The following is a 144,179-nucleotide window of genomic DNA, read 5'->3' as shown; positions in this document are numbered from 1 at the left end:
ACAGTATTCAGTGCCCTTTGGCTTTCAGCTTCATTGCCGTGAGATTGACAGCCTCCTTAGACACTAACCCTACTTTCCTTTGCCAAATATTCACATGTCTCTTTGGAAAACATGACAAATGTTTTCCTCCGCACCCCCTATAGTAAGTATATAGAAGCAGGCAGTTATGATCTTTGTACATATTGTTACACGTTATTTATAATAACCGCCGGTAAACTCGTGATCTTTGTGTAAAACCACATGTGGAGCATCCGGAGCCCAACAAAGGGGTCATTGAGGGTATTTATTCGTGCAGTATCCGCACTGAGTGTCCCCAGCCGAACTAGACCAACTCAGGCTGACAGATATGTGTTTTTTTTTTTTTTTTGTAGATTGTGAGCCCCACAATGTACTTTTTTTTCCCCTATCAATATGTCTTTTTTGGAGTATGGGATGGAAATCCACGCAAACACGGGTAGAACATACAAACTCCTTGCAGATGTTTTTTTTGCCCTTGGCAGGATTCAAACCAAGGACTCCAGTGCTGCAAGGCTGCAGTGCTAGCCACTGAGCCAACTATGTGTATATGTGCCAGAATGCATGCGCGTTAACTCAGTGTGAACTAGCCCTAAGGGTGGTTTCATATTACCATTATTAATGACCGTTGCTCTTATCCATCAAGAAAATGGTCCATCTGTATTCACTCTAATGTAAAAAGTATGACAATAGCTTTGTAACTTTTTAGTTTGCTATTTTTGTGACGGATGAAAATGTGCATGAATAAAAGTCATATAAGCAAGATTTGCATCTCTTCTCTATTGTCTATCTTAATGTCCGTTGTTCTCATCCTATGATGGATGAGAGCAACGCACATTTTTAACAGTAGTTTGAACTCACCCTAATAGTTACACAATGCAGCGTTAGATACACAATGTTGTGCTTGCCAATCACATGGCGGCAACTCAGTGCATTTCGGCATGTAGACATGGTCAAGACAATCTCCTGCAGTTCAAACCGAGCATCAGTATGGGGAAGAAAGGTGATTTGAGTGCCTTTGAACGTGGCATGGTTGTTGGTGCCAGAAGGGCTGGTCTGAGTATTTCAGAAACTGCTGATCTACTGGGATTTTCACGCACAACCATCTCTAGGGTTTACAGAGAATGGTCCGAAAAAGAAAAAACATCCAGTGAGCGGCAGTTCTGTGGGCGGAAATGCGTTATTGATGCCAGAGGTCAGAGGAGAATGGCCAGACTGGTTCGAGCTGATAAAAAGGCAACAGTGACTCAAATAGCCACCCGTTACAACCAAGGTAGCCAGAAGAGCATCTCTGAACGCACAGTACGTCCAACTTTGAGGCAGATGGGCTACAGCAGCAGAAGACCACACCGGGTGCCACTCCTTTCAGCTAAGAACAGGAAACTGAGGCTACAATTTGCACAAGCTCATCGAAATTGGACAATTGAAGATTGGAAAAACGTTGCCTGGTCTGATGAGTCTCGATTTCTGCTGCGACATTCGGATGGTAGGGTCAGAATTTGGCGTCAACAACATGAAAGCATGGATCCATCCTGCCTTGTATCAACGGTTCAGGCTGGTGGTGGTGGTGTCATGGTGTGGGGAATATTTTCTTGGCACTCTTTGGGCCCCTTGGTACCAATTGAGCATCGTTGCAACGCCAAAGCCTACCTGAGTATTGTTGCTGACCATGTCCATCCCTTTATGACCACAATGTACCCAACATCTAATGGCTACTTTCAGCAGGATAATGCGCCATGTCATAAAGCTGGAATCATCTCAGACTGGTTTCTTGAACATGACAATGAGTTCACTGTACTCCAATGGCCTCCACAGTCACCAGATCTCAATCCAATAGAACATCTTTGGGATGTGGTGGAACGGGAGATTCGCATCATGGATGTGCAGCCGACAAATCTGCGGCAACTGTGTGATGCCATCATGTCAATATGGACCAAAATCTCTGAGGAATGCTTCCAGCACCTTGTTGTATCTATGCCACGAAGAATTGAGGCAGTTCTGAAGGCAAAAGGGGGTCCAACCCGTTACTAGCATGGTGTACCTAATAAAGTGGCCGGTGAGTGTATGTAACCCAGTCGCTTACTAAATGCTAGGGATCACATGATGGGTCACATGGTTGTCCAATTTTTATTTAAATGGGTAGTCCAGAAAAAAAATTATTTTTCTGTGGAGGCCAAGGAAGTTGAAAGAAAACCCCAAGTTCCCCTATCACTGGTGCTCCGATATCCCAAGCCGCTGTCCAATCCCATGACACCCCAGGGATTTTCTTTTTTTAAATGTAGATTATGAGCCCCATATAGGGATCACAATATACACTTTTTTTCTATCAGTATATCTTTGTAGAATGGGAGGAAAGCCACACAAACACGGGCAGAACATACAAACTCCTTGTAGATTTTTCTCCTGGTGGGATTTGAACCCAGGACTTCAGCACTGCAAGGCTGCAAAGCTAACCACTGATCCACCATGTAGCCCCACATGATGCATATGACCAGTGAGTCCAATCAGTGGCCTAAGGAATGGACACGGGACGTGACTCACATACATCACCTGTGATGTCCCGGTTCTTTTATATAGGCCGCAGAAGCCACTGATTGGCCTCAGCAGTTATGTGTATGTTTGTGTGTGTGTGTGTGGATTTCTCCTGAAAATCTCTGAGGCGCTGTAGGATCAGACAGCTGCCTGGGGCGTGGGATAGATGAGTATGTTTTTGGGTTTTTTTTCATCTCCCCCTTTAAGTAAATTGTATCTGATTCTGGAATATTTTCATTGCTTTGTGGGAAAATTCCTTTAAAGCATAAGGATTTTTTAGCTTGTGAGAAGCTGACACTTGTAGGATTGTTTGACAAGTGACTTTTTTTTTAAGATTGTGCAATGACCATGGCACCTGTTGGAGGATGTACTAAGGAAACAATATTCTGCCAAGGCTTTATTGGTTGTTAGTCTAATCAACGCAGGTCACTCCAAGTTCCGCCGCTTCCGTTCTGTGTTCTATTTTTATATGCAAACAAAACAAAAACACGAGTGTGAAGATCTTGAGGAATGCCCTTGAAATACACAAATGTCCCATTCAGTGACTTCAGGAAAGACGGCTTTTATAGGGGTCAAAGTGTGGAGATGAAACAATGAAAACTAGACTAGCAAAATGTTTATATCTCCAAAGAGGCAGAGGGGGGTGCAGAGGAGCACTTGGTCCTTTGTTTCAAGTTTTGGAAGGTAACAGTATGAATAGATAGTAGTAGCAGACATCACCATGATTCATTAATAATTCAATTATTATAGATATAATCCAACCAAAGGAACATAACATTGCATAACAATCTGCTGGTTTACAACTGCCTGTCCATGGCACAACCATCGCCAAAGAGCTCCCCACTTCTTAAGACCCATTAGCACAATGCTGAGCGATAAGGTCCTTATGGGTCTTGTTTGCATTGGTGTTTGTTTGTTGTTTGTGTAATGACAGTCACCTCTATTACAAAATTGTCTGAACACTGTATAAGCAATGCCGCCCCTGCTACCTCTTGTGTCACCCCCTCTACCTCATAGATTGTAAGCTCTTGCGAGCAGGACCCTCAGTCCCATTGTGTGAAATGACTTTCTTTGTTATGTATCTGTCTGTATTTGAACCCTACAAATTGTACAGCGCTGCGGAATATGTTGGCACTATATAAATAAAATTTATTATTATTATTTTAGTCTCGATATCATGATGCTCATTGACTGATCACAGCTTACTTCCCTTGACAACACAGATGTATCTGGGAGAAGCTCAGGTTTACCCGCACTCATTATGGTTTATTGTAAAATTAGATAATTATTTCAGTTCAATATAGTGGGGGGAATTTATCAAGTCTAGTGCTCAGAATTCTAGGGTCAAAAAATTGTCAATCGTTCTGCAAATTTTTGGGCTTTGAAATTTGAAATTTTTGGGCTTTTTGTGACTTTGAAAAAAGTTACACAAATTGTTGCAAAGAGACAAAGAAATTAGGTTAGTAAGTTATCAAACATTGTGCAGTGCTATTAACATTCATCTATGTAGAGATACCATTTAATGGTCTGTGATCATATATGTGTATGTAAAACAAGCAAGAGAGGTCAAAGGTGGCTTTTGCTCTGGACCTTCACTATCGCTTAGGAAAAGATTTGACAAAATATTGCAAACTATAAAGGAGATTGCAGCATGTAGAGGCCTAGGACAAAAGAACCTGGTATTAGTTCCCTTCCTACCATTTTTATGACCATTGGGCCAGTTGCCCATCACTTTGATTACTTAAATGCATATTCCTCTTTAGAAGGGTATCTTGCACTAGCGAAATTGCCGATTCCTGTTTTTAGGTGCTGTGCAAATTCTATTTACATCAATTTGTTCATGGCTAGACTTACAATGCCCTTAAAAAAAGTTTTTAGTTTTTCCAAGCTGGGGGCCATCAGTATCAGATGAGTAGGGGCCCAATATCTCTATCCTGCACAGATCAGCTGTACCATTGCAGAGACAGAAGCAGCCTGTATGGTGGCAGTGCTGGAGCCTACTGTAATCCAGAACAGAGCTGATATACTCAGTACTACATAGTGGAGAGAGTCTTCTGCTTCTGGCTCTGTCCCCTGCATAGGTTTGGGTGCTAAAGTCTGCCTAGAACAACAGATGTCGGACCCCACCTATATAATATTGATGACTGGAAAAGGGATAAAAGGGAAAAATATGCAAATCTGTTTTCCAACATATAAATAGGAAAACAGTGCCTGTGCTTGCTGCCCTCTAGGGGCAGCCCCCTTAAACATCATACACAACTTTTTCAACAAGCCTTAATGCTATGATGAGAGGTTTATCCAAACTAGTATTTCTAATCCAAAAGGAACAGATTCCCAGCTGTGGACAGCGCTGTTTCGATCTGTTGGATCTCTTCAGCACAGCGTAGGGATACTAGTTTCCCATAATCCCCCAATGGAGTGAAAAAGGCTTGTAAGTCTCCATATGCCTGTAAAGGTGCATATTCCCTAATGAGTGTTATTATCCCCTGATCCCGGAGAAGTAATATGAAGCTCCTGGGCTCTAGTGTATATGTAACTGGTCCATCACCTATAGTATTTTGTATACAGTACTGAAGTGGTCTCTTCATATTGGGAAAAGACACCTTATAGACCCTCTAAGGCACCCCCTCAAGTTACGCCCCCGACTATCCAGAGAATAGGTCATTAGTGTAAAAAGAGCCTGGAAATCCCCTTTAAAATTTTTGTGTGTACAAATTTGCATCTAATAGGGCAGATGGGTGGATTTGTGCTAAAAAAAGGTTAAAAACTAATTTTGTCTCGAATATCTTCTCACATGTATTTTTTTTAGGAAAAGCTACTTTATCATAAATTTAGAAATCTGAAATGATAATTAGATAATATCCACAGATATGACAAGGAGATGGATTGGGACTATGGGCAAGGTCCCTGGGTCCTTCTGCTAATCTAGACAAGGTCATTGCGCCTTCTTTCTGCCAAGAAAAATCCAAATAGCGACAAAAATGTAAAAATCTGGCGACAGAAATATATTTCCATTTATATTAAAGTGATATTTTATTCATTAATACAATTATAGATTACACGGAGTGACTGCGCAAATGAAAATGGCTTCTGGTTTTTGATAGAACAGGTTTTCATATTAGTAATGTGACTGATTCATCGGATAGAACATTGTAAGAATTCTACCAGATGTCTGCTAGTGAGGGAACAGATGCGTAAGGCGCTCTGATATTCTTCCCTGAGGGACTTCAGCTTAGACCATATGTAGCCAACACAAGGTACATGCTTCTAACCTTTTTATTTGATCAGAAGTGATGACACATAAATCTCCGATGGTTGGTGCATGAGCAACGTGCAAAAAGTACTAAGATATTAGTGAAGATGAGAATATGATAAAATGACATGCACCGCCACCTATGTACTATTGGTGCAATATGGATACTATTGCACCCTGACATCCAGGGCAATAGATCATGCTGGACATCGGCGCGGCCCAGAGCCTGGGGGCTTGGTCTTTTGGCAGGGGTGTTGCTGGAGCACTGGGTCGCTCGCCCTACGGGCGCTGTGTTGCAGTTGTGGCGGTCGCTGTGCAGCGCCGCACCCAGTAGAGTAGGGAACCACTATAAAGAGGTCACCGTGAAGTGGCTAGTTGGCTTATGCACATTGATCAATATGTATACTAAGAACCTCATGTTCAGTATTATAGAATTTGCTGAGAAGCACTAGACCAATGTATAAGGTTGGGATGTGCGGGCCCAGTCTTTCTCTTTTTGTACATGCATGCTGGACATCTTATTGTATTCAGTTATGTCTTCTGGAAGTCCTGGGAGATTAGAGTGCAAGGAAAAGAAAGAATGGCATCCATGTAGCTGGCACTCCTATCAGAGGTGAATTACTTTAGTAAAAGTGTAACCAAACTTTCAGACAACTAATACATTTCTATTATACTTTATTAACAAATGTTGTCTCTTCTCTGTGATATCCTGCACCTCTTTCTTCTTCAATGTTGCTTCTGTATTGAGATCTGTTCCTGCCTCTCGCTCAGTAACTGGGTATTCCTATGGATTAGACTTCATTGCCCACGTGCATCAGTGGACCCTTGACCAGGGGCAGATTATAATAAGGGTGCAAGGTGTGGTTGGCCAAGGCCTGAGGCTACAAGTAATTGTACATTTGCCATATGGTAATATGACCTCATAATCACGTGTATTGGCATCTACCGATATAGGTGATTACAGGGCACAGACGTCTACTGGAGGTGCGGGTTTGTTGGGCGGACATCATCAGATTCATCTCATGAATATCTGTGAGGTTCTCCTGGCACTTTCATTTAGAATAAACACCTCTGAACTGCTGTTATTATACTCTGGGGTCTCTTCATATTTTATTTTATTTTTTTTTTTTTTTGAGGGTCAAACCTGAAATTCTTTCAACATTTACAGCATGTCTATCTTTTTATTTACCGTATTTTTCGGACTACAAGACGCACTTTTTTCCCCCCAAATTTGGGGGGAAAAGAAGGGTGCTTCTTATAGTCTGAATGTGGCGCCTGGCATCCGCTGTAATAGAGAGGCGGATGCCGGCACGGGATAGACGCCGGGGCCTGAGACATCGCTACGCTCCTCTGCCCTGCATGAAGCCAGCAGCGGCAGGGGTGATGCTATTCCGCTCCTCCGTCCCCCTGCTGCATGCAGGGCAGAGGAGCGCAGCGATGTCTCAGGCCCCGGCACCTGTGATGGCATCTATCCCTCGCCGGCATCCGCCTCTCTAGTACAGCGGATGCCGGGTCAGTATCGGTGGCCCCCTCTCCCCCGGGGCCGGTCCCCACCGGCCCCGTACCTGTGAAGTTGCAGGCCGGCTCCTGCGCGGCGATATCGCAAGAGCTGACCTGTTCGGGTGAGAGCCGGGAGCCTAATGAGGCTCCCAGGCCTGTCATGGCTATATTTGTATTGCGGCTGGTCTCTATGACCAGCCGTAATACTAATATACAGAATGTCCCATAGACGGCAATACAGTTGTATTGCCGTCTATGGAACTTGCAATCAAGCGACCGCAGGTTCAAGCCCCCGGGGGGGAATAAAATAGTAAAAAAAAAAAAAAAAAAAAGCTTTAAAAATATATAATAAAAATATGAAATAAATAAAAGTTCTAAATCACCTCCTGTCCCTAGAATATATATATAAAAGTAGAAAATCATATATCATAAACCACCGGGTTTTTTTTCAATACAAGGTGATCTAAGTAATAGATATTCCCCAAAATGGTATAACTAAAGAGTACTTCTGGCCCCACAAAAAAAAAAAAACACTCTATGCGTCCCTGTACAGCTGCAGGGTCACCTGTCAATTTTGCAGCTGTTGCAAAACTACAACTCCCATATATTAAATATTTTACCATTTTTTGCTTCAAATTTTTTTTTCCTATTTTCCTCCTCTAAAACCTAGGTGCGTCTTATAGTCCGAAAAATACGGTAATTTTATTAGCAAAGGGGACACTCTGGTACATTAGTGGTGGGGCTACTGTGGGACATTATGCTATGGGGACGGGCTGCTATGGGACATTATACTGTATGGTGTTAGGAGTATTTTGGTTCATTGCTTTCTATTTTTCTTACCTGGGGAGTTTTTGGCTGCGCAGTGTCTGGGGTGGCATCCTGGCGCTGCGGGGTTGTCCTGTCGTGAGTATTGGTGCACACCTTCTGACTTGCATGCGCGCACTGTTGGTAGGCAGCTTTATCTCCTGGTTGATTAGTCTGTCCTCCCATTTGCACCTGGGAGGAGTGGTCTCTACTCTGTATTTAAACCCATGCCTCCCATGGTTCTGTGCTGAGTGTCTCTTTTACAGTGCTAGGCCTTAGCAGGAGGAGTAGGTGGTGTTCTGGGATAGAGGAAGTTCCGTGGTTGATTTTTGGGAGGTTTGGGTGAACTAGTTGGTATGTGAGTTTTCCCTTCTGTGTTCACCAATCCTCCCTCTGTGTATAATTGACTGTGTGAGTGAATTGCCTTATCCTTTGATTTCTACTCAGTTTCCCTGTGTTTGTTTCCTAGTGTTAGGTTCCTTCCCATATTTGTTTGGGGGAATCCTTTCCCACATTTTTCCTGTGTGCTGCTTGTGTTGTTAGTCAGCGCACACCCTTGTCAGTCCCTGTCAGTAGCAGCTTCACTTGTTCGTTAGGGGTGACCCCCTTTAGTCTCCAGTCCCTAGAGATCTTATAGGGCATTCCTTCTCCCACTTCCCTCTAGGCCTACGGTATCAGTGAGAGAGGAGCTGTCAGGGTCAGGCTTAGCCTGAGAACAGCCGACCCACACCCGTGAGGCAGGGACCGGGATAGCTAGTGGGAGTAGTGCAGGGCGAGATTTCCTACTGCTATCCCTTAGCCCCGTTGCAGCTACCGGGACTGACATAACATATGGGGCATGCTATGTAACATTTTACTGCATAGAAGACCACTATGGCACATTATACTGCATGGAGGTGCTACTGTGGCATATTATAGTATCTGGAGAGTCACTATGGGACATTATACTGCATTGGGCATACTATGTAACATTTTACTGCATAGAAGACCACTATGGGACATTATACTGTATGAAGGGGCAACTATGGGATATTATAATGCATTGCAGCCACAATGTGACATTATACTGTGTAGAAGGCTACTATAAGACATTATACTGTGTGGAGGCTCCTATAAGATGATATACATTGTGGGTAGGCCACTATAGATAATCATACTGCGTGGAGGGCTGCTATGGGACATTGTACTTGGTTGGGGTTGCTATGGGGGCATTATACTATGCGGAGGGCCACTATGGGAAATGATACTATGTGTGGGCCGCTGTCACAGGAATCTTTGATGTGAATTGTGTGTGTGTGGGGTCTACATTTTCTGAACATCTCGGGGCCCATGGTACCTTCAATCTGCCACTGCCCTTGACCCCACATTACTATGGCACAGACATATTCTTTTGCTTTTTTACCAAATTCATCATGTTTATAAGTGTCTTTTTTTTGTAGCTTTTCTCTCTTTCATCACATCCTTTATATAAATTCTGTAAATAAATCACTATTACTATTCTCAGTGAGCTCAAAAAATTACAACCCCCCCCCCCAAAAAAAAACAAAACAAAAACCAATAACTTTTGGCAGCAGCCAAAAAGGAGCAAAATGTTCATAAAAGATTGAAGGGACGTGACAGATGGGTTGTGATTTATCCATATCAGAATAATCCTTTGAGAACCGCAAAGCCTGATCATAACACGTTCTATGGTAAAGCCACGTTTATCCCGCAGTACATTGTCTATAGATGGAGCAGAGGAGAGCAGAATCTAACCGAGGTGTAAGGGAGTGATGTACGCAGACGTTGTAATATCTCTAATGCAGCTATATACACGTCAAGGAGAAAACATTCTGCATACCTATAGATACACCTTGCAATTGTCATATCCAATATGTATGGCATGGTAATTGCACATATCACATGGGAGTGAAATTTTTGACTTGCATTAATTTTTTTTTTTTACATTTCTCTATAAGACCAGTGACTAAGGACAGAGACGTAAGTTCAAAGCCCTGACCACAATACAAAATCTATAACTGGTCTTCCAACTTTTATAGTAAAGTATTCGTAGTTCTGGTGTCCGTCAGTCACGGTTTGTTCATACATGTGACATACATTTCAGGGTGGATTCCAATAACAATCCCCCTCCATTCCATGGAAATAGTGATTTGCTGCCCCTTACATGTGCGTCAGAAAAAACCTGGCCAGATTTTTGTCTGCACAATGGATTTTTGTTTTTCACATCATTTTTGGGGACCTTGAGAATTTGTTCCATTAAATGATAATGGGGCTAATGATTGTGCAGATCTATGACGTTCCCAGAGCACTTGGATATCAAGCAGCTGTAGCCAAAATAATCCAATGCAATCCTAGGTTCAAGAAAAGATCAACAGTCTGAATAATAAACTACTAACACTCTTCTTACATTGCAGCATCCCCCCCCCCCCTTACCCATGCCTAAAACTTTTGCACAATATTGTATATTGTATTCCTGTATATTTGAAACTTTTTCCTTTTGAGGAACACTTTATTTCTGAAGTTCTGTCGGTAAAGAAAAGGAGCAAGCTCCGTGCGAGCAGAACACTAAAGTTGTTCTGGGAAAGAATGAGCGGAGACAACTTAATTAACCAATTCTTCAAGGAGGTTAAAGCTTCGCACATCACAGAGGACAAACCCAATAATTACTATGATTATATTTTGCACGGAGCAGGCTCTGTCATGATGTGGCAAATATACAAAGTATTAAGCAATTACATCTTGAAAAATGTTTTATTCTTCACATAAATGTCTATGGTTTGGTTTTTCTGTGTATATTAATCATCTCTAGAATAAACCGGTAGTTATTACCTGGACTGACCTGAGATCGATGGACTGTTCTATGGAGTCTGTAACAGAGAACTCAGTACACTGTGTAGTGCCCATTCAAGTGAATAGCAGCTGAACAGCAATGGCACGGCATGGTTGCTACACAGTGTACAGGGCTAATGGCTTCTGTCTCTATACTCTTTGCAGATCAAGCGGCCGAAACAGCTGATCAGTGGGGTTGCTAGATGTTGAACCAGCAGCAATCTGATATTAAGGGCCTATTCTTAGGAAAATCAATCAGTATTAAATTTTGGAGAACCCTTCCCGCAACAGACATTTTTTGATATTTGTTTTTGACTCTTCGCCTTCCAAACTTTTTTATTTTTCCATTTTAGGACATATTGTTGGTGGGACAAATTGTAATTTGTAATGGTACTATTTAATAGTCCATATGATATACTGGGGAAAAAATCAGAATGGGGTAGAATTGGAGAAAATCTGCATTTGTGCGACTTTTTAACAGGTCTTGTTTTTTACGACATTCACTGTGCAGCCAAAATGACGTCACCTGTATTCTATGGGTTGGTACGATTTTGGGAATACCAAAGTTATATAGTTTTATTTACATTTTAACCCCTTAAAAAATCCCACCCACCTCCAAAAAAAAAGCACTATATTTTGTCCACTATATATTTTCCTTTTTATATATATCTCTGTACAGGGTTCCATAGGGCATTTTTTTTGCACTTTTTAGTTATTAATTATTTTTTGAAGAAAGTCTATTGGTTTGATGATCACTTTTTATAAAATTTTTTATAAGAGACGAAACATTGAAAAAACAGCAGTTTGGCTCTTTTGACTTTTTTCCCGCTACAGTGTTCACCATATGGGAAAATTTTTATGCTAAGGTTTTACTACAGGCATACAGGGATACCTAATGTGTTCTTTTTAAGGGTCCTTTCACACGGAGGGATTTGGTGCTGATTCTGGCAAGGAATCCGTGTCAGAATCAGTGCTAAAAAAAAAAGACTCCTATTGACTTCAATGGGTTCCATTTTTTGCGCAGAACCCTTTAAAATGAATGGGAAAAAAAGACTCCAATTCATTTCAATGGGTTCTGCACGGAAAACGGAACCCATTGAAGTCAATGGGAGTCTTTTTTTTCAGCGCTGATTCTGACACGGATTTCTTGCCAGAATCAGCGCCATATTCATTGACCTAGCATGTCAATAGAGTGTCCTTTTTCCTTACACTGGGATGGGATGGCTTGGCATACCTTTTTCACTTATAAAACATATACACTTTTACATACACTGCTTAAATACATTTCTTTTATAGGGTAAGTTCACATGGAGGAAACCTTTTCCGCCATGCGACTTTTCCGCGTGGCTAGTGTATGTGCAACGGCATTCCGTTGTTGAATCCCACTCCTGATAAGGCTCGAATGAATGGGCCTAAGCAGGAGGGATTCTCGAGCCGCGCGGAATCCACGGAGAGATAGGGCATGTTGCTTCTTTTTCCTGCTAGCTGACAAAAATCAGTAGCAGGGAAAAAAAAGCTACTGACTTCCATTGAAATGAATGGAAGTTGTTTTTGCAGGTGGATTTTGAGGCGCATTCCTCGTCAAAATCCACCTACATAAAACTCCCTGTGAACATACCCTCAATTGTATTTTTTTATTGAATAGAGCATATAGCACAACAATAGCGTGTTGTGAACAGAGCCTAGAGGTCCCCTGTATCTTCACTAGATGTCAGATGAATACTTGTGAATCCTATAGATTCTTCTCCGAACCATGTATGCATATAGAGTAGCTTACCTCCCATGAGTAAAAAAGTTTAATTTCAACAATGCTTTATTCTTTGACATCATCTGTTGGAGGAGAGCTGGGAGGATTCTATGTTACATAAGAAGTTTGGCTGACTTTGCTCTAATGTGTATGGAGTCTGTCACCCAACATATCAACTGAGCCCTGCACATGGTTAGGTTAGGATTGTCTGAATTATGTTCTCATCTTGTGAACTAGTGCCGGTGCTGCCGAGTCCAGTTCTATGTATCATCCCAGCACAGTTGGAATTTTAACTCTTAACCTCACCAATCCGGAGGAATAAGTGTTGTCAGTTTGGTTGCCTGATATGCTGTTTAGGCTTTGCATTGTCAAATGGGAAGTGTCAGGCAGGAGCACAAAAGGGGTGTGATTCAGAGCTCCAATCGGAGGTTCACAGTATCAAAACTCATGATCATCCCCAACACACACATCTAACAGTGCAGAGCGTAAACAGCATAGCAGGCGTAAAAACTAGCAACACGTATAGCTTGGGAAGGGCGGGGGATCTAGAAAAATTCTGACAGTGCTGGAATCAGTAGGGTGATGCCTATTAACATGCTATGATTTGGAGTTGGTGGATGTTGTGAAAGGTCCTCTTTAAGGCTAAGGATTACATAGGAAGCTCTTATACTTCTCCCTTCTGCTCAATCCATTCCTGGTTCGGCTCAAAAAACTGCAACAAAAAAAGCTGCGTTTCCACAATGTGGTGCCTCAGCCTAACACTCAGACGTAGTGAACACTTAGCAATAAATGAGGGTAATGGGAAGATGAAGATTATGTCAAAATTTGCATTACAATAGCCTAAAATGTAGTGAAAGGGAACGGGACTTTATTATATGGGGGGAGGGGAAGCACAATTGTCGATTTAGATTGTATTACCATGCATGGCTGCTGACTGTAAGCCCCAGCTATAATCACATTGACAGTAAATGAGAAATAAGAACTGTGCTGGAAACAAGCCCTAAACTTTATAGAAGACTTAAATAGAAGAAAGTGGAATATTACCTCCAAGAGAGTCATATTCACTTGATTAATAACTCCGCCATAGTAAATAGTTCAATGACATTTTATAAAAAGAATTCCCACTGGAGACTGAAGTAAATATTATGTTACAAGTAAAACTATTAATAGCTTCCATATTGATGCCAGGAACAGTTTTAACAGCCTTTGAAAATGAATGAGCTCAGGCTGCGTGAAGATAGGTTTGTGTTTGCTGAGCTGACTCTTACTTTCATGACTGTAATTCTCTCCGACAAATACGACCATTTTGTGGAGCGCTGTAATTTTTCTCATTTTAAGTGATACCTTTTGTACATTGGCAGAAAACCTGAGATAATTACATACCACGTGTTTACTTGGCATCGCAACGTGTAAATAAATAAGAGAAGATGCTGAAGCTCGAGATGTCACCAGCAGTGGCGTAACTAGGAATGGCGGGGGCCCCGTGGCGAACTTTTGACATGGGCCCCCCCCGACCGACGCCGAAGACCTCAACCAACCTGCCCATGCATTCCTGCGTGCTCTATTATGCCCCATAGCGGCTCCTGCACACAGTATTATCCCCCATAGTGGCCCCTGCACGCAGTATTATCCCCCATAGTGGCCCCTGCACGCAGTATTATCCCCCATAGTGGCCCCTCCACACAGTATTATCCCCCATAGTGGCCCCTCCACACAGTATTATCCCCCATAGTGGCCCTGCCACACAGTATTATCCCCCATAGTGGCCCCGCCACACAGTATTATCCCCCATAGTGGCCCCTGCACACAGTATTATCCCCCATAGTGGCCCCTGCACACAGTATTATCCCCCATAGTGGCCCCTGCACACAGTATTATCCCCCATAGTGGTCCCTGCACACAGTATTATCCCCCATAGTGGCCCCTGCACACAGTATTATCCCCCATAGTGGCTCCTGCACACAGTATTATCCCCCATAGTGGCCCCTGCACACAGTATTATCCCCCATAGTGGCCCCTGCACACAGTATTATCCCCCATAGTGGCCCCTGCACACAGTATTGTACCCCATAGTGGCCCCTGCACACAGTATTGTACCACATAGTGGCCCCTGCACACAGTATTATCCCCCATAGTGGCCCCTGCACACAGTATTATCCCCCATAGTGGCCTCTGCACACAGTATTATGTCCCACTGTGGACAACCATAAACAATTATTATACTCTGGGGTCTTTTCAGACCCAAGAGTATAATAATCAGAGACCCAGGGGGAGAAAACCATAAAAAAAACTCTGTTACTCACCCATCTCCTGGCTCCTATCCTGTCGGCCTCCGAAGTAGTCCATCTTCTATAACGTCAGACGTCACATGACTCTGGACGCAGGCTAGGGTCATGAGACGTCAGACGACTAGGCCGAAGCTTGCCTGGATCGTGGAGAGGTAAGTAACAGTGTTTTTTATGTTTCTTACCTCTCCCGGGCCACCGATCATTATACTCGGGGGTCTTTTCGGGCAAGCGGTAGCGGCTGTCACCGGGCCCCTAATGTCCCGGGCTCTGTGGCAGCTGCCTCTGCTGCTACGGCGGTAGTTACGCCACTGGTCACCAGTACGTAGACCAGTGCATAGACTGCTATGAATTTTGGGGCCATATTTGAGTCTGAGGAGGCAAAATGCAAACCGTGCATGTAATTTTGTCTTGTTAGGGTTGATGAATGTGCATATTAAGCCATACAAAGCAAACCAGGGACATCCCAGCACTGTTTCGGGGCTGGGAAGAGCTAATTTGCTGTCTTGTTTTACCACAGAGCACTGTCTTAAAGGGAATTTTTCCCAATGTGAATCAATGTCTCTGTTTATTAGATATTGCAACCACACCTTTGTTTCTCCAAAGAGTTCATTTGCTTATTGGCGAAAACAGTGATATCTTGGCAATGGAGGCACCAATTCACAAGAGGAAAACGCCTATTCAGGTGACCCTTGCCTGTCTATCTGCGGGGCTGGGTCAATATCCTGGATTATCCAGGGATTATTCAGCTAATCTACTGTAGGCAACAAATTCAACAGATAACAGCTAGTCCCCCTTTATTCCAAATGTGACCTGGATATACATTTTCTGGGAATTCGATATTGATATCCTATCCTTCCAATAGACCATCAATATCAGATTGGTGGGGATTCAGTTCCCAGCGCCACAATCATGTCCTTGAAGGGTCCTTGTGCTTGGTTGAGCCCTGTGAAGTTTTCATTGTAATGATATACTATCTGAGTAGATAACGGGTCATCAAACTATTTAAACAGGGGTTCACTGTCCCTCAGACCATTGGAGGGCCAATATATACTTATTTTTTTTTAAGATTATATGCTCCACAGTAGCTCCCCCTACAGTATTATACGCTCCACCGCAGATCGCCCCCACAGTATTATATGCTCCACAGTATGCCCCCCCTCACACAGTATTATACGCTCCACAGCATGTCCCCCCACAGTATTATATGCTCCTGAATATGCCCCCCCACACTGTATTATATGTTCCTCAGTACGCCCCCCACACTGTCTTATATGCTCCTCAGTACGCCCCCGCTACAGTATTATATGCTCCTCAGTATGCCCTCCTGTACTGCATTATATGCTCCTCAGTACTCCCCCCCACACAGTATTATATGCTCCTCATTACGTCCCCCCACACACAGTATTATATGCTCCTCAGTATGCACCCCCGCACAATATTATATGATCCTCAGTACTCCCCCCACACAGTATTATATGCTCCTCAGTACGCATCCCCACACACAGTATTATATGCTCCTCAGTATGTCCCCCACACAGTATTATATAATCCTCAGTACTCCCCTCCCACACAGTATTATATGCTCCTCAATACAACCCCCACATTGTATTATATGCTCCTCAGTACATGCCCCCCCCCCCAGTATTATACTTACCCATGAAGAGCCGCCGCGTGTCCTCCTTCTTCTGGCTGCAAGAGCTGATGACTTACGTCATTGCGCCTGTGTCAGGGCAGAGGTCACACACTGCAGTCAGTGTAGGCCGCGGTCTACGCTGACTGCTTTCAGCTGTATCTGCATTTGCACATACAACTGAAAGCAGCAATCGCTCTCTAACTGGGAATCCTGAACCAGATTCCCTGTTAGTGAGTGATCTGCGCGACGACGTGCGGGCCACTTGTGGCAGGCCAGAAAAATGTCCTCAGCAGCCCGCATGTGGCCCACGGGCCGTAGTTTGAGGACCCCTGGAGTAGATACTTGTGTAGAGGTCTCATGACAATAAACCTTTTCATATGCCCTTAAAAGGGTTCTTCAGGATGAGAAAACATGGCTGTTTTCTTCTCAGGAAGTGAGATCTCATATGGTGGCCACATGATGAAGCTACAGTTCAGTCCCTTTAAAATGAATAGGACCATAGTTCTGGGATGTATTGTCACTTCCTCAGAAAAAGAATGATGGGTTATGTAGATAACCTGTTTTCCCTAAGTCCCAACAGCGGCACAATATGGGGTATTTTCTGCCCCTGTGTGCTGGTAGGACAGGCGGAATTTTTAATTAGCCAGACTTAACACCTGGCTGGACCCTATAAGAGGGCACCACACCCCTCCCCCTGCGTGTTAATATTAAGTAACCTATAATAGGCTCTATACAATATAATATGTTTACAGTAAAGATATTGGTATTTTCCACATACATACGATCTTTACAAGTGCATGCAAGCAACTTATATACATTTAGTCTGTTTTCCTCTATCAAATTATAGGGAGGGAGACTTGTGCCGCTGTTGGGACTTAGGGAAAACAGGTTATCTACATAACTCATCATTCCCTTGCGTCCCACCAGCAGCACAATATGGGGAGATAGCAAGCATAGTCCCCTTATTAGGGTGGGCGCTCTACAGAACTCAACACTGTACGGCCGAAAGCCGCAGCTTCCACAGACTGGCTAGCCAGTCTATAATGTCTTACAAATGCGGAGTCTGAGCTCCACGACGCCGCCGCACAGATCTGGTCAAGCGGCAAGGCGCACCTTTCTGCCCACGAGGTAGAGACTGCCCTCGTGGAGTGCGCTGTCAAGAAGGCCGGAGGAGATAAGTCCTGTATCTCAAATGAAATTTTAATGGCCTCCTTCACCCACCTAGAAATGGTGGGTTTCGAGGCCGCCAGGCCTTTTAACTTCCTGAAAAAGTTTACAAAAAGGTTTTCCGATCTTCTAAAAGAGCGCGTGCGCTCTAGATAAATTCTTAAACACCTTGATAAATCAAGTGAATGAAGTTTTACCTCCTCCGGAGTGGAGGGTGTTGGATAGAATACTGGAAGTGTGACCAACTGGCACCTGTTGGTCACAGAGGGAACCTTGGGGGTAAATCCCGGTAGATATCTTAACTGGACTCTGTCCTCGTAGAAGCTGATATACCGTTCTTCACAGGAGAACGCCTGTAATTCTCCTACCCTCTTGGCTGATGTTATTGCCAAGAGGAATGCTACCTTGTAGGAGAGGAACTTCAGCTCTGCCGACTCCAGAGGTTCAAAGGGCTTACCACATAGCGCCGATAGGACCGTGCTGAGATCCCACTTGAGGACGGGAGCAGATACTGCTGGTCTCAACCTCCCCGCCCCTTTAAGGAAGGAACATACTAGGGAGTCTTGAGATAACCGCCTCCCCAGACAGGCGGACAGGGCGGCCATATGCACCTTCAAGGTGGCAACCGAGAGGCCCCTGTCAAGGCCGTCCTGAAGAAAGTCCAGGATCACACCCACAGGAGGATCCACGGAGTCCACTTCGTGCTCCTGGCACCAAGTTTTAAAGATGTTACCAATCCTTTGGTAACTTCTATTTGTAGCTTCTGAGCGAGCACAGGAAATCGTCTTTAGGACGGCCTTTGAAAGTCCTCTATTCCTTAATAGGGACTGGTTAACTTCCAGGCTGTCAAGTTGAACCTCCTCAGATCCTGGCAGAGCAGCTCTCCTTGAGTTACCAGGTCTGGGAGGGGGGGGGAGCCTCCAATAGATGCCTTGACTCATCCTCATGAGCTGGGCAAACCAAGTCCTTTTTGGCCAGAACGGGATTATGGCGATGCCCGAGACTTGGTCCTGTCTTATTTTCATCAATACCCTGGGTATGATGGGAACCGGAGGGAAGATGTAAAACAGCCTGAACCTCCATGGGATGGACAGGGCATCCACTGCCAAGGGGTTGTCCTCCTGATACAGGGAACAGAAGGTCTGCACCTTGGCGTTGAGTCGGGTTGCCATAAGATCGACCTCTGGGAGACCCCATCTTTGGACGATCTGCTGGAATATTCCTGGATGAAGCGACCATTCTCCGGATACGGAAATACCCCGACTCAACTGATCCGCTACTATGTTCAGGGAGCCTCTGATGTGAACAGCGGATAGATGGGACAGGTTCTTCTCTGCCCATGAGAAGATTAGGTTCGTGGTTCTTTGAAGGGCCCGGGATCTGGTACCGCCTTGTTTGTTTATGTAGATGACCGTTGTCATATTGTCCGACCAGACTTTGACCGCCTTCCCTTTGAGGAGGGGGGCGAAGTGACACAAGGCAAGGTACACTGCCTGAAGTTCCTTCAGGTTGGATGACCCCTGTTCCGGATGTGCCCAAACGCCGTGTATAGTTTTGTCGTCCAAGTGGGCTCCCCATCCCTGATGGGATGCATCCGTTGTCAGCAGGACCCACTCTGGAGGGACCGTAGGCCTTCCGTCTTTCAGGTGTATCCACCATCTGAGGGAAAGACGGGTAGTGGGAGAAAGGCAGATCTTCTTTTGCAGTCCCCCTGTTCCAGGCGCTCAGCACTTCCCTCTGAAGGGGACGCAAATGCCATAAGGCCCAAGGAACCGCCCTGGCTGAAGAAGACATCAGGCCTAGAACTCTCATGGCGGTCCGGATGGTTATTCGCCGAGTTCTGAACAGAAAGCGGGCAGCTGCCTCTATCTTGAGTTTCCTTGGGCCGGAGAGGTAGATCTGCATCTCCTGGGAATCCAGAATAAATCCGAGAAACTTCCTCCGGGTGGACGGCGCTGTCTCGGATTTCTCCCAATTGATCACCCACCCTAGTTTCTGGAGGAGGGATACAGCGATCTGAAGATGTTGGCGGAGTAGAGAAGTAGACTGAGCTTTTATGAGCCAGTCGTCTAAATACGGAACCACAAAGAGCCCTTCTAATCTTAGAGCAGCGGCGATGGGGGCGACCGTCTTGGTAAAGACGTACGGGGCTGACGATATGCCAAAGGGGAGGGCGGTAAACTGAAAATGCTCTCTGCGGCCGGCTATTTGAACAGCTATTCTTAGATATTTCCTGTGTGGGCAAAAAATAGGGACATGCAGGTAGGCGTCCCTGAGATCTAGGGTCACCATTACTTCGTCCTGCTGGAGGAAGGATGTTACAGACTCTACTGTTTCCATACGTAATGGTTTTTCCTTTAGAAACCGATTGAGATATCTTAAATCTACTATCCTCCTCCAGTCCCCAGATGGTTTGGGGACGAGGAACACTGGAGAGTAGATAAAGAGCCCTTCCTCCAGAGGGGGGACCCTCTCCAGGGTCCCTTTCGTCCTGTATTCCAAGACGGCTGCCTCTAGGATGGACTGCTGGGCAGCAAGCAGGATATGAGTGCTGGTGAAATGATCGCGGGGAGGCAGCTTGAACTCCAAGGTGTAGCCCTGGGCCACCACCCGCAAAACCCAAGGATCTTTGATGATCTGATCCCACACACAGGCAAAGTGGGCCAGACGCCCACCTACCGCAAGATTGGCCGCAGAGAGCTGCGCACCCTCAAAAGGTAGGTTTACCTTTTGGATCATTCCTGGCGCGTCCCCTGCCCGTACCTCTAGGTCGTATTCTGGACCTCCTTTGAGGTTGTGCTCTAGATTGAGCTCCACGCCCCCTACCTGGGGGAGGCCTGCTTCTGGAGGCCTGCGGCAAGGTTCTGCCTTTGTCCTCGGCCAGACCTTCCATTAGGTCATCGAGGCTGCACCCAAACACCTTACCCGGCTGGAAGGGTAGACCGCAAAGGGCGTATTTGGATGGTAAGTCCGCCCTCCAGGGACGGAGCCACAGTGGCCTTCTCGCGGCTGTGGTCTGAGCCATGGTCTTTGCTGACAGACGTAACTGTTGTCTGGATGACTCTCCCAGGTAATCTGCTGCTAGCTGAATAGAGGACATAGACGATAAGATCTCGTCTCTATCGACACCAGTATCTATGTCCCGCTCCAGTTGCGTCAGCCGGGCACGTAGGAAGTCCGCCACTTCGGTGGAGGCAATGGCCACAGAGGTCTGAGCCGAAGCAGATGAATAAGCTTTTTTAAGTGTGGAGTCTATTCTCCTATCCAAGAGGTCCTGTAAGTTAGAGCCGTCTTCAAGAGGTACAATGGTTCGCTTGGACATCCTGGCTACCGCCAGGTTTACTTTTGGGGGTGGCCCCCAGCAAGCCAGTTGGACAGGATTCACCGGATATAAATTCTTAAATACCCTGGAGGCCACATGAGTCTTCTCAGGAAATTTCCACTCCTGCTCCATAATGGCCATTAATGCCGCATCTACCTGAAAGGCCCTCTGCCCTTCAGCGGTAGAAGCGGAGGCTTCCCCCATGTCATCCAGGCCCCTTGACCGGATGGCCTTCAGCAAACTGGTTGTTTTATCCCATGGGAATATGGGTTTGCTGGCCACGCTCAACTGCACCATGGACGGGCAGGAGTCATCCTCTATCTGCAGTCTTTCCAGGGAGGGGGGAGAAGCAGAGCGCCCTTCTGTCCGCTGCTTCTTGGAGAGCTGGGTGATGGACACGCGGATGTCCTTTAGTGACTCGTCCTACAAAAAAGGAGGAGGAGCTTACCAGACGTGGGGAAACCATCTTTCCTCTTGTTCTCTGTACCGTACTCACCATATACTCCTTCATCCATATTACCATGTCCCTGGGGGAGGGTTCATCAGCAGGAGGCCCTCTGCAGGACTGATAACGTGACCAATCGTATCCTGGAACATAGAGGTTAATTAGCAACCTCCTACTGCAGAGAGCCCCTACCCCAGACTACACTTACCATCAGGTAAGGGAATATCGCAATCCCGGCAGGAAAAATGCTTTCTCTTAGCCGAGGATTTCCTCCTCTCCTGGTCCCCAGGAGGAGTGGTGGAAGAGGACATGGTAGCGGAAAATAGCGACCGCTATGTTCACCTAAATAGATTTACTGTATGAGAAGAGTAACACACATGAAACACAATAATGGTTTCTTACCGGGCGTTGGAGGAACAGCTTAGACCAAGATGTCCAAATACAATGCTCAGCTGCAACCTGCAAACTGCACAAGCCCCACTAGTGGGAAACTAGGAAGGCAAGGACTGAGTGTCCTGACCTCCTTTTTAAGCTGAGCGCCGAAAAAAAGGGGGCGCCCCCTTCCCACCCCGCCCCCTTCCCACCCCCCTAAGACCCCCAAACAAAGAATTGTTTACCTAGAGGGGGGGGGGGAATGGGGCCAGGGGACTGCCTTACCCTACCCCTAAACCTAGCTCCTTCTCCGGAGCTACTGTTTATAAAATTCCGGTCGCCGCGCGACCGGAAGTGCAGTGCCGAAAGTGTGCCGCAAAGCTTTCCTCCCCGTCCAGGAACGAGGGAGCCGGCCGAAGGTTCCGGCCCCTACTCGCTCGCAGAGCCGACGGCAGAAGCCAAAGCTTCCGCATGAAGCGCCGACACTGCAGGTAAGTGTCAGCGGACGGGGAGAAGGGGAAGACCCTGCTGACACCCCTGCCTTCTCTTTCAGGTCAGGAGCCCCAGCGAGGGACAGGACTCAGGATCAGGTAAGTGACCCAAGGAGCCCTATAGGAGGACACCAAGTCCTCCCCACCTGTCCACACACAGGACAGAAAAAAACACGCAGGGGGAGGGGTGTGGTGCCCTCTTATAGGGTCCAGCCAGGTGTTAAGTCTGGCTAATTAAAAATTCTGCCTGTCCTACCAGCACACAGGGGCAGAAAATACCCCATATTGTGCCGCTGGTGGGACGCAAGGGAAATGTTTTCTAATCCTGTACAACCCCTTTAAGGCTTATGGATGTCAGAGAGGGGAATGGTCTTTGCCTTTGGAGCTCTTTGGCTAATGCAGGAGAAATGTGGCTGTGGGACACGGAAGCCGGACCTAGGTAACCAAGTAGGGGCAGCTTCTTTATATAAAGCAGTTGTCTTTTTAATGGCGACTTGGCTACAGAGCTTCTAATATGGCGCTGTTATTATTATGCTGCCTTCCTCTATTATTTCCCATTTCCATCTTTTGGAACCTTTCAGACCCTTCCATAGAGCTCTTGCCTGACATATTAATAGTTTGCGGGATTGTTAAATTGTCATAATCTTCATTGTACATTGCACAGCCAAAACTCCAGATTTTTAACTAACTTCCCCCTCACCAGTTCTGAAGAGCGATGCAAGCTTAGGTGACAGCTGAATGTGATAAAAATCTCTGGTCTTCATTTCAGTGTACAATTCCTCGAACAGACGGTGCTAAAAACAAGCCTGGGTTGTATTCCCTTCACTATGGAAATACAAGTGTTCTTTCTGTCCAGCTCTAGGCTCCAGCAAGATTCCTGGCAGTAATCCTGGTAGCCATTGCTTACTCTCCGATGATACCTCCACGCTCTGCGATCCATCAGCAGCATTTTTTATCAAGTGAGCTGTAACCATGTCCTGACACTTAGAATACTTCTGCCCTCCGAGAAGGTATTGTTGTTTAAAAGGAGCCAAGAAAATAAAATAGTCATGCAGAGCGGATCAATATGTATGTTTAAGATTAATACGAGAGAATTCTGACTTAAAGGGAGTCTGTCATCAGAATCCATCCCGGCACATAGATTAGGGCCACCTGAATGGTGTTTCCCCTTGTCAATTGGTACCTCCATTGCAGATGTCGTGTTTGTCAATATGCAAATGAACTTTTTGGAGCAACAAGGGTGTTGTCACTTATCTGTTTAGAGCAACAGCAGCAACCTCATTGTTCCAAATAGCTAATTTGCATATTGACACACACAATGATATCTCAGCAATGGAGGTACTAGTACACAAGGCGAAAAACACATTTTATTGAGGGAATCCTAACCTATGTGCTGGGATCGGTTAATATACTGGTTTCCTTTTAAGAGTTTCTGGAGAGAGGATGTGGATCTCCGGGCTGAGGTCCTGAATATGCCCATCCTTCTTACCCCTGAAATTTGTTAATTTGGCAAGATCCGGGCTGGTGTTCCATTGCCATGAAAACCGGGAGACTATTGAGAGCTTCCAGGCTTGTCTGGCTAGGATTTTTATGATAGGCTGCATAATGCAGCCTATCATATAAATGCTGATATTTTGCAATGCATTGCATTGCATAATATTGCAGTGCGTTTCAGGGTTCATACCCCTTTTTTTACGTGTACAAGGAACAAAATGGAAGCCCATAAACGGGTATGAACCCTGAAACGCGTAGTGTTGGTAAATATAATTCAATCTTTGGTTATTGATCCCTGGTGAAGGACGGTTCCTTATGTTTAGACCCAGACTGTGGGTCTATTCTTGGTCCTTCCAAGTCTACAAGTGTTGTTTGGACAGTCCGTTGTCACAGACTGTCAAAATATAAGTCCTAATTTCTCCCATTTTCATAGATCCCTTCAAACACTTGAGATGTTTTGCACCTTGGTCGTCTGAATGTAGCCCAAGACCTGTACCTCCATCATTGTGGGAAGTGTTCGCTACTGTTTTGCATTGTCATCCAGTTAAGTCACAACCACCTGTGCCAGAGCTATTTGCCTGCATCTACCATCATGGGCACTCCGACTTCCATCTGGCTTTGTTGAGCTGAAGACCATTAGGATTTGTCCCTGGGGAAGACTACCACCACCATCAGATACCCTGTATGGACCCTCAACTATCCACCAGTCCAGGAGGAGAGAAAGGTGTAGTTGGTTGAGTCTTCAAGACACTGGGACAACTGCTTTTTATACTAGTCCTATTACTACTACTACTACTACCAGCCTCCAATAGGTTGCTGCAGCCACACCTGCATTGTGAAGCAATATCATATCCATAAACCATAGTTAGATCACTTCCTCATCCAGACTAGGTCTCCACTGATGTATTTTTAGTGCCTCCAATTTTCATTGCAATTTTGGCTGCCTCAAAGAAGTGTCACACATATAACTTCTCAAGCCAGTACATCTTCTTCTGACATTGTGTTGATGAGCTCCCTTATGAGAACAAGCTGTGCATATACTGGATGAATTCTAATTTTTAATATAGGAAATTTAGAGAATTTTGCATTCCTCCTTAGGATATTAGAAGATCTATTAACAGCTCTTCCTTGCTTGGATCCGGATCATAACATATGGCATCATAGGATATGCCAAAGTCTTTGATATAGAGATCAAACGTGGAAAATGGTTCTTAAAGGGAATGTTTCACCAAAATTACCTATTTTTAAACCAAGTTTTTATGAAAAACACAGTTTGAGGCTAAGGCCCCACGGGACGTCCTGCAGCAAAAAAGCGTTGCAGGAAAAAATGCAACGGCAACGCACCGTCCTTCCCGCATCGCTTTAGACAGTAAGTTTAAGGAGTTTTCCTTTCTGACTTTCTGTTACAATTATATCTATGGGGAAACTGCTGGCTTTTCCATAGGCATAATAGACAAGCTGTGATTTCCAAAATTGCGCCTGTTTTGGAAATCGCGACGTATCCACACCGTGGTTTTCTTCAGAAAGTGGGCATGGGATTTTCTAGAATCCCATTCATTTGCCCTGACTGTAAAACGCCGGCATTTTTCATGCAGCGTTTCCGCTGTGGGCAAATCACGGCATTTACGTCCCATGGGGCCTTAAAGAGGTTTTGATGATTTTTTCTATCTATCTATCTATCTATCTATCTATCTATCTATCTATCTTTAATCTATCTATCGTATATTATCCTGTAACTTTCACTCTGCTCATTGCAGCGGTCACCTCATTTACAGCACAAACAATACAGACAGCTGCTACTCTCCAGCTTGGTTGGGATCCTTCCTCTCCTTTTGCCCCTGTGCTGCTGCATAGATGTATACCCCTGACTGTTACAGCCCAATTTGAAGAGTCACCAAGAAATGGGCAACATTGCAGACCATAGACCCTGTGATCGTCAAGAAAACTTAGCAAATAAAATATGTTCTTTATGTATTATATGTGTGGTCAGTTAACACTTGCACCATCTGTATCCACCACTACTGTACTCTAATGACACTTTTCTAAGCGATTTGCTTAAGGGGCCATGCATCTTGTATCTTGTACGTAGGGGTTGACGTAAGCTGTCTTGCTGTTACATGTTTGTAAAAAAATAAATTTGGATTCAATTGCTTGGAGTTTTCTGATACATAGTGGCTAAAAAATATAGAATGGAATACACTACAATACGTCCATCCCCTATGGGGTGACCTGTGCATCCTGGCCATGTCATACACTAAAATTGTCCTGTATTAGGAAGGGCATGGGGTCTAGAGAGGAAAGTGCTATCTTACCCTCTGGAAAACTCGAATGCAGCCACATCTTTGGTAAGCAATCCAGTTCAGCCAGATACCCCTGAAGATGCCACAGAAGTGGTGAAAGATGTTGGGGTAGAGGGAGTGAAAATTGTGATTTTTTTTTTTTTTTTTACCCCAACAGTCACATTACAATTGCAAAAACTCTTGAAAATGTCCATTTTTTTTATTGTCAATCTTGAATATATAGCTCACATAAGTATTGATGCTTTACGTACATTTTAACCCTTAAATGATTTTATTTCAATGTAGCTTCATAATTTTTGAATACATAACATTTTTGGGTCATTTTTTATTACTTTTTGTTTTTGAGAGGCATCAATTCTGCCACCTGAATTTTTTACTTATGGTGTTTATAATGTTCGGACCATGGATTCCCCCTCCACATATAACCCTACCCTTTCTTTCCTTCCCGATTTTCCATTTGTCCTTTGTTACCCTCCCTGTTTTATATTGAGTTATGGCTCTCGTCTCTGCTGTTATGTTTATTCCCTACTTCTTTTCTGTAAAAATCCTTCAATAAAAAAGACAGTTTATAAAAAAAAACAACACATACTTATTTCATTTTAGAGGTTGTTATGGATTTGGTGATACCAATTGTGTGTGTGTTTTTTTCTATAAAACAACTTAGGTGCTGTGGTCAGCTTATAAGGGGTTAAAAGGCAAGTATGTTTTCGGATTGATAATGGGGAGGGAGTGATGTCATGAACAAAAGTCTAAAGTACCCTCCCCCTGGGGTCATCTGAAATGATAGGGACAGAAAGGACATCAATCTCTCCCTGTCTGCTGCTCGCATTCTCCCACACACCTATATGTACAGGATAGGTTATATGGATGGTAAATACGGGTGATATTTTGCCTTTGGAAAATTTGGTATAGGGTTCATGTATTATGCTCTCCATCCATGTGAGGGACAGGGATGTTTTAGTCCAGTTTTGGTCACCCGTTCTTTAAAATGGCATCAGAGATCTGGAGAGAATTCAGAGATTCGAAACCAAATAAATCTGTGGCATGGAAGATCTCACGTACAAAGATAGATGGTCAAAGCTAAATCTATTTAGTCTAGCGATGAGAAGGTTGAGGAGGAATTGATATCTTTATATAAATATAAAACTGACAGTCACTTAAAGAGGCTATCAGGGCAAAATATATATTTTTATAACAGGGGAAAACATTTTAAAAAAAATCATGCTCACCTGTCATCTGTGCCTCGATCCTTCAGCTGGGCCATCTCCTCCAAGTGAAAAAGCTCCCTGGCTGTGACACCTAGGTTCTCTTCCACGTGTGGTGGGGACTTCCGCTGGAAGATAACAATGGATCGGCAGGACCAGATTGCATTGGGAGCTTTTGGAGCAACGGGAAAGTTTTGAATTTGTTTTCATTTCTTTCACCTCGCCTGGCCTATTTAAAATATTTTTTTTTGCCTGGACAACCCATTTAAGATAGGCCATCAGTTTTAGACAGTATGGTTCTGTCCGAACACCGGCCCTTCAGCTTTTTTCATGGGACTGTGGCTCCAGGCATTACTTACACGATGGGAGCTGCAGTGCTCACGTATCTTTTCTATGATTAGTCATTGCCAAGGATCAGAACTCTACTTACTTTGCCAGTGTTCATGTTTATGGTGAAGTTGGAAGGAACACCAGTTAAGCAACAGCAATGACTCCAGCAAAAGATTAGTTCCATTGATCGGAAACTGGACAAGGGCATGCCTTTCTGCAAGCCTCATCTAGATGAAAGAAATGAATTTCCAGTTGTGGAAATTTCTTCAACAAAATTTGCAGCATGTGAAAGCACCCTAAAGTGTATGACTGCTATTATCTCTGTTGATCAGGGGTGAAACCTGTGTTGAATGTGCCAATTTCCCTGGTATGGCAAAATGATAAGAGTGGCAGCACCTGGAGGCGTAACATGAAGCTCCTGCGCCCAATATAAAACCAGTCCCAAGATTCCCAATAGTAGTGGTCTCAAGGTTGGGAAGAGGTAAACTATGGATCCCATAAGGAGCCTTTCACATGTAGGAATTTGACGCTGATTTGAGGGTAGACACTCCTGAATCACCAGCAGCCTCCCTTTGTTTTCCCTGGGCCTGGATGCGTCTCCACCCTATACACTCCACAAATAAAAGGTTTTTTTATTAGGCCAATTTAATAGTAGTAGAATATGAAGGGGTAAAATACAGCTACTATTACCAGATATCTTTCAACCTCTAATAAAGAGTGTAGACAACACAGAATCATTTAGTCACGCCACCTGTTACAATGGCAGCCAGAAATTATCAGTCCACATGACAATGCCTTTCATGTGAAAGAATCAGCGGTGTCCTTGTTGACTTTGCTGGGAGTAAGCTGCACGTGGCCCACACACTTTTTCACGTAGACTCGCTCTTCTCTGTTTCCAATTTGCTCTTTAGAATCATTGATTAGAATACAGAGGACGACTACAGCCATTGTGGAACAGGACACATCTCCATTGGTTGTCATTGCCCTCTGGTCACTACCATTGATCGGCAATGATTGGCCTGGAATGTTTCCTCTATACAACATCAGAATTTCGGTCACTGGACTTCAAGCGATGACTACAAAATCCAGAAGCATCACTGGCAGTCTGCACTTATTATTAGGCTGTGTATTATAATACACAATCCTGACATTCAAAATAGAAAAATCCCAAAGGAAAAGAGGTTAAAAAAATGTGCAATAGGCATAAAGGGGATATAGGCTTAAAGGGGGTTTACCATAATCAAAACTTATATACCTATAACAAGCAGTACACAACACTACAACATCACAGTATAGGTGATAAGTGTTGGATTGTCAAGGGTCCTGTGCCCAACCCCCACATTGTGAATGTAGAGGCCGTGTGCATGTTCGGCCATTGCTCCAGTCAAATTGGATGACACAAGACCCTGTACTGTCAGCCATTTGTGAAAGCGTTAGAGCAGGTGTCCGGCTGTGAATACATTGAGGAGTCAGAGTCGTTGGTTTGGCCTACTGACTCTATAGCCCTGGTACTCAGTTTGCAATCATGTGCAACAACAAAAAAAAGCGTGTCTGATATTTCCAATTTATGTACATCCTGTGGCTGTGAGTTCCATATTCTCACCGTGCTCACTGCTAAGAAGCCCCATCTATAACTATGGAGATATCTACACATACAGGCTGACCGCTTGTCATGGTTACTGGCCTCAGTGTAAAGAAATCATTGGAAACATCTCTATATGGTCCATTTAAACACAGATGAGCAAAAGGGTAACAATGTTTAGGACTTGTGACTTTCAGGCTCCATATCTCACCATCCACTACAGCTTTGAACCTCAGACCAGTATCATTTTATAGACAATCTTGGCTATCTCGTACATAAGTTTGACTTGCAACTAATTAGCATATGATTAGTTATGCAGATGATTTTTTTTTTTTTTTTTTAATGTAGCTTGTGAGCCCCATATAGGGATCACAATGTACTTTTTTCCCTATCAGTATGTCTTTGTAGTATGGGAGGAAATCCACAAAAACACGGGGAGAACATACAAACTCCTTGCAGATGTTGTCTCTTGTAGGATTTGAACCCAGGACTCCAGCGATGCAAGGCTAAAGGGCTAACCACTGAGCCCCCATGCTGCCCCTAGTTATGCAGATTCTTGTCATGCAACTGCATTGTTACTGTTATGCTCCTGGTGGTGGAGAAATCTTTTTCTTCTTCTACGTTACAAATTACAACTTGCCTCTAGAGCTGTACGATATCAAAAATCCTACTTTCACCCAGACTGTATTCCCAATGGGAGTTAATCACCTCCCTTATCAGGATGGGTGGGGGTCTCAGCAGTCGTGACCCTCACCAATCAGCTAGTTACCTTTTCTCTGGAGAGAGCATACATTTACTTTCACGTATAACCCCTTTAATTCTGCTTCAATGTTAGGGTGATGACGTGTCAGGGGCCAGTGCTGCTGCACACTAAGTCCCCGTTTTACCCACAAGATTATTTGCCCATTGGCCACCATGAGCGTATGCCCTCATCCTAAAGCAAGTGTTTAGTAACATCCAGTGGCTTAACTAAAGTCTTGTGGGCCTGGGTATAATCTTTTGTCCAGGGTCCTCTACCTTATCCCCGACAGTGAATTCTTGATAGTGATAATTACGGGTGCTAAGGAGTTTATCAACCTTAGTGTGATCTGTGGGTCTCCTTGGCTTATGGACAAGATGGAAGCTGTAATCTCAATACTGATGTCAGTGCTTATAGGCCCCCCTAAGTCTCCTGGGCCCAGATGCAACTGCAAATGAAGCCCCTGGCAACATCTTTTTGTAAAGAGCTTCACTTCCAGAAGAAATGAAAATGCCCCAAGTAGCACCCGGGATTCATTTGCATGTTTACCAAAAGAAAATTTCTCAACATAATAAGGGGTGTTCCTGCTGACAGATTTCCTTTATCACTATCTGCCCATTATAAACTTGTATCCTGCTTTTACCACCAGTTTCCCTTCTGCAGACTCTTTCTCAGTTGACCCTGATCTAGAGAGTGAAGTCTAGCTGCTATAACGTCTCCTGTAGACAACACACAGAGAAAACCGGAGATGCTGCTCCATAACTCTCTCATAACATAAGCAGCAGCATGGATGACATTATACAACAGAACACCTATTAGAAGCAGCAATGTCTTTTTGTGTATTTGCCTTGTTCAATCTCCTTCTTATGATCTCTGTCTCTCTGAAGGATCGTTTTATAAAAAATTTAGGAGTGAACAGAGGAACCTTAGGCCGAGTTCACACCGGGTTTTTTGGTCCAGAATTAGGGGTGGAGAACGCTTCAGATTCCGCACCAAAAACTGGTAGCTGCGATTGGATGCTGGTGCAGTGGCATCCAATCATGGCACTCCACTCTGCTAGTGGTTTCCCTATAGGTATAAAGGAAGCAAAAAATCCACAGAGGAAACCTCTTTGGACTTTCCATGAAAAGTGCTGCGGGAAAAACCGCAATCCATAGCCGTTGTTGCTTCGGCCCTCTATGTGAGGTTTTCCTATCTCCCTCTCTCAGCAGTTTCCTCACTTCCTGTATTCTTCAGCAGGCTGACTACCCACAGGAATACCCACTTAAACTAAATCTCATTCACTTTGCTGGCACTGTAAAACACACTTCTTTTCCGCTACTTTTCCACATTGAGAAAAATCTGCAATATTTGTTGCAAATATTGCTTCATTTTTATCTAAAGTCAGGTGTAGATTTAACAAAAGGGTGTACGGTATATACTGTAAATCTTTCCTTTATATTCCCCATTCCTTTTGTAGGCAGTGTTGGATTTGGCTCATAAATCACAGCGTTACCGCAATGTGTAGCCAGAGTCTAAAACCACTTTTCTAGAATGTACACATGTAGTGATACTGCTTTGTGTTTTGCTCTCTGTGCCTTTCATTAACACACAGTTGTAAGAATACAAGCAGAGACAGCAGCCGGAGCCTGATAAAGAACATTTTTATTGGATCGAGTGAAGTTCTGAAAACCATAAGTTAAACATTTTCGGGTCAGGATTATAAATAAGGGAACTTGTAAATAAAGACTTTTTTTTTTTTCCACAGCAAGAAACGTTGAGAGAGACGACATTCCATTGGTAAGTACATTGGCAGACTGCTCGCTGTCCAAAACGTAGTGTACAGTATAACAACCAATTATAAATAGCATCTTATGTAAAATACAGCTGTGCACATCTTTAGAAAAATACCAACATTTTCTGTTTTCAGCTTCGTTTTTATAAAAGCCTAAAAATCGTACATAGAAATGTAGCCAACATGCCTAGTAGTGGTTTATTACCCAGTATTATCTTCAGGGGGAAAAAATAAGGGGACGACATTTATAACAAACAAGGTTTCAGTAAGAAATGTATAATCCCCATCAAAGAGGCTTCTGAGCTATACAGGAGGCAAAGGAGTTGTCAAATATATATACACATACAAAAAGGTTTAAATAACAATTTAGTGTCTTATTATTGACTCTGTAGCTAAAACTATATAGAACAATATGTTAATAAATATACATTTTTTTTCCATTTCTATCAGTTTTTCTCAATACAGGCAATCACACAAGGGGTGAGAAAAATATATAGAAAAATATGCACCCTAGCTGTGGATTAAAGGGGTACTCCGTCTTCAGCTAATAAGGGTTTTACTTTGTTTAATGAAACGTTCTACAATTTTCTAAGCTATTTGCTTATTGTCATTCAATAGGAACCTTCATTGTTCACCTCTAGAGGATAAAAATCTGTCTGAGGCTAAGTTCACACGGGGTTTTTGGACCGGAACCTGAGGCCAAAATATGGGTAGCTGCGACCGGATGCCGATGCACTGCACTGGCATCCAGTTGCGCACTCCGCTCCGAATTAGGCCCAAATGAATGGGCCTAGTCCAGAGGAGGGAGTGTCTTCAGGCCAAATCGCGATGCGAAACGGCCTGAGGAATGAGCACCTCGCTTCTTTTTCCGGGAAACAAAACAAAGCTCCTGGAAAAGAAGAACCAACCAGCTCCCATTGATTTCAATGGGAGCCATCTTTTTGGTCAGGATTTTGAGGCTTCAAAATCCTGACCAAAAAACTCCATGTGAACTTACTCTTAGTCATGTGATGGACACAGAGGCGCATGGCTTGTCGCAGTTCAGTTTGGTGTTCTGTAACAAGCTGCGCACCTATGAGTCTATCACATGACCAGGACATAATTTTATCCCTAGAAAATGAATATTAAATGCCCATTCACACAGAGGAATTTGGTGTGGAATTTCAGCACTAGCAGAAAAAGGAACCCATTGAAGTCAATGGGAGGATTTTATTTCAGCGCTGAAATTCCACACCATTTTCCTCTGTGAAAATGGACCCTAAAGGTTCCTATTAAATCAGATGAAGCAAATCTTGAAGACCTATCTGATATTTTTTGTTGCTCTATCTGTGATCAGGATATGATAGAGAGGCAGAGCTCAGATCTATAAGTGTACTGTATATTTTGTGGAATAGGATGGTAGAGTACTGAAGGACTCCTAAGAAAGTTCTGCTTTCTCCTCTCACACAGAGTGATTGACAGCTCAACCTGTATCAGTATGTGTACACAGAAAGATGCCAATCACTGTGCGTGGGCGGAGCAATCATGTGCGTGGGCGGAGCAATCAGGACTCTCATTGTCTTTCTTAGGAGTCCCGTTAGGACTTACACTTACTTTAGCTTCTCTCCTCTATTATATGCTGCTCTCAGGTAGGGTAGCACTCATCGCTTGCCATTTTCACTGTACAGAACTGAAATCAAGAGTGTCATTTAGAAAAATCCTACAATTTTTCATTACAATGAAAAAGCTTTATGAGCGAAAACTGCAAATACCCCTTTAATACTGCTCCAATTCTACTCTAACATCTTCTAGGTTCTGTCACACCATGCTTATATATGACACTTCAAAGGATAGCTAACACCAGTAATACTCAGCTTTGCATTAAGCCATGCAGACTACTTCAATTTGTTACAGATAAATCCAAAGATCAAAAAGTAGGCAACACTCTTCATGAAGATAAACTCTGCATTTTAGATCCAAGCCCTTTTCTGAATAATGGTTTAAAGTGAAAACATATTCCTGGCTTACAAAAGAGAAAAAAAATCATAAATTAGAAAAAAAATAATAATTAAGAAACACCACGTATTCTAGTAAACATGCTCAGAAATATAAAAATATTACATGTGCTGTGTAACCAATTGCGCTAAAAAAATCAGAAAATGAAGCCTGGATTTAACAAACCCATGTAAGACAATAAAGAGGGCGCACTAGTAACAAAGTAAAGGTTACCTCATACTTCACATACAGCAGGCCTATACGCATGTAGCAGAGTTAACCCGAACTTTTGCAATGGGTTAAACGGCTGCAGCCTGATATCTTATGACAGAAGACAACAAAAACCAACGAAAAGTCAATGGAGAAACATTTTTTAATGACTTTTCATTGGTTTTTGTTGTCTTCCATGATAAGATCTGCAGAGGTTCAGGGTAACTCTGTTACTGTATTACAGCAGTATACAGCTCATATTACTGATCTTTTCATCTATTGCTTAAAGCAGGTTCACACCTGCGCCTGGTCTCCGCTTTCGGGTTTCCGTCTTTTGCCCGAGACACTGGACAGGGGATGGAAACCGGCAGTCAGTTTTCATATCCATTCACTTGAATGGGTTTGCAAAGTCACCGCCCGTGAGCGTCTTCTGAGAGGCACAAGATGCTCACGGGCAGTCACTGACTGCCGGGTTTCCGTCTCCTGTCCAGTTTCTCAGACAGAAGAAGGAAATCCATAAAGCAGAGAGCAAGGTGTGAACCCGCCCTTAGAAGAAGCCGATCCTCCCGATCCTGTGACTGCAGTCTATATAAATCCTTACAGAGAGCTCTGTGGTCCACTTTGGCCTTTCACACCAAGGGCAACTTTTCTAAACAAGTCCATTCCCAGGCTGTGTTCACACACTCCAGTTTGGCAATTTGATTCAATTGGAAGGGGTCACAATGGTCAGACCCCCGCCAACTGGACATATCATAGCGATAGGTCATCCATTGTCCACCCCAAGACATATTATAGCTGTCATTTAGAAAAATGCATATTAAAACTGCACTACTGTGTGAATATCAACTAATAGCTTGTCCGCTGTAAGAAGAAATCACTATTTTAAAAAAACAAGGAGACACAGAAAAAACACTAAAGGTTTAGGCCTAATCCACACTATATTGCAAATTCATAGTAGGACGCCCATAGCCTGCTATGGGCCCATTGTGTACCTTAAAAAACTGGAGACAAGTCAAGTAGATGGAGCATCGTGACATGCTGTATTATAGAGGTCTTCTACCCTAGAGGCGTTGTCCCTTGGAGAGAATATTATACCTAAAAACTGCACCAATTGCCTTAAAGGGATTAGACTCAGCCATGTGCATAAGTATTACACAGACTGCAGAAGGGTCTTGGAGGATCAGTCAGCTATATTAAAACAACATGGTACAAGATTAAAGGGGGGCTCCAGTCGATCCATTGGATATCTGATAAATGTTGGCTGGGATGCTCCAAAATGTGAGATCCTCATATCCCCCAGCCTCAAGACTGGCTAGGAAGTGTGTGAATGGTGCAGCAATTCAACAAGTGCTTTCATTCAATATCTTTGGCACTGATGGAAAAGACCAAATGCACCCCCAAAGCCAACATATATCAACTATCCAATGCTTCAGGCTGAAATACATATATATATATATATATATATATATATTTACTGCTGTAAGATTTGCCTGAAAAGATAGGTACATGTTACAAATAAAATGTCATTTCTATCCCGTACTAGACTAGTAAGCGGCATACATACAGTCTGTAATTTCTGCTGTAAATAATGTCATTCCTATTATAGGTTTATACTAAACTTCTGGGCGAGCAAATCCACAATTGTTGCTATAGCATTATAACGCCTGAACTACCTATGTCAGGGGCAGCATTTTCTTTAGATTATAATATCCAAGAAAAAAAGATATTGTGCAATATAAAAGCCATAAAAATAGCCAATATCCTCGAAGCTCAAACTAAAAAAATACATTCCAAAATTCATTTCTTTAGATCTTATTTTGTGCCATTAACTGAAGAACAAAATGTGCCCAAATAGATCATTGTGCCATTGTTCTTCTAATAAAATTGAATATATATATATATTTCTATGTGATTTTTGACATATTTCTGTACATTGTCTAATGTTGTGTAGAGGTTGGAAACATCACCATCGCTAGGGCGCGCTTGTAATCTATGCCCTATGCTATCACAATAATAGAACTAAAGGATTTTCGCCATCCATCCCAATAAAGATTATCCTTAAACTAAACTCTTCTGACTAACGAGTGCGAAAAAACAAAAAAAAGACATGAATAAAACGACCGCACGGAGCGATCTGTGTGTACGAGTCCTCAAATAAATAATGTATTCAGTGTGTATCCATAAAGAATTCTATATATACTTATAAATTATACGGCAGGGTTGTACAAACAGGAGTACAGTGTAGGAGCCAGCCTGGTTTCTCTTAAACTACAAGCATGGAAGCAAATTCATCAACCTGAATTATACATGGAGAGAAACATTGAAGTGTGGAGAGTCTGTGGCTCCAGGGGTATGTCCAGCCCTTCATTATGTACATAGCCATACATATATTGACAGTGCACAGTACCATTGAAACTAAAACAAGCAAAAAGACCAAAAAAATAATAATAAAAAAAAAAAGTGAAAATTCTATTCTATCAAAGTAAAAAATAAAATAAATAAATTAAAGCTGACACACTGTGAAGCGCTGCCGATGCACAGCGGAGGCAGATCATCGGTATCCTCAACCCAAACCATATAGGTATGAGGAACCACGTGTCACCCCCTCCCCATCTACCAAGGGGGTTAAAGACTACGAATACTGGTTCTGTTCTGCGCCTTCACCGTGCAAAGACAGATGAGCTATTATTATTTGTAAATAAAACTTGTGAAAAATGAAAAGAAAACGTGAAAAACTGCAAGAGATGTAAATTTGCAGATTTTATCTTTCTCGCGGATTAAGAGGCTTTTGTCTCTCTGAGACCCCAAGTCATGGGGCAAGTAACTATGGCTATGCATAAGGTATACACGATCATCGAGACTAGCCTCCATGCACAAGCAAATGAAATACTATCTTCCACAGCGCCGCCGTAGATGTTAAAAGCAGCAGGTAATGGAATAAGACTGGTGAGTGATGCTGCTAACTATTTCTTCTGAGATAGGAGAAAACTTTGGAACCGCATCCACAGCAACTGAATCCTCTGAGCACATTCCTCTGGCAGTCATTTTTCCTATCTCCTCGCTATAAACGTCAGGCGGCAAAATAGTAAGGCAGCTGTTAGCTTCCATCAACGAAAAGTGCTGGCCTGGTGGTGGCCGGTGGCCATCTTCACTGACTAGGCTGTTACAGCAGATTGTGTTTTGCCTTCTGACACGGTGACCGACCTACCTTTCTGTGGAATTCAAGAGTGGTACGTTTCTACCAAAAGATCAGATAGGCCCCACAGGCTTTACACACATACACATTTTTTTAATTTTTTTTTTTTTTGAGTCATCGATCTTGCTTCCAAAAGTTCAAGCCTTCTCTTTCCCGTCACGTGTCAGAATAGGTGCCATAACAACAGCGTATGACAGCAACGGGAACTGTGTGCCAACATCTCTCGTTGTCCAGACGTCACTACAGAGAAACAGAAACACATGAAACGCTGAATTTCGACATGTACTCTAGTCGTGGGTGTACAGCAGCCCAAAGAGATAAGAAAGTATAGATTTACCTACATATGGAAAATAATTCACATAAAAATTGTGTCTCCCATTTTCATCCAGAGGTGCATTTACACTTCTGAGTTCACCCCTTCCCTGGATGTGTAATTATTCGATAACTGTACTATCATAAGAGTATGAGGTATGCCAATGTACCTATAGGGGATGCCCAGGCCCTAAAGCCTGAGAGGACCCAGAGGCATCTGTACGACATAAAAAGACACCAGTATTATAGACAGCACATGGTAGGTAGGGGCCCCATTACAGATTCTGCATTGGGCTCCAGGAGCCTCAAGCTACTTATCGGCCTACAGTTGTAGGGTAGGAAGGAAGGAGCATGATGATCCTCAGTATGCCTGATCATTTAGTTAAGCCGTCACAAGAGGTATGGCAGCGGCTTACCTCCATTCGCATACTGCAAACATACTGTATGGAAGCACGGCTTTTTTGGCTGAAAGATACTAAATGGTATATAGCAAGATTTTGGGGATGTTGGTAGCAACCAGATGACTACTGACTAGAGATGAGCGAGTACTGTTCGGATCAGCCGATCCGAACAGCACGTACGCATTGAAATGAATGGAAGCACCTGGTACTTCCGCTTTGACGCCGGTCGGCCGCATTTTTAACCCCCCGCGTGCCAGCTACGTCCATTCATTTCAATGCGTGCGTGCTGTTCGGATCGGCTGATCCGAACAGTACTCGCGCATCTCTACTACTGACCTGACACAGCTACTGGACATGTCAATGGGCTACAGAATGACAAAAAAAAGCTCAGGAAGCATTACAAAGTACAGAAGAAAGTCATTACCTGTACCAGCATCCAATCAGGTGAGAAAATGAACAAAAAGAATCGCCAAACCGACGTTTAAAAGCATAACCAGGGCGATCATAATCGAATTTGGCCCCTGTAGAAAAAAAAACAAAAACAAGGATCATTATTTTACTAAAATATGTTCTCCGAGTATATCAAATGAAGAGCTCCTCTCTCACCAATTTCAGTCATAGATGTCTGAATGGTAGTGGTCTGATCACCATAACCTATGCCGATCCCCAGACTGAGGGGTTCCCATTCCACTATTTCCATGGAGTGTTGGCCACCCACATACACAGTAACTCCCCATCACTGTGCTGTATGCTGGGCGAGCCAGTGTCCTGCCTATGTACTTGGTCAGGGCCCTTGGTTCCTTGCAGTCACCTCTGATATAAGATGGCTCTGCTGTCTATAGCGTGTGTGCACTGACCCTTCCTTACACTATCCCATGCTATCCAGTCTTTCTAAAGGAACCTTCCCCTTCCTTCTGGGTCTTAGCAATAAAATCCTTCAGATACTGTATCTTACTAAAATGATCTTCTGTTCTGCATGACCTGATTACAACCATCTCTCATGTCCACTGCCTGCTCTGGCCTTCTGCCTGTCTACTACATAACTCTACCACTCCTGACCTTTGCCCGTCTGACTACGACTACCACTTTAGTATTATGTCCTAGTGTCATGTCAGCTGTTAATGGAGACTATTCCTGTGGTAGTCATCAGAGATCACTGTACAGAGCTTAAAGGATTGAAACCAGGTCGTTCCTTAACCTCCACTATTAGTCCTCAAACAAATCTATTACAATGAAGTGGATCCACACTCCTCTTACTCATGAAAATCTGTATCTTCCATAGACTTCTACAGAGCAGGGACTCTATGCATGAATGTAGAACTGAGCACCCTCGCTCTCAGGATGGTGGAGGACCCATCACTTGATCCCACAATGATCAGACGTTTCTTTTTTATTGTGGAGAACTCCCCTTTAAGTCATTCAATGGGATTTAGTGAAAATAATGTAAAGTAAGCCAAGTTTTCAGCAGTTCTTCAATCACGTATCACACTGATTAAAATACTAAAGCCTTATTTGTACCGGGTTGACATGAGATTGGCATCTCTTTACAGAGTTTGCTGGAAGGACATCAGAGGCAGGCGGCCTGCGGTTTGATAGCATATACACACTTTATTCAATTACCTCCCACCCCGGGCTCCCCAAACACAACAGAAATAAAGCGGCTGACGGAGCGCTGATTAGATCCCGCGAGAACTATCATTCCGAATCAATGTGGTATATCAGAAAGTCTTATTAGGAAGTCAGTAATCTCCTTTAAGACGTGAATAACAAGCAGCTTGCTAACAGTGAAGAAGTAATCACAACTCCCCGGGCTATTTCTTCTGTTCTAGTACTATTTATACAGTCCCTGCTAACCCGTTATGTGGGTTACAAAATGTACTGTGTTGTTTTCGGCCTTTACAGGACCTGCCAGCTACAGACAGAGGGACCCAGTCAATCATTTGGGCTCAACCGTGTTCAATCTATGAGAAGTTGTGTAGATAAGTAAACTCCAGTTTCTCCAATAATTTTGCTAGTTCATAGGTACAAACCGATCTCTGGTACTTTATAATAAAATAATCTTACTTTCTGAAATATTCACTTTTAAAGGCAGTCTGTGAGATCCCTGGAGAGCTCTGTAAGCATACCTATGTACAGAATATTGCAATTCTTACTGGTGTTTCCCTAGAAAAGACTTTTCCTCCCGTGACAATTGCTTCTGCCATACTCCTTTTTCTTTTGCCTAGGAGACTATATTGGGCTGCCATTGTGTTTTCAAGCAAAGCTGATGCGAGTTAAAGGTTCCCCATTGATGGGCCATTTATGGCCTCTCTTACTGATGTTCCATAAATGTCTGCAGTGGGAAATGGCTTACGACTCACGTGTGAGGGTAATGAAGGTAAAATATATAGAACACCCCTCATCTCAGCAATAGGTACTCCATAACCAGATGAACTTACAACAGCTCTTGGTCCACAAGTTCCTACTATATTCTCTTTATAAGACGCCCACTGTGAGCAATGAAATCCGCCATGTTTGAAATTTTTGAAGAAATATTTGAAATTTTCCTTTTATGCCGGATCTTACATGGTTTTACAAAAGATCTTTTGGCCGTAGAAGGATTCTCAGGAAGATCACCCCATGTCAGTGAAAATGTATAGCCAGTGTGAGCGATGTAAGGGAGCCTTTACACGGAGTTACGGTGCGCTCATTCTGATCGTAAAAACACGTTCAGGATGAGCGCGTAAAAAGCAGCTCCCATTGACTTGAATGGGAGTCGGCATACGTGCGCTCCCCATTGAAATCAATGGGAGGCTTTTTTTCCCTATGCTTTCAGTGTATTATGCGCGTATCACATTGAAAGCAATAGGGTAAAAAGCCTCCCATTGATTTCAATGGGGAGCGCACGTATGCCGACTCCCATTCAAGTCAATGGGAGCTGCTTTTTCGCGCTCATTCTGAATGTGTTTTTACATTCAGAATGAGCGCAGCGTTACTCCGTGTGAAGGCTCCCTAATGGCCAACATTGTTAAAAACAACTATGTGCCATACAGTCGATGAATTCCTTTCGGTAATTTTGCGATTAATTGCCTAGCCTTTGTACATGGCCAGCTTATCTCTTTGTAAGTCTTGTCTCTAGTATCTCTTCCTTGGGAGAGTCATAAAAGAGAAGCTATTAGAAAGCAAAGCATACGCCATTATGTTCCCCAGACTAGGAGATTAGTGGATACAACAGGAGCCGATTACTTAGATTTATCGGGGTATCTAACAGACGACTCAATATAAAGACATTTCCATGACAGAGTCTCTTGCTAAGAAACCCTATGCCAGTTATAACAAGTCTTTACATGGCTCCTTGTTTTAGATTTAGCAGATGCAATGTCTTGAGATGGATAACATAGCCTTGCCAACACTAGACTGTCAATCGGGGCTTAAAAAGGAAAGTGTGTCTTTAAATAGTGTTTTCACGGACTAATTAAATGGGCTGTTAAATGTATCAGCATAACTTACAGCGAGCTGCTCTATAGATCTGCATCGTTTCCTCTACAGCTGCCAAAGGGAAGATTATCTACAGAAAGTGAATCTCTACCATGGGTAAAGCACAGGTGGGAAGCCAAAATAGTTCCCACGTAAATGACACCTGGAATATCTGTATATAGCAGCAGTTTTATACTTTGTGACATCAACTCCGAGCATTTAATTGCTGAAAGAGAAATAATATTTTGTAAATTAACATATGGATGGACAGATGCTGGATTGGGAATGCGTCAGCTGATTTCTGCTGCCTTATCTGACAGTCGGATATGATAGACTGAGAGAAGCTGAGCTCTGTGATATATAGGTTTATATTATTCGGGGCCAGATTTATGAGTAAAAAGCGACAGGACTCCTAGGAGAGACAGTGAGAGTCCTGCCCATGCATAATGATGTAATCTTCTGTGTACACAGAATGATACAGGAAACACGGTCAATTACCTTGTGTGGGCAATCAGGACTCCTAGGAGAGAACGAGAGTCCTGCCCGGATTTACTCTACTTTTGGCAAAGAAAACCCTGCTCTAAATCACATAGATCAGAGATCTCAGCTTCTCCCTCTGTCCTACTTTTAGATACAGTAGGGCAGCAGATATCACCTGACAAGTTTGCATGAAACTGTGCCAGCTATTACGGCCACAAGTGAACAGAATTGGTATGGTCACTACAACGCGGACGGCCATCAGCTTCTGATATTGTCCACTGTGTAGTTGCAGCACTGGTGGCCGATGGGAACAGGTTGACTGTGGGGTTGAAAATTCACTGATCCTAAGAATAGGTGCTCAATATCGAAAGGCTGGACAACCCTTGAATGTAAACAATGACCCGGTATTTGGTAGAGCACTCACATACTCACATAATTGTAGTTGCATCATTTCACCTATTACAGACAAACCCTTTTTATATGGCCTATAGGGGCAAATCGAGGCTATAAATGGATACCTGGACTATATACTAAATAAACGAATACCAATAGACCCAGGCTGGCTCTCGGTTCTCTAGCACTGCAGGTGCTCCTATAAGTAAGCAGGTATTACTAGTTGTAGACACTTCTTATATTGGCTGTATGTAAACTCTGGCGCTCTGCAAAAGGTGATCCGAGGACTTTACAGAACTTGCAGTGAGTTGGAGAATCCCTGGATGAGAATTCTTCAATATGGAAGCCATTGAGTAACTGAAGGAGAACTCAGCAGATTCCACTTCAAAGACATAAAAGACTTGGCCACTGTGGTAAGAATAAGAAAGTCTTTTCCTAGGCGAAGGAATAGAGGGAAGGTGGATATTAGGGAGAAACGAAATTGGGAGAGGGGGAAGCAAACACATTCTCTGGGTGTAACCACTGGATGTTATCATTGGGCAATGACCCCACGTGTGGGGAGAGGGTGTCCAAGACAGTTCCAACCTTTAGCCTTTTCCCTTTCTGTAGCCTAGTGGGGTATATATTGGATACAATCTGGAGACTACTTTTATGAATTTGATGTCCGTCTATTTTTTCCTATTTCACACATAAAACCTGGTGAAAAAGAAGAATCCAATAAAATAATAACTAATACTTACTGAATTAATTTCATTTCCAACAGGTGATACTGAATCATTATTTTTTTGATTCTTTGGTGCCACGTGTTGGGGCGTAACTTTTGGCTCAGGTGTGCTTTCTTTGGCATCTGGCTTTGACTGTGGCTTTGCAGGGCTTTGCTTTTGGGGTGGTGGCACATTCACTGCTGATGGTAGCTTTTTGGGGTTGGAGTTTTCTTTTATAGCTAAATGCAATGATGGGTTCACTGTTCCAAAGTAGCTATGGAAATCAGCGTGAAGTTCCCCATTCCCAGTGCTGCTTGGGTTATGGCCAAGTGAAGCCTTTGGCGACTGTTTGGCAATGGCCTCCTCTTTCACAGGAGCTTTAATAGGCAAGGGTTTTAAGGAAGCAACAGGTAGATTCTCAGTGGATGCACTCTTTCTTTCAAGATTAGGGGGCGCTGTGGGGGCAGTGTTAGAATTTTTTCTCTTTATGTCCTGTGAAGAAGACTGTTGTGGCTTCTTTTTTTTTTCTTCTGGGGTTCCTGGAGGGGTTGTTCCTTTCCTATAAAAATGTGGGGACTCTTTTGGAGAAGGCGGCTTTTCGGGCAACTTTTCCTCAGGGTTCTCTTTAACTTCAGTGACATCTTGAAACTTTTGCCTGATGTAGTCTGGCCCTGAAAATATTAGAACAAATAAAGTAAGAACCATGTGACTTGAACTGGAGTTGCGATACCAAACACAGTCTACTAATTTAAAATTTAATAATAAATAAATAAAAAGGAAATTTTAAAAAAATCTCTGACAACTTCCGTAATTTACGGAGGACCTTCTACTACCTCTACTGTTTGGATCTTACAATAGGTGTCCTGCCAATGATAGAGACAGTTGATCACTTTGTCTGGTCCTCACTGTTTATAGATACAATTATTTATTATAATATACAATTATTTCTAATAGCTTCTGCACAATTAGGCTTACTTGTACTGTCAAGTGGGCAGTCAAAACAAGCCCCACCGACCTGAAAGTAGAGAGTCTAATTAGCATACTGGGTGCTAGAACTAATTTATTGCTTGGGAACAGTGAGGGCTAGGAAAAAAAATCCAAATGTGCCACAATCATTGGTGGATTACTAAAGGAAGGATGCAAAGAATTGGAGTTGGGGGAGTAGTGAAAGGTCATCTATAAAAGGGATTGTTCATGAAATCACCTTTTCCACATGGTAGGGGATAAGCTGCAGACTGGCCAACTGCTGAGACCACCACCAATCAGGAGAACAGGGGTACTTTGCACCCCAGTCTGAGTGGTGTGCTCAGACAGAGCACTGTAGTTCAGCAGACCCAAGTAAATGGAGCGGAGGCTTGTGCTGCCGACCAATGCCCCATTCAAACCAGCTTGGCAAAGTAGCCCAGTTCTGGTAATCAGTGGGGGTCCCAGCAGTTGGAACCGATTGCACATTGGGATAAGTTGATATTTTTGGAAACGCCTTTAACACAAGGTAATAGAAGAAGGCTGCAGTAAAGAGCTGATCTGCAGGAGTCCTGATATTCAGATTCCCACCAATCTAAAACTGATTCTAAATATTTTGGACAGGAGACATAGATTTAAAAAAAAACAAAACAAAAAACAGACAACCCCTTTAGGCCCTTAGAGTTTTTGAGTCAAAGCCAGGAGTGGACTTAGCAGAAGGGAGAAGTACAAGTGCTGCATTTATTTTTTCCATCCCATCTGAAGCCACTCTTGGCTTTGGCTCAAAATAAAAAACATGACAAGTTCTTTTTTTTTGCAACCCATAGCTCCAGCATTAAAGGGTTATTCCAATCTTACTCATTGATGGCTGAGATGGGAATAATCCTGTCTTCACCTCCCTGAGACAGATGATCAGGCTATCTTATGCTGACTGCTACTTCTGACCTTGTGGAAATCTTATTACTGATACTGGTCTGTCCTACTAGTAGCCCAAACAGAACAAAACAAGTTGTTTCATCTGACCACTAGGAGCACTGAAAGCATATCCTGCATCTTCTCCCACCCCTCAGAATACAGCCATACACAGCCATTCATTGACTGTCCCAAGGATTACGGGGGCAGAACATTTATAACCAGTGGTAGCGGCATGGTCTATGGAGAACTTGAATCAGTTTGATCAGCCATTATCCTATCCTAATAATTTTAATTGCAACTATTACAGTGTTGGGACCATTGTCCAATGTGTCCATTAAAAGCAGCTACAAGGGGCAACCTTGGTGTCTGGTCAACTATGTCACGTACATAAAGATCGCTTCCTAGTTACTTGTACACTCAAGACTTTACGGGGTTGTAAAAGTTTTTTAAAAAAATTGACTAAGCAGGAAATGTGACAAAATAACCAAATAACAGATATCCCCCTAATAAATCCTGCTCTATTATGGCGCTGCGGTTTCGCTGATCTCCCAGGTCTTTGTTCGTGATCCTGCAGTGATATGTGCAAACTATGTGCAACCAACCATTGTCTTCATGGGTCAAGCCTGCACAGTATATAATGGAACAAGACTGCTGAGAACCGTGACTGGTTGGACACATTGCAGCCATAACATACATATGGTTGGCACAACATCAGTGTAGACCACCAGAGGGGTGATGGCGGATTTACTAGGCGAGTTATTTTTGTATTTCCTGCTATGGTTTACTATAGGTTACTGCAATACTTTGGAAGCCGTGTACCAACCAATTTACAATGAATATAAGATGACACTAGAAGAGATTACAAATTAACAAAACCCTCCAAAACATTAGGGAACGGTAAAAAGTTAGCAATTATTTCATCTCATTGTGTCAGCATAGTCACCGCGTACGATACTTTTATAACTTCAACGGTTCCATTGAGACATTTCGAGTAGCCCTCTGGAAGTGCACAGGTTAATACACGGGGTATGGATGTACACACGCTGATAATACACTCGGCAGCAAAATTACACAGCAATTCAGAGCGAAAGCAGCTGGAAAACACAATTCTCTGTGCTTGTCCCTGGAGCCCATCAGCAATCCATACAGCCCTCAGCTTACACTAACCTATAATTTACTTATGGAGCGCAGGTTACAGACTGGTAAAATAATATGGAGCCTGCTGACAGGCCGCAGGGGAGGGAAGGAGGTGACTTCTGTACTGAGACTTTATATTAGGGATTATTCTATAATTGTCCACCATGCAGATACTCATACAGTATATGAGAAAAGCATGAAAATATACAGATAATGACAATCCATAAACCTAGAAAAAAAATATGAAAATGTCATCTTAGGGAATGTTGAAGATTCTGTCAGGATTAAGGAGCGGATTTAGCACTATATTGTGACTACAGCAGCCTATCAGCATCAATAGGTGTGAATGGGATATTTTATATCCTGCTTATGTACTCTAGATTAAACCGTCAATGTCTTAATCCGACATTAAACAAGCCATTGGCAAGTTGGTAGTCAATGTGTTTCAAGTGGGCACTTGTTCTTACTCATGACTAAAAAGAAATATTATAATATTTCTGATCAATCAAAAACAATTAAATTAGTCACATGGCAAGGTCATAGGCGACAACTATGTGTATTAAAGGGGTTGTCCCATCTAAAGGATCCTATCTATACTGGTAGCTTATGTAAATTGAAGACTTTTCCTAAATATATTGCTTTAGAAATTCTGCTTTGTTTACCTGCTATGTGACCTTATTCCTCCCATTGTTTACACAGCGTTGCTATAACCATGGACCTATGAGATAAGACGAGTGACATCACTGACTTAGTGCTCTTGTCGGCAGGACAATTCAGTTTTGCAGATAAAGTCTTGAGTCTCTTATCTTTCTATGTAAACACACAGATAACACTGTGTCAGTTCTGTACAAGCATCTGCATATTATCTGATCTGCCCATTCAGCAAGAGGGAGGAGAAGAGAGAAATACAGGAAGTGAGAAGAACAGACTGCAGGCAAAGCTGCTGAAACAGTGAGATGGGAAAACCCCTTTAAACAAACGAGTAGTGAATAAGAGATAGACAAAGCCGTAACCAAATACAGCCTATTCCACACAGACGACAAGACATGGTAGCCAATGGAAATCTGTGCTGTACCAGCCATCACACTGCCTTTAATCAATCTAATGCATGAGATACAAATATATATATATATATATTTATATATATATATATTATATATATATATATATATATATATATATAATATACATATATATATAATATATATATTATACATATATACATATGTATATATATAATATACATATATATATATATATATATATATATATATAATATACATATATATATATATATATATATATATATATATATATATATATATATATATATATATAATATATTATAACCCTGGTAAAAGTGGAGAGAACCATGGCAGAAATTTAAGGTCGATTTCCGGTGAGTGAAGTGTAATATCCCCCATTCATTTACATCTTCATTAAATCCTGATCATGGCCTAAGACTGAACCCCCCAGACCGAGCCTCACCATTGTAAGCTGTTCTTTATCTGACAAGCTGCAGAAACAAAAACCGCTCTTAATTATTGACAGTAAATGATCTTTTATTCTCCTCGCTACGATTTCCATTAGCTTTATGGTAATGCTTATCATTTGCATTTCTTAACATGCCAATTTATTACACCCCGCACATACACCTCCACGTACGTCTTTATAGATCTCCTGGTAACAATGACTATTCTGAGAACATTTATCTTACATGATCATTACGCAGGAGAAGCAGTCACTCAGGAGGAAGCAAAGCATCCATCTGCATCATAACCATGTAAGATATAGAATAACGTACCGTATAAGTAGGGCCACATCGACCCTGGTGAAGTACATTGGGTGGGTAAACTTGGGTCTCCTCCATTTCCTTACACTTAAAGGGTATCTTCAGTTTTAGTAAACTTATGTCCAGACAATTTGACTAGTGAGGACCCAGGTGTGGAGACCCCACTCTTAGCTGCAACAAGGGAACTGGACAACAAAGGACAACTTGAGGTGGACCGATAAGGGGCATCTTTATTTACTTTGCATAGAAATGTGAATGTAAGAGGCGACCAAGTAAGATTCCAGAAACAGGGCCCCTAAAGAAAGTCAAATAAGGTTTTTTCCATAAAGATTAATATATGATTCATATTGTTCTTCTCCCACATCAGATGTTGAGCAGAGGAATGACATGTGGATATCAAGAAGTATCCAAAAGTCATATAAAGATGGTAATAAGTAATTGCCTTGTTTCACTTTAGGACTCTGTTCATACTGCCTTCAGTTTCTTACACATCTAATTGCCAGGGTCTGTTATGGCTTGTTGCTGTATTCCCTTTTAATCCGCTGGTGCTGTCCCTAACCGTAGTGTGAACCTGGCGTAAGATTTACATACAATAATAGGACATCCATAAACAGCACTCACAGAAAAGCAAAATGTCTACTGACTACTAAGGCGGGGTTCACACCAGCACTTGGATAAAGCTGCTAAATACACTGCAAGTAGGACTATTCTCTCCGCATTTTTCAGGTGGAATTGCACCAATCCCATTGTAATCTATGGGGTCCGCGGGTAACTGCGCCTTAGGTGTGAATCTAGAGTAACCTGCTTTATTTTCTTGGAAACATTCAGTTTTACTGGCTTAAAGTGTAAGTTAAATTAGTGTAAACTTTTGGACAACTTTTGATTTTCTGGCAGTATTTGTGTCATTAATCCATTTTGTAATATATTTATTAGCAAATGTCTCCTTTCTGTGAAATCCTGCGTGTGTTCCCAATGTCCCTTGTTTCTGTATTGAGAGCTGTTTCTGCCTCTCACTGAATGTTACTGTATATGGAGCAAGGGAAAGAGTGACAAAATAAGTATATCACAGAAGTATTTCACGGAAATAGTACAAAATTTGTTAATAAAGTATATTACAATATTTATTAATGATTCAAATACAGCTAGAAAATCAAAAGCTGTCCAAAAGTTTAGTTACACTTTAAAGAGAGTCACTAGGATCCAGCATATTAACTGAACCTTGCAGAACGATAGGTTAGGGTCACCCGAATCAAACTTAGTTTACCCCTTGTGGAGAAATGGGGGTGTTGCTGTTGTTCCAAAGTAGTAAGTCCAATGCCCACATTGCTCATTTGTATATTGACAATAATGGTCATATGTCAGCAACGGAGATAGTGATTCACAAGGGGAAAACACAATTTGATTCAGTTGACCCTACCCTAACTATCTGCAGGGCTGGGTTGATATACTGGGTTCTGGTGACACTAACCTATCTGTGGGGCTGAGTTGATATTCTGGTTACCCTATCCTATCTATCTGCGGGGCTGGGTTGATATTCTGGATTCTGGTGACACTAACCTATCTATCCGTGGGGCCGGGTTGATATTCTGGTGACCCTATCCTATCTATCTGCAGGGCTGGGTTGATATACTGGGTTCTGGTGACACTAACCTGTCTATCTGCAGGGCTGGGTTGATATTCTGGTGACCCTAACCTATCTATCTGCGGGGCTGGGTTGATTTTATGGGTTCTGGTGACACTAACCTATCTATCTGCAGGGCTGGGTTGATATGCTGGGCTCTGGTGACAGACTCCCTTTAAATCTGGTATAACACATCCATTGACTACCACACACTTTCTTTAATCTGAAGCTGCCCCTTTGCATGCCAAGTACTTATTAAATCACCACTACTATATATTAGGCCACACAAGTGGATATTTTTCCCTATGAAATTTGTACAAACTCATCCCTCACATCTCTAATAACATGTCAGATATTAATCTGCACTTACTGTAATTGAATGGCTCATAAAAGTGAATTGTAGAAGACAATACCGGGAATGTGGGGATTAAAATTAATCTGCAATTCTTGTTAATAATTATACTTGTGTAACAAAACAACAGTAAAGAAACAAAAGAAAGTCTGACAATAAAGGACTAATCAAAGTTATCCAATTAAAGTTTTCTTTTTCCCCTTACATAACCTTCGTTATTTTCTACCCATCTTGGTCGATTCTGTGCTGTCATTTGGATGTTCACACCCCATACACCTTTCTCCCGTGTCCTAAATTATAAAAGCAATGATAAAGAGAGGGGACAATAATAAACTGAAGACTGGCGGCCATAAGGTAGACATTACGGCCAGAAGACAGTCTCGTACATCCCAACTATGCAAGAATGCGCAAAGGGACAAATATGGGCAGAATACCATACAAAGCCACATCTCTAACCATGCCCCCTCCCCCCCAAGCACAATAAACCATCTTCTTCTTGAAACAATATGCATCTGGTCACATCATCTTACACTATGTTTACAATGTGTTTTTTACCTTCTGGTAACATATACATTAAGAAACATATATGCTAAATGATAGGCTGGGGTGCCAAAGTGGCTGCCATTTAGAGAATGGAGGTTTATGAATCCAATGGGTATATTATGCCCACTCCTGGTGCCTCCAGTAAGTAGACAACTGGGGATGATTTGTGAAAGTAGCTAAAGATCTAAAGTACAGGTCATCAGTATGTGATCCATAGGGGTCTGAAACTTAGTCCCTGTACAGATCAGCTGTTCTGTCTGGTGTGGTGGATGGGGAGCGTATGCAGGCGGCTCCTATGCAAGTAAGAGATGAGGCGCTGCAATTCCCAGGAACCACCACTGTGCAGTGGACAGGGCTGCCCCTCTGCTCCTATTACTTCAAATCAAATCAATCAAATCAAATCAAAAAAGCTTTATTGGCACGTCTGAATATACATTTGGCATTGCCAAAGCAAAGAGAGTGTTTGGGGGTGGGGGCGGGCGTGGAGTGGGTGGATGGTTTGGGGGTCCAATAGTCCTTGGGGTCTCGTCGTTCTCCTCGTTTGGTGGCAGGTGGACGATGGACATGTGGGTATGGGCGATGTTGGGTGGGTGATTAGATGGGGTGATAATGGGGTATTACTTGCATAAAAGCAGCCTGCATATGCTCCCTGTCCACTGCACCAGCTTCCTGGGCCTAGAGAGCTGCACAGCTGAGTGTCAGACCCCCATAGATCACATAGATGACTAATCCTATGGATAGGTCATAGATTGTGAGCTCTCATGAGCAGCCGGGACCTCACTCCTTTTGTTTCAGATGTTAATTTCTTTGTCACATCATAATGTCATATGCTGTCTGTTCACGTACCCTGTGATTTGTAAAGTGCTGCGGAATATGTTGGCGCTTATAAAAATAACTATAAATTATAACTCCATTTGGGGCTCAAAATCCCTTTAAGTCTCCTTTTACATCTGCGCTATCTTCCCCTGTTATCCCCCATGCCGAAAACCAACAGAAGCCCAAAAGATCCCAGCGTGTACATAACAGAGTCCACCAGGGCTGCCATTCTCCCTCTACATCACTTTGCACACAGGACTTTTTCCGTACAATTTTTTTAAATCAGATTCTGTGATGGAACCCCTAATGAAGTCACCAATACAGATGTCAATTTAGCTATGGTCTTAAAGATTTTGGTAAAACACACACATGATGAAGGTCTACAGCTTCAGGGCATGCTGGGAGATGTAGTTTTACCAATTTGTATTGGGACACAGCCAGGGCCGCCATCAGGAATTTTGGGGCCCCATACAGCCTAAGTGTCTGGGCCCCCACCACCACCACCATTTTAAGACTACTTCATTTTGCGACAATTAAACCAGTGATTTTCAACCTTTTTTGAGCCGCGGCACACTTTTTACACTTCAAAAATCCCGGGGCACACCACCAACCAAAATGGCACAAAATGACACTAAAACAGTACATATTATACATATAGTTAATAATATAGATTCTAAATGGTTGAATCTTTGGTTGAAATAAACTGCAGCAAAATCTGCAACAAAAACGCTGCGTTTATGCAACGTGGGGCCTCAGCCTTACGCCTCCTGCATACAAGTGGCACGCATGTGGTTTTCACTGATATAAACATTAAAAATTAATTGACAGGGCCACAAATGCAGACAGATATAGGGTATATATAGGACAGATACAGGGTACGTATAGGACAGATATAGGTGATGTATAGGACAGATATAGGGAATGTATAGGACAGATATAGGACCTGCTCTATAATTTTCAGCTCTTCAATTTGGCCCAGATACACAGCCACAAAAAGAATGGCTGTATATATGGGTCCTTAGAAATGTATAGGTCTGTACTTATATCCACAGTTGTGTATAAAAAGTTTGGTCATGTATATTACAGGTTACAACTCAATGTGCCTCATATTAAAGAGGACCTTTCACCACTTTTGGGCACAGGCAGTGTTATATACTGCCAGAAAGCCGACAGTGCGCTGATTTCAGCGCACTGTCGGCTTTCCCGATCTGTGCCCGGTGTAAAGAGCTTACGGTGTCGGTACCGTAGTGCTCTATGGTCAGAAGGGCATTTCTGACCATTAGCCAGAGACGTCCTTCTGCCTCGCGGCGCCTAACGCGCTGTACTGTGGAGCGGGGAGGAACTCCCCCCTCCCGCTCCTGATAATGCTCGTCTATGGACGAGCTGTGTGAGCAGAGGGAGGGGGCGTTCCTCCCCGCTCCACAGCACAGCGCGATAGGCGCCGCGAGGCAGAAGGACGTCTCTGGCTAATGGTCAGAAACGCCCTTGTGACCATAGAGCACTACGGTACCGGCACCGTAAGCTCTTTACACCGGGCACAGATCGGGAAAGCCGACAGTGCGCTGAAATCAGCGCACTGTCAGCTTTCCAGCAGTATATAACACTGCCTGTGCCCCAAAGTGGTGAAAGGTCCTCTTTAATAGCAGTGAACCCCATCATTAACCCCCTGTGTGCTTTACAATAAGGGACACTGATATGTGAGACATATGTAGGTAATAATTAAGTAAATATCTTCATTATATAGTACCCCCATATGTCACACATGTTATTGACTCTTATGTGAGCCACAGGGGTTAATATGAGGGACATGATGGGGTTAATTGCTATTAATGTGAGGCACATGGAGTTACTAAAACTAAATTAATAACCCCAAATACCTGACAGTAATAAGAATAGTTACTAACCTGGTGTTTTCTTTTACTTTCACTTTGTTCAGCTTCCTCTCCTCCTCTCCTATTCTGGGCTGCAGACGGCAGGAGCTCCTCACATGTAGCAGCAGGTCCCTTATCCTGTGCAGTGAGAGGCTCATCTCTGATTGGTGGGCAGGGAGAGAAGGGGGCGTGTCCTACACCTGAGCTCTAGCAGAGCAGTGTAAGGACGCTCCGTCTACATTTACAAGCAGGGACTGGCTGCTGTGCCTGCAATGTACAGTAGGTCTCCCGTGCCAATCTTGGCACGCGTTTGGGGAACTTTCCCCGCGGCACACCCGGCACACTGGCTTAAACAACCTCCTCTGACCTGGGCAGTGGGCATTGCAGGGGGCCCGATCGAAATGTCAGGGCCCCGATCGGTCCCCGTCCCCCAATTCAGCCCTTGGACTGCTGGCGCCAGGGGCCGGGCCCCCCCCATTTTTCAATTTGGCCGGGCCCCTGACGCCAGTAGCGGTAGTACTGCCCTATCGGCGGCCCTGGACACAGCTACCAAGTCTAAATGAAAAAATAGAAAGTTCCAGCACAATGTCCATAAGCAGCAAAACTGGAGACTTTACTGATCCTTTTAAAAGAATGTCATGTACACGAAATCACTGACGCGTTTCGGGCAAAGTGCCCTTAATCGTATGACTAAGGGCATTGTGCATGAAACACGTCCGTGATTTCCTGTACATGACGTTCTTTTAAATGGATCAATAACATCTCCAGTTTTACAGTTTATGGACTTTCTATTTTTTCATTTGATCCTCTGAACAGACCTGTGTGTGTCTGCTAAACAGAAGCAGAATGGAGGAGAAGGGTAGAGATGAGCAGAAATAGGCCCCGCTCACACAGGGCATGGGATGGCGTATTTTGGTCCTGATTTTGACATGGGAAGCAGAGTCAGAATAGGACCAAAATGCGCCTGCCACGGCTTCCGACAGTCGCAGCTTCCTGCTCTGGAGTAGGCCCAAATGAATGGGCCTAGTCCGGAGGGTGCTGCCGCGAAGCGGATGCTGTGGCTGAATCAGCCGCGGAATCCGCCTGAAGAAAGAGCAGCTCGCTTCTTTTTTCCGTGAGCGGGAACATACCACTCACAGAAAAAAGGAAGCTATATAGGTTTACATTTCTGAAAAACTATATTTCCTAAAAGTGAGACGATAACAAACCCCCCAAAACTATACTGCATATACTTTTATGTACTAAAACAGACACTGGTATAGTCCTAATACAAAGAAATTCTTCCTTAGTATAAGCGATATCAATTCACAAGCATCCAGAGCAATATCTCCTAAGAGCAGGATTTTACAAGGCGTTTAGCCATGCATGAATTCCTCCCCGTGACCTTACAAGCTGTCACATTCTATTAACGGTTATTAATAAAATCTTCACACAATATCATATTCAATACCCTTCTGTACTTTCCAGCGCTGCGTATAGCATTAAAGCCTATTATGGTAAGCATGGCTTGTTTCAGTGACACCTAGTACACTGGAGGCTTGTGTGTCGTGAACAAGGGTTTTATATCCTGCACAGACTGAAGCAATTTTCTCGATAAGAGACATATTATCTGAATAACAAGGATTCTTTGTGCTGTGATATCAGCCATGATGGAGAAGAGATGTCTCTAATCCATGTAATAATCTGAGGCATTAAAAATGGAGATAGTCACGGTGAAAATGCAAAGCTGATAAGTGCGGCGTATTAAATATCTTAGATTATATCTTGTGATTAATAGATTCTTTCCAGAAGTGAAAGGGTGGATTTATAGAGATGGTCACAGAGATGGGACGAATGGGCGCAGGGTGCAGAGGTTTTCCCTGGTTGTCAGCCATTCATTTTGTCGTCTGTTTTGGGGCACAAAACAATAATCTGCAGACAATGGAGGGAGTTTATGGCACAAGTGTGGCACATTATGATGCAAAAAAAAAAATTATAGTGCTACTTTGTCCATTTTCCAACTTGCTTTTGAAAAAAGTGGACAGAGGAGGATGGGCAAAGGTTCACTATTGTGGCAGTAAACTGATGTGACCTCTAGTTGATGTTTATGCCAGTCCCTGGCGGACACAGATTTCTGGTGCAGGGTCTTCCCAACCTCGTAGTAATTCTGGTTTGTCTGCCAGCGCTCACAATATTAAGAACAAATGATGCGCTTTAATGATTTTCTCATAATCTATCAATTTTATTTGATCAGATTTTATACAAAGGGTATGATCTGCCTACTGGACATCAAATAGAGTTATTTGCTTCCTCCCACTACTGCTTATGAGGTTCTTTGACTGGGTAAACCCTAGTAATGCGTAGTCTTAATCCAAAAAACTGCAATCTGCTAATGTTCCTCTTTCCTCATTGGACCCCTGTCAGTGACTTCACTGGAAACCCCTAACCAGGAAATTCCGTTCACAATAGCAACAATGACAGACAAGCCCACCCATGACCGTACATCTCTGTCCTAACCTCTCGACACCACACTATAGGTAGTCTCCATTCCTCACAAGATCTCCTCCTTATTTCCTGCTCCTTATACAGTTATCTCTAGGATTTCCCCTGTATTCCCCATACTCTAGAACTCCTTACCCCAACACATTGCACCATCGAAAACTTCAAAATCAACCTAAAACCCCAGAAAAATGTACAACCTACTCTACAGTAACTCAACTACTGATCCCTCCATACACATGCATGCTCAGCCAAGGGACAAGGGAGACGCCACTGGCGGCAGGTCATCTCTTCCGAGTTGGATTTCAATACTTCTCTACCCCTTAGATGGCTCATCAGTAGGTTCAGCCACCATGGATCTGCAGGTATATGACCAGTTTATAATCCCAGGGTATATTTTCAGCACCTGACCAGCACATTTTGACTGTTTTGGGTTCTAATAGTAAAGAACTACATAGGTCTACACCAATATGTCCTCTGTTGAGCCCAAGAAACCACAGTTGCCAGTGAAAGCAGATAACAATGTATGCCTAGCGGGAAGTTTGTCTCAAACACTTGAGACTGTCAATAACACCTAAGACTGTTGATATTTGTCTTACAAGGGGTGTGTGGTGTTGCTGGAGGTGTCTGCAGCCTATTAGTCACAGCCTGCAGAGATACTGGCATTGTCTTTAAGTAAAGTATGTCTGTTTAGACAGCAGAGTAATGAATGGGATTCCTATTCACACAATCTACTGCTGCCTGCCCAACATACAATCTTGATTTTTGTGACCATTTTCCCAAAGATCAATAAGAAGATCATTTCCTAGAGCTGTTTGCTTAAAAAGCAAATAGAAATGGCGCTGCAGGTTTACAGATGTGTTAGTGGTGATTTTAATGGTTCACTGCAAGTGGCCCTAGGGGATCTAGCCGGGGAGATATCTAATAGATCTCGTGTTGTAGTACATTCTGACACACAGATAAGTAACACCAGGACACACTCCAGAGCGAGCCACAATGACTAGTACATGGACCACACATCTGCTGAGGAATTAGCCGGCCACATCCTATAGGAAAACGTAAGGGTGTGAAAAGTTACAACGGCCTGATGTGTATCCTCCACATCACCAATACGTGTGAGAACATTTATAGCAACGCAACATCCTAAAAGCCAAAGAATGGTAAGCAATGGCTGCCACATCAAACAAATATTGTATCCATAAAGTGCTTACAAACACACACACAGATATACGCACGCGCGCGTGCACGCGCACACACACACTTTTCCTCTGTTTCAGTTATACCCATACGGAAAATGCCAGCGTTTCCATATAGATAGAACTGACATGCTGCCATTTACAAAAACACAACATCTCCTGAAATCGCAGCATGCCCGCTGTGGATATATTCCTGCAATGTCTGGATGGGATTAGCCAGAATCCCATCCACTTTGCAGGTACTATAAAACACTGTGTTTTTTTTGCTGTGGCATTTCCACCGTGGCAAAATTGCAGGGTTTACGCTACGTGACGCCCTGGACTAATGGAAGTTTTGGGGGCTTTTAGGGTGCATTCACACGGAGTAACGTGAGGCGTGATGTGGCACGTATACGGCGTGTGAGACTTTATGCGCCGTAAAAGCTCCCATTGATTGGATCGTATACGCCGCGTTATTTTGCGGCCGTGATTTTGCAGCCGCAAAATAACGCGGCGTTTACGATCCAGGCTCCCATTGAAATCAATGGGAGCTTTTATGGCGTGCAAAGTCTCACACGCCGTATACGTGCCACATCACGCGGCACGTTACTCTTTGTGAATGCCCCCTTAGGTAGAAAAACATAAAACACTGCATCATGTAATTAGGTCATGTGACCAGAGATAACAGGGCAAGATCTTTACTAGGATCCAAAAAACCCTGTGTGAACTTACCCTAAGGGTGCATGCACACTACGTATCGCCGGGCGTGTATGAGAGCCGTACACGCCGGCATTACAGCAGACTGCCGAACACTTCCCATTCACTTCAATGGGAGCGCTCGTAACAGCGGCGTTTACGAGCGCTCCCATTGAAGTGAATGGGAAGTGTTCGGCAGCCCTGCTGTAACGCCGGCGTGTACGGCTCTCATACACGCCCGGCGTTACGTAGTGTGCATGCACCCTAAGACTGCACATCGTGCTGAATCAATAACACTGCCTTAGCCACCTGCTATACCCCGCTCAGACTTTCTCTCTCCTGGTTGCCAATGCTTGCTACTTATAAACCATACAAACCGACTTTAGCAATCTCAATTAATAGTCTCATTTATCTTGAAAGAGACGATTGTAACAATGACTGCATTTATAGATGCGCAACGTGTCGTGCACAACAAAGAGCGCTCTGATCCGCGCTGTGCACCAGGACGAGGGCTCTTAAGTCGACTGTGTAACAGACTGTTGGAAAGTTTTTAAGCTTTCTGAACCTTCTTGACTGGGGTTTGGCAAAAGAATTTTTTAAGATGATTTACTAAATAGTGATGGAGCGGTTACGCCAACCTTCTCTGTACATCTTGCTACAAACTGTAAAGACTCACCAGGTCACCCTACTGTCACAGGCAACCAGAGAACAGAAATGTGTGGGTACGTTGCGACGCTTGCGTCTATGTGTCACTATGACACATGATCCTGAGCTCCAGTCACAGGTCTCAGTGGTTCCTGTGTCATGGTGGAGCCCAGGAGATAGTTCAATCACCTCTTCTGGGTCTCTGATCATTATACGTTAAGCCCCCAGAGTATAAAAGCAGTTTTGGTTCGGCTGTGTTCATTGAACGAAAACACCGGGCGAACCTCACGAGACGAATCACGCAAGGTTCATCCAACACCTACTGTAAAAGGGGCATGACCTAAATAATCACCATTAATCATAATTAAGAAAAAAGGCCTGATTAATTGTGATTTTCATTGAGGTCATAATCGCCCAGCCCTAAGATCAAAGATGTTTAATCTGTCCTAATGTGGTGACCTGTAAATGAAATACCACACCGTGATTTAAGGAAATACGCTACATGGACACAAAGCCAATGGATTCAGAGCGATTTCACTCACCAGGTTGATGGAAGCTCGGTGACAGTTCTCTTGCCACGGCTCTGGCGATGTCCGCTTCCTGACGTGCAGCTTGGCTTGCCTGGTCAGCAGCGTCCCCCTTTGCACGAGCGTGAGCTGTCCTACAACAGAGGAGAAATTTGGTTAGACACATGGCAGTCTAAGGGTTACACTGAGCACACTAAACTCCTTTCCCCTCATTTTTAGCAGCTTTACCAGATGACAGAAGAAGAGGAAAACAAACAATTTGCTCACAAAGAAAACAAAGGACAGATGTCAGCAGTGTGATATGAGAGCACACCGCCACTTAGCACTGGTACATACAGATCCCGGGCCACCGTCCTAAGGCACAGGACACAGAATCAGAACGTATGACTGAGACAATAGTATGGGGACAACCACAGGCCAGAGATGAGCTCTCATCTGGAATATGTGGGAGATAAGGAAACATGTCTGATTGACTGGTCATATAAGTTATTTATGGAAAAATCCCCTTAAGAAGAGTCAGATAAGTAAGTGCCACGATCAGGATCACTTCTATGTAAGGTCCGGGCACTTACTGCCTATATCTCTGCTTTGTAAAGAATATAAAGCTGGTCATACACAAAATAGAACTGGGGAGAATGTGTGAAGACTGGTGCTCTGTACGTGTGTCAGGAACGGGTGTAGACGTCAGGAATAACCCAAACCAGCTTTATGGTGTGACGATCTAGTAAGTTTGTTAGTCTAAGACCTCACCGTCCCGACCTGCCTTGGTCTCCACCGCCTTCACCATCATAAAAAGTGGTTAGTAGAGTGCAGAGATAACAATGTGGTGCGAGACATGGCCGAGTGCCTAAGGCCCGCTTCACATCTGCATTTGGGCCATTCTGTTTCCATATCCACATGAAATATGCAAGCAACACTTCTCTCTCCGCATTTTTCATGCAGAAACCACACGGACCCCATTACAGTCCACGGAGTCCGCAGGTTTCCTTAGGTAACCACTTTTTATGCCGATAGGTTTCCATTCGGGGGGTCCCCAAGTGGACTCCCCAATCACAGATGTGAACCGGGCCTAAGATGTGCCACATGTACACCCATGTATCTGAGTCAGTAAATTTCTCCCATTGTGGAACATCCAGCTCTAAATGCTTATGCTTGTAAATGAATTAAAGTGTAAGTAAATGTCTGTGCCAGTTTCCATTCTCTGGCGGTATTTGTGTCATTCATACATTTTGTAATATACTTTAGTAATACATATTGTCTCCTTTCGGTGAATCCCTGCATTTCTTCTCTCCCTTGAGATCTGTCTCTACTTCTCACTGTGTACAGTGTACCACCTTGTGCATGATGGAGAGAACATGAGGGTGGGGGAGGGTCACATCAAACACTTATACCTCGGTCACTATAGGACATAGAATTGTGTCTCTGGTGTTGTACCAAAGTTTTAAGAGTCTCTAATACAGAAATACCGGAGTCATGAGAGATTTTATATTGTGTCTGGCATCCAGCTGGAGAGGACAAGAGGGAGGAACATTATAGCCAATCGGCTTTCCATAACCATGATTTTTCGGAGATCAATGGACTGCGCCAAAATACCCTTTTTCAGCTAAATCCCATTCAGTGCAAGCCCTGCTCCGTGTACCTTTACATAGGAAGGAGGAGTACGGCTATGGTATCGCACAAGGCCCTTTCCCTACTATGACAATCATATTTAGTTTTTTTCGTAACTTTTGCAGTATTTGGCCGCATATAAACTGCTCCTATTTTTTCCGGATCTTAACTACATTTCAATGACGTACATTGACATATTGGTAGCTCGCTACGTGATAACTAGCCTGTTTTTGCTAGAAAACAATCTGGGCTTCTTGGAATCTTCTTTGACAGTGAACAGCTGACATCTCAGCTTTTCTGATGTATAACCTGCTAGCTGACAGTACACAATGGGAAGGGTACGCGCTGCCACATGCTCACTTACAACAATTAAAGGGACACACACCTAATGTTACATCAGACTCAGTATAGTACGGCACTATATGGCAGTGTCCGGGATGTGAGCTTACTCCTGTGCCATGGAAATCAAGGCATCCTGCAAAATAGGTTACACCAATTATAAGAGACAAATGTTATTGTTTGTAGAATGAAAAGTTCTACAATTTTCCAATACTCTCTCTGTATCCATGGTCATGTGATATACAGTCCATGGTCATGTGATATACGATTTATAGTCATGTGACATACAGTCCATGGTCATGTGATATACAGTCCATGGTCATGTGATATATGATTCATAGTCATGTGATATACAGTCCATGGTCATGTGATATACAGTCCATGGTCATGTGATATATGATTCATAGTCATGTGATATACAGTCCATGGTCATGTGAGATACGATTTATAGTCATGTGATATACAGTCCATAGTCATGTGATATACAATCCATGGTCATGTGATATATGATTCATAGTCATGTGATACACAGTCCATGGTCATGTGATATACGATTTATAGTCATGTGATATACAGTCCATGGTCATGTGATATATGATTCATAGTCGTGATATACAGTCCATGGTCATGTGATATACAGTCCATGGTCATGTGATATATGATTCATAGTCATGTGATATACAGTCCATGGTCATGTGATATACGATTTATAGTCATGTGATATACAGTCCATGGTCATGTGATATACGACTCATAGTCATGTGATATACAGTCCATGGTCATGTGATGGACACACAGGTGCACAGCTTGCACCAAGCAGATGTCCATCACATCACCATGGACCATATATCACATGACCATGGACCATATATCACATGACCATGGACTAGAAGTAAGCAGAATGAATGACAAGCAGAAATCTAGAAAACTGTGAGGAATCAATACAGAAAGTGTATTGAAAAATTGTAGAACTTTTCATTACACAAACGGCAACATTTGTCTCTCAACATTGGTCTCATAGCCCCCAACCTCACCAGTAAGGTGCTACACCCACTTCACTGTATTGTATGGTGACTATGCTCAGTATTCGCTTGAATGGGACTGAGCTGTAAATCAGCCACGTGACTGATGAACCAGTGATGTCACGTGAGTGCCACTACCTCTTTGAACATTTACGGCAGAAATAGGAGTATTTGGCCTCTGCCATGGAATAAACAGTATATATGGCTATTGCAAATCCTGGGCGTGTGAACACTGCCTAACACCCCAGAGATGAATTTAAAAATCTGTTGCTTGTTAATGGAGACAGTGAAGTTCCGAGTATACAGTAGTATACAGTGGGGTCGCTGGAGATCTCTACATCAGATTACACTTCACTGCCTGTCCTAAGTGTCCGTCTTCCCAGGAACCCAACTTCACTCAAATATACCATAGAATATGAACAACCTAAGGTCTGACTTCCCCTATCTGAATTCAGGCAGTAAAAAATTTACTACAGATTTTTTAAATAGATTTTAACACTTTTTAACCCCTTAGTGACCAGCCTGTTTTGGACCTTAATGACCAAGCCAAATTTTTGAAATTTGCCCTGTGTGACTTTATCAATGAATAATTCTGTAACAGTATATTGCATCCAAGCGATTCTGATATTGTTTTTTCGTGACATGTTGTACTTTACTGAGAAGGTAAAATTAGACTGATATAACTTGTGTAAATTTATTAAAAAACTCGCAAATGCTGAAAATTTTGAAAATTTTTCAATGTTTTCCATTTTTAGCTGCGATATCTCACATATACACAATAATACAGGGCAAAAAAGTTAGTAGTTATATATTTCCAAATGTTCCTTTTGTGTTTCAAGCATATTTGAGATAATTTTAGCATATTTGAGTAACTTAGACAATTTACAAGTTTATCAAGTTTATAAGCAAATTTTGGAAATTTTGAGTGTGTGATTTTTTCCTGTACCAAGCTATGTTTGCAGACAGGAATAGGTGGCATAATGACAGAAACTCCCATTAAATGACCCAATTTGGAAAACTAGACCCCTTCAGGTATTCTTTGAGGGGTATAGTGAGCATTTTGATCAAACAAATATTGTTTTGCAAGAATTATTACAAATGATGAAAAAAATTTCATTTTCATTTTCTTCAAATATATGTCATATTAAAGCCAGTTTTTTTGCACACAACACATCAAAAAGAAGAAACACACCCCAAAATATATCACCCCACTTCTCCCGTGTTAAAAAATGTTCACTTTGTGGCCTTAGTCCTATATATGCACGTACAGTAGGGCCTAAGAGGTAGGGAGGGCCAAATGGATTTCAAAGCACAAATTTTGCTTGCAGATATTTTATGTCCATTGCACATTCAAACAAGATTTGAGTTACCAAAGCAATTGAAAACACCCATAAATGACACCATTTTATAAACTAGACCCCTTAGGGTATTCATTGAGGGGTATAGAGAGTACTTTGACCCTATAAGTTTTGAGAAAATTTGCGTCAAACAAAAAAAATTTCATATTTTTTACACAAGTGTCATTTTATAGGCCGTTTTTTTTGCACATAACACAAGAAAATGAAGAAAAACACCCCAAAATAGATGACCCCATTTCTCCCGTGGTCAAAAATGTACACTTTGTGGCCTTAATCCCATGTACGGACGCACAGTAGGGCCCAAAAAGAAGGGAGCACCAACTGGATTTCAAGACACAATTTTTGCTTCTAAATGTTTCAGGCCCATTGCGCATTCAAACAAGATTTGAGTTACCAAAACAATTGAAAACCCCAATAAATGACACAATTTTATAAACTAGACCCCTTGAGGTATTCATTGAGGGGTATAGTGAGTATTTTGACACCATAGGTTTTAAAAGAATTTGCGTCAAACAAAAAATTCTCATATTTTTTACACAAAAGAGTAATTTTAAAGGCAGTTTTTTTGCACATAACACATGAAAATGAAGAAAAACACCCCAAAATAGATGGCCCCATTTCTCCCGTGTTCAAAAATGTACACTTTGTGGCCTTAATTCTATGTACGGACGCACGGTAGGGCCCAAAAAGAAGGGATCACCAACTGGATTTCAAGACTCAAATTTTGCTTGCAGATATTTCAGGCCCATTGCACATTCAAACAAGATTTGAGATACCAAAACAATTGAAACCCCCATAAATGACCCCATTTTATAAACTAGACCCCTTAAGGTATTCATTGAGGGGTATAGTGAACATTTTGACCCTATAGCCGTTTCACAGATTTTACTAACTTAGGGATGTGTAGGTTAAAAATTAGTAAAATGTCCCTTTATCCCCAAAGTTTTCATTTTCACAAGGGGTTAAAGGAGAGAAAGCCCCCCACAGTTTGTTACACAATTTCTCCTGAACACGGCAATACCCCATATGTGGCCATAATCTGCTGTATGGGGACATGGTGGGGCTCAGAATGGAATGAGCGCTATTTGGATTTTGGAGGGCAGATGTTGCTGGAATAGTTTTCAGGTGCCATGTCGCATTTGCTGAGCCCCTAAAGTACCAATACAATGGAAACCCCTCAAATGTGACTCCATTTTAAAAACTACACCCATCAAGGAATGTATCAAGGGGTATTATCATTTTGAGCCTAAAAATGCTTCCCAAAAATTAATGTACAAAATGAAAATTGAAATTTTTAAAGAAATATGCCATTTCGGTGCCCAATACGTTGCACCCACTTTGTGTTGTCAGAGACCTGCACTCCTAAAACTATTAAGGGGCCATCCCGAGGGGCAAAAAATTATATATGTGGGTGTAAACTGCTGCTTGGGCACACAGCAGGGCTCAGAAGGGAAGGAGCAGTGCGCTTTTTAGCTATTGGGGTACAGTGTTAGAGGGACTTTCGGGGCGCCATGTTGCTTTTGCAGAGCCCTGAAGGTGCCAGTAAACTGGAATTCGCCAAGAAGTGACCCCATTTTGTAGGGGAAATTTTAGGGTCTCGGCAAATATGACATGGTGTCCAAAAACCAACAATCTAAATCTGCACTCCAAAAGCACATAGCGCTCCTTCACATCTGCGCCCTGCTGTGTACCCAAATGGCGGTGTATGCCCACATGTATGACACTGGTGTACCCCGGATAACAGACTTAATGCCATATGTAGGTAGAAAGGCTGTTTGGACACAGCCGGGCACAGAAGGAAAGGAGCGCTATATTGGTTTTTGGAGCACAGTTTGGTTTTAGGACACCATGCCACTTTTGCAAAGCCCCTGAAGTGGAATCTGCAGACATCTCACCCCATTTTGGACACTACCCCACTGATGGCATTTATCAAGCGGTGTAGCGAGCATTTTAACCCTTGAGGGTTGCATTTATTTGGTTTCCAGAAATGAAATTGCGGCTGATAATGAGAAGTTAAAAATGAAGTTTTCCAGAGATTCGCCATTTCAGTATCTGATATGTTGTGCCCAACTTATGTCAGCAGAGATACACACTCCAAAAACTGTTAAGTGGGTATCCCGGGCATAACAGCTTTCAGAGCGTTCATCTCTGATACGAGTCGGACACAACATATTACGCACTGAAATGACGGATTCTTGGAAAAATTGTCATTTTCACTTCTCACAATCAGCTTTGTATTCATTTATGGATAATATGTTATAGCAACACTTGGGGGTTAAAAATGCTCTCTGTACCCCTGGATAAATCCTTCAGGGGTGTAGTTTCCAAAATAAGGTCACATATCAGGGGATTCCACTTTACTGGCGCTTCAGCTCTGCAAAAGTGTCATGGCATCCAAAAACCAAACCGTCTGCGCTCCAAAAACCCAATAACCCTTCTTTTCCCTTCTGTGCGCGGCTGTGCCCTAATATCAGTTTATACCCACATATGACATTACGTACATTATCCCGGTTACACCAGTGTCATACATGTGGCATAAACTGCAGTTTGGGCGCACAGCAGGGCGCAGAAGGGACGGAGCGCTATGCAGCTTTTGGAGCACAGATTCAGATGTTTGGTATCCGGACGCCATGTCATGTTTGTAGAGCCTATAACGTACCAGAAAACTGGATTCCCCAAAGGAGTCACCCCATTTTGAAAACTGCACCCCTGAAAGAATATATCAGGGGGTGTAGTGAGTATTAGTACCCCGGACGTGATTGCAGAGGGGATGGCGAAGAGGGAATATATAAGCGGTGTGGAGGACATTGCAAACACCAAATTCCCTACTATATCCCATGATTGGGGGAGTCACTCTGGGGTCACTTAGGGGATCACTTCCGGTGTCTTTTCCCTCATAAGCTGTAAATCTGGGGTGTCCCCTGATATCCGCTTGCACAGCTTATATATTCCCTACCTGACGCCGCCAGTTGTATTCTAATGATTTGGCGATTTTGGGGTTGTTTGTCTTCACATTACTAGATGCTATATTTTCTTTATTTTTCTGGTGACATGGCCATATAAGGGCTTGTTGTTTGCGGGATGAGATGCATTTTGTAATGACACCATTTTTGGGTGCCTACAACTTATTGAATACATTTTATTAACCCTTTTTTGCAGGATTTTTTAAAGAAAAATCAATCCTGGCATTGCATTCTACCTTTTAAATTTTTCACCATGCAGCGTACAATATAAGTAACATGTTCCCTTTATTCTGCGGGTCGGTACGGTTACGGCGATACCTCATTTATAGTATTTTTTTTATGCGATACTAATTCTGTAGAATAAAAACACATTTAGGGACATAAATCAATGTTTTTTGCATCGCCATCTTCTGAGAAGCGTAACATTTTTATTTTTCGGTTGACAGTGTTGGTTGTGGGCTTATTTTTTGCGGGACAATGTGCGCTTTTTATTGGTACTGTTGTGGGGTGTATATGACTTTTTGATCACTTTTTATAGCATATTTTGTAAGGTGAGATGGCGAAAAATCACTACTTCCGGTGGGTTTTTTCCGGGTTTTTTTTTCGACGTTCACCGTATACATTAAATATTGTTGGAGTTTTATTGTTCAGATTGTTACGGACGCGACAATACCAAATATGTATTGTTTTTATTAAGTTTTAGGTTTTTTTAATATAATTCATTTTTTATAGAAAAAAGGAAATTTTGGGGCTTTATAAGTTTATTCATTTTTATCAGACACTTTATTTATTTATTTTTCACTTTTTATTTTTTACTTTTACACTTTTTACTTTAGGACACTTGGATTAGTGATGCTTTGATAAAAGCATCACTAATTCTCTATTAGACGCTGCAGGACACAGCTCTCAGTGTCTTGCAGCGTCTGGAGGAAGTCAGACGCAGGGGCTGCCTGCGTCTGACTTCCTCTTAAAGCGGCAGGATCAACCAGGTATTGGGGGTCTTTTGGAGCTTGGGGTCACTGGCCAGACCCCAGGCTCCATGTTAGAGACATCGGCACCCCTCGATCTCGCCGCGGGGGGTGCCGATTCGGCTGGCACCGTCACGGAACCGCTTCAGTTCCGTGATCATGTTTGATCACGGAACTGAAGGGGTTAAAACCCCCCGATCGGAGCCCCCTCCGATGGGGGGTAATGGAGCAGGGTCTTAGCTGTCAGATACAGCTAAGATCCGCTCCAATTACATCGGCACTGACAGGGAATCCTTCCCTGACTGCCCGACGTAATTTTACTATAGGGCAGTCAGGAAGGACCTGTCAGTGCCGACGTAATTTTACTATGGGCCGGTCGTTAAGGGGTTAAAGTGATTTTTAATCTGAGGCCCCAAGTTGTAGAAATGCGGCTTTTTGTTTTCTTGAAGCTTTTGAGCCAAAGCTAGGATTGGATTGAAAAGAAGATAGAAGTATAAGAGCTTCCTATATACTAGCCATTCCTTTTGTAGCCATTCTTAGTTTTGGCTCAAGAAAAAAAAAAAAAAAAATCTCAGTTTTTTTAGCGGAAGTCAGAGGTGGATTTAACAGAAGGGAAGAGCTACCATTATATTGTTCATTCCTTTTGTAGATACTCCTGGCTTTGACTCAAAAAACCGTAACAAAACCCCCCAAAACACCTTTTGAGTAACGTGGGGCTTTAGCTTTAGGCCGGGACCTCACTTTCCAAAAACACTGCGCTTTACATTACCTGCAAAGTGGATGAGATTCTGACTAATCCCATCCACACATTGCAGAAAAAAATCTGCAGTGGAAATGCTGTGATTTTAAAAAAAAGTATTTTTGCAAATCGCAGCATGTCATTTATACATACAGAAATGCTGGCGTCTTCCGTATAGGCATAATGGAAACAAAGTCCGCAGAGTTTCTGCTGTGTTATTTTTGGCTGCAGCTTGCTACGTGGGGCCTTGGCCTTAGGCTGGGGCCCCACGGGCCGGAAACGCTGCGGGAAAAATCGCGGCGTTGTACAGTGCAGGGAAAGTGGATGGGATTCATGCGAATCCCATCCCCACTTTGCGGAAAAGATCGCAACGCGGACACGCTGCGATTTGCAAATCGCAGAATGTCAATTATATCTATGGAAATGCCGGCGGCTTCTCCATAGATATAATGTTAAGAGAAAGTCCGAGGAGGAAAACTCTATGAACTTTCTCTTAAAAGCGCTGCAGAAAGAACCGCAATGCGTTCACGCAGCAGTTCTTCCCACAGTGCTTTATCACTGCGTTTACGGCTCGTGGGGCCTTAGCCTTAAGCAGTTTTTGTAAGTGTTTTATAAGCTAAGGTCCTACATGACATCCTGCAGCAAAAATCACTGTGCCTTCTGTAACGTGGGGCCTCAAGATTTTTTTCTGCTTCCCATTCATTTCTGTGGGCGTTTCAGGAGAAATCCGCCTGATAGGACATGACTTTTTTCCTCTAGCTAAAAAAAAAAAAAAAATCATGTAGAGGAAAAATTCTGCCACTGACTTCCATTGAAATGAATAGGAAGCAGAGTTGATCCTGTTCATCCAGCAAAATTCGGCAATGATTTTGAGGCCAAATTCTGCCTTACACTGTTTTCCACTCAGAAACTGATGTTGAATCCTAATACTGAAAATGTAAACGTCCCGCTAGACCTTGACACAGATTAGTCCCAATAATCTGAGCCTAAGGGCAAGTTCACACCGGGTTTTTTGTACCAGAATCTGAGGCGGAGGTTGCCTCAGGTTTCGGTCCAAAAGCCGGGTAGCCGCGACTGAAAGCCGATGCAGTGCACCAGCATCCAGCCGAGCACTCTGCTCCAGATTAGGCCCAATGAATAGGCCTAGTCTGGAGGAGGGAGTGTCTTCAGGCCCAATCATGAGGCGACTCGGCTGAAGAATGAGCATCTCGCTTCTTTTTTCCAGGAGCCGGAAGAAACGGCTCTTGGAAAAAACTCCTGAGCGGCTCCCATTGATTTCAATGGGAACCGTCTTTTTGGTCATGATTTTGAGTCGTTTATGGCCTCAAAATCCTGACAAAGAAACCCCATGTGAACGTACCCTAAAACCAGCAGGTGAAGGCTGCAGTGGTAAGACAAACTTCTTTTTTGGTTTCCGCCGTGGGAGGGATGCCAGAGGGGGTGGGGATTTATGAGGAATTTAAGACAGAAGTCTGTTGCAGGTTCCTATTCCATTTCCGCTGTGTGAACATACCCTTAGGAATTTTTGAAAGAGGATTTTGAGGGCATATCCTCCGAATGCACCCTAGAGACCCTGACCCATTCACAGACTACTACTTGCGTTTCTCCAAAAATAAGACAGTTTCTTATATTGTTTTTTTTCTCAGAAAAAAAGGGCTAGGGCTTATTTTTGGGGTAGGTCTTATTTTTCAGGCATCTTTTCTGATTCGCTCTGGACAAACCTTGTAAAATGTTTAGGATTAGTAACCCTAACTTACATTCACAAATGATGGTGCAGGAGGGTCTATCTCTAAGCACTTTATGTGGCACTGGGAAGGTGCCCTCACTATCTCCTCTCCTATATTCTAAGGGGAATGTGCTTTAGTAGAGTGACTTTGTCTGTGTGAGCGAGCAGGCATGGCACGTAGGTAGCCAAACCCACAGGATGGTAGCGACTGGGAGATGGGACCAAGGAGGCGGATTTGGGAGACAGGAGTCGGGACCGTGCAGCAGGTGAGAGGATTTTGCCCTGTCGGTTAAGAGCTACGTAATGTCTATTCTCCATCTCCGTGATGCCATGGGACAATCTAATATTGGAGGCACTGACTGTAACTAGGGCTAATTTTTGGAGTAGGGCTAATACTTCAAGCCTCCTCCAAAAACCCTACAAAATCAAGCTAAGGCTTATTTTTTGAGAAACGGTATATAGAGTGGCCATAAACCAATAGGGTATATCGGTGGTGTCTGGCTCATCTGCAGTACATTCAGTGACTGTGAAATATTATACTATTGTAACATCTCTGCCTGTTCAGGCCTCTGCGCCACCCTCTGCTCGCGTGCTGCGGCGCAGGAGGCGTGTGCAGTTTGATAATCTGCTTAAAGTTTTTAGTTGCACTGTGTGAACACGGCTCCAGTTCTTAATTGGATTTGCACCACACCCGTCTTCTGCCAAGGTTGCCTCTGTTCATTTAGTGTTTGATTTTGTCTTGCCTGTGATTGACAGCTTCCTTCCTATCAGGTTCAGGGTGGGTTCATTCTCCCCTATTTAGTCTTGGCTCACAGTCACACTGGTGCCGGTTATTGCCCTTGCTTTCTGGTTTTTCTTGCTGTTATTACTTGTATTCTTATCCTTGACCTCTGGATTCCCTACTGACAATTCTTTTGGACTCTGATTGGCACCGCATCGCTCTCCTGTTACCGAACCCTGGCTAGCTGACCTCCCTTTGTTGTTGTTCGTCTTGTCTGCGTTTTGTGTTTCACGTATTCAGGGAGGGATTGTCTTCGTGGTTGTCGCCTATTACCTAGGATAGGGTCTGGCAATAAGTAGGGAAAGTGGGGGGCTTCAGTTTAGGGCTCACTGTCCCTTGTGCCCCTCCCTCGCTGGGTTCACCAGCAGCTTATAGGGAATTATCGTCTGCTATTCCCTAACAACTATGGAATAAATGTTAAGAGTTTCTTAGAATACTGTGGAGTAATATAACCTGGACATTTACAGTACTTTAAGTGGGATTTCTCAGAGTAAGCGTTCTCTTGGGAATGTAATAAAATGGACATATTATCCTCCCGGTCATGCTTCTTCATATATAGTAAATGGTAAGCTTACTGTGAGGATACCGCAGTATCACAGGATAATACCTAGAAAAACGACTCCTATATAGAGGGCGTGGCGGTTTATGGAGCAGTATACACAAGGAGAAGGCCACAGTACCTACACAAGTGCCATGTCCTGTAAGTGTGCTGAACGCTAGAATCCTACTAATATGATATTGATGGTCCATCATAAAGATAGACCATGAATATTGTGCGCCTGAAAAAAAAACAAAAAAACTTTTCTCTCAGTAGAAACCAAAAATGTTGATTTTGTCTGAGGATGGGACAATCTATGTACAGTTCATGATGTCGGGATATTCCATAAACTATCTATGTGACAGTAGATAACACAGAAGTGGGAGGATAACGTCACATATCCATCACTGCATACAGGAGCTGAAGGTGTCATACAGTAAGTTGAATGAAGCAAGAAGAATTAATTCTTCAGATATCAAGATTACATCCCAGATAACCAAAGCGTTGGGGGATGGAAATTTAATCTACCGTATATAATCGAGTATAAGCCGAATTTTTAAGCACAGTTCTCGTGCTGAAAAAGCCCCCCTCGGCTTATACTCGAGTCAAGCAAAAAGAAAAAAAAAAAATATATATTTTTTTTTTTTTGGGGGGGAGGGGTGTCTATGACCAGCCGCAATAGTAATGTATACAATCTCCCATAACATAGTGAAAAAAAAAGAAGCTTTAAAAAAAATATAATAAAAATATAAAATAAATGTTCTAAGTCACTCCTTTCCTTAGAATACATATAAAAGTAGAAAATGACTGTGAAACACATACACATTAGGTATCCCTGTGTCTGAAAGTGCCCGGTCTACTGAATATAGGGGATCTGCAGTGCTCCTGTTCCATCAGGAAGAGGTTAATAGGAGCTCTGCAGATACCCTATATTCAGCCAGGCTGAGTTCCAAATGGGGGAAGAAAAAAAACCCAGTCCTCAAGCTCAGGGAAGGGGCAGACAGACAACCAAAACACCCCCTCCCCTTTCCCAGCATCTACTGCACCCAAAAACCATTTAAATTTTTGAAATTTTCCAGTAGCTGCTGCATTTCCCCCCTAGGCTTATACTCGTCAATAAGTTTTCCCAGTCTTTTGTGGTAAAATTAGGGGCCTCAGCTTATACTCGAGTATATACAGTAGTTCCGTTCTTGCCAAGAGATTCCTTTAGACAAAAAACAAAACAATCTGAATTAGGTTTTATTTTTTAATATAGTTAATTCTTATCAGTACATATGATTTCTTATAAATGTAGTGTCACATAAAATCTATATTGTTAAGGTTAAATGGAGTCTACCACTGCCTAGACTGCTTCTAAACCACTGTATGTTGTTGTAGGGCTGCTTAGTGTTATAGTGAAATTACCTTATTTTGTGTGATAGTGAATGGAGACAAGGTCATAGGTCATAGACCACATACAACCCCAAGTCCACCATGCAATATGTCATAGTACATGTAAACGTGGTCATAGGTCATAGGCCACCCCATGGTTGTATTGGTACGGAGCAATGGAGAATTGTAGTAACATGTTATTCACATCTGCCAGTTCTGGGTTACAATGTTTCCTGTCTATATACACAGTGCACCCTGTAAAGTTTAATGTCATGGGAATTTTAGACTTTATAGTTTTCTATAGTAACAAATAGTGGAAATAATCTAATATGTAAGTAACAGGTATAACAGAACCTAGAGAAAGCAGCATAGGTGCAGAAGCAGAGACTAGCATCATGGCTGTGACATTTCTGTACATACCCGGCAGCTACAAATTGTCCAGTATAAAAATAGTGCGGAATGAAATCCTCACAACAAATGGCAGTGGGTAGGACACATAGCAAGAAGGACAGAGAACAGATGGCCGGGCGCAGAGAAGCAGTGCTTGTGAGAGACTGAGAAACACCAGGGATACGGCCAAAATCTAATCAGCAGGCTCAAGAGGGAAATAGCTCTCCTCCATTCCTGACAGCGATTTACAGACATGAGCCCGAGCAGATTAAAAAGAGCAAGACCGAGGAGCGGAGGCTGCAGGAGATGGAGGCCGCCTATACACTGACTACTATCATGTATCCTATCACTGACTACTATCATGTACAACGTGGAGCCATTCTAACCCCAAAAGATCCAAAACCCCTTACCTCTGACATGTCTGTGGAAGGGCTCCTTAACATAAGAGTGGTGTCCATTAAAAAAAAAAAAAAAATGAATGGCACACGGATAGTGGACAGAAAACAATCCCCTTTCTGGTGTTGGAGTTCCCTGATGGGGACGCTGTGTACCAACAGGACAATGTAACATGTCATCACTCGTTGGTGGCACGGGACTGGCTTAGTGAACACACTAGTGACCTATTGACCCTTGATTGGCCTGTCCGCTTGCCCGACCTCAACCCCATAGAGCATTTATGGGATACTGTGGATACCAGTGTCCGCTCCAATATCCCTCCACAACTCTTCCAACACCTCGTTGGGTCCATGCCTTGTCGTCCTATTGCAGTTATCAGGGCTCGCGGAGGGATGACCCGCTATTAGCCGCACATCCAGTACCTTCTCATGACTTTTGGCCACTCAGTATATTTAGGAACACTGTGCTGTGCAATTCCTCCATTATACCTCCTGGAAAATTATGAATAAATTGACACCTGTTATCATTCTCTTTGTCAATGTCCCTACATAGTCCAATCTTGACAGTGCTGATGGAAAGTGTGAAAGAGGGCAGGGACACAAGCCTAACTGGTACCAACCTACTTGTCAATTTATTCATATATTTCTAATAGAAATAAAAGAGTAAGAGTAAGTGCACATCTGCGCCATAGTCCACTGTAGAAACCACTGCAAATTAACGGAGAGAAGAGTCCTACACAGGGAAATTGTCTCTCCGCCTGTTTCAGTATAAAAACGGCGGAAACTTACTGGACACTGCGTGGACCCCAATTATAGTCTATGGGGTCCACGAGTACCTACTGTGTTAGTGTTTCGGGTCTCCTTCTTTCAAATCCACTATGCACAGATGTGAACCAAACCTAAATGATATTGTCATCCTCTATCTACATCATGGCTGTCTGTAGGCAAACCTTGCAAATCAAGCCCCTCCCCCAATGTATTTTCAGGCTCATTTACATATCCATAAATAGATGATTATCTCTGCATGGTTTCTGCTCCTATTAAAAGGTCTTTGGTGGACATTGTGGACCCGATAGACTTCCATAGATGCCACACAGTGTCATCCACCCATAGAGTCCCATTGTAAAAAAAACCTGTTTTTATTTAGTCTACTATTTCTTTTCTCCTGTATGTCAAGAGCTCAGCCCAATATGTACTAAACCAAAATACGCCAAACTGGTAAATAGGCAGCTGATTTTTCCAGGATATAGTACTGAAAGTATAATGTCATTGATGATCGGTCACATAAACAGGCCATAAGACACATTAGCCCAAAATCAATGCAGCAGTAAAGTGAAGAGAGCCCTACGTGGCGCCTGTCGCTGTGAATACACTAGTCAGTCTACCCTGATATATAACATGCTGTACAGCTTTACACTCATTGGTTAAAATCCCTGCTAGTCTTTATTTAGGAGTCAAGTGGGCAGTCCTACTGAGTGACTGGCATCCGTGTATAAGCATTCATAGAGATGGTTGTCAATCACTTATTGGGACCTCCTACTGGACTCCTAAACACGGAAAAAGTAGAAATTTCATTCAAGTTACAAAACATATTGTATCATCTCCCATAAAGCTATATATCAATCAACATGTACAACAAGATAGGATAAGGTGTTATCTGGGGAGGAATGCTTTATTATTAATGTACACCCCCGTTCATTAATTACTTTTGGAGAGGGCTGCAGGGGAGGCCACAACTCTGGTCCTATCGGCTCCGCAGCCACTACGACTCTGTGTCACATGACAGACTCCATGCGTCTGTGGTGAGTCAGTGATGTCACAGACTTAGGGTGGCAGTAGGGGAGACTGAAGGATGAGAGTCATGGTCTCCCCAGCAGCCCTCCACAAAACAGGACTCTGGGGGTGTGCATTAGCAATAAAGCTTATCCAATGCAGTAGTAAGCTTTATTACACCCTGGATAAGCCCTTTAAATGGAGAAGGTAAGCACCTTGTGCACTCTTATTCTCAGAGGACTAGTGTACTTACTCTTCTTACCAATATTTATGGCTCTGAACTTTTTTTTTTTTTTTTACTTTGAGTCCTCTTTTGCCCCAAATGTAGACACAGTTGTAATTGTGAGCGCTCCAAGCTGACTTCACAAGGAGCCATCTGAATGGTACACTGACTTCTTGTTCTCGCTTTAACCCTGCGTAAACCCTCTTGAGATGCATCAAGTTTGTCTCTGCTCCTAATACACATTCACAACCACGAGCGGAGCCGAAGTGACTAGTGAGCTCAGACAAGGCATCTCCAATAATGACCTGCTACAGACGTGGAGTCGTGTGCATAGGTGCGGTCACTGTACAGCATACATGCATGTAGGAATAAAGATCATGCTTTGCTCGTAGCAATTCTGGTGATGTGGAAAACCAGGTTATAGCAGATGAGATGGAAAGAACAATCTCCATAGCAACCATGCAGCTCTTAAAAAATAGAGGGGGAAGGGCGGCTCATCTTTTGCTAAAGGCCCCAGTAAACAGTTTCAAGTCAGATTTGTAAAGCTGAAGGGGACGGCGAGGACTGCATGGAAACATGTCCGGCCACCGCATGCCTGGAAACTGGGCATGCTCACACAGAAGGTGCACGGTGGCCGTACAGCTCTGCATTATATACCGCCATGCCAGCGCTACCGATATCACACTTCTCTATCACTGTACCTGCAGGGGAACAAGAAAAAGCAAGACTGCAAAGTTATTTTATCAAGCAAAAGTAGGAAATAACGGATGAACAATGACCAAAGCTCGAAAAGATTTGGAGAATTTTGTGACAACTCTATTCCACCCACATTGATCGCTCTCCTGACAACCTAACTGCATAATACCTAGATTATATCACTTCCCCCGGTCACCTCAAAAGAAAAAAAGTAGTAAATAAACTTGCATGGTTTATGGGGATATGTGTTATAGCCCGACATAATTTAGGCTAAGGCCCCATGTAGTTTGGCCACAGCGCTTTTCACATAAAATCCGCACTTTTCCTCTGCAGACTTTCTGCTTCAATTATACCAATACGGAAAACGCTGACGATTCCACTGGAATAAATAACATGCTGCGATTTACGAAAACTGCAAATTTTGCATATTTTTCTGCAATGTGTGGATGCGCCAAATCACAGTGTTTATGCCATGTGGGGCTTCAGCCTGTGCTTCCACAACATGGGGCCTTGGCCTTACAGGTGAACAATGGGCTGAGGCAAACAAAATGGTATTTAACAGGGACAAATGCAAAGTTCTACATCTGGGTAACAGAAATGTAAAAAACATATATAGTATGGGAGGAATAGAACTAAGTGATAGCATAGGGGAAAAGGACTTGGGCATAATAGTAGATCACAAATTCAACATGAGCCAACAGTGCGGTGCTGCTGCAAAAAAGGCTAATAAAATTCTGGGATGTATTAAGACAAGCATTGAATCTAGATCAAGAGAGGTCATTATTCCGCTGTACTCTTCCCTGGTCAGACCACACCTGGAATACTGTGTACAGTTCTGGGCGCCTCAATTCAAGAAAGACATCAATATATTGGAGCAAGTCCAGAGAAGAGCAACCAAAATGGTGGAAGGTCTGCAAACCATGTCCTATGAGGAGCGGCTAAAAGAATTGGGATTGTTTAGTTTGCAGAAGAGAAGGCTGAGGGGAGATTTAATAGCAGTCTACAAATATCTGAAAGGTAGTCACAGTGCAGAGGGATCTACCCTATTCTCATTAGCACAAGGAAGTACAAGAAGCAATGGGATGAAACTAAAGGGAAAGAGATACAGATTAGACATTAGGAAAAACTTTCTGACAGTGAGGGTAGTGAGAGAGTGGAATAGGCTGCCACGGGAGGTGGTGGGCGCTCCATCAATGGAAATCTTCAAGCGGAATCTGGATAAACATATAGCTGGGATGATTTAGGAAAACCTGCACTCGCAGGGGGTTGGACCCGATGGCCCTTGAGGTCCCTTCCAACTCTACCATAAGAATAAGAATAAGGTATAGAACTACATTGTTGTCAAAAAGCTTATAGTAGTTTAAAATGACTAACAGAGTAAGGGCTTATTCACACAACAGTGAAAAACAGACACTGTTTATGCAACAGCCGTTTGTCAATTATCTGTTTTTGGTAGCCATAATAAAAAAGTAACATGCACTATCTTCGTCAGTCAAAAGAAACAGATGCTGTGCACTTGGACAGACAGACAGAGAACCCCATAGACCGTATTTTTTGGACTATCAGTCGCACTTCCCCCCCCAAATATGGGAGGAAAATGGGGGTGCGTCTTATAGTCCGTCGGGGGGGGGGGGGGGGCGAGGAGGGGGCTGATTGGAAGGAGCGTGGTCAAGCGGAGGGGCAGGGCTGAGCGGAGCGATCGTCTTTAGCAGGCAGAGAGCAGGTACGGAGAGGACCTGCTCTCTGCCTGAGCGTGAGGGGCGGCCGCTGGAGCAGCGCTGCTCCAGTGACCTCCCCAATCCACTGCTCAGTGACGGTGACCCTAAGCCAGTCCAGGACAGCTTGTCCTGGACTGGCTTAGGTCAGCAAAAATGCCGCCCTCCCTGGGGCCCTGGCATAGCGCCGCCTGAAGCGGTCGCTTCAGGTCGCCTCATGGGAGGTGCGGCACTGGCTTTGCACCAACGGGACAAACTAGGAAGCAGACAGGTACAGGTGATGCAGGCTTACAGTCCTATGAAAAAGTTTGGGCACCCCTATTAATCTTAATCATTTTTAGTTCTAAATATTTTGGTATTTGCAACAGCCATTTCAGTTTGATATATCTAATAACTGATGGACACAGTAATATTTCAGGATTGAAATGAGGTTTATTGTACTAACAGAAAATGCGCAATATGCATTAAACCAAAATTTGACCGGTGCAAAAGTATGGGCACCTCAACAGAAAAGTGACATTAATATTTAGTAGATCCTCCTTTTGCAGAGATAACAGCCTCTAGTCGCTTCCTGTAGCTTTTAATCAGTTCCTGGATCCTGGATAAAGGTATTTTGGACAAACAATTCAAGTTCAGTTAAGTTAGATGGTCGCTGAGCATGGACAGCCCGCTTCAAATCATCCCACAGATGTTCAATGATATTCAGGTCTGGGGACTGGGATGGCCATTCCAGAACATTGTAATTGTTCCTCTGCATGAATGCCTGAGGATTTGGAGCGGTGTTTTGGATCATTGTCTTGCTGAAATATCCATCCCCGGCGTAACTTCAACTTTGTCACTGATTCTTGAACATTATTCTCAAGAATCTGCTGATACTGAGTGGAATCCATGCGACCCTCAACTTTAACAAGATTCCCGATGCCGGCATTGGCCACACAGCCCCAAAGCATGATGGAACCTCCACCAAATTTTACAGTGGGTAGCATGTGTTTTTCTTGGAATGCTGTTTCTTTTTGGACGCCATGCATAACGCCTTTTTTTTATAACCAAACAACTCAATTTTTGTTTCCAAAATGAAGCTGCCTTGTCCAAATGTGCTTTTTCATACCTCAGGCAACTCTATTTGTGGCGTACGTGCAGAAACGGCTTCTTTCTCATCACTCTCCCATACAGCTTCTATTTGTGCAAAGTGTGCTGTATAGTTGACCGATGCACAGTGACACCATCTGCAGCAAGATGATGCTGCAGCTCTTTGGAGGTGGTCTGTGGATTGTCCTTGACTGTTCTCACCATTCTTCTTCTCTGCCTTTCTGATATTTTTCTTGGCCTGCCACTTCTGGGCTTAACAAGAACTGTCCCTGTGGTCTTCCATTTCCTTACTATGTTCCTCACAGTGGAAACTGACAGGTTAAATCTCTGAGACAACGTTTTGTATCCTTCCCCTGAACAACTATGTTGAACAATCTTTGTTTTCAGATCATTTGAGAGCGGGCTGTCCATGTTCGGCGACCATCAAACTTAACTGAACTTGAATTGTTTTGTAGAAAGAAATGGTCCAAAATACCTTCATCCAGGATCCAGGAACTGATTAAAAGCTACAGGAAGCGACTAGAGGCTGTTATCTTTGCAAAAGGAGGATCTACTAAATATTAATGTCACTTTTCTGTTGAGGTGCCCATATTTTTGCACCGGTCAAATTTTGGTTTAATGCATATTGCGCATTTTCTGTTAGTACAATAAACCTCATTTCAATCCTGAAATATTACTGTGTCCATCAGTTATTAGATATATCAAACTGAAATGGCTGTTGCAAACACCAAAATATTTAGAACTAAAAATGATTAAGATTAATAGGGGTGCCCAAACTTTTTCATAGGACTGTATGTGCTTGCGCCGCCTTTAGCCTACTTCCTACACTACATTCGGACTATAAGACGCACGCCCATTTTCCTCCCATATTTGGGGAGGGGGAGTGCGACTGGGGGGGGGGGGGAGTGCGACTGGGGGGGGAGCTTTTTGACATCTGCTTCAGGCGGCAGAAACAAATGGTTCACCCCTGTGCAAAGCAAAGGAGGTCTGGTGATAGCAGAGAAAGGAGAGACAGTGAGATGGAGTGGTACAGGCGGCGCAGGCAATTTAGAAGAAAGCCTGTGACGCCTGTACTTAATTATCATATCCCTACACTCCAGCCCCTTCCTGACATCTGCCGTTTCAATACGGTAGATGCTGGGTATTAAAAATGGCGGCCGGTCCTGCAGAGCAGTTGCGATAGCTACCTTGTCTATGCTCTACAGGAGACCCGATAGCTATCGCATTTGCTCTGCAAGAGCGGCCACAAGCCTTAACAGCTAATGCCCTCCATCAGTCATTACTACCTTTGTTAACACCCTCCTTTCCCCCAGAAAGTTAAGAAGCCGCCCCGGTACCCGTACCATTGCACGCCAGCTCCCGCAGGGCAAGATTGCGGGAGTCGACCTGTTTCTGTGCCACGCGGGAGCCTTATGAAGGCTCCCCTGCCTTGTCATAGGGTTATTAATACTGGGCTGGTCATAGACCAGCCTTAATAGTAATATAGAGTATCTCCCATGCACATGACTTTCAATCAAATTATTGCAAGTTCAAACCCCTTAGGAGGGGGCAAATAAGATATAAAAAAAAAAAAAAAATAGAAAGAAAGTTCAAATCACCCCCGTATCACTAGAATACATATAAAACAAAAACATTACTGTCAAACACATACACATTAGGTATAACTGTGTCCGAAAACCCCTGGTCTACAAAATTTCTGCTTCAAATTTTTTTTTTCCTATTTTCCTCCTCTAAAACCATAGTGTGTCTTATGGTCCGGTGCGTCTTATAGTCCGAAAAATATGGTACTCACCTTACCAATCCTTCGCTAATGCGGTGTTACCACATCACAGGTTCCCTGCTGGTCTCTCAAAGCTCTCCAGTGATCTAGAGGTTTTATCATGGTTGAGATCACTGACTGCAGAGATGACCTCAGGGGAGTTTACTGCAGAGGTCACATGACCATGATGAAGCATTACCATTGAAGGCCATAGACCTTTGAGGTACCAAAGAAGTATTGGCAGCATGGGGAGTCCATCTACATTCACCATCTACATCGCCTTTCCCTGTCATGTTTTTAACCTTTCTCATGGAAGAAAAAGTCCTGAATGCAAGATTTTTTCTTCTGCTACAAAAGTAAACATTGTCCATCATGTAGTGTGCATTATAGTCAATGGGAATGGCAGGCAGAGACGGCCCCATGTATGTCTAGGTCACTTTACTACTGTTAATATCTGCTGCTCCCATCCTATGACAGATGAGAGCAATGGACTGTAATAATGGTAGTGTAAGGCCACATGCACACGACCATGTGATATACAGCATAAATACCTATGGGCCCATACACACGTTTACAATTTTTGTAGACCTGTGTCTGGGCCGTAGAAGGGGTCCACAAATTCTAAAGAACGTTCTATATTTGCACAGACAAGTGTACTGGACCTATACAAGTAACTTTGCTGATCGGTGATGGCGGATGATTTACTGACATGCGGATTGCTGATCAGTATTTACAGACAGGAGTATTCCTGACATAACGTAACATAGAACAGTCTCCTCTTAGTTCAGGTACTTGGCTCAAGTCATAGGCACTGGACGAGGAGCTAAAAATGACAATAGCCATAACACCCTGCAAATCCGGATGATTGTCTCTTCCTTTCCTATTTCATTACTGGACTACTGCTCACAAGTGTGGTGAACCCTGAGGGGGTCTATTATTTGTTAGAGATGTTACATAACAGGCCGAGGCGCAGCAGAGTTGTGCGAATATTCTGCGGGTGCTCGCAGGCACATGGATGATATAACCTCTATTAACCGGTATTGACTAGGTGTCCTCTGGATTGGAAATCTCTGTTTTACTGTGAAACATTTTTGCTGGAGTTTCCCCAAATAAACTTATTAAACATCTTTACTTTAAGTAAAGCTTCATATTTTGGATGACTTTACGTGTGTGCACATCCTATTTCTGCCATTCTGCATTGTTCTAACAGTCTTTCATCTGCAGACTGCCTCTCTAATTCTCCCTGAAAGTCTGTCTTGGGAGACTGAGGCAGATTTAGCAAAGATACAATAGAGAGGGAAGAATCTGATAAATGAATGACAGAAGTTTATGTATTACAAACTTTCTTATTTTTGTTTTGCTGAAAGGTCAGAGACCATTTAAAGGACAGTAACAAATATTACATACAAATGAGTTTTCTGTTTACCATTGACCTATCTGCAAGATAAGGCTTCAGACCCTGAATCCAGACCCTGCACAGATCAGCTGTTTTGGGAGCTACCAGGTCTCAAAACCTGATGCAATGGATGGGGAGTGTATGCAGGCTGTATTTTCCGTTTAGGGTAAGTTCACACAGAGTTTTTTGGGCAGAGTGTTGGCAGAAATCCGCCTCTAAACCCTGAACCAAAAAACGCCTCACCATTCAAAGTATACAAAACGCTTCTGAGTCTTTACCACTAGCGGCAAAAAAGAAGCGAGATGTTCATTTTTTTTTGAAGCCTGAGCGTTTTCCGGCTCACGGCTTCAATGCAAGTCAATGTGAGCTGGTTTTTCCTGCTCACGTTTTTTGGTCAGAAACCTGAAGCGTTTTTGGCGGTTTTTAAAATATAATTCATCACCATATCCCAAGAGGAATCGGATCAGGAAACTCCTAAAAAAACGCTTCAGGAAACGTTCAAATGGCAAAAAACGCCTCAGGAAATCCCTCACGCGTTTTCCGGTCTGGTTTTGACAATGCCAAAACCCTGACCAAAAAACTTTGCATGAACTTACCCTTAGGTATAAGAGCAGAAAGTCTCTGTGGAAACGCAATGAAAAATGCTGTGCAAAAAAAGTGTGATGTATTTCAGACGCGTTTTTTTTCAACATCGTTTCTCTACGTGCAGCCTCGGCCTGAAGTAATATTTCCGCAGTTTCGGAAACCTTAATCTACCACATTAGTCCCAAACCTTCATTCACCTTTAACTCGAAAGGCAATGAGAGACATATCAAATGTGAAGAAGTAGGAAAGCAAGAATCTACAAGCTACAGATACACAAAGATGGTTCGGCTTTGTCTTCAATACAGTCAAGGTGTAGATGGTCAATGCACAGGACTCATGTGATAATACACATCCTAAGTAATGGATAGGTGCTAAGCTGGGACAAAAACTTACAAAAAGGCCACCTCAGGTTCCGGACGAAAAACCGGGTAGCTGCGACTGAAAGCCAGTGCACTGCACCGCATCCAGCCGCGCACTTCGCTCCGGATTAGGCCCAATGAATGGGCTTAGACGGGAGTGTCTTGTGGCCGAATCGTGAGGCGACTCCGCCTGAAGAATGAGCACCTTGCTTCTTTTTTCCGGGAGCCAGAAGAACGGCTCCCGGAAAAAACTCCTGAGCAGCTCTCATTAATTTCAATGGGAGCTGACTCTGTGGTCAGGATTCTGAGGCGGATACAGCCTCCAAATCCTGACCAAAAATCTCCGTCTGAACTTACCCTTACTGAATCATTGCATATAAAAAGTTCTGTAACTTTCCAATACTATATGGTTTCAATTGCTCGCCATTCTCACAATGTCTGGCAGTAAAAGACATCATTAATTTCTACTTTCAAAGACCAAAAAAAAAAAAAAAAAGATACCTGTCCCTGCTCCTATGTTGTGTGGTCCTGGGGTCCCCTTTGCCTCGTATGCATTATTTAAATAACTATATATATATATTTATTTATTTATATATAATACATACACACACCTTATCCCAGCTGCCCCAGGGTTTCCTGTAATTCATGGACAACCCCTTTAAGGCTGGACCACAATACAATGGGACCCTTCTTCCATTAGACACTTCCTTGTAAATAGTATTTCATTTCACCTGTTTCTTCCCCCTTAGGCACAGTGCACCTGTCCATTCAGGATGACTAATCCTCAGCACTGGCACAGACTTGCATTTGGAAAACTGCTTTCGGGAAGGTGTGTGTGAATCACAACCTGTCTCAGCATTTTTCCTCACCCTTGTACATGTCGGGTTGTTTGATGTGGGTGCGGGGACCATAGAATACATGAAGTCCGTTTTCTGCAGCGTGCTGGATCAGATGATACACTAGTCATATTACCGGGGCACAGCCGGCCGAGATGTAAAGATCAAAACAATCTTTTGGAACAGTTGTCTGAAAATCTGTCTCTTCAGAAACAACCCACAGGAGAGAAAGGAGGCGACGACTTCCACACGGAGAAAACAAAATCTACTGAAATCAGGGTTACAGTTCCCTGCAGTATTAGATAGTTGTTTTCTTTGGGCTGGAATATTATACAGTTTTCCTATATAAGCTTATAGACGGTTTTACATGTGATATACTATAACCTCCTCCTAAATTCACTACAGACTTTGGCTCAAATAAACCGCAGCAAAATCTGCAACAAAAAAGCAGCTTTTCTGCAATGTGGAACCACGTGCTATTGAATTTCAGCTAAAAAAAAAACACTACAGAAAAAAGTGCTGTGAAACCACTGCTGTAATTTGTCTTATTTATAGTTTTTATATTTTTACTAACCTTTTAAGGCCAGGGCCCCATGTTGCGAAAACGCTGCGTTTTACATTACCTGCAAAGTGGATGGGATTCTGGTTAATCACAGAATGACAATTATACCAAAGGAAATGCTGCTGTCTTCCGTATATGTATAATAGAAGCAGAAGGTCCACAGAGGAAAACTGCAGACTTTCTTTCAGCTTTTTTTTTGGGCTGCGGCTCGGTACATGGGGCTTTAGCCTAAAACATTTTTGGAGTAGGGACCCTGAAGCAGAGATCCTTGGCCTGCATACATAATACATGGCAATCCTTCTTCAGGCCCCTAGCTGCCTCAGCGAGTGCGGTCTCAGTATTGACATGACAAGAAAAATAGGGATTGAAAACTGAGATCAGTTAGGCCGGCTGCAGACGACTGTGCTTGCCGTGAATTAAAAGCACAGGCAGCACACGGGGGATACGGAGATGTCCCCGTTTGCCGCCCGTGCATGGACTGTGCTTCCACAGCTCTTTTCATTACATGAATAGGAGTCACGGAAGCACAGGCTACAAAACAAGGCAGGAATAGGACCGGTCCTATCTGATGTGGCCTGGACTGTAGGCCCACACATGGGGCCGTAAATATAATGGCTGTGTGTATGGGCCAATAGAAAAGACTGGCTCAGTGTGGCCCCCCCCTTGTACTGATCCTACAGTCTGTCTTCTAGTCTACAGCTGTGTTCACATAGTATTTTGACCTCAGAGCTGAACTTCACCATTATGTATTGAGTCCACACTTGTCACTGGACAGTAAATCTGACAACTAAGACAACTAACTATCCTGCCACATGATAGGAGCTGGCAAGAAGCTTGCTGACTGTTTCTAATAACAGAATTGTGACTACGCCTCTGGGCTACTGCATAGTACAAGCTGGAAAATGAAGTTACACAGTACAATGCCAGGTGCTTAAAGGGGTTGTCTACTGCCAGACTAATATTGAGAAAGAAATGACTGATTTTTGTCCACTGGCAGTAAGCAGAGTGAATGACAGCAAGCAGAGATCTAGAAAACCGTGAGGAGATGATACAGAAAGTAGAGTGGAAAACTATTTTTTTAAAAAAATATACAAACAATAACATTTGTCCCTCAATATTGGTCTGAATGTGGACAACCCCTTTAACATCACACAAGCCATACTGCATGCAGAAACTCTGGAGACTGAGTTTTTTTTTTTTTTTTTAAAGCCAACCCTGGCAGCCAGAAATGATGTAAAACCATCTCTAAGTCCTTCTTACTAATAAATTAAATTATATATTAAAGCGGATCATAACATACTTTCCACCATTGTGGTTACAGGTAACAGCTGAGTAATGTCCTGGCCAATGGCCAGCCGGTGTGTCTGACAGATGTTGGCCCTCCAGAGGGGCCACACGGTGGCTCAGTGGTTAGCACTGCAGCCTTGCAGCGCTGGAGACCTGGTGTTCAAATCCCGCCAAGGGCAAAAAACCATCTGCAAGGAGTTTGTATGTTCTCCCCTTGTTTGCATAGATTTCCGTCTCATATTCCAAAGACATACTGATAGGGAAAAATGTACATTGTAAGCTCTATGTGGGGCTCACAATCTACATTTAGGAGGAAAAAAAAGAAAAAAAGAAAAAAAAGATGTTGGCCCTCCGGAGTAGTCAGCCACCAATTGGTGAGACTTACTCATGATGCGCCCTGAGCACTTCCTAGAGGAGAAGGAGACTATTGATATGTATATACTTGATCTTATTAGCATACAGAAGGATTAATATCTCTGAATGGGTCAAATATTCACTCCAAATATCACAAACAACTTCTGAAAATACATTTTAGGCACGTCTGAATACAGCAGAATACAAGCGTACAGTTACATCTTTATCTATTACACTCAAACTGAAACACTTTATGCGTGACTAAAGATAACCTAAAAGAGACAAATAAGACAGAACTGCAAATATATAGATAGCAAATATATGAAATATTACAATTTTTAGCAGAAGCAGATGGCTAAACAGGATGAGCAAAGGTGAATGATGCATTTTACGCTCAGGCGGTGTTCACATGTAGCAAATTGACGCTGAATTTGAAGCAGAAACCGACTCAAAATCCACCTGAAATCTGCCTCCCATTCATTTCAATTTGGAATTTGCCCAATAAAGGCAAAATATCAATATACTGCAGACATTTCGGAAATCCAGCATACACCAAACGATGAATTAAAACTTGAAACTTTATTCTTCAAGCCATTAAAAAAAACGCTTGTTACATCCAAATGGAGTGAGACATAGATATGAAGTATATAAAACACAGCTACGTGTTTCGGAACATACCGTATTTTTCGGACTATAAGACGCACCCAGGTTTTAGAGGAGAAAAATAGGGAAAAAAAAATTTTCAGGCAAAAAATGGTAAAATATTTAATATATGGGAGTTGTAGTTTTGGAACAGCTGCAAGGCCACATTGACAGGTGACCCTGCAGCTGTACGGGGATGTATAGGGCGTTTTTTTTGTGGGGCCAGGTGTAGACCGGGCATTTTCAGACACAGGGATACCTAATGTATATGTTTCACAGTAATGTTATACTTTTATATGTATTCTAGGGAAAGGAGGTGAACTTTTATTTATTTTATTTTTTATTATATTTTTTTTAAGTGGGTTTTTTTTTTTACTATTTTAATATCCCCCGCCTAGGGGGCTTGAACCTGCAATCATTTGATTGCAAGTCCCATAGACGGCAATACAAGTGTATTGCCGTCTATGGGAGATTCTATACATTACTATCGCGGAGGGTCATAGACCTTCCGCGATAGTAGTATATATCTATGACAGGCCTGGGAGCCTTCATTAGGCTCCCAGCTGTCATCGGAACAGGTCGGCTCCTGCGGCCTCGCCGTGCAGGAGCCGGCCTGCATCACTAAAGGTATGAGGCCGGGGGGGGGCTAACTGACTGTCGGGACCTGCGGTGGAGGAGTGGGTTTGCAGCATGGCCGCGCTACTGCCACCGCTGGTTTTCTTCAGCGGCAGTAGCGCGGCAATCTGCAGGCCCTGGCAGCTAAGACAGTCCCCGGCATCTGCTGTAATAGACCGGCGGATGCCGGGGAGTGTCTTAGCTGCCGGGGCCTGCAGTATTGTCACACTTCTGCCGCTGAAGAAAACCAGCGGTGGCAGTAGCGCGGCAATCTGCAGGCCCCGGCAGCTAAGACACTCCCCGGCATCCGCCGGTCTATTACAGCAGATGCCGGGGAGTGTCTTAGCTGCCGGGGCCTGCGGATTGCCGCGCTACTGCCGCTGAAGAAAACCAGCGGTGGCAGTAGCGCGGCCATGCTGCAAACCCACATTCAGACTATAAGACGCACCCTCATTTTCCTCCGAAATTTGGGGGGAAAAAAGTGCGTCTTATAGTCCGAAAATACCTTCCTCATGGCATGCCAAAATCAAAATCGGACTCAAACTCTGCGTCAAAAACCTTGTTGTTTTATGACAAGCAGAAAAATAATCTGCTGAAAAATTCCTGAAGTGGATTTTTTTGCTTGGAAAAATCTTTCAAATTCCTGCATTTAACCCCACTATACTATATGAGAAGGAGTGAAGGAAGTAGTAGGAAGAGAGCAAGAAAATGAAACAAAGACAGAGAAAAGAGAAAGATAATGAGAAGAAAGAGGAAAAAGTGAAGGAAACAGAGAAGAAAGAAAATAAGGGTATAAGGGTAATGAAGAGGGTTTGAGGAGATTTCTGCTTAAGGGTAAGTTCACATGTAGTTTTTTGGTCAGGATTTTGAGGCTGTATTCGCCTCAAAACCCTGACCAAAAAGACGATTCCCATTGAAATCAATAGGAGCCGCTCAGGAGTTTTTTCTGACAGCCGGTTCTTCTGGCTCCTGGAAAAAAAGAAGCGAGATGTTCATTCTTCAGGCTGAGTCACCTTGTGATTCGGCCTGAAGACACTACCTCCTCTAGACTAGGCCTATTCATTGGGCCTAATCCGGAGCAGAGTGCGCGGCTGGATGCCGATACAGCGCATTGGTTTTCAGTCGCGGCTACCCGGCATTTGGACCGGAACCTGAGGCGGCCTCCACCTCAGGTTCTGGTCCAAGAAATCCCATCTGAGCTTACCCTAAGTCTCCTCTTTATTTTACTTCTTCCTGTGGGGAAAAGCTGAATTAGAGCGCCATATTCTGCCATAGGAAAATACCCAGGAGAAAATGAAAAGAAGTGCGTGAGAAAAAAAAAGTAAAATTGAGAAAGAAAGAGAGAAGAAACAAAGTTAGAGAGGACAAAAAAAGAAAAAGAGGAATTGAGAACGCAAGAAAGAATAATACCTTGTCATACACAATATTTCCTCAGTGAAATAAATGAATAAATTAACAAACATAATCCCCATAATAGTGTGAACGCGGCTCTGACATGAGGTGACCCAAGGACCTCGGCAGCACTTGTAAGGCATTGTAATGAGCCGGCCCATTGAGAAAGCACTTGAGGCTGAAGCTCTGTATAGCGGAGGATTTAGCATATAAAACAGGACAGAAATCTGATCACTTGTTTTAATGTATAAAATAAACATTCAGGAGACGTCCAGAATAATCGTATTCCTGCAGATGTAATTCAAGGACTGGCATAAGTAATAAAGGCTCCCGTATCACTCATCAGGTTTATTATCATCCACAGAAATAAAACCTTATAGCAGACGTCACTTTATATGAAGCTGCTAATACAGGCCGACACAGATCTACTAATGTAGTCAGCCTGTATTCACATGGACTTTTATACCGGGCACCCCTTATTTTAGGTGAGAGGTTTTCAGGTGTTCTTGTAGATTCTGTTCCCACGTAGGATTTGAAATAGATTTTGTTGCAGATTCTGTGTCCGAAATCTGGGCCCATTCTACCAATCCATATTCCTTATATGTGAATGAGGTTTACACAAGCCTGTTCATATACAACAGAAATGTTTGCTGATACCATATAGGGCTGGCTGACTATGACCTACGGCCTTATTCACATGTCCGCATCTGCACTTTTCATAGACTTGGTGGATCCGCTTTTCATGTTCTTACTGTTTCGTTCTCTACATTTTTGTCTCTGGGTCTGTGAAGAACGGATGACACACGAATATTATCCATTTTCTTTCAGGGACCCATAGACTTTCATGTGTGAAAATAAAGGACATGCTTCTGTTTTTTAGTTTATAGACTGAATAACTTTTATCCAACTACGACCACCCAAAACTGACTTGGTATAATGCAGGGAAACTGAGGCTTGGGGAGGGTCAATTCAAATGGTTATCTCTCAGTTATTACAAGACTTGGAACAATGGTTCTGGTGTCATATGAAAGATAAGATTCTACCCAATCCTATCCGTGTTATTTCTGAAGATATCAACAGTTGAAAAAAGAATTGATATTGACATAGCTCCCAGGCCCAAAAGTGGTATCTCCAAGCATAATACAGGTAGAACTGTGAGGAGTTCAACTTACATATGACACCAGAAACACCGTTTTAAGATTTATAATGTCTGACATATGACGGTTTGAAGTGATCCCCCTCCTGCATTATACAAGAGCCCGCCCGTCCCTACTCCAGTGAGAAGAGACCTACAGTTTGTTCACATGTAATAGAAGTTTCTGTAAGTCTGAATGGGAGCTATATACAATCCATGCTGCAGAAGCCCCATTCAGATATACATAACAAATCAGTCACATGTGAACATACATTTAACCAGCTCCAAAAGAGGGCCCCATTTTAGCATTATTTTATATATGTCCATATTCCCTGGATTATCTTCCTTGTCTTTGGTACACATTGACATTAGTAGATATTTCCACAGCAGATCAAAATATAAGGATATAAATAAGACTCAATGACGCACATTCACTAAGCTAAATTTTTCTGGGGAAAAAGCGCGCTTTCTGGTACATGGCATTTTTGTGTCTCTCACGCCACTTTCCAAACTGGTGGGTATGACATGGTCGGGACAGCTGGTAAGACGTGGAGCTTTGACAGCCCGACATATTCTTTCAGATTGAAGAGACCTCTGCTTGTTCAGCAATCCTAGAAACGTATTAGTGTGCACTGGAGTAAAGCGCACATCATCTGGGCTTGCATCATGTGCTTGTGGACTACACTGCTGTCACATGTGGAGATTCTCCGCTCCCATAGGGACTTACTCTGAAAACATTGCAGCTGACAAGACATCAATCCGACAGTTCTCAGTCTCAATACAACAGAGCAGAGCACAAAAATCTACTTAAATCTGCTAGCAGAAAATATACATGGACTTGTCTATAGGCTCTCCATGTATAGGTAAAGAATTGTAAACTGAAAGGTTCTGTCTAGAGATGAGCGAGTACTATTCGAAACGGTCGTTTCAAATATCACGCACCCATGAGAATGAATGGAAGCGGCCGGCATGCAGACTTTGCCCATGGACGTCCGCTTAACCCCCTGCGTGCCGGCTGTGTCCATTCATTCCTATGGGTACGTGGTATTCGAAACGGCCGTTTCGAATAGTACTCGCTCATCTCTAGTTCTGCCACTTTGTAATAATTATTATTATGCCTACCTATATAACATGATCACGTTCCGCAGCAATTCTGCAGAGATGATGCCCCAAGTAGGGCACACAATCTAAATATCTGGCTATATATTATACATGGCTTAATCGTCACCAAAAAATATCTGTGACTTTGCACCACAGTTATTGCGCGCTATTTTTTTTTTTAAAAAGTTCTCCTTGTCCAGGAAGGAGTGTGTCATGCGTTGTAAGATGCCGCACGGTGTGTCGATATGGTGCCAAAATTCTGGTGCAAAATAATCCAACTAATAGGTGGTATAAACAGACCTCACACACCATCAGTCACTGTGATAAATCTGGTGCACTCGTAGACTGTCTAGTTTTACTGTCTACAAATTGGAAGATTTGACAAATCTGCCCCTGGGTTTTCAGTCACCATTTTTAATGAGAGTCTGTCACCAGCAAGAAGCATATGAAACCGGCAACACCGTTAGATAGCCGCCCCTGGTGCTACAGGCTGTTCATATGGATATTGTGAAATAAAGTAATGTCACGGCAACGTAGGCGCAAATTATCTTAGGGTAAAAAGGGTCTTACATTCAGGTAAGCCGGACCTAGGTACCTGTGTTACTGGTTTAATAGGCTTCACCCTGGTGACAGACTCTTAAGATGAAAGCCCACAAACAGCGAGTGAAGATAATCCTCTGTAGACTCAGTTCACACCATGTCAGACATATAGACGTATATTGTGATATAGCCACACACTCTCATTTATTGTACAATGCATTCAATAACTACAGTATGGAAGCAATTTATCATGTGCAGTATTTTTCAAGACAGTTTGGGTGGAGGCAATGCCAACTCCCGTCTATTTGGGCTTGGGGGTCAGTCATGTGGTTAAGAGTCGGAGCAATGAGAGTCCCCGGCTGCTCTCTGCAAAAATAATAAATGGACCTCAGGGAGATCGGGATGTGTATTAGTAAGGACTGCATTGGTAAGCCTTATTATTCCTTGGATATTCCCTTTAGATAGCTCAGACTTCCCTTTGCTCCCCAAGTGCATCAATGAGTCTTGAGAGGTCACGACTGTGTCATGGGGTCATTGCTTATCCTTCTTTAGACCATTTGTGTAAGTATGAACTACCACATATCCGGAGATGCTCTGACCCAGTCTTCTAGCCATGAATACCGGACCCTTATCAGGCTCATTCACATTATACTTGCTCCATTTTCTGCTCTCAACACATCAAAATCAGGAATATACTATTCACCGGCTACCTGGTAACAAGATAATCCTTATTACTCCCGGACCTGTCACAGGTTTCAATGTTATGGCTGATTGTTGCTCATCTACAGTGAAAACTTGTAGAGGCAACCACGGAAAGTCGCATCTCAGAAAGAAGACGCCATCTACCTAAAATATAAGGGAAAAGAAGATTTTGTCTAGATAAAGGTGTGGACTTTTCTATCACTATATCCCCTCATCATTAGGTATATAAAGGTTGTGCCAAGGGGCGATACTGCAACCCATCGAATGACGTCTACGCAGTAAAGCCTAAATGGCTTTATTAGCACAAGTGTGAACGGGACCTTAAAGTAATTCTAGCCAGATATTCTATCTTACAAGGCATTGCTACAATTATAGTTTTGGATTTATATTATGATACTTTATGTAAAAAAAGGCAGATTTCCACATATCATGGGGTGACTCTTAGTCCAATTAGCCATGCAAAATGGCCAATTACTGTCTGAGGGGGCATTCACACGGAGTAACGCGGCGCTGAATCTACCACGATAACTCGCGGCAGAATCAGCGCTGATAAAAAGACTCCCATTGACTCCAATGGGTTCCGTTTAACGTGAGTAACACATTGAAATCAATGGGAGGCTTTTTATCAGCGCCGATTCTGCCTCGAGTTATGGTGGCAGAATCAGCGCCGCGTTACTCCGTGTGAATGGCCCCTAAGGCTGGTCATAGGCATCAGATAGCTAAGCACTTGGCCAACAGCGATCTCTGACACACCTGTATACATGCACACTTGGCTCACCTGAACATGCATATTCTCTACGTAGGAAAAAGGGAAGATTATGACAGATACCCCTCGCCCTCATCTCCCTGTGAACAATAGCACAGGGTATGTTGAAATCCAACATCCCAATCATTTCTCAATGACATATCCCAGAAGACAAAAGGATCAGACATATTGACATCCAACAGTTCAATCACTTTCTCCCCTGACATCCGGCCTGAATGAGGAGGTCGTGTGCACATTAGATGGTCAGTTAGTCCCTCCAAAATTGAGGTTTGGCCAACAAAACATCAATCTAATCCATATGGCCAGCTTTTCGCAGAGGCCCCATGTTGCGGAAACTCAGCTTTTTTTGCTGCAGATTTTGCTGCAGTTTTTTTGAGCTAAAGCCAAGAATGGCTACAAAAGGAATGGGGAATATATAGGAAGGTCGTATAGTTACCTTCTTCACTTCCATAACATGGGGTCTCAGCCTTAGACTCCCACTATTTCTAGACTTAGATCCCCACATAGATCACCTTATATGAGCAAAATAAGTAACCCCTAGTATACTATAGAGGATCTATCCATTGTTCTAAGGATATTTTATAGGGAAAAGGTTATAGATTCTGTTAAAAAAATAAGTTTTCTTACAATGCACGTGGCTGAGAAAGAGAGAAAGAAATGTTTAAGAGAAATAGTCAGTATGCATTAGCAACACCGAAATATCATCGCTCAATCACTTGTAATAGTCTTTATGATATTGTACAGAGAATATATTCTTAGTCATGTGTGACCTTTACATTTCTATTTGTTATACGAGCATGTAGGTAGTAACCCAAGAACAAAGCCAGTAAGAAGAGAATTCTTAAGAATTTTCTGATTCCTGGTGCTAAGTGCTATCGCCTGGCTCAAGTCCATACATACCAGGCAGGCAGAGGTTATAGTCTGGGGCCTACTTATATGGGGTTGTCTGGGTATATTCTCCCACCAGATCGGACACTGGGTGTGGAGCCTGCAGAGATAAACAATTCAACTGGATGTCTCCATTCCCAATGTCAGATTGGGCCAGAGAGTGTGCCGGGACCTACACTTCAATGGGCTTCTCCTGGATTTATATCACAAAAATATATAGATTGGGGGATGTTATAACCTATATTCACCTATGGGGGATGTTATAAACCTATATTCACCTATGGGGGATGTTATAACCTATATTCACCTATGGGAGATGTTATAAACCTATATTCACCTATGGGGGATGTTATGACCTATATTCACCTATGGGAGATGTTATAAACCTATATTCACCTATGGGGATGTTATAACCTATATTCACCTATGGGGGATGTTATAAACCTATATTCACCTATGGGGGATGTTATAAACCTATATTCACCTATGGGGATGTTATAACCTATATTCACCTATGGGGGATGTTATAAACCTATATTCACCTATGGGGGATGTTATAAACCTATATTCACCTATGGGGATGTTATAACCTATATTCACCTATGGGGATGTTATAACCTATATTCACCTATGGGGGATGTTATAAACCTATATTCACCTATGGGGGATGTTATAAACCTATATTCACCTATGGGGATGTTATAACCTATATTCACCTATGGGGATGTTATAACCTATATTCACCTATGGGGGATGTTATAAACCTATATTCACCTATGGGAGATGTTATAAACCTATATTCACCTATGGGGGATGTTATGACCTATATTCACCTATGGGGGATGTTATAACCTATATTCACCTATGGGAGATGTTATAACCTATATTCACCTATGGGGGATGTTATAAACCTATATTCACCTATGGGGGATGTTATAAACCTATATTCACCTATGGGGATGTTATAACCTATATTCACCTATGGGGGATGTTATAAACCTATATTCACCTATGGGGGATGTTATAAACCTATATTCACCTATGGGGATGTTATAACCTATATTCACCTATGGGGGATGTTATAAACCTATATTCACCTATGGGGGATGTTATAAACCTATATTCACCTATGGGGATGTTATAACCTATATTCACCTATGGGGATGTTATAACCTATATTCACCTATGGGGGATGTTATAAACCTATATTCACCTATGGGGGATGTTATAAACCTATATTCACCTATGGGAGATGTTATAAACCTATATTCACCTATGGGGATGTTATAACCTATATTCACCTATGGGGGATGTTATAACCTATATTCACCTATGGGGATGTTATAACCTATATTCAATCCCCTGTAACCATGATGGTCCCACGTAGTCTTTGCTGACCTGCTGATGCTAGTATGTAGGGCCCATGACCATTGAGGCCAGTGCTTGTCTTCAGCGGTCCATGTACTTATGGCATGGCATTGCAGCAGGTCAGTAAACAGAGACCACTAGTGCGACAAGCTACAGAATAAGTCAGTGGAGCTTTATTGTTTTTTTGTTTTTTTTAATTTTATTCACTTTAATCATTGCTAATGTTTTGATTTTTAAATCTCGGGACAACCACAAAACTCGTGTTCGAGTATCATCTGATATAGGGCATCGATTCTTCTGTGGAGGTGGCAGTGCCCCAAATCATGTCAAGTGTATTCAGGTTCTTTGGATAGATGTCTATTGTCTTCAGAAATCACAAACACGGTCTTCATACTACTATAGAAACGATTCACAGTTTGGGCCTTAAAATTTCAGTAAATAAATGTTATTATTTGTATTGTGTCAACTCCTCACTGTTTTCTAGATCTCTGCTTGCGGTCATTCATTTTGTTTACTTACAATGGGTAAAAATCAGTTCTAGGTCATGTAATATACAGTTTATAGTCAATTGATATACAGAGCATGGTCATGTCATATAAAGTCCATGGTTATATAGTATACAGTCCATGGTCACTTGATATACAATTTATAGTCATTTGATATACAGTTCATGGTCAAGTAATATAAAGTCCACGGTCATGTAATATACAGTCCATGGTCATGTAATATAAAGTCCCTGGTCATATAATATAAAGTCCATGGTTATGTGATATACAATTTATAGTCATTTGATATACAGTTCATGGTCAAGTAATATAAAGTCCATGGTCATGTGATATACAGTCCATGGTCATGTGATATACAGTTTATGGTCATGTGATATACAGTCCATGGTCATGTGTTGCACAGTCCATGGTCACGTGATATACAATCCATAGTCATGTGATATACAGTCCATGGTCATGTGATATACAATTTATAGTCATTTGATATGCAGTCCATGGTCAGGTAATATAAAGTCCATGGTCATGTAATATACAGTCCATGGTCATGTGATATACAGTCCATGGTCATGTGATATACAATCCATGGTCATGTGATATACAGTCCATGGTCATGTGATATAAAGTCCATGGTCATGTGATATACAGTCCATGGTCATGTAATATACAGTCCATGGACATGTAATATACAGTCCATGGTCATGTGATATACAGTCCATTGTCATGTGAAATACAATTTATAGTCATTTGATATACAGTTCATGGTCATGTGATATACAGTCTATGGTCATGTGATGGATACACAGATGCACAGCTTGTTACATGACACATTGCAGAAAAACACACGTAGCAGAAATGGAGCGTTTTCCAAAACTTCTGCAGACATTCTGTAAAAGCTCTGCGGGAAAAAACATAATGTGTTACCACTGCATTTTTTTTCCAACAATGCTTTTTTTCCTGCAACCCGTTGTGTGAGGCCTTAGCCTTAAACTGTCTCTGTGACGGTGGCTCTGATTCTGTGACACAGATATGAACATAGTCTAAATGAGTGAACACGGTATAAGGGAAATCAGACACAAGAACCATTGGTGTAGTGTTACCAGTACAGAGAAGTTAGGGAGAAGGGCTGAAGGAGCTGTGAGTGCAGGACCGGTGACATGACACCATGAAGAGCCCAATAACCAGTAATACACAGAATATGCTTTTGCAGAAACCAGCAGAGGTAGAGAATATCTTGCAGGTTAGAAAGAACATTTCTGACTGCACTAAATGGAAAACACATCCACAGCTGCCAAAGATAGGCTCTACCTAAAGGAAGATCCCAATGGAGAACCAAAACTGATGTAACTCTGCTGGCTGAGTTTTACCTCTGCTCCACTGAGACGTGTTTACACACAACAGATTTGTTATAGAAATTTTACAACTGAAAATCCTTTCCAGACATCTAAACAGGGTTCATTCTGCAGCAGGATTTCTGCAAGACCCTTTCTGACAATGGTACATAAAGGCACTTACCAAAATACCATTAAAGAGGTAGAGAATACAGGGGCAAAGGTGAAAGGGATAGGGGGTAACTGGTAGGTCAGTGGGGGTCGGAGGCTCAGAGAAGGGGCGAGATCTGACGGGAATGTGAATATAGCCTATGTCCGCCAGCGCCATTGCAGCTCTCCACTCATAGCCAAAGATCCTAAGTGTGAGAACCCTGTTATGGTGTCCATATGCCCATATAGTATAATCCGCCCATCTAATCCATCTGGCCAATTTATCCAATGTGCTATAGTCAGTCATTTCCGCCAATCTGCTTAGTGTAAGTGTACACAATGATGATAGGTTATTGCTCCACTATTGGAAAATTGACTGCAGATTTGTGAAAGGCTCATGTGTACTTAATATAGGAAAACAACAATAATGGGTCCGGTAAAAAGCATCAACCGCTCACAATAAAGAAGCAAAATCAATCTACTCCGTAGCGTGAAAGATGTAAACATTACCCAGGCAAGACGGAGAAAAAGTATAGTAGAACTCATTGAGGTTTATCTAGACTGCTGCTCCATTGTCAATGCCTTGTAATGATACATAGAGCTGTAAAACCCAGCGTGACGGGGGGCGGTACACACAGCTGTATCACTACATATGTTGCGTCTACGCCAGGAGCTAGACCGCCAGCTGCTGAGCTTACACAAGTCTACCGGGCATTACACGATTCTCTCTTTTGAGTTCAATTTTCATATTTTTGCTTTAAATGGGACCTTCCACCACCTCCTCTAATTCCAGCTTTTAGCATCAGTAAATAGTCGCCGCTCCTCTGATTCTGGCACTGTTGAAATGTTCTCTCTAGCGCTCACCATTGAATAACTGCAGTTAGTTTTGGTGCCTGATGTGCTATCTAAGCTCTGTCAATGTATCATAACAGCAAGGTCATTCGCTAGCTGTGGCTCTACTATTAGCAACGTACATGGCTCAGGGCCAGTTTTGGGGATGGGTTGGCAAAATGTGCCATAAGGCTGTAGCCAATGGCACATTTTGCCAACCCATCCCCAAAACTGGCCCTGAGCCATGTAGAGCCATAGCTAGCGAATGACCTTGCTGTTATGACTCCAATATACCCTGACTTTATCTGAGTCTCTGTCCAGATGATAAAAAAGGGGTCAGGACAAGCTCAAGCCAAACAGTTTACAAATGCCACATTGAATAGGGTTTCCGCACGTAAATGTAATATTTTCAATGATTTGATAAAAAACATACAAAATATAAAGAACGAAGAGAGTAATAAATATTCTTCTCATCCCATCACCAGACACAATTTGTCAACTTGTTGTCTGAACTGTAGCTACTATCCCCTATGGGTACAGTAACATGGCTGGGGATGAGTGATGTCACTCAGGGTTCGTTCACATCTGCGCCCGGTCTCCGTTCTGCAGGTTTACGTTTCCGGCACAAAACAGGGGCAGGAGACGCACACCTGCAGGACTCTCTCACCCATTCATTTGAATGGGTTTGAAAGATGTCCAGCCGTGAGCGGCGGTGAGCGTTTTATGCTCTCCGCCGTGAAATCGTTTTTTTTAAAACCGGACAGATTCGGACATGCAGTACTCTGTGTCCGATATAAAAAAAAATGGTTTTGTGGCGGAGAGCATAAAACGCTCACCGGTGCTCATGGCCTGACCCGGTCTGACAGCTTTCCATCTTCTGCATGCAGAAGACGGAAACCAAAGAACGGAGACACGAACGCAGGTGTGAACCCAGCGTCAGTGTAGGTCGGATATAATTACATAACTATGGCCGACCAATCAATGATCAGCATACTGGGCGGTCGCAGTAGCTGGGATCAATAATGTGTTGTTATCAGTCATGTGTAGACTTTAAGAACCAGTCTGAACACTCCTCTGGTGACAGTGACATATTTAGCATCCAGGAGACATGATCTTTTAGGCTGGGTTCACACTACCGTAGGTGTCCGACAAGCAGGATTTTTCTATCCACGTGAAAAATTGGACATGGCTGTAAACGGACACTTAAGGACACAACATAATATCCCACTTAAATTAATGGAAATTGTAAACGGACACAGCTAGTGTCCATTGCTAAAATCTTGCGCGGACATTAGCTACGGACACCTACGGTAGTGTGAACCCAGCCTTAGTGACATTGATTGAAAACAAACCTAAAAGATACACTAGGTTCATAATAGTGTCGCCTATCCATTGTCCTGGTCAGTCAGAAAACCAGAACAACGGATAGGCGGACTGCTAAAATGGCGGTAACAAATAGAGATGAGCGAGTACTATTCGAAACTCCCGTTTCGAATAGCACGCAGAATGGACGCATCCGGCACGCAGGGGGTTAAGCGGCCGGTCGCTGGCAAAGTCTGTGTGCCGGCCACTGGCAAAGTCTGCGTGCCGGCCGCTTCCATTCATTCCTATGGGTGCGTGCTATTCGAAACAGGAGTTTCGAATAGTACTTACTCATCTCTAGTAACAAATGGAGTCCGACAGTGCGGAAGTCCAAGGAGTCAGACACTCACTGATCAGCAAGTCCCAAAGGATAGAGGGCAACCATAGCTTGTGTCAAATCAGAACTCAAATATGAACAGAGCTCTATCAGACTTTAATTTACCCATGAAGAATATGGTACAGTATATAGCCCATCATACTAAATAACAGTGACTGCAATGCCATGTGTGAAAAGGGTGTGTGACAGAACTAAGCCATCCCTGTGGTCTCAAAGCTTTCCCATATTGTTTAATAGGAGGGGGAAACAAAAGATACAGATAAATCATAAAATGACATCTGGTGCCTGATCCCAAATTGTACATTATCCCGGCATTATGCCCCCAGACAGCGATAACATCTTCTGATAAAAATCTCCCATGTAACATTTGTTGTCACGCACCATCTAATCTGAGAGGACGCAGGAATCCTCACCCTAAATGATCCGAGCCAACTGCTCCACAATGCAGCTTATACACATCTCCTGCCAGCGGCAGAAACACTCCGGCCTAATCCCAGCTCATGGGAACAACGCCATCATTACAGGCAGCATTCACTATTAGTCACTGATCTGACAGCTACAATAGGGTGCTGAAGGCCAGACATACCTCACACCGTAATGTGATGGATGGACATCCGCATGTATAATCAATGAAGACTTTTATCATGCAAATGGAAACATTACACCAGGAACTGCAGGGTATAAATGGGAAGATATACTGGGCGTATATGGGACAGACTGCTTGTGAGACGTATCATGGGCTCCATGGAAGGTGAGCATGGCTAGTCTATGGAGCAGATTTATCAATTGAGACCCGGGCACTTTCACTGGACCCTACAGAGATAGATAAATCTTCTGTGGAGACATTTGCACCAGTTTGGTGTTTTGGACCCACTTCTGGTCTCATCTTATAAATACTGAGCAAAATACACCCAAAAGGTTGTGTCTACATGTGCCGAAAAAATCATTGTCACTTTTATGGCCAATTTATTAAGACTGGGTGCTTAAAGAGGACCTTTCAACACTTTTGGGCACATGCAGTGTTATATACTGCTGGAAAGCTGACAGTGCGCTGAATTCAGCGCACTGTTGGCTTTCCCGATCTGTGCCCGGTGTAAAGAGCTTACGGTGCGGGTACCGTAGTGCTCTATGGTCAGAAGGGCGTTTCTGACCATTAGCCAGAGACGTCCTTCTGCCTCGCGGCGCCTATCGCACTGTACTGTGGAGCGGGGAGGAACGCCCCCTCCCTCTGCTCACACAGCTCGTCCATAGACCAGCATTATCAGGAGAGGGAGGGGGCGTTCCTCCCCGCTCCACAGCACAGCGCGATTGGCGCCGCGAGGCAGAAGGACGTTCCTGGCTAATGGTCAGAAACGCCCTTCTGACCATAGAGCACTACGGTACCCGCACCGTAAGCTCTTTACAGCGGGCACAGATCGGGAAAGCCGACAGTGCGCTGAATTCAGCGCACTGTCAGCTTTCCAGCAGTATATAACACTGCATGTGCCCAAAAGTGGTGAAAGGTCCTCTTTAAACTATTTGGCCTCTTAAAGGGATATATAGCTGATCTGTGGAGGTGCAACTGCTAAGACCCCCACCAACCCTGACCCCAGGCTGGACAGAGGATAAATATGTTTTTGGCATGACCCTTTAATTAACATATATTGTTGGAGGTCTCGTGCGCTGGATTTTGAACCCATGCCTGGGACTTATGTAGGTTTCACTATAACATGCGCCATCCCTGCCCCAGATTTATTCACCTTTGTGTAAAGCAGTGAGCAGAGTACAAAATGAATCTGAAGCAAGTTTTGCACAAAAGCTAGAATGTGCAAGAAAAACTGCTTCTTCATATTGAAAGACACCACAAGAGCACCGGGCCGACCCCAATAAAGATGAATGAATCCGCAGAGAAGAGGAGAAATGGTTCTGGTCATCCATCTCCAGCAGACACAACTACTGTATAACTCATCATTCCTGTTGCTCCTTTCCGTCAGGTTATCGCTCTGCTCAGCACTAACTATTGGCAGGGCATTATATTGTCAGGTAAAGGAAACAGTTCTGTATTTGTAAGGGAAAAGGAAGATCAAAGATTCAGACATCCAAGTCACATATGCAAGGGATTAGATGGGAGAACGCAGAACATGAGCATTGCTGAATTTACAGCTTTGCACAGTTTGATACTGTATATAAAAAGCATAACAATATTCCCCCTAACTCCCAGGGTATGTATGGTAGATGTTAGAGGAGTGGGACACCAGTCATCCCTTTTTAGCAGCTATTGTATGGAGCGGTGGTCAAGCATGCATGCTACTGCGCCACATAACTCTATTCGATATGCTTAACCCCTTGGTGTTCGGCCGCTTACACGAATACCTATGGCAGGGAGGTATTCGATCAAATACTACTCGCTCATCTCTAATCTGCATTATCCATCAGTCTCATAGGGTTAAATGGAGCTGCCGTGCCTGTGTGACCTCAGCTCAGTTCAGACAGGGATACAAGGGGTCGGCAGAGGGTGCACCTCATTTATGAGGAGGTGCATACCTTGACATAAACCTGGCGCATCCTCCTGTGTCGATGTTTACCAGCACGGAAGTCTATACTAGTTTGCAGCTGGAGTAGATTTCAGGCATCCTATATAGAGATGAGCGAGTAGTATTCCATCGAATACCTCGCTGCCATAGGAATGCGTGTAAGCGGCCGAACACCAAGGGGTTAAGCGCATCAAATCTTTGATGCGCTTAACCCCTTGGTGTTCGGCCGCTTACACGCATTCCTATGGCAGCGAGGTATTCAATGGAATACAACTCGCTTATCTCTAATCCTATATGCCAGTAAAATGTTGTAAATGTTCATACATATGACAGGGCAGGTGGTGTGGACGGTGCAAAAATACAACAAAAGTGGTGTAGGATATGTCCTGCTACTCCGACTCTTACCCTACAAGATCCAGAACAAATAATACTTCTTTCTTTTCACTCCATTCCTGGATTTTGGTTTCAAAAACTGAATGCAAAAACCTACACAGTGTTCTTCCTTAGCCTGAGTGTATCTTTCTGAAGATATAGCAAATGAATTAGGGTTTCACTTATAACATAAAACTGCTTCTTTATATCCCCGAGCTCCGAGACACAGTAGCAGTCTCCGTGTTTCCTAACTGATAAACAAGGCCTATGACAACCCCGTAAGAGGCCATCCCTATATGATCACCATGACAGCAGCGAGAAACTTTCCAGAATTTGTGTCTCATTGTAAAGGATGGTCCTTATATGGGAATTCTAGAGACGTGTCTGTACAATGCATTATACCCGGCTGGGGGAATACTATGGAGACTTCCTCCGGCCTGCCATACAGCACATTTGTCTCTCAGACTTGCCATAGGTGCGATCAGTGTAGTACGGGGTTACGTGGATTCCACAGAACTATCACTTAGAAGGGAACCTGTCACATATATATGTATCTTAGAGAGCAGGAGGAGCTGAGTAGAGTGATATATAGTTTTATGAGAACACATTCAGTGTAACTTCTATTTTATGCATTTACATTCTGCTCCTTCTCCGCTTAGAAATCCAGTGAGTGCCCTATTCATTGACTGGCAACCTTCTTGGCATCGGTGAGTCCGGCCACTAGACTCCTAAGAATAAAAAGGGATGAATTAAAGGGTTTTTTTGGGTATTATATACTGAAGACCTACCCTCAGGTCATCCTGCCAATCAACTGTTGACAAACTAGGATAGGTGGGGGTCTAACACCCGGGACTCCCACAGATCAGCACCCACTGATCACATACTGATGACCTATTCTAACCATAGGTCATCAATAAGTAAGTCCCAAAAAACCCTTTAAATGAATAAACTAGAAGTTCTTTATGTGCGACCAAATGACTAGACTGATCCTCACCAAATTTGGCGCACAGGTACATCAGGTGTCAGGGAAGGTTTTAGACTGGGTCTCTTTCCACCATGTGAACATATTCTTTAAAGGGGCAAGGTGCTGTGGATGACACTGTTAAACAAGGTCAAGTTTTACTCCAGGTATCCACAACAACCGACCGGAGGTTTTTACTGATATCCAAACTGAGATACACATGATCACATGACGCTTATGGACCAATGGAAAATCACAGGTTCTTCAGTCTTCACATACACACAGCTTTATACTAGGTATCTATAGCAACCAACCTATTCTTATGGGGCCACTACACAAACAAAAAATGAAATATACCTGTATGAAGCCGGGACCTTCTGCTAGTCTATATATAATTATATTACCGCCTATCTATTTTGTATATAAATATCTATATCTATATGCTGAACATCATGCAGCTAGAAAATGGGACTTTATGTACCACATAACAGGTTCCTACAACCGCTCCTTTAAGTAAATAATCGCAGCAGAACAGTGTGAATTTATGGCATTATTTTATCAGGTTTTTTTCCTGCTAGCAGTACCTGTGAAAGCCAAACACTACCAACAGTGCACAACTACTCCTCCACCTCTCTGCAAGAAAATAACAAATTGTATGTGAACCACTGTCACACCGCATATTGTTATATAGTCTCCGTGGCATGTAAAAGTAATCTCCGAGGAATGTCTGTAGCCATGCACTGAGGAATAAGAAAACTAAAGTGTACAGATATTTCATGTGAGATGCCGGCTGGATTATAACTTGTTGAAACAAGCAGACACAGATTCACTTGTCATTACACACTCCAGGTCAGTGCGGGGGTCACCTATCTAGTCACTGCCAGGAAACTCTGCTTTATATTGTGTAATAATCTGTGACTAAATAAAATAATTCCCTATTGTAATGTCTAAAGAAACAGAAAAACAACAAAACCTTCCGATAGGAGTAAGGAGAAACACAAATGTCAGCATGGGGCTTTAGTGAGAGTTTAAGGAATCTGACAATGAATTTGAGGCAAAATCGGCTGCAAATTCAGCCTCAAAGCCACCTAAAATCACCCTCAGGCTGAAGCCCCACGTTGTGGAAACAGCTTTTTTTGTTACAGCTTTTGCTGCGTTTTTTAGAGCCAAAGCCAGGAGTGAATTGAGCAGAAGGTAGAAGCATAAGAACATCCTATATATTTCCCAATCCTATTGTAGCCACTCTTGGCTTTGGCTCAAAAAACTGCAGCAAAATCTGCAATAAAAGAAGCTGCGTTTCTGCAAAGTGGAGCCTCAGGCTGAATTCACACCAGTGTTTGAGTTTCTGAAGGAAGACTCCATCGCAGAATCGTCTAAAAATCAGGAAAGAGAAAAATCCTGCAAAGAGGGCAGAAGCTGAATTTTTCACTTGTGGAAAATATATGCGCCCTGCTTGTTTTTTGCAGCTGTTGTTGACAAGCAGAAAAAAATCAGGTTCTAATTTCTAAGGCTAAGGCCTCACGGTGCGGAAACACAGCTTTTTTTGTTTCAGATTTTGTTGCAGTTTTTTGAGCCAAAGCCAAGAATGAGATATATATATAGACATTCTTATATGTCTCCCTTTTGCTTAATCCACTCCTAGCTTTGGCTCAAAAAATGATAGACCAAAATCTGCACCAAAAAAAGCTGCGTTTCCGCACTGTGGGGCTTTAGCCTAAAGCAGAAAATTTCTTCTTGACAAATTCAGAATCAATATCTGACGTGAACATTTCCTACGGTGTTTTGCAGGTTTATTAATTGATGATCTATCCCATCCTTTATAGACAGTCAGGGTTCGGTTGGGGTGAGCTCTAGAGCCTCCTCGCAGCAGACCAAGACCAGTGGCAATGTGACCAATGACCATGTCACATAACCTAAGAAGCAGAAGTGGCTGGGAGCTCTGATAACTCTTAAAGAGGCTTTATCATTGGGAAAAGTAATTTTTAAAATAAACACATACTTTAGAAAGGCTATGCCACACATACCTTTTGTATATAAATCGCCTCAGTAGTTTTTGAATGCTCCAGCGAGCACAGGAAGTTCTCAGCGAGCACTGCTCTCTCTGCTGTGTGCTGTGTATGAGAGCAGGGAGATGAGTCGTCGTCAGCCACTGCTGTACACAGTGCTCGCTGAGACTTCCGGGGTGCACGCTGGAGGCTAATTAGCATATGAATAAAAACGGCCTCATTTAAAAACTACTGAGGCGATTTACAAGTTAAAAGTTTTCTGCAATGTGTGGTCTTAAAGGGGTTGTCCAAGAATCTCAGTGCTTGAGCAAAAGCCCTGGAAGGTGAAGCATACAAAAAACAAAAAAACAAAACACCCGACGCTAAGGTGTCATTATCCGGTCCAGAGCATGACAGGGCTTGTGCCAAAAGGAAGTCCTTGCCACATGTGACTGATTGGTCTCAGTGGTCTCGTGTGGCGAGGACAGCCTTGGCACGTGCTAAACTGGACAGCGGTAGCGGGGACAGGTGAGTATGATTTTTCTTCCCCAGCTTCTCCAGCCTCCTGCCCAAACACTGATACTGTTGGGAAATTACTTGATGTGTCTATTTTAGCAAATCCTTATATTCCTCATGAAATAACACTTCTTTGTCCACTCTTTGGACTCTGCATTGTGCTCCTCCTCTGTTATTCCTCCTGGAAACCTATAAATAAATTGATAACAGGGAGTTATCATTTCCCTTATCAAAAGGGTGAGTTGGACGTATAGTCCAACACTGTCAGCACTGACTGGACAACTGGTAACACTCACATATAAATTTATTCAGACATTTCCAGGAGGAACAACAGAGGTAAGATACAAAACAAAGTTATAAGAAAAAGATTATCCAGAATAATTAGATTATATGGGCAATTTTAGTTCTGTAGTTACTAATACAGATATGTCAGAAGAGTCGGCGGGTCATCTCTAAGTTACCGACTGGGACGGTTCCTATATGGCTTCCTTTAGATTGACTTTCACATCCCTGTAAAAGTTACAAGTCACAGACTCGGATAACTACACAGACTAAATCCAGCCATAGTAACCAGCCTATTTATAGAGCGTCTCCAAGTTCTTGTGTATAGCTTGCATATAGACAAACGGATAACATTTTGCTGCTCTGTCCCCTGGTCTCAGCTCAGGAATCATTACCAATGTCCGCTTTATACTTTGTATAACAGGCACAATGCCCAGTACGCCAAGCGCGTAAACAATAGCACGGCAATATTCTCAGTGCATATCGTACCAGCCATGCAGGACTTGATGAAATAAACACAATATCAAGTACACTAAGCACATCAAACGTATCAGGGGTCACCATATGTCCTGGCTCTGTATAGAGTTGCTCACTTCATCTGATAACACTATAAATAATTCATATCATCCTCTAAATCTTAAATACAATAATAGCCCTAATACTGTGAGATGCTACGGGCAATACCGTGCAGCAGTCATGTATAAAGGGATTGTGTTACGGCTCATACACACGGCCATATCAGGGCTCTGTACACAAAGGCCAAACCGCACTGAGCCTTAATATGGTCTAAGGGATCCTACTGTTCTTCCGTATGCCTCAAAGATTCTAGGGGAGAACATTTCCTTAATATGGATGCCGTACGGAGGCACCATATGGTGGCATACGGAGTGCCCACGCCTCCCTCTGTAGAGGCTATGTGCTTACTCCTTAGCAGAAAAACACAAGAGTTTGATAAACTGCTTGATGCTTGTCGTTCTTCATTTTTAAGGGAGCACGTAATACTGGTAATGTCAGAAGTGTCGTACTCATATACAGGACGTGTCACCAGGTCAGTGATAGACATCATCTGTTTCCCTGTTTATCCAAATCCCTCCAGTCATGCCAAAGATATACCGTATTCCTCCACAAATAACACAGGGTCTTATTTATTTTTTCTCTGATTAAAGGGCTAGGGCTTATTTTCAGGGTAGGTCTTAATTTTTTCCATGAAACAGCAAAAAAAAAAAAAAGACAGTTTGGCACTTTTAATTTTTTTTCCCACTACAGAATTCACCATAGAGGGAAAATAGTTTTATAAGTTTGGAGACCGGGTGTTTTCAGACACAGGGATACCTAATGTGTTTTTTGGTTTTTTTTATGTAGATTGTGGGCCCCACATAGAGCTCACAATGTACATTTTTTCCCTATTAGTATGTCTTTGGAATATGGGATGGAAATCCATGTAAACACGGGAAGAACATACAAACTCCTTGCAGATGGTTTTATGCCCTTGGTGGGATTTGAACACCAGGACTCTAGCGCTGCAAGGCTGCAGTGCTAACCACTAAGCCACCGTGTGGCCCCAGATACCTAATGTGTTTCACAGTAATAGTTTAGTTTTATATGTATTCTTGTGAAAGTGATGGGGGGGGGGGCATGAACTTTTATTATTTAGTTATTTTTTATTTATATATTTTTACTTTTTATTTTTTTTTCTACTATTAACTGTTCCTAGGGGGTTTGAACCTGCAATTATACCATAGACTGCAATAAAACGTACTGCAGCCTACGGGACAGCTTCTATGACAAGTAATGTTCCTATGACAGGCCTGGGAGCCTTCATCACAGGCATCCACTCCGGGTCTCCGCTGTGATGTACAGTGAAGACCAGGTACAGTAGTTATGGCGGCTGTGCTACTTTGGAGGGAGGGGGGGGAGGGGTCACGCTCAACAATGCCCGTGATCAGAATAGACAATGATCATGGGCTTTATTTTCAGACCCTGTACGGTAGTTGCTCTGCAGCAGAGCAGTCGCCATCTTTAAGGACCCAACATCCGCTGTAATTGCACGGCAAGTGTCGGGAAGGGGTTAAACTAGCTAGGGCTTATTTTTAAGGTAGGGCTTATATTTCAAACCTACTCCAAAGAACCTGGAAAATCTAGCTAGGGCTTATTTTCAGGGTAGGTCTTATTTTTGGAGAAATATTGATGCAAATTACGGCATTCTAGCCAAGTGGGTGGTAACACTACATGACATATAACATAGAGACCCCGTCCACAGAGAAACAACTTGGCTAATATACCCTAATACGAAAAAGGGCTTATATCTTTGGAATTTGGAACTGAACGGATTTGGATAAAAAAAAAACAACAAATTGCTCAGGGTGACAGCGCCTATCTGAGCCACTTTTGACTGCTTGCACCCTTCCCTGATGGTAGTTGCATTTGGATGGTAGTACTGCTGAGTTCTATGCATTCTCTGACAGTCCCACTGTTTGCCAATTTTGGGGTCCTATTCCCCCTAGTTAGAATAGAGGGCATGGCACACGTTCTCTGCTACTCCATTCATCTTTATGGAACTGTAAAAAAGCTGTCAAGTATATACTCAGCTATGTTCAACAGTCTCGCAGAGTGGAAAGAAGCAGCAGCAGGCATGAGGGAACACGGACCCCTGTCCCAGTAATGGGTGGGGATCCCAGCGATGAGATACTTATCACCTATGCTATAGACTGTCATTAAGTCTTGTTAATGTATGACGCATACATTGCCTGTCCAATGCTCCAGCAGATAAACATGGCTACCTACCTGGAAGCTGCTATCTCCACCTTTGTCCTTGCCACAGCCGCTGCCCTCTGTGCTCCTTCCACAGCACGGTCTACTTTCTCCTTCGTTTTGGTGTTCTTTATGGGTATAAGTTGCTTTCTTATTCCACGAACTAAAACATTGTTTTTGTACTTTCCTTCTTCTTTCGTGCCATCCGGAAACATGGTACATCCATAGCCATGCCTTCTATTGTTCAGCCATTCTCCCTCATATTTCATCCCGTTTGAACGCTCACTTACTCCAAACCCAGTGCGTTTATCATTCTTCCATTCTCCCATATAGGTTTCAGTGGTGGTGGCGTCCACATGGTCTTCTACAGGGCAATAATCAGAGTCTAGATCCCCAAAGCTAATTGTAGAGTTGGCATCACTTGAGCTTATTCTACTCATAGCTGCATCGCTTCTCACAGAGCTGCGCTTGCTAGATATGGAGATCTTGGACTCGGACTTCCTTAGCTTAATGCTACCCAGTAGTGACCCTCTTCTGAACAAACCTTTCTTCTTGCCCGTCATAAGCTCAGAGTCACTGTGAAAATTTAACACGAAACCTCCACGTGACCCGGCAGGACTGTCACCCCCTATATCATGAAGCACAGTGCCATTGCTCTGCTCACTACGTAGTGACGAGAGAGAGGTTCTCAGCGGTGATCGGATCACTGTCGCCATGCCATAGGGAACACTCTGACGTACGCCATAGCCGTGCCTCATTCCTCCCATCCATTGTCCTTGGTATGTACCTGCCAAAACCAAAAATACTGTGTCAAGTAAAAATAGAGAAGATACAGACCTTATGCACACTTACACAGTGAACAGGGTTAAAATGACTGTCAAGTTTGACATAAAAAAAAATAATTCACACTGTAAACCCTATAGGTCAGTTATGCTTATGACAGCTGTGTCACCTACAGGATTATTCTTCCCAGACACACTTTCTAGAGAATTCAAGAGTAGTTTACCAAACCATAAAATAGCCACCAAGAGTTACAAGGTACTATAGTAGGTTATGTCCAAATGGGACTGATATGCTGTAGTCAAAAAAAAAAAATCTGCAGTGGAAAAACCACAGCAGATCATGTAGAGCTCAGACTGTAACTACTGTACGTTTCCTGCTAATTTCATCATATGCATCACAAAGCGTCAAATCCACAGGATAGGTCATCAGTATGTGATCTGTGTTGAGGGTCCAGACCCCGCGCACAGCAGCTTTAGTGCCTGCCTCTAGGCTGAACGAGGCTCCTGCACCACTTCTATTACTAGAATAGGAACATCCTACATGTGATCCTCATCCACTGCACCAACTGGGGGCTACCAAAACAGCTGCTGTGTGTCAGACCTCCCAAATCACATAATGATCACCTACTCTGTGGACAGGTCATCAGTATGAAAAATCCATTTGGAACCAGAAAACTCCTTTAGGCTAAAGCGATGCGGGAAGAACAGCGACATGATCACATTGTGGTTCTTCCCGCAGCGCTTACAACATAAAGTTCACAGAGTTTTCCTCCGCGGACTTTGTTTGACAATTATATCTATAGGAAAGCCGCTGGCATTTCCATAGATTTCATTGACATGCTGCGATTTTAAAAACCGTCACGTTTTTGGAAAACGCAGCATGTCAATTAAACCTATGGAAATTCTGGTGGTTTCCCTATAGATATAATGGAAGCAGAAAGTCTGCAGATCAAAACTCTGCGGACTTTCTGTAAAAAGCGCAGCATGAAAAATTGCAATGCATTTCCGCCGCGGTTTTTCCCGCAGCACTTTTTCGCTGTGACCCTCTACGTGGGGTCTTAAGCCTTAATATCCATACCTCAGGCCACTTTATATGCTGATTCAGCTGTAGAATTTTCCTCTGCTGACTTTCTGCTTCAGTTATACCTATACGAGACGCAATGGTTTTGGAAAATTGCAGCCTTCCGATGTGAATATTTTTCTGCAATGTGTGGAGGATGGGATTCACAGGATTCCTTAGTGTTTAAGGCTTCAGCCTTTCATTCTATTCCTACAGCATGGGCCTTAGCCATAACCACTTTAGGTGCCTGCAGTTATAGTGTCCCAGTCTTCTGACAGATCCACAGCAGCAGATACAGATTACTCGTATGACATGGTTGTACTGCTCAGGAGTCAGACATTTTCCAGAGCCACTTCTAGTCATTCCGGATTGAGAGCAAACAGGGTTGTGGCCACTTCTCAGCCCTATTTATGTGCTGACATAGAACAGACGTGTAGTAACATATTTGTAAAAATAATAAGTGTCTTAAAGGGGTTCAACGCATCATAAAAGGAAAACATAGCTTTCCTCGTGTAATATGTGCAGACGTCATAATAAGATGGTGTCCTAGAGATCTGATCTCTAGCACCTCCATATGTCCATATCTTCCTATAGGTCTGTCACCTGTCACAATCCTCCAGGTCCACCACTTAGCACAGTGCCCTTCGCCATGAGCGAGTATTACTGCTGCTATGTAAGTTGACTCCTATTAATAGAAACTTTCACAAACCCTATAAATGGAGGCCATCGTCATTTTCAAGGCCTCCTTTTGTCATTCTAGTTCTGTCAGTCCTGGGTAGATACCGAGGTGAAGAAGTCAAGCATCCTCATGTAGGCAGGACAGCAGATCCTGTCTATCATCTGCCTACGTCCGACTCTCATAAACCTCTGAACCTCGGCTTGCTCAGTGTTTTGTGCCAGTGACCATCATAGGATTCTGTGAAAACATATCTAGTCCCTTTTTAAGCTGAGCCATTGTACGTCTGGGTGCCCTTGTTCTTCCTCATGCAGATGAGTGGAGTATGTCCTCCAGATGAATAAGCTATAGGGGCTTCAGTAAGTCTCTCTGGGCTCTGTTATAAAATGTATTAATACAGGATAATAGTTACATTGTCTATAACTGAATGAAAGGGAAGAGTCAGACAAAGGGGTTTTCCAATATAATTATGAATTGGCGATTCTTCCAGACTTTCCATCATGAGTAATTTGTTGCTGTGATGTTTGTTGTTGGACGTAACAGAATATGACAATGGCACATCTCCATACACTTGTAAGGGGACGTTCAGACTGCTCTCATCTGTCATAGAATCAGAGCAATGGACTGAAACACAGACAGAATGGCTGATGCAGATGGAGCACCCTCCGTCTCCATTCTATGTGAATGCTGGAACACTTGCGCCCCTGTGCACACTGTTTCAGTCCGCCAGGTTTCCGTCTTAAACCCCAGAGAAACTGGACAGGGGGCGGCTTCCTGGCGGTCACTTATAAATCCCATTCATTTGACTCCCTGAAGAAGACACCAGTACCATAAATGACAGGGTTGTTTTTCCAGTGGTGCTTTAGTAATCGCCCCTGTAGTCAGTTTATCCAACATACTATGAATTTAACCTATTTTTTGACACCTTTGCAATATAGACAATATAATAAAATACCCATCTTATAAATGAATACTCTAGTATACAAGACAACTTCATATAACACAAGAAGCTCGCTCTCCCTTTTTTATGGAGTGTCATTCATGGAAAAACAAATGACGCCACGTTCTTTCAGAAGTCTGAATCCTCGGCAGACAAGCACACTTCCCTTCACACGTGCAGCCGTCCTTACATCCTGGAGAGCGGCTCTATCCTTCTGTTATTTTCCTATTTATCTTGCTATTCATCTTACTCTTCTTGTCTTATCATGTGTAAGCTAAACTTCCTTTGCGGAGGTGCTGACCCCTCTGAGGAGTTTTACATGTGTATCCATATGTGCTGAGATATCCGGACAAGTCATGTGGCTGTTCACAGCGTGGTTATCATCTATCCAGATTTCTTACAAAAACTGCTGAAGACAGATCTGTAAAATTGTCTGATGTACAAAAGACATAGAAATGCCAAAAAGACATACCCACTAATAGTACTCTCATAGCTGCACAAGTAGCACCAGCCACATACTGTACATGTAATGGTCACTTTCTATAGGCACCCCAATAGGAAATGCTAATATTATACCATGGTCAACAGGTTCTGTTGGGATAGTCTGACTTATTGCTATCATATCATATTTAGTAGTCTGACTTATTGTTATCATATCATATTTAGTAGTCTGACTTATTGCTATCATATCACATTTAGCATATGTATATCATTCGCCCATTCTCAATACCTTATCTGAATTGCATGGATTTTTTCTGATGTCTGAATAAAGTTATATTTATTGACAGTCCCATTGTGTGAAATTACTTTCTTTCTTATGTATCTTTCTGTCTGTATTTGAACCCTACAAATTGTATAGCGCTGCGGAATATGTTGGCGCTATATAAATAAAATTTATTATTATTATTATAATAAGAGTACATTGGATTTTTGGCACTAGTCACTGGGTAGGACCGCCTACTGGACTCCTAAGCTCAGAGAGAATAGAAATGACAAATAATAGGTTATACTGAATCTTATCCCATAAAACTATCCTATCCTACTGATATTATCCTACTGATATTATAAATGTGAAAGTTTGTGTGTTTGGATGTTTGTTCCTCAATCACGCAAAAACCACTGAACAGATTAGAATGAAATTTGGCACATAGATAGATTGTAACCCCAATTAACACATAGTTTTTTATCCCGGTAAATGACATGACTGTTATGAATTTATGTTCACATACTATATTACACTGCCCTTGCAGCAGCTTATCACAGATTCTGATAAAGCCAGGTCTGTTATCTCTATATGTAAACACACAGCTAACCCTCAGTGGATTGTGTACATGCATTTGCATAGTATCTGATCTGCTCCAGGCCATGCTGACACACTGGATGGGAAAACACCTTTAATCCAAATTGGCAGTTTGCTACTTTTAAACATGCCGGGAAAAAGAAAATGTAATTTGTTGCAAAATTCTAAAACAACGGCAGCTATGAACGTAGCCAGAAGTCAACAGAGTTCTCCTCAAGCGGAGCTGACGGGGATCATCGACGTCAACAACACACTCATTGTATGGCGTCCTCAGCGAGCTGCTGAGATGCCGGAACAATCACAGCACGAGAAATTAGTTCAGCGGCAGGCCAGTTTGTAAGCTGCCGAAGCACCGGTGGATTATCAATGCCGACAAGCGAGCTGCTGAGATGCCACAACAATCATGGGCACTGTGCGAAGAATAAGTTCAATAAGCTTGACAGCTGCCAAAATGCCGGAGCAGGCGGATCATCGACTCTAACAACACACAGACGAAGTCGCAGGTAGAGGCTAGTATATCAATATGTTCAGCTCCTCCTAAAAATAAGCCTGCTGAGTCAATGTGACAGGTCCCTTTAAATATTACATATCAGGGGAAAGGATTGTCTGGTTGCAAAAAGTATGCTAAAAAGACCTGCTATAAACCAACATGTGGGTACAAGCGAAATGAAAGAAATGTGTCTCCATGTAAACTCAGTCTCACTTTGGTGTGCACAATACCATCACAGCAGCGTTAAAATATTTACTTTTCCAGCGCCGGCTGCCATTCTGTCTTGTAGGCAAAGTGTCAACAATAGGCATAGAACCGTATGTAAACTCCGACCGGAAAATAGCGCGCAAATGTTAAATAAACCTGACACTGGAGTAAACATCCATGTTATATTGAAAGGATTCCTCACGTCCTCTCCCCACCTTCAGTCCTCTATATTGCAACTTACACTATAGGATCCATAACCTTCATAGACATCAATTGTGTCAGCTTCATTTTCTAAACTCTAGTACCAGACGATAGCGCTGTTTCTTTGGGCATAAAAAAAAGCAGATTCTCTTATCTAATCCCAAGTATTGGGGATATTCATTAGGTCTTAATGAAGTACCCATTGGGCAGAAAAAAGCAATGCAGTTTTTCCCGCAGCACTTCTCACATATAGTCTGCAGAGTTTTCCTCTGCGGACTTTCTGTTTCAATTACATGTATGGGGGAAACCGCCGGCATTTCTGTAGGTATAACTGACATGCTATCATTTCCAAAAAAAGCAAAAGTTTAGGAAATCGTAGCATTTCTGCTGCTGGTATTTGTCTGCAATGTGTGGATAGGATCCACTAGAATCCCTTCCACTTTGCAGGGACTGTAAAACGCTGCAGTTTTTGCAGGAGTGTTTATGTCACATGTGCACGCGTGTGCATATAGTCCTTGTCTGGAGGGTGCTGTCACGAGGCGGACGCTGCAGCTGAATCTGAACAAACCGCTAGTGAAAAAAAAGAATGCTACCGGTCTACATAGACCTCTATTGTGAGGGGGCAGATTTTGAGGAGGATTCAGTGCCAAAATCTGCTCCCTCTTACCCCGTGTGAACGAGCCCTAAGGGTCCATTCACGCAGAGGAAAGTGGTGAGGAATTTGGTGTGGAATTTCATCGCTGAAAAAAAGGCTGCCCATTGACTTCAATGGGTTCCTTAAATTCCTCACCATTTTCCTCTGTGTGAATGGACCCTAAGGCCGGAGCCCCACTGGCAAAAAAGGTCATGGAAAAAATGTGGCATTTGACATTCACAGCAAAGTGGATGGGATTTTAGTGAATCCCATCTCACATAAAATACACGTGCCTATAGGTATAATTGTGCAAAGCGCTGCAGTAAGAACTGTGACGTGTTGCCACCACGGTTTTCCTGCACCGTTTTTTGCTGCTGAATGCCACGTGGAGCCTTAGGGCTCGTTCACATGGGGCGAGAGGGGGCAGATTTTGACATGGAATCAGCCTCAAAATCCGCCCCCTCACAACAGAGGTCTATGTAGACCGCTAGTGTTCTTTTTTCCACTAGCGGTTTGTTCACGACAGCACCCTCCGGACTAGGCCCATTCATTTGGGTCTAATCCAGAGTGGAAAGCCGCGAATGTGTTCACGTGGAACCCCGTGTGAACTAGCCCTTAGCCTAAAGGATTTTAAATATAAATAAATCAAACTTGTTTCCTATAGTTTTATCAATCCCATGTATACCAGCAACTAACCTAAATCACATTGTGCCTGGAACTCCTGCCCCAGGATTTCATATTTCACTAAATCCTAATATTTGGATTTGATAATTCCCTGCTCTTCAACAAAGAAAAGTGGATTTACACACCGGAGACATAATAATGAGCCTCGCTTCAAATATTTTTCCTACGTATACCCTGTATGCCCTAGCAACCAGCATGCCCATCTGCCCGTAACCTCCACCCATTACTAGAATAAAGCAGTCGTGGTGCTCTGAGCAGCATTTCATCTAAACTTTTCCTTGCACAGCCCCTTGGTTATACAAATGCTATGCAGGTGCTGTAACTCAGCAGCTCTGTTTAGTTTTGGTCCAGAGGATGTAAATTTGAAGGGAAAAAAGAAAGAAAAGGCTGCAGTATTTTTATTTACGGTATATTGCAGATTTTTATTGTGGAATTTAACCCTTTGCAAAGTACAAAACCCATTAGAAAGGCACATGTATGTCATGCTGATTTGCCATGGAGTAACCTTTATAGGAAAACTGCACAGCTAGAACATGCTAAGGTTACATGATCTTCTAAAATGGGAGTCAGATCCCCAGGTTCTCATCTATCGGAATTCTGCCATGGTTTTTGGCAAGTAATGTAAGGATCTAGTACAGACCAGGGCAACTGCAATGTGAATATAGCCCTACAAGCAGTAATCCTAGAAAAAAAGTGGTGACAAATGAAGATCTGCACAACACCATGCGACATCCCACGGTGAAGACTAATTCCAAGAACTCTGCTTAGTGGGAGACTGTCACCGAGCCAGCATCCACACTTGATTGACTGTTTATGTATTGACCATAACTTAAAGGGAGCGTCGAATGGTGAAAGTTTTATAAGGCTAAGGTCCCACATAGCGAGGTGCAGCCAAAAAGCGCTGCAGAAAAGACAGCAGTGGAAACGCGTCACTTTTTTTTCCAGAGTAGAGTTTTCCTTTTCGGTCTTTCTGCTTCTATTATACCTATAGGGACAATGCCAGCTTTACGTAGGTATAATTCACATGCTGTGATTTACAAGCATTTTTGAATTCGCAGCACTTCCCCTGCAGATTTTTTTTCTACAATGTGTGAATAGGATTAGTCAGAATCCCAATCAGTTTGCAGGTCCCGCTGCAGCCAAATCGAAGCATTTTTGCAACATGAGACCCCATCCTCAAATAGGTTCAGAATGGGATTAAAAAGGTAGCAAAAATCATCATACTTTCTCTTCTTCCTGCTCCTATTCTGCAAAGGTCCCCTGCTGGTCTCTAATTTCTGCACCTTCTCATCACACATGACATGTTACTCCGCCAATCACTGGCAGATGTTGGTCAGTGCTGTGGCCAGAGATTGGCTGAGCAGCCACTTCCTGTGGGTCAGAAAACAGTGACCAGCAGGGAAGCCATGCAACCCTGGAGAATTACTGAGATATAGAAGGCTTCTTATTTTTTAATCCATTCTGGGTTTAAAAAATAAATAAATAAATAGTCTCCACCCAGACAATACCTTTAATACAGCGCTTGCAGGACCACTTCACCACTTTAAAAGGTTGTACTGACATTCCTGTCTACAGGGTCAGAATTGGTTCCAAAAGTTGGGGTATATCTGCACTACTACTTAGAATTTTAGAGTATATTCAGGGCTGTGCAGTTGGTATAACAAACCAATGACTCCAATTCAAGCTCAGACTTTATAAATAGCTGGCAGCCATGGTGGAGACAGACATAGTATAGATCCTCTAATGCAGGGCTAGGGAACCTTCAGCTCTCCAACTGTTGTAAAACTACAACTCCCAGCATGCATACTTGCTCTGCTGTTCTTGAAGCTCCCATGGAAGTGAATGGAGCATGTTGGGAGTTGTAGTTTCACAGCAGCTGGAGAGCCGAAGGTTACTGACCCCTGCTCTAAGAGGTAGTAAGAGAGCAGCTGTACTACAATGGTCAAGGTTTACTCCAAAGTCACACTTATGTCATAATATCTGCTGTGCTAGCAAAAAGTTGTGGCAAAATGAACAACATGACTGCGCTATGCAAACAGGCCCTGAGTAAGTCCATGGGCCACGGGTAGCAGGCAAGTGAGCTATCTTACTAGGTTTTCTTCTAAATATAAAATATATTAATTTTAAAATGGCATGAAAATAGTCATAAGAGCACTTCTACCCACACATATATATATATATATATATATATATATATACACACACAAATAGTTAACCAGGGGGCATTTATACGTGCAGTTTAATATTTGGAGCAGATTGAAGGATGGGCAGATGCATCCTGTGCCTTCATTATACAGCAGATGCCAGCTAATTCTAAAATTTTACATTTACAAATGACACTTGAAGACTCTTCATATGTTTGGATTTTTACCAAATGAGGAAAGAGCTATTCCCATAGAAACCTTTCTCCCTGATCACAAGGATAGCGATGCGGCAACCAGCCCACACACATCAATCTTATCCAAGAACTCCAGTGTGTGCTCATCGCAAATATGTTCAATGAAAAACAGGTTTCAGGCAATGAGTGGCAAGAGACAAATGGCCGCACTCCGCAGGCTCTAGAGCAGGTGTCTCCTATGTATATATACTGCTAATTCTTCATGTCATCTTGGCTCGCACTTCATCTATCTGCATAATACATCTGAAGTCTTACGTCTTGTTTCAACGACTACCCAACTTATCTAATTCAGCATTAAAAGTTTACGTCTTGCTATTTAGTCCTGCGGAAACACAGCTTTTTATGTTGCAGATTTTGCTGCGTTTTTTTGAGCCAAAACCAAGAATGGCTACAAATGGAATGGGAAATACATAGAAAGCTCTTAGGGTAAGTTCACATGTAGATTTTTGGTCAGGATTTTGAGGCCGTACCCACCTCAAAATCCTGACCAAAAAGGCGGATACGACCTCAAAATCCTGACCAAAAAGGCGGATACGACCTCAAAATCCTGACCAAAAATCTCTCAATGGGAGCTGCTCAGGCGATTCGGCCTGAAGACACTCCCCTGCTCCGGACAAGGCCCATTCATTGGGCCTAATCCGGAGCCGATGCAGTGCACCAGCTTTCAGTCACAGCTACCCAGTTTCTGCTCCGGTACCCTGTCTAAACTTACCCTTATACTTCTCCTTTCTACTCAATCCACTTCTGGCTTTGACTCCAAAAAACACAGCAAAATCTGCAACAAAAAAAAGCTGTGTTTCCGCAATGTGGGGCTTTAGCCTCAGGTGAAGGTCCCACGTGGCTGGACATGGTGAAAAACTAAGATGGAAAAGCATTGCTTTTTTTTCCTGCAGCGCTTCTCACACAGTCCACAGGGGTTTCTGCTTCCATTATACCAACAGAGGAACCGTCAGGGTTTCTGTAGGTATAATTGACATGCTGAGATTTCCAAAACTGTCTTGGTTTCACAACGTCTGGATGAGACGAACCAAAATCTCATTCACTTTGCTGGTACTTTGTTGCAGCCGCCTTTTCCAGGAAGTCTTTTTTACATGCTCTGGGGGTTTTAGATGCTGAACCCTGGAGTTCTAGGTTGGTTGAGACCCCAGGGCTCATGACTGGAACCAGCACCCTGTGTCTACTCGCCCTTGATCATAGGTAGATACCTGTGCTATGGAGGTTGGCTGACTTAGTAAAGCTTGCCCCTATAGCACAGGTAACTAATGGTGAAAGCAGAGGCGGCATGACCTAGTTCCAATCACGTGAACCAGGGTTGTAACCAGAATGGAATACCTAGGTGCAGCATGTAAAACCCCCTTGACCATGTAAGTTAAGAAAGACTCCCTGGACAACCCCTTTGTTGGTCTTCAATGTCACATCAGTGGGGGCCTCACACATGGCACTTTTTCAGCTTCACTCACTATATATGTGGCGACAGATTACAAATAGAGATGAGCGAGTACTGTTCGTATCAGCCGATCCGAACAGCACGCTCCATAGAAATGAATGGATGCACCTGGTACTTCCGCTTTGACGGCGGCCGGCCGCTTAACCCGCCGCGTGCCGACTACGTCCATTCATTTCTATGCGAGCGTGCTGTTCGGAACGGCTCATACGAACAGTACTCGCTCATCTCTAATTACAAATACTTTGTGGAGAAACCTCTTAAAAGTGTATATTGTTTGCTCATTACAGACAGAACAATAGCTACTGATACAGAGATTTTCCTATTCAAGCATTATACAAATACACTGGAAGAATTTCCATTCCAAACAAAGCATCACAAGCTCACATTAGATAAAAATCCTGACCTGCCTTCGAAAAAGGCTGCGACAAACGTTGTCCATGAACCACCCATTACCTTCTATTCTATCAGATCCTACAGAAGAACAGGAATACAACAATTCCCAGTATTATTCTCCTGACTTTGAGAGCGCCATTAGTGCAAAGTGCTTTCAGGTCTGCAACCTGAACATAATAACTCCCATAATAATACCGCATGAAGGCAGACACAGCGGGCACGTTCACTAAGCAGCGCTATGTCAGGCTGAAAGTGTAGTGTGTGCTGCCCCTGATAAGAGGAGTATAGAAAGGCCACATTGGGTACAACTGGAAAGACATGCTATAACCTACCAGTCTAACTAATATTGTTTGTAGAAGGGGTGGGGGTTGTCATCAATAATACAGTCATAGGAATAATGATAATATATAGGGTGCCTGCAGCGACCACAAGGGGGAGCAATTTGGGACCCTTAACCATGTAAAAAAAAAATAGTCCGGTTGTAAAGCTGCCCATACCTATAATAAGCAATAAAAAAACAAAAAAGACCCACAACTTTATACATATCTAGTGAAGAGTTTGATGCATTACATCGGACTCATCTCTGGTGCTCCTGGCGCCTGTGTAGTGGTTACGTGACGCCTGGTCAGTGTACCACAGCTTTACTGTGCCTGCGCACTCAAGCCAAGGTGTATTTTCCCCCCATCTTTAGGGAGTACAGATGCTAGGTGAATATTAAAGGGGTTCTCCAGTTTCAGCAAAGAAATTCTATTGCTTATAAAATGAAAAGTTGTACAATTTCCCAATATACTTTCTGTATCGATTCCTCACAGTTTGCTACATCTCTGCTTGTTGTCAGTCATTGTTTACTTTCAGTGGATAAAAATCAGTCCATGGTCATGTGATATACAGTCCATGGTCATGTGATATACAGTCTATGGTCATGTGATATACAGTCTATGGTCATGTGATATACAGTCCATGGTCATGTGATATACAGTCCATGGTCATGTGATATACAGTCCATGGTCATGTGATATACAGTCCATGGGCATGTGATATACAGTCCATGGGCATGTGATATACAGTCCATGGTCATGTGATATACAGTCCATGGTCATGTGATATACAGTCCATGGTCATGTGATATACAGTCCATGGTCATGTGATATACAGTCCATGGTCATGTGATATACAGTCCATGGTCATGTGATATACAGTCCATGGTCATGTGATATACAGTCTATGGTCAGGTGATATACAGTCCATGGCCATGTGATGGGCACACAGGTGCACTCGTTACCAAGCAGATGTCTGATGACTGTGCTGTGACTGTAACGAGCTGTGCACCTGTGTGTAATCACATGACCATGGACTGTATATCACATGACCATGGACCCATTTTTATCCACTGTAAACAATGGATGACAACAAGCAGAAATCTATAGAACCACGAGAAATCCATATAGAAAATATATTGGAAAATTGTACACAAATTATACCATTTATTTGCTGACACTAGACTTTAAGGCTAAGGTGCCACGTAGCAGGCCGCAGCAAAAAAAACGCAGCAGCAACTCATCACAGTTTTCCCACAGTGCTTTTCACAGAAAGTCCACAGAGATTTCCTTGCTATGGCTCGGTTACCTCAGTATATATGATTCCATTACCAGATTACGGTAGTATATTTTCTCAGTGCTGATTTAGTAACCTGTACTTTATAGGTTACCATTCTCCCATTACGTGCACGGACTACCTGGCGAGCCTGTGACAGATATGTGCACATACAAACCAGAGAGAGAGAGCAGCAGCATGAACTGATGGTGAAACAGGGGGGTGACTTAAAGGGGCTCTATCATTGGGAAAAGTCATTTTTAACTCAACATATACTTGCATAGCCTTTAGAGAGGCTATTCCACACCTACCTTTTGTATGTTAATCCCCTCAGTAGTTTTTGAATGAGCCTGTTTTTATTCATATGCTAATGAGGCAGCAAGGAGCACCAGAAGTGTCAGCGAGCACTGTCTGCTGTGTGTGTGAGAGCAGGGAGATGAGTGATCATCAGCAGCCTGTGCTGTACACGTAGCAGGGAGAGATAGTGCTCCATGACACTTCCGATGCTCGCTGTAAGCTAATTAGCATATGTATAAAAACTGGCTCATTCAAAAACTACTGAGGGGATTTACATACAAAAGGTAGGTGTGGAATAGCCTTTCTAAAGGCTATGCAAGTATATGATTAGTTAAAAATGACTTTTCCCAATGATAGAGCCCCTTTACCTCAGTGTTACTGCAGGCATTGTAGCTGAACTGTAGTCACCATACACATCTCTGCACTCAGGCCAGGGCTACACTACAGCTGCAGCACTACTGAATGATGTTTCACTATTAAATGACAGCTGCCGACTACAAGATTACATAAAATTGATATTAATCATCAGTCCTTTGGATAGGTCATCAATATCATATTGGTTGGGGTTCCTAACCCCCACAGATCAGATGTAGCCAGGGACTGTGGGCTTTCTGCTGCCTCTTTTCAGCTTACCAAGTGCAGTGCCATACATTGTATAGTGGTTGTGCTTGGTACTGCAGCTCAGCTGCATTCTTCTATATGGGACTGATCTGCAGCATGGCCGTGTGACTGATGAACACTGGCTTGAGAAGGAGAAAGTGGAGCTCAGCCAAGCACTGCAGGATCTTCAAACAGCTGATCAGTGGAGGTCCCAGGTGTCAGACTTAAGCAATGCGTTTCCACCACGGTCTTTTCTACAACTTTTTTTTGGCTATCGCTCACTATGTGGGGCCTTAGCCTTAAAGGGGTAGTCCAGCCTTTTAATACTGACACAGGAATAGTCTTGATGCGATAACTAATTTAATACAGTTACTCAGTTCTTTGGTGACTACTAATAGCTTTATCAGATTGTAATAAAAGTGGGGATTTCCTAATTGGTTCTGCCAAGTCTTCTGCCCAGTTCATACTTGCAATTTTGATATATATTTTTGATGCCAAAACAAGTAGAGACTCTTCTTACTTTGCCTTCTTACTATAGAGAAGATCTACAAATTGTTCCCTGCGCCTCCTATTGGTCTCCTGATACTCCACAATACATTGGTATTCTGTGCTGGAGTCAGGTAGACACAATGCATTTCATTCAGAAATAACCGGCTCAATTGTTTTAATACAGTTATATGCTAAACTAACAAGTCCAACAACTTTTTGCTGTGTCCCAGGGGTGTGACCGGCAAGGATTGTGACACATGCCACACGTACCTGAGTGCCAAACAGTTCAGGTAGCCACCTGGGACATATAAGGTAGAGATATATTGTCAGGCTTGTTATCTAGCTGCTACATAATTCTGCATGGAGTAAACATGGCATGGGCTAGTGACCCAGCGTTACCCCAATAACTGGCTGCCAGGCACAGGCGCAGACATATGTTTCGTGTATGTCATTCCTCTGCAGCAGGTTGTGTGTTTAGAGATAAGGTTGTGTAAGATCTGCTCTCCCAGGATAAGGCGCGATTCAGTTTGTTGGTTGTACATACTACAGAGCGTGCGCACTCTATGGGATATAGAAGGGGGACAGTTCTGACTGCTCTTCTGCATGGTAACAATACAAACTATTGCCTTTATCATGGTATATACCGGTTGGGGTATAGATATGAAACCATCAGCAGATTGGTGGTGATCCCATCAGACTGACGGTCTGATAATTCACTGTAAGGTGGATGGTATGAGCATGTCGTACATATATATGGGGCGGTCTTTGCTTGTTTTGTGCTGTATACTGTATGTAAACACACAGAGTATTCCAAGAAGTCTGATAACCTGGTGCATGTTTCGAGAATAGAACATATCACATGAAAACTGAGAAGGACCTCACTAGAAAGACTGTCATAAAGTAATAGTACAGACAATAATAGAGCCTAAGAAGACTTTGCTGGGACTATCTCATTTGTAGGACATGCCCAGCAGATGTTTGTTGGCATATGTTGGGGAATAAACAGAGACTTTTAATATGCTCCACCCTCCAACCTCCAAACACTCCTGGCAGCATCTTATTCCCCTCTTCCCATTGACAACACATGCATGCTTAGCTGAACCAAGCATGCATGTGGATGTGTAGTTTACAAATAGCTGCTGGCCAACAGCTATAAAGCTGAAGCCACATGTTCTGGAAAAGCTGCATTTTTGTTGCAGATTTTACTGCAGCTTTTTGAGCCGAGTGGTTGTAAAAGAAATGGGAATATAAAGGCAGCTCTTCCACTTCTACCTCCGACTGAATCCCCTACTGGCTTTGGCTCAAAAAACCGCACCAACAAAACAGTAGCTTTTCCCATCATTCTTAGGGTCTATTCACACGAAGGAAAATGGTGAGGAATTTGGTGTGGAATTTCAGCGCTGAAAAAAAGCCTCCCATTGACTTCAATGGGTTCCTTTTTCAGGGCTGCTTTTTTTCAGCCCTGAAATTCCACACCAAATTCTTCAACCTTTTTCCTCCGTGTGAATGGACCCTTAGGCCGGGGCCCCACTGAAATGCCGCTGTAAAAATCGCGATGTTTTACTTTATTTGCAAAGTGGATGAGATTCATGCCAATCCCATGCCCCCTTTGCGGAAAAAATTGCAGCGCGGACACGCTACGATTTACAAAACCGTTGCGGTTTTGAAAATTGCAGCATGTCAATTATACCTATGGAGACGCTGGTGGCTTTCGCACAGATATAATTGTAACAAAGTCTGTAGAGGAAAACTCTGTGAACTTTCTGTTCAAAGCGCTGTGGGAAGAACTGCAATGTGTTGATGCCGCGGTTGTTCCTGCAGCGCTTTAGTGCAGAAGTTCCGGCCAGTGGGGCCTTAGCCTTAAGCCCCACCTTGCGGAAAAGCAGCTTTTTTTCTTGCAGATTTTGTTGCGTTTTTTTGAGCCAAAGCCAAGAATGGATTGAGTGAAATGTAGAAGTGTAAGTTCTTCCTTTACGTTTCTCATTCCTTTTGTAGCTAATCCTGGCTTTGGCTCAAAAAACTGCAACAAAATCTTCAGCAAAAAAAGCTGAGTTTCCGCAATGTAGGGCTTTGGCCTTAAAGGGCTTTTCTAGGCAAATGATACTGATAATCTATCCTTAGAATAAGTCATCAACATCAGATTTGCTAGGGTCCAAAATGCAGGACCCCCACCGATCAGCTGTTCTCAGCAGCCCCTAAACAGACAGCACAGCAGGAAGCAGACAGCTCTGTTCTCAGTGTGGTGGCCGAGGTACTGCAGCTCAACTCCTATACACGTGAACGGGAGCTAACATGCAGTAACTTATCGTGGCCACTACACGGAGTCCTGACAGATTCTGACTGTGTTCTTCATATAGCGGGTGCTGAGAACAGCTGACTAGTGGGCTCCTATGTGTCCAACCCCCACCAATCTGATATTAATGACCTAGACAAGCATAAGTCATCAATATCATTTGCCTGGAAAAACACTAAGTTTTTTGCTAGCTTTAGACCAGGGCCCTGTGCAGCGTAAACGCAGCAGTTTGGCCACAGCGGAAATGGGCGGCAAATACCATGGCGTTTTACAGTCCCTGAAAAGTGATTCATTAACAGGACTTTGCGAATGCCACTCATACATTGCAGAAAAATACACACAGCAGGAATACTGCGATTTTCGTAATCATTGCATTTTTCTAAATCGCAGCATGCCAATTATACCTATGAAACGCTGGCGGTTTCCCTATAGGTATAATTGAAGCAGAAAGCCCGCAGAAGAAAACTTTTGGTATCCCCAAAAAATAATTTGCACTGGCCAGGAGCCGATAATACCCGATCTGTCTATAGAAAGTTAGCAGAGCCGTTTCGTTACCGGCTTGTTTCACAGTGGAGACATACACGTGTGGTCCCCATTGTAATCTGTACATCAGGGTTGGCCAATAGAGAAGCCTGGCACACTTCTAAAGGCAGCACACATTAGATTTTTGTCAGACAATATGGCTGATTCGTCCATTTTGGCAAACCAAAAACTGGAATTCTGATGCTGCAAACGGCCGTTTGCGACTAGCTTTAATCAGATCCGCCATATTGGAAAATTTTGTCTTGCTGTCCAGCAAAAATCCCAGTGTTTTGCATGATCACTTTTGATAATGTTGGTGGTGACATCGTTTGATCAGTCGCCCTTTGAGATCTAACGTCTATGGCCATCTGTACAGTGTGCAAGATTTCATTGAAAAAGGATTCCCTTCCAATTCAGCAACAAAGACAAATAGCACCGCTGGGATTGCCGGGGATGAGAACTAGAAATTGTATTTATCAATAATGGGGGTAAATGTTCCCTGTAGTATCTAAGTGTTTTTGTTTTTTTTTCTTATTTGTACCTTGTAAAACTCCTTTAAGAGTCTCCCGACCTCCTCGGATACAGATTATAGAGTTCATTACACGCAGTAATTATCTATATAATCAGTCATTTGCAGTCTCTGCATGGAAGTGCCGCCTGACACACCAGATATATAGCCATGAGCAATTCTACGGACTTATCATACAGAAACTGAACACTTTTCCCAAGGCTCAACCTCGACTGACTCGCTTCTACCCAGATCTGCATATCCGTCTGCAAAGACGTTCCCATAAGCAGAAAGCGCTGCACTCAGCTGTGCCGAGTCTACAGAAACATGATCACTAGCCACCTGCTATGTCCAAACAGTCCAGAAGAATTCAAGTTTATTCTGGAAATTAACCTCCTCCCTGCCAGGTGGCCAGCTTCAGCAACATAATGGGGTGCCCATAATCTGCACGTACAATAAGGGATACCCGTATAACCGTATTCATGACCCACCTAATATAATTTCTGTACAAATTTTATTTTGACACCTAACAAGACTTTTTAGTGTCTTTTTGTTGTATCAGGCTACAGTAACATCTGTGCCCTTTGACCTCTCTTCTGGACCGGAGGAATGCCAAAATGGATAAAAACAAACATAAATGGAGCCTGAGGAACCCCTTTGACTATAATGGGGGTCCGTCAGATGTCTGTTTTCTAAACTAAAATCGGTGGACAAAAAAGTCTGGTTTGTAAAACAAAAAAGTTACGATGGATCTCGGCTGGATGGGCACATGACGCAGGTGTGAATGAAGTCCTAAGATATAAATTATTACGCTGCAGCAAGTTATTAGTGTATTATCATCATTAGTTTGCTACATCTATACATACTATATGAAGCAGAGGGCATGCTAGAACTTGTAGTTCCATAACAGCTGGCAATGTTCTAGTTCATCATGTACAGAAGAAGTAAAATAAACTGTGTGACAGGTGGCGGCTTTACTTGGAAGTCTGATCTTGTAGCGTTTGCCATGGCAGTGAACTGTAGGGCATGTGTAACAATACTGGCACGAGCTTTGTTGTGATCTTCAGTTTTGCTGGCAGACTTAGGCCATCTTAGAACTACAGGTTCCAGTATGCCTTCTGTATCCATATAAGAGGTGAATGGAAGGCTGCAGCATATACAAGAGTGTACATGACAGCTGGCAGCGTTTCGACAGACTGCTCTGCTGTAGTTTTCCATCCGGCTCCATCCAAGTGTGCAAGTGACGTCATATGTGTTATGGGCACAGGTTGTGGATCGTATTTATGAAAGAACGGCCCATTGTTTAGCTGGAATAAAGATGCACCCAACAATTTGCAATGTCCATGGTGAGGGAAGGGGCATATTCACATATGGCGGATTTATTGCAGAAATATTTGAAACTATCCAATTCATCTGAATTGGACTTGAACAAGTCCGTGTACCGGCCGCCAAAAAAACCCATTCAGAGGAACGGAACTGATTTTGAGTTGCAGAAACTTTTGTAACAAATCTGGTGTGTGTAACTATACCCTTACATAATGGCATAAGGAAAAGAAGTATACAGTCTCTAGGAAACAGTAATATCAATCCACACATATCTTGATTGTAAAGTATAAGGTTAGGGCTATACAGTAATTTTGGCTGCGACACTCGTTGCACAACCAAAAATCATCAGGTCGCCTTCACCCATGTTATTGGATTGAGTCACGTAACTTTGAGTGTGCCCCAAATTCAAGCTGCAAAAAAGTTGCAGTCGCAATGGTTGCATGGCGACCTGGCAGTCTTTAGTGGTGCAATGGGTGTCACAGCCAAAATTGTTGTGTAGCCCTTACCTAATTTGTACGACGTTACCGATATATGTACCGCTTATCTGGTGTCACTGTCACAATCCTAACAATATAAAATTTATGTGAGGTTTTTTTTTTATATTCCTGTTCACACGATGCTGCAGAATACCCTCTCACTTGTTTTACAGTTGTGGTTCCTACCCATTAACATCAATGGAAGCAAAATGCAAAAAAAACCCATAAAGTCCATTTATCTATACCATTTCTAAAACGTCAGTCACCCATAGTGACCCTGCCTGCATGTATTGCTATGACACACCACCTGTACCCATACATGCCAATCTCTAACCCTGCCCACTTCTGAAGATGGTAACTGCTTATAGGTATCCAGCGAGATGGCATCACTTGTTCACGTTGCAATTGCCAATTATGTCACAGTATTGGCTGCAGTTTGTGAAGCAAACCTAATATATCAAAACTTGGCACGCTGGGATTTGTAGTTCCATAGCAGATGACTGATGGGCAAACTACCCGTCCAGTATGTGCGTGAGTCAGACAGGGTGGCATGGCAGTCAGGACTGGTGGACATGTATATATATGGGCACTCCATAATATGATAACATGCCCCATAACCTCATCATGCCACACCTACCCATTAGGGACATTGGAGTCAGTCACAGGTAGAGCATTGGATTTATCCCTAAAATGGCACAGACAAGCAATGGGCAAAATCTTCCATAGACTGGCAAAGAAGGATAGCAAGGCTCCATGCATGTGCCAGTGTGTAGTGCCCACAGCCCTGTGGCTGCCACCTGCACATGAAGTGACTGGACAGTGAAGAATAAAAGTTGCAGAGAAGTGAAGGAGCCGAGGACATGCCGGGCACACAAGCATCACTCACCTCCATCTCCATAGGTCTCTATGCCGTAGCCATCCTGCAGCCCGTTACTCCAAGTGCCCTCGTACCTGGCCTGGGTGCACAGACTCTGGCGGACCCCATAGCGCCCCTTGAAGCCATGGGACCACTCTCCCCGGTACATCCACCTGCCCTTGGTCTCCACACCCAGCCCATGCCTCTTGCCCTGAGCCCAGTAGCCCAGGTAGGTGTTGCCGCTGGGCCAGGTGTACACCCCGACTACCTCAAAGCCGTGTGACCAGGAGCCCGCGTACTCCCCCTGCCCCTTGGGCCCCGTACAGATGCCGTGCCCGTGTGCCTTGCCATCCTCCCAGCCGCCGCAGTAAGTGCCGCCATCGTCGAAGTCAAAACGTCCGCCCGTCATTCAGGGGAGCTGAGAGGAGCGGGGAGCTAGTGACTGTGTCCCGGCGGCGGCATGCACCCTCTCCTGTGCCCTACACCCTGCTCCGGGCGCGGCATGTACACCCCCTACATCCCACTCACAGCTGCCAACACCCGGCCAATCCCCAGCCGAGCCCGCCAGCATCATCTGCCGCTAACCGCGCCCCCACCCCCCGCACTCCTCCTCCTCCTCAATACTCTCATCCTCATCACCAGCAGCCTCACTATACAGCGCAGGGTCCGAAACTGGGATGCGAACACGTCAGGGAGACTAGCGCCCCCTGTCTGCAGGGGAGAGACTGCGGCAGCCATAGCACGCGCGCAAACTTCTCTTCTGTATTGTCAGCCAGGCTGGCGCCAAAGTGGAGTCCGTCACATTGTCCCTCAGGTCGTACCGACAAGTATTGGCCGCACATACCTCACCAATGCCGGTCACTGTGCCCATATAAATGCCAGTCACTGTGCCCGACATCAGGGGCATAGCTACAGGGGTGCAGTCAGTACCAGGCCCTGGACCCTGAGGGGTCCCATGTAACATAATGCAGGTAGAGGCCCCATTACAGATTATTTATAGGGTCCTCTGCCCAAACTAAGTGTTCACTACTTACATTCCCTCCACAAATGTGGTCAGGTTTTCCTGACATGTGCATTGCCCATGGAAGTGCCAGCCAAAGGTGCCACATAGTAGCCATCTACGTTTGCATGTACATCATTGCCACAAGGACCTTATTTGTTCTGACTATACGTCACGTCCCATTCTGCACCTTCCTCGTCACTTTCTATGACTGTGGACCAGGGCAGGGGGCGATCGCCCAATTTATTTCTTATAATTTGCGGCAGTTTTCTGGTGGGAGTTATAGAGGGACTAGCAGGAGGACTCGGCTTCGCACCGGTCTATTTCATTTTTTGTTTGTGTAGTGGTCCTATAAGAAGTTTTGCACTTGTGTATTTTGGATGTTGTCTGTGTGTGTCTCTGCCTGCGACTTTGTCTGCGTGTTGTTGATGTCGATGATCCGCATATATTCAACAAATTGCTGCCGTTTATGGTTTTCCTGCTCCGGTGTTTCAGCAGCGCTTAAGCTGTCCTGCTGCTGAACTTGTTCCTCACGCTGTGATTGTTGTGGTACCATATACTAATCCACACCATACCTTATGCCGGGAGAGGGACTCCTAGTAATATATATATGCTGCTATATGTCACAATGTCTTTCCCATACTGATTATAGTACAAGGCTGCATGTCGCTGGGAGACAGGGACTCCTCGCACCATAGATAACTATACTACTAGGAGTTCCTTTCCCAGCATAAGGTGCAGACAATCCAGCTAACACACAGAAAGTGCGTGACTATTACACAAAGATCCCAGTATAGAAAAAAGGACACACTTTTAGCTAGTGTGAATGGCAGAGGTTTATTTTGTGACAGAATTATTAATCCCTTCCCAACATTCATGGTAATAGTATGGCAGATGTTGGGTATTTAAATATAGCGGCGGCTCAGGAGCTGAATATAAAACAGCAAAGACCCGGCACTATGCCACTTAAGGTCCCTGATGCCTCAGTCAAAGCTTGACAGAGGCGCCATTTTCCTGGCATTGCATGGCGTGCTGCCATATTTGGTAGGATCACCGGCACCTGGAATGAGATCCGAAGCCAGCACTGTATTTCCTTGACAGCCGGGAGCCTATTGAAGGCTCCCAGGCTTGTATGGCATTTATCATACAAATGACGCTATTTTGCAAGGCATTGGCATTGTAATGCATTGCACTAGTGATCAGACCACTAGGAGGTCTAATAAATTAAGGATATAAAAAAACAAACTAAAAGAAAGTATACAATTATTTAAAAGAATTAAAAACACCTTCAATTCAAATCCCCCCTTTCCCTAGAATACATAAATAATATAAAAGTAAGAAATTACTGTGAAATACGTACAGATTAGGTATTCCTGTATCAGAAAATGCCCGCTCTACTAACTTATGAAAACATTCTGCCTGTACGGTGAACTCTGTAGCGAGAAAAAAAAAAAAAAATTGCCAAACTGCTACTTTTTTTGCTATTTCATTTTAATAAAAAAGGCAATAGACATTCCTCAAAATGGTATAAATAAAAAGTATATCTTGCACCTCAAAAATGATGCTCTTTGCAGCCCTGTACACAGAAATATAAAAAAGTTACAGGTGTCAGAATATGGCAACTGTAAGAAAAAAAATTTTTTTGCAAACTTTGGAATTTTGTTAAGGGGTAAAACGTAAATAAATCAATATAAATTTGGTATCCCTGGAATCGTACCGATACATAGAATACAGGTGACATGACATTTTGGCTGCACAGTGAATGCTGTAAAAATAAAGCCTGTAAGAAAGTTGCACACATTCACTTTTTCTCCAATTCCACCCCGTTCTGCTTTTTTTTCCAGCCTCCCAGTACATTGTACAGTATAATAAATGGTACCATTATAATTAGCAATTTGTCCCACAAACATTTAGTGTTCATATGGCTCTGTGAACAGAAAAATAAAAAAGTTATGGGGTTTGAAGGGGCGGGGGGTGGAGTCAAAAACGAAAGTCAAAAATCAAAAAATGCCACCAGCCGGAAGGGGTTAAAGAAGGCAGAGGTGTAACTATTAGCTCCTGGGCCCCAATGCAAAATCTGTGACAGCACTGCCAATTACCATATACTATCTATAATAACTGGTGTTTTCTTATTATGTAGAGAGGGCCTTGCGCCCCACAAGCTCTAGGGCCCGGTAGTGATCACTACCTCTGTACGTCCCTGAAAAGAGATAAACCAGCGATACATTTGCCACCGCATCAATAAATCAGCAGACCTGATTTGCCCAGCATCACACACAGAAGGTCGCCTTCTTCCAGAAAGAGCGCCACACCTGTCCATGGGTCGTGAGTGGTATTCATCATTGAAGTGTATACCACACACACCATGTGGGCAAGAATGACACTGATTTTGAAAGAAAGAAGCCAATTTATATTTTAAATTTTTTTTAATCTTAGACTACCCATTGAGGCTTTTTTACACAAACGGTGGAATAAAAGTTTGGTCCCAACCACAGCAACCATACTATATGATCAATTGGCACAGATTGCCAGTAGATAATGTAAAAGGAACTTTATACACTAGCTAAAATGACACTACTATTGATTAATGGGGGTCAGTACCTCCAGTATTTTGAGTCATATACTCTTCAGAAAAGCCAGATATGTGGCCCCAAATTACTCCAATAGTGTTATCCAAACTACCTATTGAAGGGCCAGCCATAATACTCCAATAAGTGCCAGAAAGTCATTTCTTGGACACTGCAACACTTAAAGGGATTCTATCAATAAAATCACATTTTTTTGTTGATTACACGTAGGAATAGCCTTAAGAAAGGCTATTCTTCTCCTATCTTTAGATGTCTTCTCCGCACCGCCGTTTGGTAGAAATCCCGGTTTTCTTCGGTATGCAAATGAGTTCTCTCACAGCACTGGGGCGTCCCCAATGCTGTGAGAGTAATCTCCAGCGCTGCCTCCATCTTCTGTGTAAGCGGCCATTTTCTTGTGGCCTGTGGGCATGCGCAGTCGGCTATGTCGAGGCCTAGAAGTTTGAACCCAGCTCCAGAAAAAGACGCACAGAGATGCCGTTCCTGAAGAAAATGGAGGAGATTTCTCTCACAGCATTGGGGACGCCCCTAGTGCTGCGAGAAAACTCATTTGCATGCAGAGAAAAACCAGGATTTCTACCAAACGGCGTTGTGGAGAAAACATGTAAAGGTAGGAGAAGAATAGTCTTTCTTAAGGCTATTCCTACGTGTGATCGACAAAAAATGTGATTTTAATGATAGAATCCCTTTAACACCTAAAATAGCAGAAGTCTGATGTACTTCAGGTGTCTGCATATTAGACATGATGGCTGAGTGCCGTAGTGCTCATGCACATATTAGGGTCCTGGACATAGTGCTTGTATGGCAATACACCGAGGCTATATGCAAAAACATAACGCAAAGCTCCTGGGCCCAATGCCAAATTTGTAATGGGGCCCCCACTTACTATGTGCTATCTATATCTATATATCTATGTGCTATGTGCTATCTATAATACTGGTGTCTTTTTGTGTTGTAGAGACAACTTTTTAGCTGGTATACGTCAACTGAACGAACATCAGCTTCAACGCTGCAGACAACTATACACTTCTCAACAATGAAACTGCAAAACCCTGAAGGAAAAGTCTTGAAATTTTGGAAATCACCTGAGCAATAACATGTTAATAATATGAAAATTATAAAAGAAAAAATTTGAAACTTGAAAAAAATCTCAATTTAGTCAGTATTGAGTATCAGTGGCAAAAATCCATGAACTTACACATCATGTGGAGGAATGGATGGGTGGTGTGAGTGTGTGAAAAGACTCCCAGTGTAGCTGGACCACAGTAACGGACAGACGTCCAGACAGACAGGTGGGTGGACTGATGTGCAGGTAGCTGCAGAGTCCTCCAAAAATAACATGTAGGCAGGTGGGCAGTGTATGAGTACATGAAACCACAAGAGCCAATTAAGGCCAATTAGGATATTGAGGAGGTTTATTGGCACTTGTAGTTGTCATATGTCCCTGATCACTGGGCTCTCTAGGTAATCTAATCCAGGAGGTGTATCTTATTCCTTGTTCCGCACACATAAGAGTGGTCTTTATGAGCAGTGAATGTGCAGGCGGCAGGTGTGTTCAATGGTGAGAGGCAGGATACAACGGAATAAGAGGATGAATACGGGTGTTGCTTTGATTTTACAAGGATGTTTATTTTTTTGAATGGGACTCATGATAGAGTCTCAAACAAAATTCTCACCCAAAAATGGGTTCCACTTTTAGAAAGTTTGGGAATCTCTACCTAACAGAATACGTTTGGCCGCTAACAGCGAACTTCTTGTTTTTATTTTAAAAAATAACCCAATAAAACATTGGTAAAAACATTGTGTGTTTCTGGAGTCAAAGACGAACCTGAAGTGAGCAACAGTGGGGAAGAATCCTGCCTGATGTGTGGATATTTCTGTGCTCGGGTCGGACTGGAGTCTGCATTTAGAGGTTTAGTTTGAAGTTAAAAGGTTTATCCAGGGAAAGAAAAAAGAGATAGGGAACATAACAAATGAAGCTTCACTACTCACATCTTCCCCATCCTCTTTTGCTTAATGGTGACTCTGGTTTTCTTCCCTGGACAAAGTTGTTGATGTGGCAAGATAAAATCACACACTGCTGCTTCCGTCAATTTCCCACTAATCTCCTTTGGGCCAAAGATTTCTCAGACAATGCAACTAAAGCTGTCACTCAATAATTTACAAAATTGACTTATTTGCTAAAACAGACATGTCATGAGTGATCAGCAGTTCTCTTTAATTCTAATGACTGTGTCTTCTGTGCTTTTCTATACAATACAGAAAAAAGGTAATTTGCTAATTGCTTTTGTTGATTGCTTATGCCATAGTTTATACACTCTTCCTTATATTTTCTCTATATGTTCACTGTATAAAATATAAAAACTGCTAAATATATGGCTCATGTGCAAAGGGGCGGGTTCATGATGAGGCTTACCTACAAAAGTGAAGAAAATGTTAATGAATTTGGTGCCGGTGTTGTCTCCTCACAAGTGGCCAGTGTAAATTCATCATGCCCAATCCTTCGCTACCACTACTTGTGCCTATTACATTCTTAGATTATTGGATTATTAACAGTCATAAAAATATCTACATTTAGATACTGTATATGCAAAGACATTGAAAACCCAATTAAATTGTCAAGATAACAGTTTCACATCATTGTTAAAAACGAAATGTCAAGTTAAGCTTTCTGTATACTCCTATATATGTATATATCCTATTGTGTTATATCTACAAATTTTGTCATTTTTAGGACTGTGAACAAAGGTATATTTCATGTCAGAACTAGTTGTGTCATAATTCATGTTTTCTAACCATCTGTGTACAAGAATATGGTTGGAGAACCCAGACAACAAGAACCTGGACTGCTAACTCTCCAAACCATCCAAAATTATGTATCTACTGAAAGGATTATGATTTCATCTTCATGTTAGGTATACCTGGACTGCATCGCTTGGCAGGCAAATCATATCAACACGAGGTGCCTACCCTGAGTTATAGCTTGTTCCACAAAATAAGTCCTATCGCTGTTAACATGATGTATATAATTAGCCAGACAGTTACTGATGGGAGATTACCAAAAGGGAGATGGGTTACAACAATTCACCATTCACAAGACATTGTTGTCAGAAACCTGGAGATACCACCAAGCTTGTAAACTTTTCAATACCTCCATGGCCAGGCTTAGTAAGAAATCCTTTTCTTTGTGTTGTTCCTTTTAATTTTGTATTAACATGTATGGGGTGAACAATTAGGCTTAGTCTTAGGCCTTTGGCTCCATCAGATAGGCCGGAGATAACCCTTTTCAGTTTTTTGGAGTATTCCACTGTGGGGTCTGAATCCAATTTGGAGTAATAGTATGTATCAGTCAGTTGTCTGTGTGCTTCCTGTATGTAGTCGGATGTGTTGATCATGACTATGGCACCACCTTTATCCGCTGGTTTAATGATGATGTCTTTGTTATTTCTCAGGGATTGCATGGCTGTTCTTTCCTGGGAACTGGTTGAATTGTTCATGGAAGGTTTTCAGCTGTTGTTCAGACCCAGTCCAAATGATCAGGATATCGTCAATGAAGCGAATGTAGGCCAGAGGCCTGGTGGTGCAGGTGGATAGGAAGTCACTCTCAAGCTTGGCCATGAAGAGATTAGCATACTGTGGCGCCATTTTACTCCCCATTGCGGTGCCATTCTGCTGTAAATAGATTAAATTAAATAGTAAATAGAACCATCCTGGCCACCATGGATGTAGATTAAATTATTAGTTAGCTATTAAAAAGGTACCAACTACTGAAGACTATCAAGTTTGTTTTTTTTTTGTTTTTTTTTTAAATATTTCCTACCCACTGGCTAACACAGTACGAGAACAAACATTTTCCTTTTACATCCAGTAAGTCGGTTCTCAGATTCTGTATGCAGGATGTTTGTAGTTTGCAGACATTTTCTTACAGTGTAAACTCTCACAGAGCTCCCACAATGCATTGCTCACTGGTAACCCAGCAAAACTCTAAATTTAGTATTCTGTCTGAACAGAGAATGTATCGTATAGTGAAACAAGATAAGTTGTCAGAGTATCCGCAAACATATTCTGCATTCTATGTAAACTAAAAGCAACTAATTATAATATGCTGTAAAAAAGTATATTTCCTTTAAAAGCAATCTGTCATTAGCCTTGGGTGTCTGTTGTTCTGATCTGTCAGAGGACCAGAACTTACAAATGGACTGTTAAAGGAGAGGACACCAATGGAGCCCGACAGACCTTATTGACTGTAACAGGGTCCATTGGGTGTCCATTATTTATAACTGAAATCATTGGACTAACAAGTTGGACTCTCAATCTCTGATGGACACTATGTCAGAGTCTCCAAATGGACCTCTCCCAGCACATACTTTTATGGACTATTTGGTGATTGGAGTCATCCACATATCCTGGATTACGTATCCTACTTTACTTCACCTGAATCTGTTCTCTCTATGAATGTGAAAAGCTATTGACTATAGGTTTGCATTAGCGCTGGGCTTTCTGTCATTCAAGTCCGTCGGGGAACCCGAACATCAGAGAGCTGGATCATTACAACAGCGATTACACATTGAGACCGGAGGACTCGATTTGTTATAATGGAATTAGCTGATTGTGCGCTGTTTCAAAACCAAAAATGGCAGAGAAAAAGATTGTGTAGGATTTTTGGAGGGCTCTGCGATGGAGTCTCCAATGCAGATGTCGACCTAGCCTGAGTCGTGTTCTTTTCTTCATTTAGCCCTCTTTCTCTAAAATATTTAGAAAAACAAATACAAATAAATGTAAAATAGTATATTTACAACTTTACACCAGACTTAAGTGAATTTTCCAAAATTTGTTTTGGGCCTGATTCCACATATGAGAGTGACTCACCACCATACCATACATTCTATATGCTTAAAGGGGTTGTCCCATGTCAAGAATCATATCTATACTGCTAGCTTATGTGGATTTAAGACTTTTCCTAAATACATTGCTTAAGCAAAACTGCTTTGTTTGGCTCCTATCTGAGATTCTTCACTTCATTGTTTACACTGTTTTTCCATAACCATGGACCTGGGGATGGTCTTATCTCTCCACCCAGGACACGTGACGTAGCTCCCTGCTCTCAGGGAGGGGAGGGGGAGCTGAGTGCTTTCTGCTTGTATTTCTGAGCTCTTTATCTCTCCGCCCAGGACAAATGACGTAGCTCCCTGCTCTCAGGGAGGGGGAGCTGAGTGATCCGTGCTTGTATTTCTGAGCCGTTTATCTCCCTCTTCCAGTTATCAGTCGGTTAATTGAATTTTGCTGATAAGAGCTGAGACAGGGAGTCTGTTACCTCTGTATGTAAACGCAGACCTAAAAGTGAGTATATTGCAAGCTGACTTGTGGTCCAGTAGCATGTAAGTTTTGGGATTCTCATCACCTAGTAAAACCAGCTCAGCTGCTGCAGCTTTATATTGTGCATCTTCCAGTGATACTGTACTAATTTATTTACAACCATCCCTCATTACTGACTGCAAACGTACTGCTATGAAGAGAGCTAAGCAGAGCTGGCTTTGTCTGGGAGATAGCATGTGAAACCCTGTCCACCAATTTACCGAGAAAACCAGGAAGTGAACAGAGCACACAGCGTGCCGGTTGGTGAACAGGCAAGTTGGGAATACCCCTTTAAAGTATTGCATGGTAGTGTCATCGTCTGGTCTCACTGATGTCCTTTAACTAAAAATAGTAACAACATCGTTGTTTATGTTTCTGCTTTAAATTAGCAATGTGTGTCTTTCAATGACTTCTACGTTGGCTACCAGATAAATATTATATGTTTAATTAAACTGTGGCCATATGATTGCTAAGATCCAATTGCTGTAGGGTGGAATTGTCACATGGTTACAGATGCCAGATCCATAGCCTGAAGCAAATGAAGATTAGTAATGATGCACTACTGAATTCTGGGCATCACATATAAGCACAGATGCCTTGTAGTATGTTTTCCAGAATACAGTACAAATGTACCACTGCTATGCTCGCAGTTCCCTTAAAGAGCAATTCTTTGCTGTAAATATCGATGGTACAGCAGATTTATATTAATCCCTTCCCACTGATGTCATTTTTAATTTTTTTCTGCCTTCCAAAAGCCATAACTTTTTTCTTTTCATAATTATTTTGCAACAGGACAAATTGTACTTCCTAATAATACGAAGTAATATTCAGTATTGAGCAAAAATTTAGAATGGGATGGAACTGGGCAAAAACTACAACTTACGCCTTAGCCTAAATGAGATTCTGGTCAATCTTATCCACACAGTGCAGAGAAAAAGAGCTGCGGAAAAGCGGCTTTTTGAAAAACGCAGTATGTTTATTTTAGCTGTGGAATCGTGAGCTTTTTCCTATATATTGAATAGGGGAAGACAAAAGTAGAGAAAAACCCAATGAAGAATCCTGTGGGAAAAAAATGCAATGTGTTTTCACCTGCAGATTTTTTAGCTGCGTTTCGCTACATAAGCTTTAAGGCTGAGGCCCTGCATTGCGGAAACACAGCTTTTTTTGTTGCAGATTTTGCTGCATTTTTTTTAAAGCCAAAGCCGGGAGTGGGTTGAGGAGAAGTGAGAAGTATAAGAACTTCCTATATATTTCCCATTCCTTTTGCAGCCATTCTTGGCTTTGGCTCAAAAAAATGCAACAAAACCTGTAAAAAAAAACAAAACCTGCAGTTCCACAAAGTGGGGCCTCGGCTTTAATAAGAGCAGAAACATAACATTGTGTCCTCAAACCAATGAAGAAATTGAGAGAATAACCTCTTTTTATGTTGGGTACCTACATAGTCTGACAGAGTCAGCACTGATTGGGAAGTGTCAGACAACATGAGGGCAGGTTGACTATTGACAAGAGATGGGTAAAGTCATTTTATGCTTACATCTCCAGGAGAAATAATAGAGGGATGGCACACTGCAGCATCCTAAGAAAAGACACCAAAATAGACAAGTCAAAAGAGTTTCTTCTTATAGTATCCACTAGAGAGGAGCGAACAGTGAAATATTCGATATTCGTTTCGAATAGCCCCTTAATATTCGACTATTCGAACAAATATCGAACCCCATTACAGTCTATGGGGAAAAAACGTTGGTTTCAGGGGAAACCACAATTCGACTCAGGAGAGTCACCAAGTCCACTATGACACCTCAGCCAGTGATGACAACACCTCTGGAATGCAACTGGGACAGCAAAGGAAGCATGCCTGGGGGCATCTAACATGCCCAAGTCCCTGTATTACGCCATTAATAATGCGGGAGCTGACTTTTTCCCATGGGAATGCATTGATCAGCGTTGATCGGCCGAAAGCTCGTCTGTAAGGAGGCGGAGTCTAAGATCGGTCCACAGCAGTCTCCATTGTGGTCTGATCTCAGATGTAGTAGAGTTGAGCGCACAGCTCTGCTACACCTGAGATGTAGCAGAGCTGTGTCAACTCTGCTATACCTGAGATGTAGCAGTGCTGTGCACTCAATGCTGCTACATCCAAAATTCACTTTGCATTCGGGTGGGTCGGTTCCCTGAATCGTTGTGTGTCAAACAAGTTCGGACAGAGCCATATGTGAAATTATTATATTCTGGAGTCTCTTCAGATCTTAGAGTATAATAGATGGAGGCCTGGGGAGGTGTAAAAAAATAAAGAACATTTATACTCACCTTCTATCACCTCTTTTGTCCTCCTTGTGGCATCACTGACATCATTCACCACCGCTGAGGCCTGTGATGGCGTGCCCGTGTGAACACTGGGGTCTGTGATTGTGACCCTGGTCGCCTGACGTCACACAGAGAACACCAGATGCTCCTTCCCTGGGCCTTCACATATTATACTTTGGGGTTGAAGAGACACTAGAGTATAATTGCCTACTGCAATGCATGTCATGGTGGCCATTTTAGTTAGTCTAAGACAAATCCCCAATTGTTCCGTTTTGTTAAAATTCAAACAATTTGGAATATTCAGGTTAATATATAACCTTATAATGTCTCTACAGACAAAAATTTGGAATTCATGTGTAAGAGAGTTTCCAAATTTAGCTGAGATTAGAATTTGTACGCATAGGAGGAAAATTATAAATTTATGTGATTTAAATAATTGATATAGCTGTATAAAATCCTGAACTTTACATTAGGTCAGACTGTCCTCTAATAAAGATACATGACTTGATGCAGAAAGACTACCTTACTTGAAACTTTCATCTTTTCTATAAGTATTCATCATATATTATTAAAATGATAGCATTACCTTTCCATGTTTCTTATAAGAAGCATATACACAAAGAATAGATGACTTTATATATGCATCAAAAGCACTGCCTATACTGATTATGTTCTGAAATTACCCTTTTAGCATAAAATTACTTTAAAACACACTACTTTATATTCTATAAAAACTGGGAAAATCTTGTTTCAGAATATTGATTCAATTACACTAAGTGTATACGGTAGGAGCTCAACCATACCGGGGCATAGCGACTTAAAGGGGTTGTCCCATCACAAGGATCCTATCTATACTGCTTGTTAATGTGAATGTAATTTTTCCTAAATACATTGCTTCAGCAAAACTGCTTTGTTTGTCCACTATATTACTTTATTCATTTTTTTACACATCCCTTGACTTATCTGGTCATAAGTGAAGTGATGTATCTGCCTGCTCGGAGGGAGGAGGGGCTAAGTGCACGGGAGCGAGCCTGGAGGGGGGTAGTTTACACTTTGGGGGGGGGGAGGGGCCACCAATACAGACCCGGCATCCGCTGTAATAGAGAGGCGAATGCCAGGGAGTGTAGACGCCGGCACAGGTGAAGCCAGCAGCGGCAGGAGTGATGCTGATATTCCGGTGGGGCGGAGGAGCTGTAATAGAGAGGCGGATGCCGGGTCTGTATTACATTGTGAATGCTGTACGTCCGATGCCTAGTGCGTCGGCAGCGCACACGCAGGGCCAGCGGCATAGAAGCGACGACTTCTCGCCACTGGCTTTGCATATGTAACCCCGCCCACCAATGACATAACAAAGCCGTAAGACAGAAGAATTTACTGCAGCGAAGAGTGGTGAGTATGCGACATGGGACAACCCCTTTAAGATAGACAGCTTATGAGGTTAAGTCGGCTCTGTCCTAAAACTATGATATAGCAATAGATGTGTGTGTGTGGACCTCAAACAACAAAATGTGGGGTCCATAGTTACCCATTCTTTGATGTGGCTGCTGTTAGTAGAGATGTGGCCAGGTATGCATGGCTCTCTCCATTCATGTCCCAGAGGAGGAACCAATATCTATATAGGATGAGAATACCTCTTTAAAGACTGACTTAATGGGACAAATTTATTAAGACTGGCAAAATCTGTCGTATGTTATGTATTGTAAGTAGGAACTGGCGTAGATTTCCATTCTAGAAAAACAGTCACCCCGATTTCTGCCCCATTTTGCCCAGACTTGCACAATGTAGCATGTGAGAATACTGGCATTGAGGGAATGATCAATCCCCCTCCATTGGTTCACATATTTCTAGGATCTACTCCTATGAAAAACCTTGTTGTGTTGGTGCTTGTGGAAATTTGCAATTGAAAAAATTCACCATAAAACATAAGCTATAGGGCATGGTGTGCTATAGACACAGAATGTAAGGGTGCATTCACACGGAGATATATGGTGCGGAATTTCAGCACTGAAAAAAAAGCCTCCCATTGACTTCAATGGGTTCCAGCAGAAAGAGGAACCCATTGAAGTCCATGGTGTGGAGTGTTGAAATTCCACACCAAATTTAGCACCATTTTCCTCTGTGTGAATGCACCCTAAAGCTCTCTAAACCACCTGGTTCTTGGAATTTTATAATAAAGCAAAGCTTTCTAAATGCTATTAAGTGCCGATTTTATACTGTCACAAAGACAATATTTTGGCTCTGCTGCAGATTCTTTTTAAAATACCGTAATTGTGGGTTTTTATCAACTTTATTATATATGTTTCTATGTGCTTTTTCTCTGCCCCCAAAAAAACTATTTGGAAAAGCACATACACATGTACATATATGAATATAACCAATTGTAGCACCATTATAGTATTATAGGGACATATAACATGACAGAGCTACACAAATTATTATAACTAAAAAATACACTTTTTATGTACGAATGATCATTTTTCATACACTACACGTTGTTAAGGTTTTGCAATGAGTGATTTTCTTTAGCTTTAAATCTTGCAGAGGGTACCAATAATCTCTATGTGTTTACGGCACTTCATTTCCAAGATGACAAAATAGTTATCATTATTGTACTCATAAAACCTGAATGGCCAATAAATCTGCACTATTATGCTGAGTTACCTCCCCACTGTCCATTTTCCTACTTTGGCTGCGCTAAGGTTGCTAAACCATATTTTTTGCAGAATTTCAGCAAGTTGTTGGGGGTGGGGGTGGAGATGGAGAAGAGCTAAGATTTTGCTGCTATGTCTGTGAGGAGTCCACAGCCAAAGATTAAAATATCCACACACAGTATTTTTGTTCTGACAATTTACTGGAATTTTTTTTTAGCAATAGCCAGCATTAAAAACATATGTTAGGGTCCAGTCATGTGGAGAGGTCATGATGTGACTGACATGTAATCTATTGGGTAAAACACTTGTTAGGAGTAGGACTAGATCCTCTGCAGGCCCTCTCCTCCCTGCACTCCCAAGTTACCTGATTCCGGAGTTGCCGGTCTCCTACTGAGCCAGACAGGGGACTTCGGCCTAGTGGCGGACCGGAGCCTATTTAAGTATGGATCTGGCTCTGGACCACCGCTGGCTATTCAGTGTTTCTCCTTACCTAATAGTAAACGTTTCTTCTGTTCTGATTGCGTGTGTTCTGACCCCTAGCCTTCACCTCTGACCCTGCCTTTTGCCTCCTGGTTTATGTACTGTGCCTGCTCCTGTTTATGACCCCAGCTTGCCTCTAGAACTCCACTTCCTGAACACTGTTTTTGTACTGCTCTACCGCTCCTGTTACCGACTCGGCCTGCTTCACCGCCCCTTTGGATTTCCCACTGTACTGCGTTGCCCTCTTGTTGACGACCCAGACTGTACAACTACGTTTGACTTTCTGCTGCCATCTGCTGACCACCTGCCGCTGCCTTCTGGTTCATTGGACCTGCACCGCTACCCAAAACATCTGCTGGTTAATGTTCTCAGTGTCTGGTTCTACTGTGATTTGTGGTGTGATGTGTGTTTGGTGTTTCTCGACCCGTACCACTCTGCAGAAAAACTGCATTTTCAAAAACACAGCATGTCAATTTTACCTGCACTAACTCAAGTATTTTCCCTATAGATTTAATGAGGGAAGAAAAAAAACTCATCGAAAACGCAGTGATAGACTAAGACTAAAGCCCCATGTTGCAGAAACACAGCTTTTGTTATTGCAGATTTTGTTGTGGTTTTATGAGCCAAAGCCAGGAGTGGATTGAGGAGAAGGGAGAAGTATAAGAACGTCCTATATATTTTCCATTCCTCTTGTAGCCATTCTTGGCTTTGGCTCAAAAAACTGCAACAAAATAAGCTGCGTTTGCGCAATGTGGTGCCTTAGGTTAAATGCGTTATTGCTGCAGTTTTTTCTGCAGTATTTTATATCTGTGGTTCATTACTTTGGGCTTTAGCCTTAGCATAGGACAGATGCCTCCATTAGTACAGTATATACCTACTCACTGTACATAGTCATATAAGTGGATGGACCACTGATACAGGCATAGACACGGTAGTTCTCATTTTGCTCCCTTTGCTCACTGTAAAAAAGTAAACATCCTAAAATCAAAAATATCCTAATACAGGAGGTATTGTCTGTAGATAACTCCTTGCTTCATTGCTTCATGCTTTACATTATAAGATAAGAGTGATCTATGCTTAGTCCGGTGTTGATTGTACAGTCGGGAGGGAAGACTTCCAATAGCGCTCCTTCTCACCCTCACATATTATAGACTGTACTATAGAATAAGAATATGAAATATACATCATAACATTTTCTTGCTTTGGTTTTAGGATATATTGACTTGTTACAATCACAGCACAGTAATCAGACCTTTGTCTTGTAACGAGCTGTGCACCGGT

At 42.9% G+C, this 144,179-nt stretch overlaps 1 protein-coding gene across 1 annotated transcript; it reads right to left on the bottom strand.

Annotated features, from left to right (window-relative positions):
• Positions 1 to 31,681: 31,681 nt before the first annotated feature.
• Positions 31,682 to 129,044, bottom strand: JPH1 (junctophilin 1). The gene is made up of 6 exons (XM_075270418.1): positions 128,557 to 129,044; positions 108,388 to 109,141; positions 58,495 to 58,613; positions 42,985 to 43,619; positions 38,340 to 38,436; positions 31,682 to 37,442 (listed from the first exon to the last, which is right to left on the bottom strand). The coding sequence occupies exons 1-5, from the start codon at positions 128,933 to 128,935 to the stop codon at positions 38,356 to 38,358; spliced, it is 1,968 nt and encodes a 655-aa protein (XP_075126519.1). The 5' UTR covers positions 128,936 to 129,044; the 3' UTR covers positions 31,682 to 37,442; positions 38,340 to 38,355.
• Between the last annotated feature and the right edge of the window lie 15,135 nt (positions 129,045 to 144,179).

This window comes from Leptodactylus fuscus, chromosome 4, assembly GCF_031893055.1.
Source record: "Leptodactylus fuscus isolate aLepFus1 chromosome 4, aLepFus1.hap2, whole genome shotgun sequence".
Classification (NCBI taxonomy): domain Eukaryota; kingdom Metazoa; phylum Chordata; class Amphibia; order Anura; family Leptodactylidae; genus Leptodactylus; species Leptodactylus fuscus.
This window is presented reverse-complemented; position numbering and strand designations above follow the sequence as displayed.

Bases quoted from the DNA above. Each gene is read 5' to 3' on its own strand.
- JPH1 (XM_075270418.1), bottom strand. From the start codon at position 128,935: ATGACGGGCGGACGTTTTGACTTCGACGATGGCGGCACTTACTGCGGC. The intron at 58,614-108,387 runs GTAGGTAGCCAT...CCTCTGTTGTAG, and splicing joins GTGGAGATAGCAGCTTCCAG to GACAGCTCACGCTCGTGCAA. The intron at 43,620-58,494 runs GTGAGTGAAATC...TAATATTTTCAG, and splicing joins ACCGAGCTTCCATCAACCTG to GGCCAGACTACATCAGGCAA.